Consider the following 141,626-nt stretch of genomic DNA (forward strand, 5'->3'; position numbering starts at 1 on the left):
AGAGTCACTGAGGCTGTAAGTCCTGTCCTACCATATAGGTGTTATGAATGGCGAACTGTTCTGGTTTGCTCAGGAATGAGGGTTTCCTAGGATTTAGGTTTTTTGGTGCTGAAACCAGGACAGTCCCGGGCAAACCAGAACAGGACAGTTGGTCATCCTAGGTAGTAATCTTTAACCCAGAGAGGGCCAGGCTTCAGAAGCCAGCTGGCCAGGGTTCAAGTGTGGCCCCCCAGGGCATGCTCCAGGCACTGCCTTGTCCTTGTGGTTTGTGGCAGGGCCTTGTCCCATTTGGGCTGGCCCTCTGCAGGGAGATGCCCCCTCCTCCATGTAAGAAAACCTCTGTGGTCTGGGAGCTCTCAAAAGGCAGGAAGTTGAATCATCAACTCCGGTAACGTCTCTGTCGGCCTGTGGGTCTGCCCGGGGAGCTCAGGGCTCCAGGCCCAGGGAGCTGGCTCTGTGCTTTGTTTGCTGCTTTCTCTGAAGAGGAAAGCTCCAGAATGAGGCTTCTAGAGAAATGAGAACTGTTGAGTCAGATGGGGAGGAAAGCTGGATGTCAGGTTGACCAAGACTCTCACCCAGCTCTGGCCTGGTCTTGCTTTGTGGCCTTCAGTGACTCTTTGTATTTTGGCTTTGGCTTCTACCACAGAAGTGCTGATTCTTGAAATCCTCTTAAATTAAGAGTATGAATGATGACCAAAGTGGGAACACCCCGGGTTCCGGACAACTCATTTTAGCTTCACTACCACAGATGCAGGTTGCTCAGACACACAGCCCTGCCTCCTGCTTGCCTGGGAGAAGGACCTGACCAGCCTCCCCAGTTCTGGCCACAGGGGCTTTAGGAAGGTGACAAGTCTGGATTTAGGGAGATGGAGGAGAGGGGCAGAAAAGGAGGTCCAGGTTAAAGATGGTTACCCACAGATAACCATGATAAGCATATGTGCCAGCCCTTGAATGATCTCATTTGATCCTCACAATGACTAAGGATTATCATCATTTCCACTGTATAAGTAAGGCAAATGAAGCCCAGAGAGGATAAGTACCTTGCCCAAGCTCCATGTGTGCCCAAGCTCACACAGCTACCATGTGGTACAGTTGGCATCAACTCTAACTATGTTAGACTGTGGCTTTGAGGGTTGAGGGCTCAGGAAGCTCACAGGTAGCAGGGGAAGGATGGGAGGAATGAAGGGGACAGGTAAACAGATGCCCACCTGGGCACTGTGTTGTAGACCAAATGAGCCCAGAGAAGTCTAGAGTAGGGTCGGGGAAGAAAGTGTTCTTTCTTCCTGGTGCTGCATAGGGACATCCAGAGAATATTAAGAAGTCTGGGGTTTGCTGGGCTTGGAGACCATGTTCCAGAACCAGGGATCATGAGGACACAAACCCTAGACTAAACTCTGAACCCCTCGAGACCATGTGGAGAATCTGTCGAGGGCTTGAGGAGGAAATTGGATACATAGCAGGATTTTGCTACAGAGCAGAACTGAGTATTTACTCTCTGAGCAAAGACAGCCCTGCTCCAAGGATGCCCCTGGGTGTCTTTGTACACTCCTCCCCAACCCAGCATGGGTGCCATGCTCAAGGTTCAGATGGGGACCACAAGCCCCATGCTGCACCAAAGCATAGTGTCCCTCTTCCCCTTTGAGGGAGGAGACAATGGAAGCTCAGCAGAGTTTGACTGCCCTTAGCAGAGGACCACACCTGTGAAGGGCCAATAGGGCCACTGATGGGCTGTGCTCCTGGAGTGGGGGCAACCTCCAACTTGCTGTCCTCAGTAACACAGCTGGTAGACATCTCTAAGGAAATAGGTCGACCTAGCTGCCCCAGGCAACTGACTGGACCCGTAACTTGGGCTCAGGTCAGGTCTAAACATGCCTTCTCTCCTATTAGCATCAGGTTCAAAGCCAGGCTTAGCCAAACCCTAGACATTCCTTACCCTCTCTGGGGAACTATGAAATTCTCCATAAAGCCCTTAATTTAAAAAGCATTTTGTGCCAGTCGTGGTCAGTGGCTTATGCCTCTAATCTGCCAAAGCGGGTTAATCACCTGAGGTCAGGAGTTCGAGACCAGCCTGGCCAAAATGGTGAAACCCCGTCTCTATTAAAAATACAATTAAAAAAAAAAAAATTATCCAGGCATGGTGGTGGGCACCTGTAATCCCAGCTACTCGAGAGGCTGAGGCAGGAGAATCGCTTGACCCCTAGAGGCGGAGGTTGCAGTGAGCTGATATTGTGCCACTGCACTCCAGCCTGGGTGACAGAGTGAAACTTGGTTTTAAAAAAAAAAGCCTCTTGTTCTGTCTGCTATGTGGCCCCTGACCAGAATTAGTGCTGTGGGCTCCAGGAGGTTTTGTTATTCAGAGGACCTGCTAGGGCCAGGCCTGCACTGATGTTTTCAGGTGGAGGAGGGGCCTGGAAGCTGGGGGAGGGCTGAGGCTAGGCCCTCACTGGGTCTGCACTGGGCAGCCAGGCCCAGGAGCCAAATCATGCTCTCAGACATTTGGCTTCCATTTTCTGAACTATTTGGGGTAGCCCCAAGCTAGACTTGATTACTGCAAACCTGAAATAGTTCCTTATCAGACAGGGCTAGCTCACCCTCCCAGATGAGTCTTGTTGGGACCTCAGGGTCTGGCACTGAGCACACTTCCTCATCCTATCCTCCAGTCCCTCTGGCAGAAAAGTAGGAGCACCCCAGCACTTCTGCCCAGAGCCTCTGCACAGACTCCAGGGGCACCAATGGGGCTGAGGACAAGTGGCAGCCCAGTGCCTCTGGCTGGGACTGACCCAGCCCTCTTCCCTGCCCCAGCTCCTCCCCATGGAAGAAAGAGCAGAACAGAACTGGCTAGTTGAGGACACTGAGGACTGGGCCTGCCTGAGAGTGACAGTTCTGGGCCTCTCCCTGCTCCCTGTGAGTGCCAGCCTGGGTGTGGGGCGCAGGAGGCTCCAGTGCTTCCCCAGTCCAAAGGTCACTAACAGCCCAGCAACTGGGAGTGTGTGGAGGGGGCGGTTCTCCAGCCAAGGAGGTGCAGGACTAAAGCTAGTGTGGGGAGAGAGGAAGAGGCTGAGCTTCTAGGACCTAAGAACCACCCCCTGGGCAGGGCGGGGCCATTGGGGCTGCCTTGGATTCCCCCACCTCTCAGCCTGCAGCCTCAGGACTAAGCTCTGCAGAGGAGACCTATCTCCTTCAGCCCCCTCCTGCCTTTAGGGTACAAGTCTCCTGAAGGACTTGAGTGAGATGTCAACAAGCGACAGGCTGTCAGGCTCTTGGCAGTAAGTCCTGGCCCAGCGACTAACGACTAACGACTCACCCGACTCACCGCAGAGTCTCTCCTTAGGGCATCTGTCCTTATCAGGGGTGGATGCTGTCAGACTTGCTAATGATGGAATTTCTGGCATGTGGCAGGTGGGTAAAGGAGACCCTTAGGCCAGGGAGCCATTTGCAAGTCCCTCACATGGCCCCAGCTGTGGCTCATGCTCCACTGCAGCCACGGTCACTGGGAGGCCAAGTGGACTCCGTGGGGCTCCAAATGGTGGGAGGGAGGTCCTGGGAGACACAGTGTGGCCCAGATGCCCCTGGCATGGGGACATCCACGCACAGGTGAGAAACTTAGGCAGGGAGCGTGAAGAGGAAATTTGGAAATGGCTGAGAGGCTGGACTCAAGGTCTCCCGGGCTTGAACTGAGTTCAAGTGATCACCCACTTCAGCCTCCCAAAGTGCTGGGATTACAGGTGTGAGCCATGGCATCCGGCTGGACTCTCGGTCTCTTGTTCCCTGATCCTGGGTTTGGCATGGAGCAGGGAGGAGGCTGAAGGGAACAGGTAAAAAGATGCCCACCTGGGCACTGTGTGGTAGATTAAATGAGCCCTCGGACTGAAAGTCTCAGAAATCAGAGAAAGAGGCCCAGTCTGGTGGCTTGCACCTGTACTCCTAGCACTTTGGGAGGCTAAGGTGGGAGGATCGCTGACACCCAGGAGGTCAAGGCTGCAATGAGCCATGATCATGCCAATGCACTCCAGCCTGAGTGACAGAAGGAGACCAAAGGACTGGCACTTCCAAGTCAGAGAGAGCTCCCTGAAGAGATGGACCTGGTAATTGCAAAAGAAAGCAGTTGAGACAGACAAGCGGACTGTGGGAGCAAGAGTCTGAAGGTGTGAGCATGAGGGCAGGTGTAAGGACCAGTGAATCACCGGGGAAATGTGTAGAAAGGCTGTGGGTGATGAGGTGGCAAATGGTGGAGAGCTCTGCCCTGAGCTCCATGCCCTTCCAAGCCTTTGCCCATGCTTATGGTTGAATTGTGACTTCATGCCACGTACACAAAGATATACACTAAAATCCTAACCTCTTTTACCTGTAAAGGTGACCGTATTTGGAAACAGGGTCTTTGCAGATTGAATAGTGTTAAAATAAGGTCATCAGACTGGGCCCTACCGTGATATGATTGCTGTCCTTATAAGAAGAGGGAAAGTTGTTGCCGGGCGCGTGGCTCACGCCTGTAATTCCAGCACTCTGGGAGGCTGAGGCATGCGGATCACCTGAGGTCGGAAGTTCTAGACCAGCCTGACCAACAGGGATAAACCCCATCTCTACTAAAAATACAAAATTAGTGGTGGTATATGCCTGTAATACCAGCTACTTTGAAGGCTGAGGATGAAGAATCACTTGAACCCAGGAGGCAGAGTTTGCAGTGAGCTGAGATCGCACCATTGCGCTCCAGCCTGGGCAACAAGAGTAAAACTCTGTCTCAAAAACAAACAAAAAAAGAAGGCCCATTTAGCTGCCATCTTGCGCCCCCACGTGTGTGTGCCTAATCTCAGCTGGTCCACCTGAGACCCCAAGAGCACCAACCCTAGTCCCCCACGTGGCCCCTTATCGGCTCCGACAAGATGAAAGAAACAATCATGAACCAGGAAAAACTCGCCAAACTGCAGGCACAAGTGCACATTGGCAGGAAAGGAACTGCTCGCAGAAAGAAGGTGGTTCATAGAACAGCCGCAGCAGATGATAAAAAACTTCAGTTCTCCTTAAAGAAGTTAGGGGTAAACAATATCTCTGGTATTGAAGAGGTGAATATGTTTACAAACCAAGGAACAGTGATCCACTTTCACAACCCTAAGGCATCTCTGGCAGCAAACACTTTCACCATTACAGGCCACACTGAGACAAAGCAGCAGACAGAAATGCTACCCAGCATCTGAAACCAGCTCGGGGCAGACAGTCTGACTAGTTTAAGGAGACTGGCTGAAGCTCTGCCCAAACAATCTGTGGATGGAAAAGCACCGCTTGCTACTGGAGAGGAGGAGGAGGATGAAGTTCCAGATCTTGTGGAGAATTTTGATAAGGCTTCCAAGAATGAGGCAAACTGAATTGAGTCAACTTCTGAAGATAAAACTTGAAGAAGTTACTGGGAGTTGCTATTTTATATTATGACTGCTTTTTAAGAAATTTTTGTTTATGGATCTGATAAAATCTAGATCTCAAATATTTTCAACCCCAAGCCCCTTGGACACTGCAGCTCTTTTTAGTTTTTTGCTTATACACAATTCATTCTTTGCAGCTAATTAAGCCAAAGAAGCCTGGGAATCAAGTTTGAAACCAAAGTTAATAAAGTTCTTTGCCTAGTTAAAAAAAAAGAAGAAGAAGAAGAGAAAAAGTTGTTGAGATGACAGATATCCCAATTATCCTGATTTGGTATTATACATTGTATACATGTGTCCACATATCACCTGTACCCCCAAAATAAGTACAACTATTATGTAGCAATAAAACATTTTTATTTTTTAAAAAAGAGGACCAAGTACAGTGGCTCACACCTATAATTCCAGCACTTTGGGAGGCTGAGGCACGAGGATGGCTTAAGCCAGGAGTTCAAGACCAGCCTGGGCAACATAGTGAGACCCCATCTCTACAAAAACATTTAAAAACATTAGCTGGGCATGGTGCCTGTGCCTGTAGTCCCAGCTCCTTGAGAGACTGGGCAGCTTGAGCCCAAAAGGGCAAGGCCGCAGTGAGCCATGATCGTTCTAGCACACTCGAGCCTGGACCACAGAGCAAGACACTACAGGGAAGACGACCAGGTGAAAATGAAGGCAGAGACTGGAGTTATGCATCCAAAAGCCAAGGAATGCCGGGGACTACCAGAAGCTGGAAGAGGCAAAGCAGGATCCTCCCTTAAAGGCCTTAGAGGGAGCACGGCCTTAGCCACAATTCTATCTGGGACTTCTATTCTCTGGAACAGTGGGAATAAGTGACTGCTCTGTAAACCCCCCTGCCTGTGGCACTTTGTTACAGCAGCCCCAGAAACCTGACCCAGCCAGGCTGCTCCTCAGCATGCCCTTCCTTCACCCCTCCAGCTGGTTTCTTACTGCCTTCAAGCCCCATCACCTGCTCGGGGCCCTCTTCTGTGTGCCCACAATTCTGGGCACTTTTCAGTAGACCTGTAAGGTTTGCTGGCCAGCCTGTCTCCCTGGCTAGACTACAGCCTCCTTCAGGGCAGGCCTGACCTGTGCTAGGGCAGCATGATGCCTGATGTGGGGTGAATAAAGGAATGCTCGAAGGGCGGTGGGCCCCTATGAGACTAGGATATGCCACTACTCCTTCCAGCCTGGCTGAGGTCGGGCTAGGGACATGGCAGTGCTCAGAGAGGTCACAGCATCTTCCACACAAGCCATTCCCAGCTCCGCCACTCTCTAGCTCCCTCTTGGTGCCATGTGAGTCTGAGGAACTTGGGGAAATTCCTAACCTTCCCTTTCAATTGAGCCATTGGCCCTTGGAGTTAACCACAACATAATTGCTCAGGTCCCTCCAACAAGGGGACTGTGTCTGTGGCTTGATGAGTCATGCACACCACTCCATCCCACAACCTTGGGCAGGACTTGGGGCTGGGGACAGTGCCAGCCAGTACAGACGAGGAGCTTGGACATCCCGTTACCCCACCCGAGTCCCCAGGAACGGAGTGTACCCAAGGCTTCAGGACAAAAATCTGGAAGCAAGGAGACAAACTGAGATGGGAGTGATGAAAAGGAGCGGACAGAGAAAACAGCGAGTACAAAGGCCCTGAGGCAGGAACGAGCTTGGCATGATCAAGAACTGAAAAGAGCAAAGGGGAGGCTGCAGCACAGTGAAAGAGAGGTCAGTGATAGGACATGCGATTAGACTGGGCCCACTGGACAATCCAGGATAATCCCTCCCTCTCAAGGCCCTTAATTTAATCATAGCTGCAAAGTGCCTTCTGCCATGTCAGGGAACATATTCCCAGGCTCTGGGAGTGCAGCATAGACATCTTCAGGGATGGGCATCACTGTGCCTACGGCAGTATCGCTCTCACCCTCTTGTCTGTCTCTCTTGCTCTATTGCTACATTTCTATTTACCTATCTACCTACTTATTTGAAGCTGACCATGGATCTATTGACCACAGTTTCTCTCTCTTCCTCCCTTTATCAAGTTTCAATATGTGATTGATCAATCTGTAATTCCTCTGTGGCTTTGATCTTTTACTGTGATAACAGCATCACCCCTCAGCCATCTATCTAATAAACTAAACTTTAAACTCAGTCTATCATTTAGTTGTCCTCTGTCCATGATGAATTATCAATTTGGCTCCACTTTGCACATGTGTTACATATATGGACATTTTTTCTCAATGTCTATTGAGAGGATCAATAGATATAAGTTCAATAAATATGCACTGAGTGCTGGCCATGTGCCCATTGCTATGTCATGTGTGGGTGAAATAAGGGGCTTATGACACCCCCAGTAGCCACAGAGGGTCCTTTTTCATCTGATCATCATCCCCATCAATGCTATGATCACCAATCCATGCACACTGTCCAATTTGTCGTCCACATTGGAACATTTTTTTTCTTGAGATGGAGTCTTGCTCTGTCATGCAGGCTGGAGTGCAGTGGTTTGATCATTGCTCACTGCAGCGTCAACCTCCCAGGCTCAAGTGATCCTCCCACCTCAGCCTCCAGAGTACCTGGGACTATAAGTGAGTGCCACCATGCCCAGCTAATTTTTTTTTTTTTTTGAGACGGAGTCTTGCTCTCATTGCCCAGACTGAAGTGTAGTGACACAATCTCGGCTCGCTGCAACCTCAGCCTCTCAGGTCCAAGCCATTCTCCTGCCTCAGCCTCCCGAGTAGCTGGGATTACAGGCATACACCAACTCACATGGCTACTTTTGTACTTTTAGTAGAGACGGGGTTTCTCCATGTTGGTTAGGCTGGTCTGGAACTCCAGACCTCAGGTGATCTGCCTGCCCCAGCCTCCCAAATGCTTGGATTACAGGCGTGAACCACCATACTCGGCCTAATTTTTGTATTTTTTAAGATATAGGGTCTCACTATGTTGCCCAGGTTGGTCTCAAACACCTAGACTCAAGCAATCCTCCTGCCTTGGCCTCCCAAAATGTTAGAATTACAGGCATGAGCCACTGGCCCTGGCCAGGGACCGTTTTTATTTAAACTTTCTAGTGAAATCCCAACTGCTCTAGTCTGCCTTTTGCCTACTGGCCTCTTTGTGTATGCATAAATAATGCAGACTCATTTTAACTTGATGTTGATCTTACATAAAGTGTGGGTGGGAAAGTATATCTTCTGGGCAAGCATCTTGTGCATCAAATAACAAATCCTAAAGTTAAATGGAAATTATTTTTAGGTTGTCTGGGCAAATAGCACAGAAGGTGGGGGACTCCGGAGATATGACCTCAGATGTGACACATGCAGACACATGACACACCACACAAACACACACGCATGTGGGTATGCACAAATGCACCTTCTCTCTTCCTTCTGCCCCCACACTAGCAGCTCCTTCCTGGCTTCCTCCGCCCCTCACTCACACAAAGGGCCAAAGCAAACACTTGAGCACTGAGTCATGTCCTACCTCATCGTGTTTCCAGCTTAGGAATCTCACCTCCCCACCTGGGCTGTGAGGTCTTCTGGGGCAAAGATGGTGTCTGCTTCTCCTTAGGTATGCCCTGCTAGCCTGGCCAGCCAGAGACTGGACTCCTAGGAGCTGATTGCCCTGTCTTGAGCTCCGAGGGCAGTTAAGGATCAGGGAGGCAAGGAAGCTAGATGCCCAGTGGTAGATGCACTCCAGGGCAGCCCCTACAGCCCAACACAGTCCCCTTTGTCCCCCAGGAGTCTGCCTCTCCTGGCCAACCAGGATGGTAGGTAACATAGGTTTCCTCTTTCTGTAGCACTCTCCTAGAGGAGCTGTGTTAGGTAGATAATCTGTCTAGAGCTGGCCTAGCTGCCTAGAGCTCACCTAGTTTAACTCAACAAGAATTCTCGTTTCCAAGCATCTCCCTTACACGGGCATCCAGTGCCAATTTGTGTCCAAGCCTCTCCCCAGTGCCGGGGATGGAGATCCAGCACATTTGGAGGCAGCTCACTATGTGCCAGAGCCACAGGTCCCAGATTATCCGGCAGTCACAGTGCCCAGGGCCACCCCAGTCTCACAAGTCACTGTGTCCAAGGCCCTGAGGAAGGAACAACTTGCTCACTAGTGCCTGAAGAAGGCTCCCTCCCAATGCAGCCACCTTGTTCCCTGGAGACATTCCGAGCAGTGGGAGGCTGATCAAGGCCAGGACACCATTAATGAAACCTTGACTTGGGTGAGGCGTCTCAGGGCCAGGTGGCCTTGCTGCTTCTTGCCCCACACTGAGCCTTGATCTGTCCACATATACTGGTTAGAATCCAGTGTCTGCCCCCTCCCATCCTGTGGTATGCTCAGGGCAGGGACCTCATGTAACACATCTCTGTAGCATGAAGCCAGCCCAGAGCTTGGCCAAAAGCTACTGTGTGTGGAGCACAGATCTGCCCCTGAGCACCACTTGCATCAGCTTCCCTGCAGGCCTAGAGCCCAAGCCCTGGTCTCAGGCAGCCTCCACTTCCCTTGAGGCCAGCCCAGAGCCCCGACTCAGTAAGTTCTCATGAACTGTTTAGAGTCCACCAGGTAATGAATTGTGCCCCCTCTGCTGTCTCAGGAGCCAGGCTGGGCCAGGTATTCTCAGACTGAATTCGTTGGGAAGAAAGGGCACTCCACCTGCTGGAGGAGGGAGCACCTCCTGGAGGCCACGCTGCTCAGAAACTTTCTTCCCACACGGCTTCCCAGCCCCAGGCCGCCCACCCCAGGTCTGACCAGGCCAAAGGCCAAGCAAGACTTTTCTGTGCACCTGCTGGAACCCAATGTCCATGAGAAGGCTCTGGAATACATTTAGGATCTGAGACTGGTCCAGCTGAAACAGCCCAGATAAACCTTAATCCTGGGGCCCAAAGAGGGCCAAACAGGCCCTAAGCCACACAGAGGGCATCTCTGAGGCTAGCGCAGAGGGCGGGTTTCTTGCCTCTTCCTGCCAGGAGGAGCGTGCCCTCCCCACACCAATGATGTTTCTGTCCCTGGGAGGATTCCAAGCACCTGTGGGCAGCCAGCCCTGCCCAAATGCAGAGGGCCTCCTGGGGCTTACCCAAAGACCACAAAGTCGACTCCTCCCTCCATCTCCGCAGCTCCCGCCCTGCCCTTCACCGCTTCCCAGTCTTGCTCCCTACACACCCCAGTATAAGCAAAGTCATGAATTCGGTACATACCTTTCCAGATTTTTTTCCTCTACAAAAGTGCATATGCTCGTGTCTCTGTGTGTGTTCGGATAAAAATGTAGACTTTTGTTTTGTAGGGTTTTTTTGTTTGTTTGTTTTTGTTTTGTTTGCTTTGGGTTTTTGTTTTTTTCTTTTTACTGTGAATGGGATCACACTGCACATATTACCATGAAAGTTGTCTGTCACTTAACAGTTTTCTTAAGGTTCATTTTACACCAAGCATACAAAACTGCACGATGCCACTTCTTCGGCTATCTTGTTCTTTTTTCTTTTCTTATTCATTTATTTATTGAGACAGGGTCTCACTGTATTGCCCAGGCCAGAATGTAATGTTGCAATCACAACTCACTGCAGTCTTGGGCTCAAGTAGTTCTCCCACCTCAGCCTCCCAAGTAGCTAGGACTAGAGGTACACACCAACATGCCAACGTAATTTTTGTATTTTTTTTTTTTTTTGAGGAGTTTTGCTCTTGTTGCCCAGGCTAGAGTGCAATGGCACGATCTCAGCTTACTGCAACCTCTACCTCCCAGGTTCAAACAATTCTCCTGCCTCAGCCTCCCAAGTAGCTGGGATTACAGGCATGTGCCACCACACCTGGCTAATTTTGTATTTTTAGTAGAGATGGAGTTTTACCATGTTGGACAGGCTGGTCTCTAACTCCTGACCTCAGGTAATCTGCCCACTTCGACCTCCCAAAGTGCTGGGATTACAGGCGTGAGCCACTGCACCCAGCATAATTTTTGTATATTTTTTTATAGAGCCAGGGTTTCACTATGTTGCCCAGGCCGGTCTCAAACTCCTGGGCTCAAGTGATCCATCGCCTCGGCCTCCCAAGTGCTGGGATTACACACGTGAGCCACCACGCCCAGCTGACTGCTTTGTTCTATTTGCTCTGTGTATTATTTAGTTAGTCCTTTAGTAAATGGACACCCAGGCTGTTTCCAGGTTTACACTGAGGAGATTCCTGGACTTAGAGCTGCACACTCTCTCTTGTTTTTGTTTTGTTTTGTCTTTGTTTGTTTGTTTGTTTGTTTGTTTTGAGATGGAATTTTTGCTCTGTTGCTCAGGCTGGAGTGGAATGGCTAACTGCATCCTCCACCTCCTGGGTTCAAGCGATTCTCCTGCCTCAGCCTCTTGAGTAGCTGAGATTACAGGCACCCGCCAGCATGCCCCAAAGTGCTGGCTAATTCTTGTATTTTTAGTAGAGATGAGGTTTCACCATGTTGGCTAGGCTGATCTCAAACTCTTGACCTCAGATGATCCACTCACCTCGACCTCCCAAAGTGCTGGGATTACAGATGTGAACCACCGCACCCGGCCCTGCACGCTCTCATCTCCTCCTTCCAGTGTGGGGCAACCACATGGTCTCACCTTCACTTCAAGCAGCTCACAAATATAGATTCTGGAACACAGGGAGCCCCCAGGGGTTAACATCATGCTCCATGCCCCATGCATGCTATACACCAGGCAGACACCATACATCTGATATCTTTGATTTCCCCAACATCCTTCCACCTCCACCTCTCCCCCAACCCCAACCCCATCTCATATGAATCACCGTTACTATGCAGGTCCACCTCCAGGCCTCTCTCAAGAAACTGTCTTGCCCATTTCAACCTCCAGGGTCCTCAGATGGCTTGCTGTACCTTGACAATCCTGCATATGCTTAAGGATCTGTCTTCCTAAATGGGCCTAAATCCAATGAAGGGAGATCTGTACCTGAAACTCACCGCCTCAGCATAGAGCCTTGATCACGTAAGTGTTTGTGAATGTATGCTACTTTTTTTTCTTTTATTTTTTATTAGAGATGGGGTATTACTCTGTCACCCAGGCTGGAGTGCAGTAGAGCAATTGTAGCTCACTGCAGCCTCAAATTCCTGGGCTCATGCAATCCTCCTGCCTCAGCCTCCCAACCCATTGGAATTACAGGCATGAGCCACCATGCCTTGCCCCAATGTGTGCTATTTCTTATTTATTTTTATTTTTGTTTTTTGAAATGGAGTCTCACTCTGTCACCCAGGCTGGAGTACGGTTGTGCAATCTTGGCTCACTGCAACCTCCACCTCCCAGGTTCGAGCAATTCTTCTGTCTCAGCCTCCCGAGTGGCTGGGACTACAGGCACATGCCACCACACCCGGTTAATTTTTGTATTTTTAGTAGAGACAGGGCTCACCATATTGGCCAGGCTGGTCTCAAACTCCTGACCTCGTGATCCGCCCCCTCAGCCTCCCAAAGTGCTGAGATTACAGGCTTGAGCTGCCATGCCCAGCCAATGTATGCTATTTCTAATATAAGCCACGTTACCCCAGGGTGACTGTGAATCAGTAATACGTGGGGCCAGGTATGGTGGTTCACACCTGTAATCTCAGTACCTTGGGAGGCTGAGGTAGGAAGATCGCTTGAGACCAGGAGGTCAGGACCAGACTGAACAACATAGTGAGACCCCGTCTCTGTAAAAAATAAAAGATTAGTTGGACATGGTGGCTCATGCCTGCAGTCCCAGCTACTCAAGTGGCTGAGGTAAGAGGATCACTTGAGCCCAAGGTAAGTTTGAGACCACAGTGAGTTATGATCAATTGTGCCACTGCATTCCATCTTAGATGACAGAGTGAGACCCTGTGTCTAAAAAATAAATAATAACAATAAATCAGTAAGGGGCTGGGCACGGTGGCTCATGCCTGTAATCCTAGCACTTTGGGAGGCCAAGGTGGGTGGATCACCTGAGGTCAGGAGTTCAAGACCAGCCTGGCCATCATGGTGAAACCCCATCTTTAAAGAAAAAATAAATAAATAATAAAAATAAATCCGTAAATACAAGGAAAGGGTCTTTGTAAGACTATCAGGTGTGGGGAGATTTGCTTTGATTGGTCAGAAACCCTGGGAAAGGTGAAATAAAGGGTTTTGCTTACACTGCTCAACCTGGAGCCAGCACCTTTGGTTCTTGGTGGTCCTTGGATTGGGCCAGGTCCCTCAGCTCAGAATGCGGCTTCTCACACCTTGACTCTGGTTGGGCTGGCCCTTGACTTGGCTGGAGTTATTGGCTGCTGCCAGTTTCTGGGGAAGCATTTGGAGGCCCCAGGGATCTTCATTTCTTTTTGCCATCTGTGGCCACTGGGCTGGATCTGAGAGTCTAAGAGGGACAGGTGGCCTGGCTGGCACATTCTCCAGACATCTCCTGGGACTGGGCAGTACCGTCTCCAAAATGGCTGGCTAAGGCTCCAGAGGGCTACCTCTCCCAGGCATGTATTTGTAGGACACCCCAATAAGAGCCAAGTCTGGATCTTTCCAGGGCAGTGTCTTCAGCCATGGACACAGACCTGGGTAGCTTTTCCCTCTGTTCCAAACCCAGTCTGTAGTTTCTGCCTGGAGCCCAGGAGGCAGAAGCTGTTAGTTTTGCCCTCTCCTGAATGCCAAATAATATGTTTTGCACAGAGCTTGGCACATAGTAGGCATTCAGGAAATATTTACTGAATGACCAACAGAAGGAATGCTCATCCTCCATTAGAGGAGGCCACTTGTGCCACTGGATATATGTGGCAGGGTAAAGATGGGATGACAGAAACACAAGAAACAGAAGGAAGTGTGAGCAAACCTTACTTAGATCTGTGCAATCAGCAAGGCTTCCCAGACTCCATTTTACCCCTTCAGGATTCCCAGGAATTCTCCAGGAACCCTAAGGTTACAGGGCAGGTGTTGTAACCCAATTTTTCTAATCTCCAAACCTACACTACTTCAAGTGTTATCTGTGGACCAGCAACATGAGCATCATCTTGAAGCTTGTTAAATATGCAGACTTGGCAGAGCGCGGTAGCTCATGTCCGTAATCCCAGCACTTTGGGAGGCTGAGGCAGGTGGATCACCTGAGGTCAGGAGGTCAAAACAAGCCTGGCCAACATGGCAAAACCCTGTCTCTACTAAAAATACAAAAAAAAAATAGCCGGGCATGGTAGCGGGTGCCTGTAATCCCAGCTACTCAGGAAGCTGAGGCAGGGGAATCACTTGAATAATAATAATGATACAGATTCTTGGCTGAGTGCAACAGCTCACGCCTGTAAATCCAGCATTCTGGGAGGCCCAGATGGGAGGATCACTTCAGGTCAGGATTTCAAGACCAGCCTAGGCAACACAGTGAGACCCCCTAAAACTTTCAAAAATTAGCCAGGCATGATGGCATATGCCTGCTGTCCTAGCTACTTTGGAGGCTGAGGCAGGAGGATCTCTTGAGCCTAGGAGGTGGGTCGAGATTGCAGTGAACTGTGATGGTACCATTGCGCTCCAGCCTGGGTGGCAGAGTGAGACTCTGTCTCAAAAAAAAAAAAAGGAGCCAGGCGCAGTGGTTCATGCCTATAAATCCTAGCACTTTGGGAGACCGAGGAGGGCGGATTGCCTGAGCTCAGGAGTTTGAGACCAGCCTGGGCAACACAGTGAAACCCCGTCTCTACTCAAATACAAAAAATTAGCCAGGTGTGGCAGTGTGCTCCTGTAATCCCAGCTACTTGGGAGGCTGAGACAGGAGAATTGCTTGAACTCAGGAGGCAGAGGTTGCAGTGAGCCAAGATCGCACCATTGCACTCCAGCCAGGGTGGCAGAGCAAGACTCTGTCTCAAAAAATGAAAACATAAAAAATAAACAAAATAAAATGCACACTCTTAGCACTCACAGACTTAATGAATCAGAATTTGCATCTGAACAAGATCCCAGGTGATCTGTGTGCATAGTGTAGTTGGATGAGCATTGCCCTAAGCAGTGAGTGTGTGAATACAGGTCTGGAACCCAAATGAGGACTTGGCACACCTGGCACAGAGATGGGCTGCTGGGGAGTATGGCTAACTACATCTGAGGCTTCTGCCTACTTTGATGACTCAGACAAATTGTTGAGTCAGGTATTTTCTGTCTCTCTGCAACCCTTGTATACCACCTTGAACATAGCAAGTGCCAGGCATGGTGGCACGTGCCTGTAGTCCCAGCTACTCTGAAGGCTGAGGCAGGAGGACCACTTGAGCCCAGGAGCTCTGTGCTGTAGTTCATTATGTGGATTGGGTGTCCGAACTAAGTTCAGTATCAATATGGTGACCTCCCAGGAGCAGATGACCACCAGGCTGCCTAAGGAGGGGGTGAATCAACCCAGGTCGAAACATAGCAGGCAATAAATATTCAGTGAATGAATGTTGAACCAATCTTACACTATTCTCTCAAATTAGGGTTTTTAGGGTATGCTGTACTTCATCATTTGGGCATATACTGCAAGTTATTTAACAGGATTTTTAGTCTGGGCATGGTAGCTCACGCCTGTAATCTCAGCACTTTGGGAGACTGAGGTGGGCAGCCTGACCAACATGGTGAAATCCATCTCTATTAAAAATACAAAAATTAATTGGGCATCTGGTGCGTGCCTGTAATCCCAGCTACTCGGGAGGCTGAGGCAGGAGAATCACTTGAACCCGGGAGGCGGAGGTTGCAATGAGCCGAGATCACGCCACAGCACCCCAGCCTAGGCCACAGAGTGAGATTCTGTCTCAAAAATAAAAAAAATCTGCATTTTTAACATGCATCCCATGCACTCCATACACACTAAAGTTTGGAAATGATTGCATCCCTAGTTGACAGAGGATAATGAGGCACAGAGAGGTTAATTGACTTGTGCAAAGTAACAGAGCTAGAGAATGGTGGAGACAGGACCCAAAGGATTGCCTGACTCTGGAATCCACAGTTTTAAACATATTGTCTATTACACTAGAAAAACTGATGTCCAGACTTACTATGTGTATTTAGTCACATATATTGCTTTGCGTGTATTTCACGTGCCAACAAAGTTTGCTAGACTGTGAACTCTAGGAAGGCAATTGATGTGTTTTATTTCCCTCAGCATTTGTAATATCCACTACCATGCCTAGTACCTAGAAGATCCTCAAGAAAAGTTGTTTGAATTAAATTTCTACAGATACATAGTTATCCACCTCTATACACATTCACAGATAAACATATACAGAGGACATCTCATTCTCAGTTAGCATCTGAGAATAAGTTGTGACAACTAGAAACCTTCCCACTCTCTCCTGAACTATTTCAATCAAGCTTTTGCTAACATTACTCCACTGATATGGCTCTTTTCAAGGTCACCAGTAACCTCAACGTTGATGAACCCAATGATTAATTCTCAACCTCCAGCTTGTCTGACCCCTCCACAGCTTTGGACATAGGGCTTTCCTCCTTCCCGAAGCTCTCTCTCACTTCCTTTGGCTTCTAGGATAGTCCTTCTATCTCTTTGAATAATTTTCTTTTTCATTTTCTTTTTCTTTTTTTTTTTTTTTTCAAGATAGGGTTTCACCATGATGGCCAGGCTGGTCTTGAACTCCTGACCTCAGGTGATCCACCCACCTTGGCCTCCCAAAGTGCTAGGATTACAGGCGTGAGCCACTGCGCCCAGCCCGAATAATTTTTTTCTAACAACATTAACAACACTTGTGCTGGTTTCTCTTCATCTTCCAGACCTCTTCACCTTGCAGTGCCCAAGAGTACTGTCCTTGAGCTCCTTCTCTCTACATTTTTTTTTTTTTTTTTTGAGACAGAGTCTTGCTCTGTCGCCCAGGCTGGAGGGCAGTGGTGCGATTTCAGCTCACTGCAACCACCACCTCCCAAGTTCAAGTGATTCTCCTGTGTCAGCCTCCCGAGTAGCTGGGATTATAAGCACACACCACCATGCCCAATTAATTTTTGTATTTGTAGTAGAGACGGGGTTTCACCATGTTGGCCAGGATGGTCTCAATCTCCTGACCTCATGATCTGCCTGCCCCGGTCTCCCAAAGTGCTGGCATTACAGGTGTGAGCCACGAGCCCGGCCAAGCTCATTCTCTTCTTATATTCACTTAGTTGATAATCTCAAATTTGAATGCCATCCATCTGTTCGCTGACCACTCTCAAATATTATCTTTAGCCCAGACCTCGCCCCTGAGCTAAGGCTGTCATGTCTTGCTGCCTGTCAATGGCTGCACTTGGATGTCCAATAGGCATCTTAAACTTCATATGCCCAACACTGAGCTCCTAATCCCCTAAAACCTACTCCTTCCAGCTTCTCCCATCTCAGGTAATGACAACTGCATCTCTCCATTAGTTCACGTAAAACGCTTATCGTTGTCCTTGATTTCTTTCTTTTTCTTGCACTCCACCAGCAAATCCTGTCAGAGCTACCTTCAAAATACAGATGACCGCTTTTCACCACTTCCATTGCTACCACTCTGGTCCAATTGTCTCTCACCTGGTTTATTCAGGTGGTCTCCTAACTGGGCTTCCTGCTTCTGCTTTGCCTCTTTAATCTGTTCTCCACGCAACACCCGAGTGACCTGTAAAACCCAGGGTCAGATCATGTCAGTCGTCTGCTCAAAACCCTCCTTATCACTCCAGCAAAAGCCAAATTCCTAACAATGACCTACAAGGCCCTATATAATCTCTTTCATTTACATATTAAACACATTCCTGCCTCGGAGGCAATGGACTTGCTGGTCTCTAGTTGGTTCCTAACCTTTTTTGTGCATGTGCCATGGACTGTTTTCGCAGTCTGTGACACCTGTGGACTCCTGAATACAGTATCTTTAAATCCATAAAATAAGTTCCATAAATTATAAAGAAAACCAATTGTATTGAAATACAACTCTCAAAATATTTTAAAATATATAATATATGTGCTTCTTTATTAATTCATTAAATTACAAGAGATACGGAGGCGGGTAGATCATGAGGTCAGGAGATTGAGACCATCCTGGCCAACATGGTGAAACCCCATCTCTACTAAAAATACAAAAATTATCTGGGCATGGTGGCGCGTGCCTGTAATCCCAGCTACTCGGGAGGCTGAGGCAGGAGAATTGCTTGAACCAGGGAGCTGGAGGGAACCGAGATCACGCCACTATACTCCAGCCTGGTGACAGAGTGAGACTTCGTCTCAAAGAAAAAAAAAAATTACAAGAGCTAGCAGCATGATTTTGAAGTAGTGATGAGTAAAACCATATTTTTCAATAAATTACTTGTGAAGTGTAATGATATTTTAAGATATTTGCAACAACTCTACTGATATGAAAATATCTGATTTCTACCAACAATAATATCACAGGTGCTGTTAATATCACTGATTTGTTATCTGTATTCATAATTGAAGAACATGCTACATTTTAATTAGTGAAAATAAAGGTGTAAGTTTTTCCTCATCTAAGGTCAAGATCCTCTGAATTCTATCCACAGACCCATGGAGAGGAGAGTCTGTGGTCTCCAGGTTAAGAACAGCTGGCTTCCCTTCTCCCATGTACATACACATATACTCCTATACACAGTTCGCTCCTTTACCTCCTTTTCTCAAATACTGCCTTCTCGGTGAGCCCTTCCCTGACTATTTTATTTAAAACTGCACTCCCACATTGTGTATCACCCTTTCCTACTTAAGAGTTTCTCGACAGCACTTAATAACTTTCAAACATAATATACATTTATTTTTTGGAATTTAGAATAAAATCATGTCCAGTCTTAACCTGCTCACTCTAGCAGCTAACATTTTTACCCTTTTTTGTTTAGGCTCCGGGGTACATGTGAAGGATGTACAGGTTTGTTACATAGGTAAACGTGTGCCGTAGTGGTTTGTTGCACAGATCATCCCAACACCTAGGTATTAAGCCCAGCATCCATAAGCTATTCTTCCTGATGTGCTCCCTGTCCCGCCCCTCATTTGTTTATTTTTTACATATTTATTTTTGTTTGTGTGTGCTGCATCCCCAACACCAAGAATGGTGCCTGCCATATGGGAGGCCTGTGGAAAAAAACGAATGATTACATCTCCAAGAACTCTGTTTCTTCTCATTTCTTTTCTGTAAAAAGTTAATGAATGATTATATCCAAAGTAGGGACTGTGGAAAAAGGAAAAAAAAAAGTTAACGAATGATTTGTGAGACTTTTAACAAAGATTAAGGAGTTACAATTAGCTTTATCGTTATCATTCTGTTAAAGCTTCCAAGGTTAACCTTAAACAGCAGCAGAGAGCTGTGGAAATCCAAGGATTTTCACAGGACTTCCAGTCCTAAGCAAGAGGTATTTTCAAGAGCTCATTAGAAGGCCTGGGTCTCACCCCAAGTCAGTGAACCACCTCAGAGGCAAAGTGCCGCTCATAAGCTTCTTTCTTGCCGAGACAGCAATCAGACCCCCATCCCCAATCAGAGCAATAATAGTAATACTTTTTATTTCTGGCAGTGTGGTAACATAGAAACCACATTAGGTCTCAAGGTCAGCTAGATCTAGGAGCCAATTCTGCCAGCACTTACTAGCTGTGTGGCTGTGGTTAAGTTACTAAACCTTTCTGAACAGGTAAGAAGGGGTTTGGGAGAGAAGGAGATGGAATGGCTCCCAAAATGACCAGTACAGAGCAGGTGCACTTTAAATGGTCACCCCTCCCTCATCCATCTCTGGGGATCATCTCTTTAGACTGTGCCACTGTAAACCGATACCCTCACTCCCACCCCCAGATATGTGGCTGAGACAGTCATCTGGACCTCGACCATCAAGCTTCGCAGAACAATTTTACCCTTCCTAAAGAAACCCACTTAGGTAGCTGGCAAAGTGCTAATGGGCCCTGTGCACCCTCAGCCAGGTGCTGCTTTACACATACCACATGTATATGTACATACATACATATATGTACATGTGCACACATGGCCTCAGGAACCCTCCAACCACCCCATTCTACCCAAGAGGAAAAAGAGTCCAAAGGAGATGAATTCACTTGCCCACATCACACAGCTTCTAAACTGCAAAGCCAGGATTAGAACCTAAGTATTTAACCATTTTGTTACGCTCTCCAAGTCTGCAACACTTGTTTCCAGACTCCGAGCTTGGCTAGGGAAAAATCCCACCAATTGACCACTGAGAGCCACAGCCAGGTCTAACTGGGAGGTAATACCCAGACCATCCTCTTGCCAGACAATTCTCCTCAGACTTTGTGAATGAAGGCCAAGGAAGAAAAAATGTTGCAGTGACTCCCTTTTAGCTCATATTTCTTTCTTGTTGCAAAAACTGCTTATTTCAGCATCCATCATCTCCCTCTTTGTTGGGTAGACAATCCGCCCTGTCGGAGGATTTGTGCTGTTATTATGAGTTTGCTTATTATTAGATTTATTTCTCCTATAAGCAAATGTGTTCACAACATTCCATCGGGGAATATTCTTAATTGTCACATAAATGTCATCTTATGTAAATTGAATATTTGTCTTACCATGGAAGGGGGTGGAGGGGAAAGGAAGAATAAACAACCTTCAGTCTTGGAGAGGGAAGGCTACTCCTGTGTCCATTCACAACTCAGCCACGTGCCTTCAAAGCCAAAGGTGAGCTGAAAAATTATTGGATCATCTTTGAGGGGCAGTCGAGCATGAGGGGGAAGAAAAAGTTGGCCACTGTGCTTTGGGGATGTTGGACCAGGCTCCCGACAACCTGCTCCCGAGGGCAGACCACCCCCTCCCAAGCCAGAGGCATTCCGAAGAGGCTGAAGCTTGACCCCCCATCCCTCCCCAACCAGGAGGCCAGTCCTTCTCCTTCCTCGAGAGAAGGTGAGCTCGGCGGGCGCAGCGGGTTGGGTGGGTGTGGCCCGCGGCTCCGGGAACAGACCCAAGGCCCCGCCACCGCCGGCTAGCAGCCCGACAGCCCGCCCGCCTGGCGAGCGCAGGCTCTTCTTCCAGAAACTGCGAGGATCCGAGCGCACTGTTTGTGCACCACAAGGTCAAGTCGGGAAGTGGAGCCGGAGGAGGAGGGGCGAGGAGGCTAAGGGTGGGGAGAGGGGCGCCCTGCTTCCTCGCCATGTGCCAGCCTTTGGAAGTTACCCCTCGGTTTTTAACCCTTTCGGGGTAATGGGAAGGAAGAGCAAGGGGGAAGGGGTCGCCCCGGGGCAAAATCCTACTGGGGCCAGGATGTGCAGCCAGCCACCTACCCACCCATCACTGGCTTCTCCACCCCCCGGAAATGCGGGGCAGCGCTAGGCGCCAGGAGGCACCCAGGAGGGAGGAGGGGGCGACGAGCCCAATGGGGACCCTCTCTACGGACCGCCCCTCTTTTCTTGAGGTCCCCTACAATTTCAAGTTTCCCCCGCCCGGAATGTTAGTTTTACATTTGGAGTGGGTGCGGGGAGGAGGGCTGCGCCCCCTCCCCGAGACTCGCGTGCGCCCATCCCCTCCCCTCCTGCCAGCACTTTCTGCTCACTTCTGGCGCTGCGAAACGCCACGCGATTTATTCGATTCGCATTTTAGAACCAGCGATTCAAAAGCAGGGCCTAGGGCGAGGGTCTTCCAGCGCTGGAGCCCCGGGGGGCGGGGTGTTCAGTGCAAACCTCGTTCCCTCCGCGAGTGTCGCCTCCAGGCTGTTATTTGCAAAGAAACGTCTTTTTGACGCAGGGAGAAATGGCAAATTTTAAGTACGTCATTAATATGGCGCCAAAAGATTTTTTTAAGTATAAGCTTGTTTTTTTTTTTTTTCTTAAGGTTGCGGGGGGCGCCGCCCGGGTCTGGGGCGCGTAGGGGGCGGGGTGTGAGCAGAAAGTGTGAGTGAAAGAGTGGAGGGGCGGGGTATGTGTGTGAGTGTGTGAAGTGTGAGCAGACCTGACGGGACTTGCATGGGCGCAGCCGCCGCTCGGGCCCGGCCCTGGGGACGGGGCGGGCTGGGGGCGCCCCAGAGTCCATGGGGAGTCCGGGCCCAGGGTGCCGGCAGGCGTGGTGGGGGCGCTGCGAGGCAGGGCACCCTCCCCCCACCGGGCCGGCAACGCTACCTGGACTCCCCGCCGGAGCCAAACAACTGGGCGGGGGTGGGGGGGCGGCGACGGGGGTGTCGGGAGCGGAGATCAGAGTGAATAAGAAAAAAGTGGCTACTCCCCCTCCCTCGCTCCTCCTGCCCGCCCCCACCCCACCCCCACCCCAACACATTTTTTTTTTTTTTTTTCTAAAGAGATCACAAGGAAGTCTTGGTTTAAAAAGAAACAGAAACATACACAGGGGGTTGGTGAATGGTGCCGACCGCGGCCATCGCAGTTGGAGGCTATTTTTTGGGGGGGTGAGTAGCGTCCATGGAGTTACTTTGCGCCCACTCCTAGTGGCACCCGCTCAGGTCTGGCGGGCTGACTGTCCCCGGCGGGGGGCGTGGGGCCGGGGACGCCACGGGCCCCGCCGCCTCCCTCGCCGCGACCCCAGATGGATGAGCGCCCCCCGCCCTCCCGCGCCGGCCCCAGGAGCTCCCGGCTTCGGGAGCATCCTTCCCGCGCCGGTCCCTGCAGCGGCGCGTAGCCGCGGGCAGCGCCCCTCAGGGGGGTACCGCGGAGCAAGGTAAGATCCAGCCCCCGGCGGATGGGCCCTGCGCATCTCCACGACATTATTTGGTGTTTTTGCAACAGATCTGCCAGCGCTCCTCGCTCCCTCGCTCTCTTGCTCGCTCGCTCCCTCTCTCTCCTGCTGGCTGCCTGTTCTAGGAAGCCAGCGCGGAGGGGGGGGGAGATGCACAGCACAGGGGAGAGAGATTGCGCATGTTGGTCAGTCGTGTTTTAAAGAGTACAGTGCGGGGAGGCTGAGAGGGGCGCATGCAGCAACAACTTTTGGAAGGGTGAGCTTGGCGACCTTCTTTATTAATGACTGCGGCAAAGCGCCCCCGGGCCGGAGGGGGCGCGGGCGGGCGGGGGCGCGCCAGGGCTGCAACTTGCCCCGCGGGCTCCGGCGAGGCGTAGGGGCTGCGGCGGGAGATGGGTACGGTGGGGAGGTTGAGTGGCCAGGGCGGGGGCTCTGAGAACCGGGAGCTATCTGCCCTCCTGTGTCCCCGAGTTTCATTTTGTTGATACGCAGCACGTCCGGGCGCCGAACCGGGCTGAGCCGGTGCACATGACCTCGCGCTGGGCTCACGTGCAGCCGGTCCGGTCCCAGACACCTTCCGGGGGCCACCGCCTCCGCCCTGTCGCCCCCTCTCCCGGCCCGGTGCACGCGGGAGCTGCACGCGGGGGCAGCATGCTCGGCTCCTGGGCTTGGAGGCTCTGCACAAATTAGACAGTCTTTTGGAGGGGCGGGGGCCACCCTTTCCAGGTGAGTATGGAGGGTGTGGAGCCTCGGCGCCAGGGGCGCGTACTGGGGTCGGGGACAGCCCCCACCTCCGGGGCCGCGCGGGAGTCCGGCGGGGGAGAGGCGCTGGGAGAGTGGAAATGTACCGGCGGCGGCCGGAGCGGCGGGTGCGCGCCCGCGGGGCGACGGCAGGGGGCGTGGCCCTTGTTTACCTTCTCCCAACTCTGCCGGTTCGCGTCCCGCTTCAGGGACGGATCCGCAGTCCCCTGCCCTCTGCCCCTGCGCCCTGGGTGTCACTAGGAAGATGCGGGCTTGTGGCGGACCCGGTTTCGGACGCACACACCTGACTCAAATGAGTGACATTGCAGCCCCCGCCCCCACCAAGCACTGCTGCAGTCCCTGTGCCGGATCCCCGGCCCCGCCCCGCCCCCGGCAGTGGCATCTTCCCGGCCTCACCTCCTTCCTCCCTCTCCCTCCCTTCTTCCCACCCACTCGCCTGCGCCTGCGGAGCGGCGCCCGCCCGCCTCCTCCCCGCCTGGGTGCAGACTTGTGGCTCCCCATGGTTTCTTCCCGCCCATCCCTGGGTCCTGAGACACCCTCTCTTTTCGGCCAATGGATGAGAGGGGTCAACTTGGCGATTCTCAGCTGTTCTGCCGGAGGATGGGAATGCCTGCGAGACAGCCAGGAAGGCTTCACTCTAGCTTCCAGAGGCCCAGCCCTGTCCCCTACTGCACACGGCTACCCACCCCCCTCCTGCCGCCCCGAGGCTCGGCTGCTCTTTCCGGCGTCTCTTAAACCCTTCCCCCGACCGGAGCGTCAAGCCCACCCACCTCCCGGCGCCGCCCCTGGTCCGCACAGCCTCTTGCCCTTCCTTCGCCTGGGCCGGAGCCCCCCGCAGCCTCCTCCGGCTCCTCCTCCCGGCTCCCGCTGTCGGAATCACGCCGGCGCGCCTCCAGCCTGCGGTCCCGCGGACTGCCTCCAGGGGCGGGCTGGAGGCGCGCGCAACTCCCCTCCCAGTCCGCTCAGCTACTGTGGCTGGCCTGGGCACTTTTTAACCAGCTTGGCCGCTGGCCTCTTGCTGGAGGCTGGGGGAAGTGAAGGGTCACCGGGTGTCTTTGCCGTATGTCAAAGGCACACTGCGGTCGGTGATTCTGGTCTCTGCAGATTTCCAAACCTCGCCACTGCTTCTAGCACCCCTGGCTCATCTTCTGCAGGATTTCGAGGCACAAAGTTTTATCCTGGGTCAGGGTTTGTAGGGGGTCATCGAGAGGTGTCATATTTTCATTCAGAGTGGTTCCAGAGCGGCTAGGAAGGGGCTGGGTGGGACGCGCCTTGCCTTTGTTGGAAGGAGGACCCCTGAGCTCTGATCCCAGACAGGCTGTCAGGACGCCCCCTTAGCATTTATGTTTGCAAATTGAGTCCTGCGCCTGGGAGGTGTAGGGCCGCCTGGCCCCTCCTCTCGGAGTGGCATTAACTCCCTGCCTTCACTGGTAAAATTCCCAGTAGGACATTTGGCAAAAGGGCTGGGCAGGGAGCTGCCAACCGGGCCTGGCTTTGTTTCCTGGGTTCCCAGGGCTTCTCCCCTACCCTGACTTTCTCTCTCACCCCAGGGCCCCAGATGAACGCACCATCCGTCCTGTCCCATCTTCCCTGGACGGGTTGGGACTCGCAGAGCCATCTAGCAAGCAGAGGAGGAAAATAACAACAGAATAACTGTAAGGGGGAAGGAATGAGTAATAAAGCTGACCCAGGCAGGGAGGAGGGCTTTCATGTTTAAGAGATGCTATTTGCTTTTTAGGTCACAGGCTGCAAAAACAGGCTTTGATCCGAAGTGGGCGAATAATTTATTGAGAAAGTTTGCATGGTAGGGGAAAAAAGGGATGTTTGTTTGATCTGGAGCCTTCTAGGTTGTCCCAAGTGCTGTTGGCTGTTGTTTTGAGGAGAAAAGCATTTGGTTCTGCAGCAAATGCCTCACAGAGGGAAGTCCTCGCCCCAGGCAGCAGGACTTGCAGTGAATGTTGGTTTTGAAACTGTTTGGCCAAGGGTCTCCCCAGCACTTTTGGAGATGAAGTGTTTAAGGATAGAGTTGTTTGGGCTCAGGATGCAGCAAATGTTTCCAGAATGTTTTCCCATCCAAAATGCTTTTCCTTTCCCTAAATTGCCTGGCTAAAGAGCCAGTAACAGTGGTCCAAGAAATCTCCACTTAGCTTTCATTGACTGGTGAGGTGGGACTGCCGGTCCCCAGGCCCTAGATGCACCGCAGAGTCTTGAAGTTAGGCCTTGGACACTGACTCCCACATCCTTGAGGTTGGGGGGCAGGGTATTCTGGCCATAACCCTGTGTTCCTTTTAACAGGAAGGCAGTTGTCTTATGCTCATGACACAGGTAAGAGGCTTCTAGTCCAAATTCTTCATAGTGCATGCAGCAGGCTCTTTGGGACCTCTCAGTTCTCCCTTTAGGTTCTCTGATGGGGAGGCCAGGTCAGAGTTGGGGAGCAGGATACCTTTGGCTTGCCCTGTCCTTGACCTTTTCCGTGTGGCTCAAAAGCTTACAATTGTAGGTCCCAGCTCAGAGCTCCTCTCAGCCCATAGGAATCTGGAATACCCACACCCACACCCTGGAACTTGCAGGCCTGTACACTGTAGTCCACTGGGGATGTGTATACCTTCTGGAGTCAGACAGCAGCCTAGGTTTGAATCCTGGCTGTACAGTTACCAACTGCCTCAGTTATGTTACAAGGAGCACTTTCTGCAGATAGGATTAATAACAGTACCTATCTCATGTACAGAATAAGTGATTGCATAAAAAAAGACTAAGCCCAAAGCCAGGCATGTGATAAGCACTTCATTAGTACTAGTCATCCTTACTCTACCTGGAGAGGGCCTCAATGCAGCTTTGACCTTTGATCTCTCACCTTTAGGCTAGGCCAGAGAGCCAGCTCCCTTCTCTGCAGAAGGGATCAGAAGGATGCTGCAGGTGCCAATGGGCAGCCGATGTGGGAGCCAGTGGACTGAGCTCTGCCCTCTCTGGGACAAAAGTAGGGTGAGAAGGTTCTGAAGAACAAAGTAGACAGAACCTTTTCATTCTCCCAGCACCCCCTTGGTATGTCTGCAGAACTGGTCTGGAGGGTGGGTGTGGGCAGTGTCTTCAAGGGGAGCTGAGTCCTCTCTGGGACACTTGAAGTTGCAGACAGGCGGTGGCGGGTGTTGGAGCAGGGTTCAGGCTCCCCTAGGCTTGGAGAAGCAGGTCCGGGAAGCCAATTGGAGGATCCTAGGCAGCAGCCCTCTACTCTGTGTACAAAATCATTTTTGTAACTGCAATTACTGTCCCTGAGAAGGCATTAAAGTTAATGAGAGATAGGAAAGAGTGGGGCTGTGACCCCTGTTTAAAGCGGTTTAAGAGTGTGCAGCTCTTGTTTTCTGAATGTCTGGCCTTCCCAACCCAAGGAGGCTCTGAGGACAGGTTTTCCAGCCGAAATATCATTAAATTGTATTAGCATCTTATTACACACACGCCTTCGCGGTCTGCCTCAGACAGGGAGAGTTTTTGTTTCTCTTTGAAAGATTGTGTCTGGAATGGTAAATTGCCTGCTTGAAAGCCCTTTTTTCTCCTCTTTTTAAGGAGGAGGATGAAATCCTGCTGTGTGGTGGCGGGCAGGCCAGGCCTCGTGGCCCCTGGAGAGGAGAGGCCGGAGGCCAGGTTGGGGTGTTTTAACTGCCCAGGGAGTGGCTGCAGTAGCAGGCCTGAAAGGCCCACTGTTCCCAGGGTCAGCTGGAAGGGCGTTAATGGAGGCCCAGGGTGTTTATTTGAGTTTATTTGCAGAGAGGTCTTTAAAGGGGGCTGGCATTGGGCATTGGTGTTTTAAGTCCAGACCTGAGGCACCCACTAAGACCAATCACTAGTGCTGCCAAGAAAACATCTGCCACCAAATTGCTGCCCTATTACTGAGTTGACATTGATCATTAGCCAGGAGCCCAGCCAAATAAAGCCTCCTGGAAAATGTGTGAGGTTAAGACGGGGAAGGCAGGCTGTGAAAACAAGGGCAAAATCTCGGGCTGGGGTGTTTGTTCCAGCAAGCCACAGGCAGGCCAGCTGGACTGTGTGGTCCCAGCACTTCTCGGGCAGGGAGCAAGAGCACACTCAGCATTCCCTAGTATGTGCTGGGTGTCACGGGAGGGGTCACTGGGGTCCTGGCCGGAGTCTAGATGGAATGCTCCTTACTCTTTGTGGAACACATTCCAAGGAAAAGGACATGCAACAAGTAGCTCAACAAGCACAGCTGGGATGGGTATTCTGTGGACACTGAGTGGTGAATTTCTTCAGATAGGGCGATGAGCATAGACTGACATAGGCCACATTTAAGCTTAAACCTGAAGATTGAAGAGTCAGACATGTATAGACCACATAGAGTAATATTCTAGGCAGAGTGGAGTACAGCCTGTGCACAGGTCTTGAAGCATGGAATCTTTGGCTTGTTCAAGGGAACGAAAGGAGCCCAGCATGGCTAGAAGGTGGTGAGGAAGGGGACAGTGGTCAATATGAACTTGTCTAGGTGGCAGGGGCTAGATTCTGTAGGGTCTTACGGTCAGGAGCTTAAGATTTTTCCTTTGATCTATGAAGCCTTTGAAGATTTTCAGTAGGGGCATGATGTGATCTGATTTATGCCTTTTAAAATTTTTATTTTGGGCTGGGCGCAGTGGCTCACGCCTGTAATCCCAACACTTTGGGAGGCTGAAGTGGGTGGATTACCTGAGATCAGGAGTTCGAGACTAGCCTGACCAACATAGTGAAACCCCATCTCTACTAAAAATACAAAAATTAGCAGGGTGTGGTGGCGGGCGCCTGTAATCCCAGCTAATTGGGAGGCTGAGGCAGGAGAACCACTTGAACCTGGAAGCCGGAGGTTACAGTGAGCGGAGATCACACCATTGCACTCCAGCCTGGGCAACAAGAGTGAGACTCCGTCTCAAAAGAAAAAAAAAAGAAATTTTGTTTTAATTTTTTTGTAGAGATGGGGTCTTACTGTGTTGCCCAGTCTGGCCTTGAACTTCTGGGCCCAAGTGATCCTCCTGCCTTCACCTTCCAATGGGCTGGGACTATAGGTGCACATCACCATGCTCAGCTTCTGATTTATAATCTTTTTTTTTTTTGGAGACAAGAGTCCCACTCTGTTGCCCAGGATCTTGGTTCACTGCAACCTCTGTCTCCCGAGTTCAAGCAATTCTCTTGCCTCAGCCTCCAGAGTAGCTGGGATTACAGGTGCCCACCACTATGCCTGGCTAATTTTTGTATTTTTAGTAGAGATGGGGTTTCACCACATTGGCCAGGCTGGTCTCAAACTCCTGACCTCTCAAGTGATTGCCCACTTGGGTCTCCCAAAGTGCTGCGATTATAAGCGTGAGCCACTGCACTGGCCCTCTGGGCTCCCACTTCAGCCCCTTCAATAGCTGGGACCACAGGCACACGCCACCATTCCTGACTAACTTTTGGGATTTTTTGTAGAGTCGGGGATTTGCCATGTTGCCCAAGTAATCTTGAACTTCTAGGCTCAAGTCACCTACCTGCTTTGGCCTCCCTAAGTGCTAGGATTACAGGCATGAGCCACCACACCTGGACTGATTTATGCTTTTTAAACATCACCCTGGCAGCTGGGTGGAGCCTGGACATGGGTGTAGTGATAGTGGAAGCTGGGAGATGAACAAGGCGTTCAGGCAAGAGATAAGATTGGCTTGGACCAGTGTGGTGACAATAGGAAGAAAGTGGGTGTGTTCTGGAGGCAGAGCCTAGTGGACTTGTTGGGGCCGAGGATACACAGAGAGGCTTCTGCTTCATTGAGGGGACTCAAGACACCCACACTTTGAAGGAGAGCTTCCTACCTGTGTCCCTATCCCGGGGGTTGCATGAGAGGTGCCAGTGGGCTGGTGCAAATGGCAGGAAAAGGAGACCCTTTCTTTCCTAGAGTCTTCTTTATAGGTAGGATTTCAGGAGCACTTTCTGTCCTCGAAAGCAAGTGCCTTGTGACACTGAAATCTTCCAGAGCAGACCTTGCTTTGGGGGAGATTGGGGAACCCAGAAAAACCAGAGGCCAAGGTCACATCGAAGCACTTGTGTTTGCAATCCTGGATTTCAGCTTTGGGAAAGGAGTCCTTCCTGTCCCTCTTGCTGAGTTTGCAAGGAGGGTGATGCATGGGGCAAAAAACTGACACATGCAGCCCCAGGCCTCATTAACCACCGTGATGGTGGGGGGCTCGCTGGAGCAAGGAGGCCTTTGGAAGACTTGGTTTAAAGGAAAGAAGCTGCACTCACAAAACAGTGGCTTCCCTCTCAAGCCCAGTTACCTGCTCCCTTAGTAATAGCCTCCCATGGGACAGCCCCAACGCAGAACAATCCCCAGGCACTTGGTGTTTCATGGAGGACAAGGTTGGATGGAGAATGGACTCGGTACGGGGTGTAGGTCTGCATGCTGACAGTCACCTGTTGGTTCCTGGGCAGTCGAGAGTCCTTTCTTGGGCACCTTCCTTCCTGCCTCTTTTTTAGGAGCCCCTCCTCTGGGACTCTCCGACCTGGTCCAAGTCTGCCATGGTATTACTAACTGGCACCCATATGGATCTCTAGCAACTGTGCTGAGGGCTTTACACTGTCTTATTTATTCTCACTAGCTGATTCTGGCCCACAGATGTGTTTAGTTTGGCCCTTTCAAAGTATTGTAAAAATTCTGACTCAGTTGCCAACATTTTAAATTCAGGATATTTACGTAAAAAGCCAGTTCCAGTTTATGTCTTCTGAGAGGTGTGTCTTTCCCAAGGTCCCTGGTCTATGAGGAAAGGAGCTAAGATTTGAACCCATCACGCTTGAATCCACAGCTCCTGCTTTTAATGCTGTGGGAGATGCTGGCTCCAAAGTGCCTTTGCAGGAAATGAAGAGAAATGGAATTCACATACAGGATTGCAGGAGAAAATGGGTGGGTGCACTTTTTAGCACCTCTCCCCCTACTCCACCCACCCATGTCAGGACAAAGCTGGGTTGCACTGGGCTGGGCTGCGCTGAGGAAGACGTAGGCTAGAATCAGGAGTCAGGGTTCTGTCAGTCAGCCTTTGTCACACTCTTTTTTCTTTTCTTTTCTTTCTTTTTTTTTTTTTTTGAGACAGAGTCTCATTCTGTCTGTCAGGCTGGAGTGCAGTGTTTCGATCTCGGCTCACGGCAACCTCCGCCTCTCGGGTTCAAGCAATTCTCCTGCCTCAGCGTCCTGAGTAGCTGGAATTACAGGCACGCATCACCACACCTGGCTAATTTTTGTATTTTTAGTAGAGACAGGGTTTCACCATGTTGGTCAGGCTGGTCTTGAACTCCTGCCTCAGTCTCCCAAAGTGCTGGGATTACAGGCGTGAGCCACCATGCCTGGCATTTTTTTTTTTTTTTTTTTTGAGATAGGTTCTCACTCTGTGGCCAGGGCTGGAATGTACTGACACAATCAGATCATGGCTCACTGCAGCCTTGATCTCCCTGACTCTAGCTATCCTCGCCCCTCAGCCTCCTGCATAGCTCTGACCTCAGGCATGTGCCACCACAACCGGCTAATTTTTAAAATTTTTGTAGAGATGCATCCCACTGCATTACCCAGGCTGGTCTTGATCACCTGGGCTCAAGAGATGCTCCAGCCCTGGCCTCCCAAAGCGCTGGGATTACAGATGTGTCACACTCTTGACACACAGTTTCTGGAAGGCAGTGAGGGTGGCAGCTGTGGGTGACTGGGCTGTTTGTACTCTGCTGCACAGAGGCAGAGAAGTCAGAAGGTCAAGAGCATGGTCTCCTGAATCAAATACAGTCACCAGCATCTTGGGCAAGTCACTTAACCTCTGAGCTTAAGATTCCTCTCTGAAAGGGAAGTAGCCATGATACATGCCGGTAACAAAGGGCTGTTCTAAGGACTCACTGAGGTCTCTGTGGACCAGAGAACCCCCTGCCACCCGCCATGAGTGCTTAGCAGCCTTAGCCATCCTTGTTCCTGCCTCTGTGCTGCTTGCACCACCAATGTCCCTCGGAACCTCAGCCTCTGGAGAGCACTTCACCGGCACCTTTGAAGCTGGGTGGCAGGCAGCCTCAGTGAGCCTTCCTGCCATGCTGATCTTGCTGCCAGTGGGCACTGGGGCAGAGAGAAGCTCCTGGCTGAGATCAAGTCCAAGAGAGGAGGGCCATCCTGGTCAGCTGAGAGAGCTGGGTGTTCACACCCACCTTAGAGAGCAGATGCTCCCTGGTCTCAAAGGGCTGCAGTAAGGTGGTGGCATCCCAGGGCTCAGCAGGAAATGGACTGGGTTGGGGGCAGTGGGAGTTAGTGCAGATGGGCTGGGCAGTGGGGCTTCCTCTCTACTGACACAGACTCCCTCCCTATCCTTTGCCGTGGACAGTCAGTCAGGGAACATAGAGGAGCGGGCTCTGAACCCTGAGCCCCTGATGTGTTCCCACATTAGGACTCAGTCACAGGCAAGCTGTAAGACCCAAAACAGGTTAACCCAGCACCTGCTGTGCTCCCCTCCAAGGGGATGAGAGCAGGCTCTGCCACCCAGGACTCCTGAGGATTAGAGGAAACAGTGGTGGGAAAACACTTCCAGCAGCCAGGAGCTGATGGAGGGCACAAAGGCAGCTCTGCATGTGCCTGGGGATCAGACTTCATGGAATCAGTCCCATCTCAGCCACTTACTAGCAGGACAAAGTGCTGGCCTCACCTGTAGTGGAGCTCACAGCTCACCTGGTTAGGAACAGGAGATGGTGTGGATAAAGGAAGCCTCTGAGTGAGCTCAGTATGAGACCCCTATGTGAGAGTTGTTCTTAATAGTGCGACATTAGATGTTACAGTTGAGATGGAGTTTATTTTGTTCTTTTATCTGGGAAGTTCAGTGGGGAGTAGGAGACAGGGTAGCCCAGCCCAGGACCAGTCACCCTGGGCCTGATGTGTCTCGGGGACCCAGCCTAGAGTGTCGCCCACTTCTCCCCTGCTTCTGTTCACTGCTGACCACCACTCACAGGACGGGGCCGTCAGTGTTGTCTGTGCTGGCTTGTTCATAACTTCCAACAGCATAGTCCTCCGTCTTGTTTCCTGTCCTCTACCCTCCTCCCTAGAGGACATGTGGCTCAGGAGGCCTTTGCAATGGTGGGCCTGAGTGTCCTTGAGTGGCAGCTGGGACTGGGCAGGTTGTGGTCACTGTTCAGTTTGGGCTTCCTGATCCCACCATGTCCTCTCCCTCTATGTCAGCTTTGGTCAGACCCCTGCTCAACCAAGGGCTCTGGGCTCAGGAGGTGGGAGACGCAGCCTTTAAGAATCCCAGGGCCTCTGGGTGGGTGGGAGAGGGTGGTGCTGGCAGAGAAGAAGGCTGGGGCAGGGTTTTATTTTGATCTTTCTGCAGTGGAGTAAGTGTGGGGAGGTAGGTTATGGGGTGACTTTCTGAGAGAGTGAGGATTTCCCAAGCCATCCGTGATTATAATGGGCTTGCCTTTTGTTGCAGATGGAAGAGAAGAGGCGAAAATATTCCATCAGCAGTGACAACTCTGACACCACTGACAGTAAGGCCTTACAATTTGGGCTCCTACAGGGAAAGCATTTGAATAGTGATCAGGCCCACAGGCCCAGGTGGGAGGAGGCTGCCCTGTGGTCTTAATTTCACCAAGAGGCATGTTGATGAAAGCATAAATCAAGTCAGGTTTTTCCACTCCTGCCCTTCCAGTTCTGAGAAAGTCCCTGAACCTTCCATGGCCTCCAGGGCCTTGTTTTCCCAGCTGTCCTCCCCCTTCCCCTCTAGGTCTCAGCTCCATTTGTTTTGCTTGGATTGGAACAGATCAACTCCTCTCTGGGCTTCCGCATATATTAAGTCAAGGCCCTTATAGAAAGTCTGTATACAATAGATACAAAACCGGTCACCTTTTGTCATAATTCCCAGATAAGTACCATTTCCTAACCGGTGGTAAGCTCCTTGCTAAGAGGTCTCTTCTTGTTTACTGTTACATCCCCAGCTATGGTCTGGCGTGTAGTAGGTGCTCAGTAAATGTTTGCTGAACAAATCAATATAGACGCCCAACCTTTATAGAATCTTGTTAGTAGACTCCCAGAGATAGACTTGTGTATGGATTGGCATGTCAGTTGGATGTGGTAGTTGTTGGGAGAGGTGCATGGAGTGCATTATCGAGCACCAGAAGTTTAGGGAGCCTCCCCTGAAATTTGGAGAAGAGAAGGTAGGTTTATGCGAAGCAAGGGCTCTCGTACTAGGTCATAAGGCAGCTCTTCACAGGCCTGCCTGTGCCTGTTGGGGTAAGGAGTTCCATCTGCTGGGGGCAGGAGGGTTAAGCTGCCAGGAAGATCTCACCTAGCAATGATTGCCTTGCTGGAGGCCCAGGCTAAGGAAGAGGCTGCCCTGCCAAGGAAGCCGGGCTTGGAGCTGTGCAACTCTAGACCTGTTTGTTCACACTTACGAGCAAGTGAGGGGGGATCGCCAAGGCCCGTCCTAGCTCCCACAGTTCCAGCCCCCCAAAAGCCTAAGGGTAGATACACTAGGATTGCCAAGCAGGTCTCAGCCCCGTCCCTTCCTCCAGGTCTCATTTGTTGTCCTTTGGGCTCTGTTTGCCCAGTTTGACTCTGGTATCCAACCTGGCCAGCCCTTCTACCCTTCAGCAGGAGATCACAGCATCTGGCCTTTTGTGGCTACAGCATGCTGCCTGTGGCCTGGCTCAGTAGAACCAAAAACTACATCCTCCATTTCTAACTTTATTGCAGGCAGAGGAACCCTTTGAGAGGGCCAGATACCTGCAAGGCTCCCCAGCAGCCTTCTCCACTGCGTCCACCCATGGCTGCTATTCCAATTCAACCAAAGCCTTAGTGTCTCCCTGTATCTTGCTGCTGCTTTGATTCATAGGGGTGAAGACCACAGCCCTGTGATCCAGCAAAGGCCTTAGACCCTCATCATTATAGTTAATGTTTATTAAGGAATCACTGTGTGGCTGGGACTGGGCTAAGACTTTTTATAGGCATGATACCACTTATTCCTCGTAACAACCCTTTGAAGACAGTTATTCTCTTGCTCCCATTTTACAGAAGAAAAAACCAAGGCTCAGAGAGATTGAGTCATTTGCCTCGGGTGACAAGCTAGTAAGTGGCTGGGTAGGGGTTCAGGCTGGTGGCCTGGATCTGCTTCAGAGCATCTCTCTTCCCATTGCCCTGCTCTGCCTGTGAATACCCACTGGCCATGATGGCAGAGTATTGGGACAGTACCTAAGCGGGGGCAGGGTGGAGAGGATCATGAAAGGCTTATTCCTGCTCTCCTTGAGCAGATGCCCATAGAGAGCCAGGGACTTATCTGGGGTCACACAATAAACTGATACTGAGCCCCAGTAATGGCCTTTGATCTCCCCAGCCCTCCTGGTTGGCGAGTAGAGGAGCCTTCATGTCCCCATTCATCAGTGAGGAGACTGAGGCCCAGAACAGGGACAGTCTGCTAGGTGCTCACAGAGGTGTCTCCCTCCTGAACACTCTAGCCAAGGCTTTGCTTAGAGGCTTCCTATTCTTGGGTATGAGTGGGTGGTGCTCCTGGCCCTCCAGGACCCCTAATAGACTGCCCTCTTTCTTTCTCTCTCTCTCTCTCTCTCTCTCTCTCTCTCTCTGAAGGTCACGCGACATCTACATCCACATCAAGATGCTCCAAACTGCCCAGCAGCACCAAGTCGGGCTGGCCCCGACAGAACGAAAAGAAGCCCTCGGAGGTGGGTAGTGATGAGCTTCCCAGAGATCCGTGGAGAGTGAGAGTGAGCTGCCCTGCGGAGATGGGGGCACAGCATTCCTGACAGAGGGCGAGGGCAGTGCAGAGAGGGGCCAGCGCGGCCGAATGGAACGAACGCGGGTGGGGGCCACTTTCCTTCAGCCTTGCAGGTTGTTGTGAAGATGTTCCAATGATCTGAGCTAGAGGAGAAACCTTTCAGGGATCTCAAACGGGGTAATGACACAGCCTGATGTTTCAGTGAAAGGTCCCCCTGGCCGCTGTGAGAGAAGGGACACCAGTTGCAGTCGTCCAGCCAGGAAACAGGTGGCTTAGAGCTGGGTGGTAGCAGTAGAGTGAGAAGCAGTAGGTTTGTGACACTGGAGGCTGAGCCAAGAGTGATAAGGATTTGCTGGTGCAGGGTAAGGGGTGGGGCCTCAGAGCCATCAAATTCGTCATAGGTTCCTTGTGCCCATTTCACAGGCATCTGCATTTGAAGCCTTCCTTACTTTGACCTGGGGTGTTTCTTACGGCAGGTAGAGGTTTATGGCCTCTGGAACTGAGACGACCACTAGAAGTGGGTAGACTCCTGGACACCGGAGCCCTCCTTCCTGGGGTCCCTGAAAACTCCCACCCTAGGGCCCGATTGCTCCTTCTTTTAGGTCTTCAGTGTTAATGCCACGAGGCATTCATTGCACTGACTACAGAAGAAGCCTTTGGCACAGATGGGGCTGCAGGAGCATGGAGAGATGGAGGGTCTTAATCCTGGCTCTTAAGCAGGACAGTGTACTACAGCCTATGGAGTAGCCAGGCACTGGGGCTGGATGCTCCTTTTTTTTTTTTTATTGCATTTTAGGTTTTGGGGTACATGTGAAGAACATGCAAGATTGTTGCATAGGTGCATACGTGGCAGTGTGATTTGCTGCCTTCCTCCCCTTCACCTATATCTGGCATTTGTCCCCATACTATCTCTCCCCAACTCCCCACCCCCCACTGTCCCTCCCCTATTTCCCCCCAACAGACCCCAGTGTGTAGTGCTCCCCTCCCTGTGTCCATGTGTTCTCGTTGTTCAACACCCGCCTATGAGTGAGAACATGCGGTGTTTGATTTTGTGTTCTTGTGTCAGTTTGCTGAGAATGATGGTTTCCAGGTTCATCCATGTCCCTACAAAGGACACGAACTCATCGTTTTTGATGGCTGCATAATATTCCATGGTGTAATGTGCCACATTTTCCCTGTCCAGTCTATCATCGATGGGCATTTGGGTTGGTTCCAGGTCTTTGCTATTGTAAACTGCGAAGCTCCTTTTTAATCATTAAAACTAGCCCAGAATTTCTCAGTTCTGTTGTAGATAAAGAAAGTGAGGATCCCAAGGTCATTTAGCCAAGACCTTAAATCCTTGGGGCTCACAGTGCCAAGGGCAGAAAGCCCCAGAGTTCCGTGGCAGGGCTCTCGGCACAGGTAGGGGAGGGTGTCCTTGCTCCTTGCTGGCCCCCCTCCTTTATGCTCCCTCACCGCAGGTGCAATCCTGGTTCCGCTGTCTTTAGCCAGCCATTGGAGGGAGGCTTCCGCAGAGCCTTGCATCTGAAAAAGGACTCCCGCCTTGCTCCCTCCAGGAGCTGTCCTCCCCTAGGACTCTCCCATGGGGAGGTGGAGCAGGATCCTTTGAGACCTGGTGCCCCATCCCCCAAGGCTAAGGTTCTTCCATGGCCCCATGGTGGGTAGGGTATAGACAGTGTTTTCTCTGGGAATGCTGTTAAGGGAGGGGAATGTGGTGCTGGGAGGGAGGGGGAGGGAGAGGTGGGGGTAGGACAGGTTTGAGTCTCCTACTGCCCTGTAGCCCTGCTTGGTAGGGGGATGGAATGTGCTTAAATGCAGCCAAGGAAGCAAAAGGCAGGTGGGGCCTTGGGGAGCCCTGCTGGCTGTTGGTTGTTTGGGACCTTCCCCCACCCTCTGTCTTTTTTTTTTCTTTTTTCTTTTGAGACAAGGTCTCCCTCTGTCACCTAAGCTGGAGTGCAGTGGTGCAGTCATGACTCACTGCAGCCTCAAACTTTCAGGCTCAAGTGATCCTCCCATCTGAGCTTCCCAAGTAGCTAGAACTACAGATGCACACCACCATGCCTGGCTTATTTTTTCTTTTTGTCCTTTTTTTTTTTTTTTTAAGTCTCTACAAAAAACAAGGTCTCAAACTCCTGAGTTCAGGTGATCCTCCCACCTTGGCCTCCCAAAGTGTTAGGATTACAGACACGAGCCACCGCGCTCAGCCTCACCCCAGTCTTGAGAACTACAGGGACTCCCCAGTTGCTGTGGTTGAAGTAGTAAAGGAGCAGCTATTTTTATGTGCCTTCTTGGTCCTGGGAGGCAGGAATTGTCCTGCCCATTTCAGAGATGAGGAGGAACCTGCCTTTCAGGGAATCCCACCTGTCTCCTGTTTACTGTCGCTGTTCAAGTGGGATGGGGAAGTTTTGGGGAGCTCCTAGGACTGGCTTATCCCCTTGAGTCTAGGCGGAGCTTAAGCCAGTCTCCCACTCCTTCTCTGCTTCCTCCAATCTTTAGTGGGAGGAGGGGCCACCTCTAGGCGCAAGGCTGCCATCTGCACCCAGGATCAGGCTGCCTGGGAGGAAACAGGTGTCAGCAGAGGCTGAGAAGAAAGAGCAATTTGCATGGGGCAGAAAATTCCCCTGCCTCTTGGGTTTTCCAGCCCAGAGCCTTTGTACCTTTCCACACCTAAAAATAGTCAAACCCATGGTACAAGTATCGATGCCCAACTCTGCTGGGGACTGGCTCCACATGACCTTGGGTCCAAGCCCAGGAGCCTCTGCAGGCTCTGAGGTCAGCCTGGGAGGCACTGCCCCAACTCAAGTCCTGGGCTCCAGGGGAGCCAGTGAAGTCCTCCCCGCCCAGAAGCCTTGAACTGTTGCCCGGCACAAGCTTTTCCCCCTACAGTAGACTGGAGAGCAGCCTGAGAGGTTTTCCTGGTCCCCTAAGTGAGAAGGTTGAGCCATGGCTGGCATAAATTCCAAGTTGTCTTGGGGCAGAGAGGAAACCATCAATGAAAGCTTCCAAATTATTTGGCTCATGAGAGGGTGGAGATGAAAGTGAGGATTTGGCGGCAGAGAATGTTTGCACTAAATCTCCTCACGGGCTGCTCTTTCTGTGAATGACTTGGGTGGGGACTTTATGGTCTGCTGAGCCTGGGCTTTGGATACTCTGGTGAAAAGGGTTCTGGGAGCCTCATCTGCTCAGTCCCCTGGAGTATGAAGCCTGTGGGGTGGCTGTCAGGCTGGTCACGTGGTTTGCTTAGTGTGGCAGGAGTCCCCAGCAGGAACACTTACAGAGTGATTTGTGTGCTGTGGAAACCCCTTCCTTAGTGGCTGCAGAGCTGTGGAAGCCTGTGGTTCACTTGTCTCCTTATCTCTAAATGTGGACAGTGATGGCGTGAGGGGGCTTGAGGACCAGGAGTGTTGAGCATACCACAGGCAGTGGGCACAGTGAATCCAACAGCTATGAAAGGGCTGGGGTTGGGTTTGGATGAGATAGGCAGGGATGCCCTGTGATCACCTCTCAGGGGCTGCCCTTTCCCAGTGCACCCGAAGGGCGCAAGTCAAGAGGCACTCTGCACCAAGTGAGGTGCCTCGGGGCTGAAGAAACCGCTTGACCAGGAGTCAGGACCCTGGACAGGGCTAAGGCCTGGAGGCCCAGCTTCCCATCTGGCCCTTGCCCAGTGGCTCGCCGTCCCTCAGCCAGAGTGAAAGGGGAGTAAGTGCGGGCCTCTGAACTAAGAGCTGAAGGCATGGGGCCCTGGGATTCCTGGGAGGCTGCGGTAGGATTTTTAGTGGAAGTGCACAAAGCCTAAAGTCTTCCCTGGGAGCTCCTTAAGGCAGTAGAAGGAAAAGGTGGAGCTGCCCCTGAGAATTCAGCCTGCTGCCTAATGCCTGTCCTTTGGCCCTGAAGTCCTGAGCCTGGTCTAGGGAGCTGGTATTATTGTGTAAATTATTATTTACACAATGAGTTTCTGGCTTTGCCTGGCTCACCAAATGGTGTAGCCATTGTTCATGCTTAACCCTTTGTGGGACTCATTTCTGAGAATTTGATGGAAGTCACAGAGCAGAGATTATTGTTTTAATACCACCCCACCCCAGGGATTCTGACTTACGTGGTCTGGAGTAGCACCCTAGATACCTGTACTTTTTATTTATTATTATTTTTTTGAGATAGAGTTTCACTCAGTTGCCCAGGCTGGAGTGCAATGGTGCGATCTCAGCTCACTGCAGCCTCCACCTCCCGGGTTGAAGAGATCTCTTGCCTCAGCCTCCTGAGTAGCTGGGACTACAGGTGCTTGCCACCACGCCAGGCTAATTTTTATATTTTTAGTAAAGACAGGTTTTGCCGTGTTGGCCAGGCTGGTGTCATACTCCTGACCTCACGCGATCCACCTGCTTCGGGAAGTGCTGAGATTATAGGCATGAGTCACTGCACCTGGCCAGTACCTTTTTTTGAGACAGAGTCTTGCTCTGTCACCCAGGCTGTAGTGCAGTGGCACAATCTTGGCTCACTGCAACCTTCACCTCCCAGGTTAAAGCGATTCTCCTGCCTCAGCCTCCTGAGTAGTTGGGATTACAGGTGCGCACCACCATGACTGGCTAATTTTTGTATTTTTAGTAGAGACAGGATTTCACCACGTTGGTCACTCTGGTCTTGAACTCCTGACCTTGTGATCCGCCTGCTTCAGCCTCCCAAAGTGCTGGGATTACAGGTGTGAGCCACCACGCCCCCCAGTATCTGTACTTTTTAACAAGACCTGTTGGGAGCCAGGGTTAAGAACAACTGCCATAGATGAGCCAAGATAGCACCACTGCACTCCAGCCTGGGCAACAGAGTGAGACTCCATCTCAAAAAAACAAAAACAAAAACAAAACAGCCACCAGAAAAGAAACAGGTGCCAGGTGCAGTGGCTCACACCTATAATCCCAGCAGTTTGGGAAGCCGAGGTGGGCAGATCACCCTAGGTCAGAAGTTCAAGGCCAGCCTGGCCAACATGGTGAAACCCCGTCTCTACTAAAAAAGTACATAAAATTATCTCGGTGTGGTGGTGCACACCTGTAATACCAGCTACTCTGGAGGCTGAGGCAGGAGGATCACTTGAGCCTGGGAGGCAGAGGCTGCAGTGAGCCAAGACTGCGCCACTGCTGGGTGACAAAATGAGACTCTTGTCTCAAAACAAAAATAAAAAAGTAGAACAAACAAACAAAAAGAACAACTGCCATAGACTTCTCCCTTCCCTTTGCCTAAGACAGGAGTTCCTGGCTTGGTTGTTCCCTGGAAGCTTGTTTGGGTATTTTTGAGGGGGTGGAGAGTGGAAGCTGTGGCTAGGTTGAAGGAGAGAGAGGGAGGCTCTCCAGCCTGGTTCAAAGAGCTAAGCAACGTCAGGGAACGTGGGTGGGGGCAGTCCACCACTCCATCTCCTTCCCACAGGGCCTGGGGGACTAACAAATTTCTTTCCAGCCCCGGACCTGCCGGAGATGTGAAGGACATTCTGAGAGAGACCTGGAGGCCAGCCCTGTGTTTTGGGGGGCTACTGTTTGAGGTGGCGTCCCCCTCTGGCCTGGGCAGAGACACAGGCGGAAGGGCAGGCCAGGTGGTGGGGGTTTCCCCAGGCAGGCTGTCTTAAGGTAGAAACCTGCGTTTTCAGGAAGTCAGAGTCCCCAGAAGTCAGCCAGGGGTAGAGGCCTGGGTCTCTGGACTGGGAGCTGCTGATGCTGATCAAAATCAGCAAGTGCTCAAGAGTACCCAGTGGGCCTAGCTCAGTGCTGGGGACAGAAAGCACAGGCCCTGTCCCTGGGGAGCTTGTCCTTTGTCAGCAGGATGCAGGTGCTACACAGGAAGGTGTCTGTTATGGGAAGTGCAGCCTGGCTTTGTCAAAAACGCCCAGGCTTTGCCCGACGACATCTGTGACCCCAGGCGAATGAGCCTCAGAGTTCTTAGCGTAGAGCTCTGCCATGGGCCCTCCCAGGGAGTTGACCTGCAGATGTGACTCCTTCCTAAGACTCATGGAACCCTGGGGAGTAAAGGGAGTCCCAGAGGTGAGTGGGGCAGGAGGTGGGGAGTGTCGGGTAAAGTAGGCCACCCTGAGCCAGAAGCCTGGATGGCGGGAGTGGGGATTCAGCTGTCAGCTCCTGTATAGGCTCTGGTGACAAATTAGTACGTCTCTAGTTGCATGTACCAGTGAAGCCCTTCACCAATGCGTAGTCCCTAGTCCCTGGGAATGTGGCCTAGGAGAAGCCTCTGATACCAGCAAGGGGGTGTCCCCCAGACCCAGTGTCCTTGAAAGTTCCTCTATAAGGAGTGCTACCCTCCACTCCTCCAAGAAAACGCAGCGAGTGGAGATGCAGCTTCTCAGCTTAACCCATGCTTTTAAAAATGGAATCCTCCTTCTACCCTGGGTGAAGGGTAAAGATGGGGGTGGCCAGATTGTGTTGGGGCTCCAAACCACAGGATAAATAAGATGCCTTCCTGAGAAGCAGAGGTGTTATCCAGATGTTTGAAATGCCATTTTATAGTAAAACAATGAAGGCGTATGGTACAGTAAAATGCAAAATGCCCACAATTTGAGAGATAAAACAGGAGAATCCAAAAAAGGTTTTGTGCTTGCCCTTGTGGTTTTGAGCCAAGTTTCCAACCCACCAGCAGTTCCTTTGCTACCCTGTGAGGCAGGCGGGTTGTGGGGAGTCCTTCCGCTGGGCTGAGCGCCTGCTTTCTGAGACTCACACTGCCTTCCTCTGGAGTGGGGGGCAGGATCTACTTACATAGTTGGAAACATTGCTGCTCCCGCCAGCTGGAAGGGCCTCCTGGCCTCTGGGACTTGTCTTGCAAAAGAAATGTGTGTAATAAATTCTCTTTAAGAGCAGGAAGTGCCATTATCCTCATGAAAATAAAAGAAAGAGATGTTGAGTAGGTTTTTTTTAAAGTGTCTTACGAACTTAGCCTAGTGGTAGCCTGAAACATGACTGGGCAGAGGGTAGCTATTTTTATAGCCCTTCTCTCATGATTTATACTGAATTTTAACTGCGTAAGTTTGCTCTTGGCTGGGACACTCTTCATCAGGTTCCAGCCCCGGAAAGATTTTTTAAAAGAAGAGCTCTCTGTGTCTTGCAGGCAGTATTGCCGTGGTAAAAGGCCAGTGGAGACCTCATGCAGGTGGTTTAACATTTCTGAATCTGAGTCTTCACATCTGGAAAACGAGGGTAATATGAAGTAGGTGCCACAATGCATGTAAAACTTTAACATAATACCTGACCTGCCTTAACAGGGCAGTTACCACCTTTCACTATTAGCTGTTGTTTCTTCTTTTCTTTTTTTTTTTTGTGACGGAGTCTTGCTCTGTCACCTAGGCTAGAGTGCAGTGGCACGATCTCAGCTCATTGCAACTTCTGTCTCCGGATTCAAGCGATTCTCCTGCCTCAACATCCTGAGTAGCTGGAATTACAGGCCCACACCACCACACCCTGCTAATTTTTGTATTTTTAATAGAGATGGGGTTTCACCATGTTGGTTAGTCCAGTCTCGAACTCCTGACCTCGTGATCCGCCCACCTCAGCTTCCCAAAGTGCTCATATTACAGGCGTGAGCCACCACCCCTGGCCTAGATGTTTGTAATGAGATGAGGTATTCAGAAAACAATTATGATGAGGTTGGCTCTTTAAATACAGACCTTAAAACATACCTTGAGAGGCGAGGAGGAAGGGACCACTTTTAGCCCCACATTGGGAGTTTTTCTGTGGACAGATGTCCAGGAGAGATAGTCCTGGACTATCCCATTTTAATTGGCTTTGGGACAGTGACCAAGACCAGTTTCTGTTTGACCTGGCAGAATCCTTCGGACTAGGCTTTTGCTTCCTCTCTCCCTGCTAAGACAGGGCAGGAAATTTTAGAGTTTAGTCATACATCAGACAAATCCTGGGATTCATTCATTCATTCATTGACTTTCCACAAGCTTTTTTTTTTTTTTTTTTTTTTTTTTGACAGGGTCTCACTCTGTCACCGAGGCTGGAGTGTAGTGGTGAGATCTCAGCTCACAGCAACCTCCACCTCCTGGGCTCAAGCAGTAGTCCTCCTGCTTGAGCCCCCCCACAAGTTGCTGGGACTACAGGCAAGCCAGCATACCTGGCTAATTTTTGTTCTACAAGCATTTCTTGAATACCTGCTGTGTGCCAAACACTGTGCCAAAAGCAGGCACAGTGATAAACAGGACACATGCAGTCCCTATCTTCTTGCAGGTTGACTGTTAGAAGAGATGAATATTAAAAATATAATTACACAAATAGACCGGGCGTGGTGGCTCACACCTGTCATCCCAGCACTTTGGGAGGCCGAGATGGGCAGATCACTTGAGGTCAGGAGTTTGGTACCAGCCTGGCCAACATGGTGAAACCCCATCTCTACTAAAAATATAAAAATTAGCTGGATGTGGTGGCAGGTGCCTATAATCCCAGATACTCGGGAGGCTGAGGCAAGGGAATCCCTTAACCTGGAAGGCAGAGGTTGCAGTGAACTGAGATTACACCACTGCACTCCAGCCTGGGTGACAGAGCGAGACTCCCTCTAAAAAAAGTACTATAGATAGATAGATACATACATAGATAGATGGATAGATAGATATAATTACACAAGTAATTATATTTTGTAGTTGTGTGATAACTGCTGGAGCTTTTCTCTTAAGTAACTAAATTTCCTCTTAGTACCTCTTAGTTTGAAATACTCTGTAATACAGTAATTCACCCCTTGAGAAAAGGAAGCAGAGAACCAAGGTCCCAGGATGAAGTGTTCAAATCATAGCTACAAATCTTGAGATCGTATATTAAACCTTGTAGCCGTGTGGTTAGTGCACAGTGAAATTTGCCTTTTGTCATTATGTTTATTTGCTTTTGAAGGTCACTCACACTCTGCTTTCTTGCAGAGTTCTTCCTAGGGAAATAGGTGCAGAAAGCCAGCCTTTTGAATGGTTATGATCTGCAGTCTTAGAAAAAGATGTGAGGGCAAGGCCATGTGATGTGTTTCCAGAGCAGTGTCCCTACATCTGGGCAGAGCAGACTCTTTAGCTCCCTCCAGGGCTACATTGGCACCCCTAGCACTCAGATTGGTTATTCAATTAGAGTTTGAGGCCTTTAAACATTTCTTCATACTGTTTGAAGAAGCTGCAATTAACATCTCCCAAGCAGCTCAGCAGAACTTGGTTGCTAGGCAGCAGACCTTTAAAGACAATTTGTCAATTTCTGCCAAAAGAGAGAAAAATAGTAAACACTCACATTCTAAGAAAATTGCTTGTTTTCCAGCTTCCAACTTTCTTGCCACAGTAAGGCTTCTCGTTCATCAGTGTCCATTTTATCCTTTATTTAGTTTTCATAAATCATTCAAAGGGGTTTTAGGAGGATAATTAAACATTTTCCAAGTCTACCTCCTGGAAATTCAACACAAAATGATGTTTAGGTTACAATTGGCTGCCATATTTGTGGGCAGTTTTTACATGAATGCACAGAGGCTCCGCTGGAAGGCACCGAGTACCCAGCTGTAGTCTTGGACAGCAACCAAAGAAGGAGGTGGCTGGCCCATGGAAGGATCTTGAGTCATTCAACATTTCTCAGCACCTAGCATGTGCCAGGCCCTGTTTGCACTGCTGAGCTCCAGCCCTGCGGCTCAGCCAGACCTCACTGAACTCCGCTTCTAGAGGGGAAGACATGGCAAAAAACCAGAAGAGTCTAATACAGGGGCTGTGGAACTTCAGACAAAGTCCACAACCCAGCCTAGGATTGGGGAAGGCTTCCTAGAGCAGATGTAAGCTGCACTGAGACCTTAAGGATGAAGCGTGCCAGCTCCACTCTGGCAAGGGAGCAGTGTCCCAGGCAGCATTCTCCCGTGTGCAGAGGGTTAAAAGTGCTTGGGAGACTGCAAGTGGACCTGTGTGGTCACAGGGCCTCATTGGCTCTGCAGTTCAGTCTGGGCACAGTGGGAGGACAGTGGAGAGCCACTGGAGGCCTCGGAATTTGCAAAGACCACAGTTGGATTTACATATTTCAACCCCTGGGGAAGTAACCTGATTTGGCTTCAAGTTAACTTGGGGGCATTAGGCAGTGAGCACATGGCCAAAAGGGACAGGGAGGGCTGGATGGCTCGGGAGTTGTGTTGGCCTGGGTTCCTTTGCCACTTCCAGTGCATAGACCTTGGGTGAGTGATTTAACTAACCCGAGTCCCGGGATTCTCAACTGTAAAATAGGAATCATGGTAGTACTTAACTCGCAGAGTGGGTGGAGGGGCTAATAATAGATTAATTCAGAAACAGCCCTTTTTTTCCCCTTTTTTTTTTGTTTTGAATAGAGACGGGGGTTTCACCACGTTGGCCAGGCTGGTCTCAAACTCCTGACCTCAGGTGATCTGCCCGCCTCAGCCTCCCAAAGTGCTGAAATTACAGGCAGGAGCCACCGCGCCCGGCCAGGAACAGCCCTTATACTGTCACTCTGCACACAGTCTCTCCTAGTGCGGGCTGACACCATTATGACAGTGCTGCCCTCTCTGTGTGTCCATGATTCCCACCTGCAAGGGCCCGTAGTGTCCAGTCTGCCACCTGCTCCCTGCGTGACCCAGGATGAAACGTGCAACTTTCTTGGAATGAGACTCTGGTCTTCCCTAAGTCCCTCTGACTGTAGTGGAAAGGGACTCTGAAGTTGACCCGGGAGCCCTTCCTGCTCTGAGTTCTCAGTGCCAGGCCATGTCTTCCCAGCTGGTGTGTTGGGACACTCTGGTCTCACCCACTCTAGCCTGGGCTGAATGCTGGTCCTTGAGCTTAAAGCCCAGAAGAATAAAGGCCACCTATTGCTCAGAGACGCTTGTTCAGGTCCATGTGGTTGGGGATTTTGGCCACTGGGTATATCCATGAGGTATCTCACCCTGTTCATGGGGTTCAGAAAGCACTGCCAGGAGCCAGCTAGGGGTCTGAGACTCATCAGGTAATTCTCCAGGGAGGCCTTTGTATTCAGTGCCAGGCACTGAGAGTATAACCAACAGCAGGACGAGGCTTGGTAGGGGAGATGAGAAGAAATCAGCAGCATGAGTTGACCAGGTACTTTTCAGGAGTGTAAGGGCTGGAAAAAAAATGAGGCAGGGGTGGGGTGGAAAGTGGCCCCGTCAGGCAGTCCGGACTCCCACAGTTGCTTATCAGGAAGAAGTCCCCGAGGAGGTGACAGTTAAGTTACAGCCCAGGGCTGGGCACAGTGGCTCACGCCTGCAATCCCAGCACTTGAGAAGGCTGAGGCCGGCAGATCACTTGAGGTCAGGAGTTTGAGACCAGCCTGGCCAACATGGTGAAATCCCGTCTCTATTAAAAATACAAAAATTAGCCAGGCGAGGTGGCAGGCACCTGTAATCCCAGCTACTTGGGAGGCTGAGGCCGAAGAATCGTTTGAACACGGGAGGCCAAGGTTGCAGTGAACCGAGATCATGCCACTGTACTACAGCCTAGAGCAAAAGGTTTCTAACCCACCTATGACTCTTTGGAGGGCACATAGTGACACTGGGCTATTGTAGGGTTGATTTCTGGGGCAGAGTGATGTACTGTCTCAAGTGTGTGGTTCTCCATGGCTTCAGAGCAACAGGGCTTGGGGTGATGCACCATTGGCTTGCTTGGGTGGGGAGAATGTTGAGGCAGTTATGAATCACTGTGGGGTCAGTTCTTCCTTGCCAGGTACTGTGCTGAGGCCCACAGGGAAATAATCCAGCCCCAGCCCTGCTGAGCTTGGCAGAGTCTCCAGAGGCCTTGGCTGGCACAGGCCTCTACTGAAGGGCCCCCTAAAAGCACCCAATGCCTGAGTGTGCCCTCTTGCATAGCTATCTTACTACTTGCTAATAAGATATGCAAATTATCAGGGCTGTGAAATCTTAGCCACATTCCATCTTCTGTTTAATTAGCATTTAATTGTAATCTGATTTTAATTTTTTTCACACTGGCACCCTAATTAAATGTTAGGGTGTTATTCCTAACAATTAAATTATATTGGCAAGTAGAATCTTCAAGAAACTTGACCTTTTTCAAACCAGGGCCGTCTCCAGCTAGATGCAGACGTTAATTAGATTCTGCAGGACGCTGCCTCCAGGCCCCTCAGTGCACCCACTTCAGTGTTTTCCTTGTAGTTATGGACCTAGATTCAAATGAGGCACACATAGCAGGCAGAGGTTACCACTGAATCTGTCTGTCATGAGCCTTCGAAAGGGCAAGTGGGCTGACTTAGCCCCGGGAACAGCAGTGGATGCTGACTTTTCCAGGGAGGAGTGTGGGGTTGGAGTTTGGTCTGAGACCTGGAGTACTCCTTGAAGTGGTTTCTCTTATCTCAGTGATGTGAGTTCATCTTTAACTTGTGATTCTCAAGTGACGATGATCACTGGGAAAGTTGGTACCTGAGCAAGTCACATGGTGTCTAGAGGTGCCACCACATTCCACAATAGCGCTTTGTTGGGGGGATCACAGCGGGATCAGGTGACTGGGGCAGGAGGCATTGCCAGTGCCAGCCGGAGCAGAGTTTAGAGCTTGTTCTGAGGTGGAAGTGGGGGTGGAGGTGAGAGCAACAGACGGAACTCTGGGAAGAGCAGTTTGCCCCAAGTGAGGAGGTGCTCGGAGTGTGATCACTCATTGCTTTGCTCTGAGGGATTTAGATGGGTTTGATTAAGAAGGAAGACAACGCTGTCCTTCCTGTCTTCCTACCCCCGACACACAAAGCCCCTGCCAAGTTAGGAGACAGTGTCCTTGTTCTTGAGGGACCTTGGAAGTCCCAGCTCATGTGAAGCCACTCTCTAGGCTGCCCCAGGCCCCGGCCATCCCGGCTGTTAGCATAAGGTCCTGGCCTTTCCTGGGGTTGGCGCCCTGTGCCATTTTATACCCCTACTTGTGCCTGTGGGTGTGGATAGATAACATCATCGTAAACCTCCAGTGGAAATGTCTTGAACAGTCACATAAGGGCAGTATTTTTCATTTTATTTTATTTATTTATTTTGTGTTTATCTTTTGAGACAGGGACTCACTGTCACTCAGGCCAGAGGGCAGTGGTACAATCATGGCTCACTGCAGGCTTAATCTCCTGGGCTTAAACAGTCCTTCCACCTCAACCTCTGGAGTAGCTGGGACCCCAGGCACGTGCCACCACACCCAGCTATTTTTTTTATTTTTTCTAAAGATCAGGATTCACCATGTTGCCCCAGCTTGTCTCAAAATCCTGGGTTCAAACAGTCTTCCCTCCTCAGCCTCCCACAATGTGGGGATTACAAGTATGAACCACCTTACGTGGCCCCCCCACCTTTTTTTTTTTTTTTTAATTTTTTGTAGAGGCAAGATCTTGCTGTGTGGCCCAGGCTGTCTTGAACTCCTGGCCTCGAGCAGTCCTCCCACCTCAGCCTCGCAAAGTGTTGGGATTACAGGCGTGAGCCACCACACCCAGCCATCAGTACTGCTTTCGCATTAGCCTTTCTGTCCTCTGAGTTTTTCTTCTTTTTATTTTGATTTTTGCCTTTCTCTCCCAGTCTTTCCCTTTCTCTTGTATGTTTACTCCCATCAAACTCTGTCTTTTTATAGGCCAGAGCAATGTGAATTCAGTTCATCACTTTTTTTTTTTTTTTGAAACAGTCTTGCTGTCACCCAGGCTGTAGTGCAGTGGTGAGATCTCAGCTTATTGCAACCTCCGCCTCCTGGGTTCAAGCGATTCTCCTGCCTCAGCCTCCCAAGTAGCTGGCATTACAGGCGCATGCCACCACACCCAGCTAAGTTTTGTATTTTTAGTAGAGACAGGATTTCACTATGTTGGCCAGGCTGGTCTTGATCTCTTGACTTCATGATCCGCCCGCCTCAGCCTCCCAAAGTGCTGGGATTACAGGCGTGAGCCACCGCGCCTGGCCCAGTTCATCACTTTTATAGAACGTCCACTGTGTGCAGAGCATGTGCTGGGTTCGGAGCTGTGTTACTCATTGTGCTGATTGCTTTTATGTCGTCTTACTTGTAAGTGCACAGGCAGAATGCCCACTTGAGTTGCATGTATCTGCCTCTTCCTCTGGCCTGTGGAGCAGACTTCCCTGAGGCAATCTGAAGTCACTCTCTCCCCTCTTGCCCTTCACAGGTTTTCCGGACAGATTTGATCACAGCCATGAAGATCCCGGACTCATACCAGCTCAGCCCGGATGACTACTACATCCTGGCAGACCCATGGCGACAGGAATGGGAGAAAGGTGTGCAGGTGCCCGCCGGGGCAGAGGCCATCCCAGAGCCCGTGGTGAGGTGAGCCAGTCAGCCCAGGCTAGGGGACCACTGCGAAAAGGGAAGAAGGGGAGGCTGCTTTCCTGCCAGTCCTGGAATTCCTCTCTAGCCCATTTTTATTCTGTATTCCATTCCTTGTCCTACAAACCATTGAAATGTTCCAGAAATACTAGCAGTTTACCTGAGAGGCTAAGGGGTTGGGCTCGGGCCTGACTCTAGAGCAAGAATGCTTTGCGTTCACATTACCACTCATATTCAGTGTAGCCTTGGACCAGAAATGTCATCTCTCTGGGCCTCAGTTTCCTTATCTCTGAAATTAGAATGATAATAATAACTCACCTACTCATGCAGTTGTAATGTTGAGATAATGGAGTGAAATGACGCATGGAAAGCACTTGGCACCAGGCCTGGCACACAGCAAGCACTCTGTAATGTTGATCCAAACTCAGCCCCAAAGCAGTTCTTTTTGTTTCTCTCTTTTTTGTCTTTTTTTTTAGAGTCAGGGTCTCACGCTGTCGTCCAGGCTGGAGTGCAGTGGTGCAATCTTGGCTCACTACAGCCTTGACCTCCCAGGCTTAAGCAGTCCTCCCACCTCAGCCTCCCAAGTAGCTGGGACTACAGGCTCATGCCACCATGCCCACCCAATTTTCATGTTTTTTGTAGAGATGGGGTTTTGCTGTGTTGTCCAGGCTGGTCTTAAACTCCTGGGCTCAAGCAATCTGCCAGGCTTGTCTTAAACTCCTGGGCTCAAGCAATCTGCCCACTACCTTGGCCGGCCTCCTAAAGTCCTGGGATTGCATGTAGGTAGGCGTGAGCCACCAGGCCTGGCTGGCGCTTTTTTTTTTTTTTTTTTTTTGAGACAAGGTCTCACTGTTACCCACCCAGGCTGGAGTGCATGTGTAGTGGTGCGATCTCAGCTCATTGCAGCCTCATCCAGCCTCAAGTGATCCTCCCACCATAGGCACATGCCACCACATGTGGCTAGTTTTTTTGATTGTTAGTAGAGACAAGGTCTTGCTGTGTTGCTCAGGCTCGTCTGGAACTCCTGGGCTCAAGCAGTCCTGCTTCAGCCTCCCAAAATGCTAGGATTACAGGCATGAGCCACCATGCGTGATCCCAAAGCAGTTCTGATCAGGGAAATCTCCAGACTTTTCACTAGTCTTTAAGAGAGGGACAAGCCATGCTTTTGACTTTTTGAACCTTTTAAGGGAGTTCTTAGAGGGGCAGTCAAGTGCCTGGCATACAGCAGATGCTCAGGAAGCCATTGCTATTACTGGCCTCTGGGGAGGTCCCCCTGCCAGGGCTGGTTCAGAGATGAATCCTCTGGGCTTTATATCCTCCTGGTCTCATGAGGCAGAGAGACCCCTGGCCGCTCTTGTCAGAAGGTAGCCACATGGCCCTGGGTCTTGCCTCCAGCTACTGAGTTCAGCCAAGTGCTTCTTTATGCAGCCTGAGAAACCCTCCAAGTCATGTCTCCGGGCAGAGGGGCCTTGTGTCCTGGCCTCCCTCGCTCACCAGTCTGCCTGGTCTGGGCAGCTTGGGTGTTTGGCTGTCTGCTCCTGGCCTTGGCGACCTCGTGGCTCTTGCTTGATCCCTTGTAGACTAGGCCTGGGGCAAAGATCACAGCTGTTGCTTCCCTTGACGTTGGCACCCTCGCTTCCTGGCAGCTGCACCTATGATTGGATCACAGGCACGGCAGACACGAAGCTCCACTCGGGTGCTCTGTGGGATTGGAAGTGGAGGGGCAGGCAATCCCTTTCCAGTGACTCCTGATGGCCGAGTGCTTATTAACACTTGTCTGGGGCCTTCTGAGAACCAGGGGTGCCCCAGGCCTCTCCAGAAGGCCTGAGGGAGCCTTGGGAGTATATGCAGGATTTAAAGCATGATTTTATTCCCCAAATCCCCTGCCCAGAGCTGGAAACATGGGTCGAGCTCCTCCCCGGCTTCCCTCTGCAGGATGAGGAACTGTTACTTGACCCTGTCTGAGCCCGTTTCCTCCTCTGTAGAATGTGGATAATACTAGTGTCTGCCTGACAGTGCCTGGTGAAGATTAAGTGAAAATATGCATGCCAAGTCACCGCCACACGTGCCCAGGGTGATGGGGGGCAGGGCAGGCCACCAGGTAGGCAGAACGAGGTCAGTCTTGATTAGGCTTGGCCCAGTCTGTCCTCTCTACTTGATGTCAGTGTCAGTTGGTTCCGGAAACATCTACTGGCCTGGGTAATTAATTGCAGATGCTTCTACACCGGTAGCTTGGCTTCATTCTGCCTGTAGGGTGCTTTATCTGTTGACATCAAGAGGAGAGCACGTGTTCCGGCTGATTTGGCTTTATGAGGTGCGTTCCCAGCATAGGCATGGCTGTGCTAAGCTGACATGAGCCAGGTGCTCCCGGCCTGTCCGTGATCTTTGGAGAGGATGGACTAGGGGTGGGGAGGTGCTTTCTTAGAGACATCTCTATGCCTCTTCTGCTGCTGTCTCCCTGTAGCCCAGCCACTCCATCCTCCTGGGCACCTCCCACTGCACAGCCCTCCTCTGGAAGCCTGCCTGCTAGCCACCAGGGTCAGAATTGTTAGAGAAACCGTGCTTTTGAGGACTTGCTATGCTGAGCCTGTGTTCATCTTCTCATTTAACAATCATATTGCTTTACAAAGTACATATAACTGTCCCCATTTTATAGATGAGGAAGTCGGGAAATTCTGGGGAATTCCCTGCATGGCCACCGGGGCCTAGTGGGCTGGGCCAGGAAATCAGAGGCCCCGGGAACAAGCTCTGGGCTGCCCCAGTGAGGCCCAGAGACAGCCCTGTGCCCCGCTCATCCCAGCATACTGCTTCTGGCTGCCCTCCCCCAGCTGCCACCCCAGGCACCCTCTGTCCCTCCCTCCCTGGCCTTTGGGTGGGTCTGCCTACCTCATGGTCTGAAATCTGTCTGAACTACGAGCACTTGTCTCGCCCCTCCCCAGACTGAATTGAGTGAGGGCCTGTCCTACCCCTCAGTGTGGCCAGAAGTCTCAGCTAGGGCAGAACCGACCTCCGATGTATGTCTGGTCTTCTGGGGAAAGACCCCTCCCCTCCCATAGATCCCAGCCAGCTGATGCTGTCCTCCCTCCCAGCTGACCTCCGTCCTGCCGGATACAGCTGAGGGTGAGGCCTTGGCCTAGGGTTGGCTCAGTCCATACCTGGTAGGAGAGCTTCCTTCACAACCAGAGCCAGAGCCAGAAGGGGCAAACAGATGAAGATGAGAGACCCAGGAAGCACAGCAGATATCTTCTGGTGTGAGTCCCTTCACCCGACTCTTCAGAGGGAGGACAGCGATCTTGACCTCAGGAGGTTTGGCCAGGTAGCTGTTGACCAGGCAAGCAGATGTGGGTAGTTATGCCAGGAAGTGGTGGGCATCCGGACACCCCCACTCAGCATGTGCTTAGGGCACAATCAAAGCTGGTTCACAACAAAATTACAGCCTGCATTTTTAAAAGAGTGTGTTTATTCAAATAACAGTTTCATGGAGAAAGGCAGAATTTTGTTGGACTGAGGGTATTAGTGTTGCTTCCATTTGGAATCACCTGTTAGTGTGGGGTGCGGTCATACTATGATCATGGCCTATGACCTTCCTTCATGGGAGAAAAGGTGGTGCCAAGCCTCTTCCCCTTCTCCATGCCCCCTCGACCTTATATAGGCTTTCCTCCTGGCTTGGAGGCCATTCTCTTTCCTGGCCTGGGGCCCTGCCTCCCCGTCTCCTTCATCCTTCCTGCCCTTTTTGCTGACATTGAGTGTGGTGATGGGGAAGCCCAGGAGCCCTCGCCACAGCTCTGCCATGTCTCTGTGCCATCTAAAGCCCTGCCCCTCCCCCCCATCAGCACTGAGTCACAGCTTCTGGCAGTCTTGCCCCTGACCCCAGGATGCCTCTCAAGTAAGGGGCCTCTCCACCCTGGCAGAGCTGGCCAGATGGAGGCCAGTCTCCAAAGCAATAACCATGGCAACCAGTAGGGGGTGGGAAGAGCTGGCTTTTTGAACTGGCATCAGGAACTGAGGGGCGACACACAGCTGAGCCAAGGGGAAACCACGCCCTCCCAAGGCAAAATGCCCCCTATATTCCATTTCAGGAGAGAGGTAACATCCTAAACACACATACACACACAGCCCTCACACATCACACAACACATACACCCCACACCTCGTACACACCCCCCCACATACACCACACACACACACACATACACACACACCACACAAAACGTACACCCCACACATCACACAAAACACACACATCACACAAAACACACCACACACACACACACACACACGTTACTGTGTGCCAGGCACTTTCCTAAGAGTTTTGTAAACATTAATCCATTTAATGCTCTATAAGGTAGGTACTATTATTATTATTGTTGTTATTATTATTATTTGAGATGGAGTTTAACTCTTGTTGCCCAGGCTGGAGTGCAGTGGCATGATCTTGGCTCACTGCAGCCTCTGCCTCCTGGGTTCAAGCGATTCTCCTGCCTCAGCCTCCTGAGTGGCTGGGATTACAGGTATGCGCCACCATGCCTGGCTAATTTTGTATTTTTAGTAGAAACGGGGTATCTCCAGTGTCAATCAGGCTGGTCTCAAACTCCTGACCTCAGGTGATCACCTACGTCGACCTCCCAAAGTGCTGGGATTACAGGTGTGAGCCCCCACACCTGACCTGGTAGTATCATTGTTAACCCATTTTGGGGAATGGAGACACTGGGGCCCAGAGAAGTTGAGTGGCTTCCCCAGAGTCACACAGTAAGTGGTGAAGTTGGGCTTTGAGTCCATGCCCTGTGGCCAGGACCTTCCAAGCTGCCTCAGCAGCAGAGCTGTGGCCCCAAAGGACAGCTGAGTGGGGAGTGATCCTGGGACTGCAGCAAGCACATCTTTGTATTCAAGAGATTTGGCCTTTATCTTGGTTGTGGGACCAGGTAACACTGTGTAGCAGGACACTCACTGCTCAGTGGCATTGTACATGGGAGAAGGCCAGGGTGGCATGTGGTGTACACCTTTTGTCTTCCACCGCAGCCATGTAACCAGGTAGGGTTCCTCCTGACCTCAGAGGAGACATTGCCTCAGTTCTACTCAAGTCAGTGGGATTTTCAGGCTGTTGGTGAAAAAGGAGCTTGGGCCTGTGAGAGTAAAGGGGGCCTGGCCTGTCCCCAGCCTTGAGGGATATGCCAAAGGACCCAGAGTCCAGCTGGCACTACCTCACTTGTCCCAAAGTTGCTGACACAGAGCATTGCCCATGACAGGACTTAGGATACCTCCTACAGGCCCTAGCCGGGTTAGATCCAGAACGCAGGGCTTTAGCTAAGGCCCAGCTACCCTGATGGGAGGAAGTGGGGTGAGCTCTGGACAGGTGGATGTTTATGGGGTGAGCAGGGCTATGGATCAGCCCTGACTCCCATCCTTCACTGTGCCCTACTGCCCTTTGGGTCTTCTGTGTGCCAGCCTGTTCACCTACAGTCATCTGAGTCTCTGCAGGGTGGGCAGATGGTGGAGGAGGAAGTGAAGGAGGGGGTAGAAGGAGGTGGGCCCTGTGTGGCATCAAAGCATACTTGTCCACCAGCTCCTGAGTGGGACTGGCCAGCTCCCTGGAGCCCCTAGGGCGGCTAACTGAGGGCCCCTCCCTTCATGACATCCTGTCTTGATTTTCTAGGATCCTCCCACCGCTGGAAGGCCCTCCTGCCCAGGCATCCCCGAGCAGCACCACGCTTGGTGAGGGCTCCCAGCCTGATTGGCCAGGAGGCAGCCGCTATGACCTGGACGAGATTGACGCCTACTGGCTGGAGCTCATCAACTCGGAACTTAAGGAGATGGGTAGGTGACCACTGCATTAAGAATGGGATCAGGGGCCAGGTGTGGTGGCCTGTAATCCCAGCACTTTGGGAGGCCGAGGTGGGTGGATCACCTGAGGTCGGGAGTTTGAGACCAGCCTGACCAACATAGGGAAACCCCATCTCTACTAAAAAAAATACAAAATTAGCCAGGCGTGGTGGTGCATGCCTGTAATCCCAGCTACTCGGGAGACTGAGGCAGGAGAATCACTTGAACCCGGGAGGCAGAGATTGCGGTGAGCCGAGATCGCCCCATTGCACTCCAGCCTGGGCAACAAGAACGAAACTCCATCTCAAAAAAAAAAAATGGGATCAGGGCAGAGCAGGGAGGGTTTTCTTCCCATCCTGGGAGGGGCAGTGGCCTGGGCAGAGCCATGGTACTGCATGGATCTGAGGGGAATGTCCATACTGCATTACTGAATGGTGACCTGACTGGTTAGTGTCTCTGTGCCTCCTGAAGTTTCGGCAGCTGTCAGGTGGGGGCAATAATAGCACATCAGTTACAGGGATTTTGGGACAGTTGTGGTAAGCACGAATGTTATAGGAAGAGTCAGTGAGCACGCAAGGGAGTCTATGATGGCCAATGGGGCTGGGGTCAGAAGGTGTGGGCTACCTGGCTGAAGCCCACTAATGTGTCCCAGGAAGGGCTAACTCGACCATATTCAGCCACCCGCAGAGGTCCCCTCATGCACACAGCACGAGCAGTGCCTTCTCCGTGGAGCCGGCCACATCCCAGAGACCCTCATGTTAATCGTACACATGTGTCCTTGTGGTCATAGGCAGGCTGTCTAAAGTTAGAACGCCAGCACAGGTCGGGGGCCTTTGAGATGGGATGGTCCAGATCATTCCATTTTCAGACGATGGAGCTGAGGAACAAGGCAGTGGCGGTTTCTCCCCAGGCCACACAGTGGATAGGTGGAAACCCTCCCAGACATCCGCCCTGAAATCCTGCAGCCCCAGGAGCCAAGTCCTCTTCAAAGCTCACTGCTGGGCCCCTAACCCCACCACGTCCTACTGTCCTCCTCACAGAGAGGCCGGAGCTGGATGAGCTAACACTGGAACGTGTGCTGGAGGAGCTGGAGACCCTGTGCCACCAGAATATGGCCAGGGCCATTGAGACACAGGAGGGGCTGGGCATCGAGTATGATGAGGATGTCGTCTGTGACGTGTGCCGCTCTCCTGAGGGCGAGGATGGCAACGAGATGGTCTTCTGTGACAAGTGCAACGTCTGTGTGCATCAGGTGGGCAGACGCCCCAGTCACCCTCACCCATGCCACGCACACTGCCTGGCAGACCCCTGCTTGGCTCTCTAGGGGCACCATGGGCAGAGGCCCTTAAGAAGGAAGGAGGAGGAAGGGAATGGCGAGCGTGCTTTGTGGTGCCATATGCACCCAGGGCCCCTTGGCTTAGGCCTGCCAGCCAGACTCAAGCCAGTACCGGTTGGCTGGTCTTTCCGTCCTCTCCCATCAGCCTCCCTTAGACCCTCCCTGCCATGCACCCTGTCCCTGCCCCTCCTCCTCTGCTCCTCATGTCCTGAATTTACCAAAAGACAGCCCACTGCTGTCACCAAAAGCAAAGCTGCATGGTTTCAAATCATGGCTCTGCCCTTCACAAGCTGTGTAACTTTACACAAGTTTCATAACCTCTCTGGGCCTGTGTTTTCTCAATTATGCATAAATAAGACTGGTTGCGTGGATTAAATTGTGTACTGTGGGTCTTTGTTTAGAACAGTCTAGTAAGGAATCTACCTATTTGTCAAAATCACTGGCATTATATCCCAGTGCAGCCTAGCCAGGCTCCCCTTGGTTTGGGGCCCAAGGCTCGAGGTCTTGAGTATCTCTGGGCCTTGTCTGCAGACCTGACTAGGACCTAGTGGACCCATTCTGGACCTCACTTTAAAGCTGCCCTTTCCCACCATTGCTGGAATAGCCCCTGGGGAGCTCAGAGGCAGGGGCTTCACTGGGCTAGGTGGTGGGTGGGCAGTGCACGTTTCATATAAACAGACACATCCCTTATACCCAGCAGCTCTCAGGTTCATGTGTCTCACCCAAGTCCCAGAGCCCTCCTATTTCTTAGACAGGGACCCATGAAGAGGGTTTCCCCCTGTCATGCCTATGGGTGGGGGAAACCCTCTTCATGGGTCTCTGGGTAAGAAATAGGAGGGCTCTGGGACTTGGTTCCAGGAAGTACACACCCAGTTTTGTACACACCCAACTGAAGGGGCTTCCTGGAACCTCCTGAAGTCTGTTGCTGCTTAGGAACGTCTGGCTAAAATGACTCCTCCCAGCAGAGGGCAGACCTCAACCCTTTTCACAGAGGACTGAAATGGTGACAGTTCAGGCATACAAGCAGGCCAAGGAAGGCTTTCCAGGAGCCCTTCCTCCCTTCCTTGCATTGTAACTCCTCAGGAGGTGTACCTGCCAGAGGCTGGAGGCTGTGTGCAGTGTAGCATGGGGCTGGCATTGGACCAAATGCAGCTGACTGCTGACCAGACACAGATTGGCCAATGCCACTGATGCATGACCACCCTACTCTCTCCTAGGCATGCTATGGGATCCTCAAGGTGCCCACAGGCAGCTGGCTGTGCCGGACGTGTGCCCTGGGTGTCCAGCCAAAGTGCCTGCTCTGCCCCAAGCGAGGAGGAGCCTTGAAGCCCACCAGAAGTGGAACCAAGTGGGTGCACGTCAGCTGCGCCCTATGGATTCCTGAGGTGGGTGGGCGTGGAGGTGAGGCAGCCCAAGGAACAGCCATGGGGAAGTAGGTCCGCGTGGGACTCGGGTAGCAGAGCAGTGGGAAAAGAAGATGATGGACTCAATTGAAACACTAGGATCATAGGGCCGGGCGCGGTGGCTCACACCTGTAATCCCAGCACTTAGGGAGGCCAAGGCGGGCAGATTGCCTGAGGTTGGGAGTTCGAGCCTGACCAACATGGGGAAACCCTGTCTGTACTAAAAATACAAAAAAATTAGCCAGGCATGGTGGCACATGCCTGTAATCCCAGCTACTCAGGAGGCTGACGCAGAGAATCGCTTGAACCCAGGAGGTAGAAGTTGCAGTGAGCAGAGATCACACCATTGCACTCCAGCCTGGACAACAAAAGCAAAACTCCATCTCAAAAAAAAATAAATAAGATGAAATAAAGATTTAAAAAACAAAACAAAACAAAACACTGGGATCAGGCTGAGCTCAGTGGCTTACTTGGGAGACTGAAGCAGGTGGATCACCTGAGTTCAGGAGTTCGAGACCAGCCTGGCCAACATAGTAAAACCCCCTCTCTACAAAAATACAAAAATTAGCAGGATGTGGTGGCAGGCACCTGTAGTCCCAGCTACTCAGGAGGCAGAGGCAGGAGAATCATTTGAACACAGGAGGCGGAGGTTGCAGTGACCTGAGATTGTACCATTCCACTCCAGCCTGGGTGACAGAGAAAGACTCTGTCTCAAAAAAAAAAAAAGGCACTGGGATATCAGGTGATGGGCCAGCAAAAAATCCAGGCCGCAGCCCATAAGGAGCTTTGCCTTTAGACTTGGACAGAACTCAAGTGGTGACTTCTGTGAGAAAATGGGGTTATGGACCACTAGGAGATTCAGGAGGTAGGTACAGAAATCAGGCAGCTGACTATAGGGGACAGCAGCTTGTGGAGTCCATCTAAATCTAGGCAGTGATTCCATCCAAAGTCAAGCCACATGTTCAAAACAAAGATAAGCCAACTGACATAAAAGAGAATCGGGCAAGAGGCCAAGGCGGGTGGATCACTTGAGGTCAAGAGTTTAAGACCAGTCTGGCCAGCATGGTGAAACCCTGTCTCTATTAAAAATACAAAAAAAAAAAAAATTTATCTGAGCTTGGTGGCACATGCCTATAATCCCAGCTACTTGGGTGGCTGAGGCACGAGAATCATTTGAACCCGAGAGGCAGAGGTTGCAGTGAGCCGAGATCGCACCTCTGCACTCCTGCCTGGACAACAGAACAAGACTCTGTCTCAAAAGAAAAAAGAGAGAGAGAGAGAGTATCAGGCTGTAAGCCTAATGGGAAGCTGGCTAGTGGGCCTGCTGCTATGGCTGCGGCTGGGATGGAGGTGTGGGCATGTGTCTGAGTCCAGGTGGGAGTACCATGGGCAATAGGCTGGGTCTAGAGTGGGTGAGTTAGCAGAGGTCCTGGGTTCCTGGAAGGCCAGTCATTTTATTTGAAATGTGAAATGCACCAGAGTTTCAAGCCCAGCCCTACTGTGTGGACTGGCTCAGACTGAGGCCCACTCCAGTGCTGCCTGTGCTCTGAAGCAAGCCAGGTGGCCCTGTCCGTAAGTGGCCCTCTCCTTCCTGGGCTGACAGTCTGAAGCCCACATTGCAGCCTTCTGCGATAATAGTTGTTTGTGTCAGCAGTAGGCGCTTGCAGGTCAGCATATTGAAGACTGGGACCACCTCTGAGTGTACCCTGGGCTGGGCATAGCAGAGACAGTACCAACAGGGACTCCATCATGAAGACCCTTTGGCTCAGGACTTTTGGAGAGAATTGCTTTTTCCATCCTCAGTCATTGGCAGTGGGGAGACAAATGTGCCCTGCCTCTGGGCTGTGGGGTGGTCTCTGCCCAGAGACTTGGGCATAGTTGTAGGCCTGTCCTCACAGAAAGGGCTAAGCAAAGGCACATCCCCGGGAGAGCCCTGAAGACCTTCAGGAGGCCGGGCACAGCAGCTCACACCTGTAATCCTAGCACTTTGGGAGGTCGAGGCGGGCGGATCTCAAGGTCAGGAGTTTGAGACCAGCCTGGCCAACATGGTGAAACCCCCATCTCTACTAAAAATACAAAGATTAGCTGGGTGTGGTGGCGCATGCCTGTAATCCCAGCTACTCAGGAGGCTGAGGCAGGAGAATCGCTTGAACCCAGGAGGCGGAGGTTGCAGTGAGCCGAGATTGTGCCACTGCACTCCAGCTGCGCAACAGAGCAAGACTTCGTCTCCAGAAAAAAAAAAGAACTTCAAGAGGAAATGCCACTATGAGACTTTTTCTTGGTGCCTAGAAAAGTAATATAAATATCCAAGTAAGAACAGACTATGCTAAAAATTAAAAAGAAAAGAAAAATAATATAAATACAAGGCCAGGCGCGGTGGCTCACGTCTATAATCCCAGCACTTTGGGAGCCAAAGCGGGCGGATCATGAGGTCAAGAGATCGAGACCATGCTGGTGAACATGGTAAAACCCCGTCTCTACTAAACATACAAAAATTAACTTGGCATGGTGGCTCACGCCAGTAGTCCCAGCTACCCAGGAGGCCGAGGCAGGAAAATCGCTTGAACCTGGAAGGTAGAGGTGGCAGTGAGCTGAGATCGTGCCACTGCACTCCAGCCTGGTGACAGAGTGAGACTCCATCTCCAAAAAAAGAAAGAAATAATATAAAAAGGAAAACAACAACTCTGAAGATGTTATTAACAAAGGCCTGAATGCAGAAAGGAGGGTGATCTTGCATGTACCCATACACACACCAAAGCACCTCTCTTTTCAAGGCCCACACAATTGCAAGCACACACACTTAGTCAGTTATACACACTGATGGCACTCACACATTCACAGATAATTTAAGATTAGTCTCAGATGAGCACACACAACCAGTGGTCAGCCTGCAAGAGTTAGGAGAAATTCCAGCCTTTGAGCCATGTGTGTTTGGTGTCAGGAGGGACTTGGGATTCAGGTGCTCAGCCACTGCCCTGTCTCCTCACCACCTAGTTTCAGCAGATAGTCCCCCATTGTGGAGAAAGGAAAACAGTAACATGTCTAATTCATGGGGTGGCGAACTGGGGGCAGGCTGGGGACGAGAGAGATGATGGAACTCCCTGTGTCCTGCCCAGGTCAGCATCGGCTGCCCAGAGAAGATGGAGCCCATCACCAAGATCTCGCATATCCCAGCCAGCCGCTGGGCTCTGTCCTGCAGCCTCTGTAAGGAATGCACAGGCACCTGCATCCAGGTATGTGGCCTACTTCACCTTCCTCCTGCCAGGAGCCGGCTGAGAGACAGGCATGCCTGGGGCCTCAGACAGCAACTGCCACCATCCTCTCCCCTCCATGGGGCCGCAGACTGATGCGGCCCAGAGTCAGAATCGCACCTGATGGCGAACATTCCTCCACCCCCAGGTCTTCTAGGGAGTGGAACTGACTCAGGGAACCAAGGCTTACCACCCCATTGGAATGCTAAGAACTCTGGCTTTCCCTGAACGCAGTGTCTTGGGGCTTGATGAATATATTTAGCCTTGCTCTGACATTGAACTTGACATGTTGTGGGTTTGGGAATCAAACTTTTCCTCTGGCTAAGCTAATAGACTCTCCTGACACTGGAAGGGCTGTACCAGTCTGTCTTTAGCAAAGTCTAGCCTGCATTAGAGTCACCTGGAGGGCTTGGTAAACATAAACCACTGGGCCTATTCCTGAGAGGCTCTGACTCAGTAGGTCTCCAGTGAAGCTGAGAATTTGCATTTCTAACAAGCTCCCAGGTGATGTTGATGTCTCGGTCTATAGTTTGGGGGTGCAGGTGGGGGTCATCATTTGTCCCCCTCAAATTTTAGGAACACAGTTGTCATTATAAACATTAATTGTGCTTCCACTCATCTATGGACCTTCAAAAGGATTTGTGAGTACAGCATAAGCATTCATAGTAGTCAGGTGCGTGATTGCTAACACAGTTATCAGCTGCCCAGAGCCGTCATCCAAGGCTGAGAGGGTCAGGCCTCAAGCTGTCTGAGCAAAAGGAGAGGGAAGGGGTCTTAAGTCCAGCCCCTCCTCCCAGAGGACAAAAGGGAGACCATAGTCCCCATCTTAGATGAGTTAGTGACCTATCATCAGCCTTTCTTTTGATGCTCCGTGATCCCAGAGTCATTTTGCCCACACAAAAATGCAGCTTGAGGCCAGGTGTGGCGGCTCACTCCTGTAATTCCAGCACTTTGGGAAGGCTGAGGCAGGTGGATCACTTGAGGTCAGGAGTTCAAGACCAGCCTGGCCAATGTGGCAAAACCCCATCTGTACTAAAAATACCAAAACTAGGTGGTACATGCCTGTAGTCCCAGCTACTTGGGAGGCTGAGACAGGAGAATTGCTTGAACCTGGGAGGCAGAGGTTGCATTGAGCTGAGATCGAGATCGAGCCACTGCACTCCAGCCTGGGCAACAGAGCAACAGAGTGAGACTCTGTTTCAAAAAAAAAAAATGCAGCTTGTCCCCAGAGGGGTTTCTCAGCTGCCTTCTGATTGACTCACCCAGGGCACATGGTGTTGAATAGGTTACTTTTCCAGGTGCCCCAGAGCTCCTCCTCCTCCCCTGCCATAACTCCCATCCTGCACAGGAGGTCGGGAGCCCATGCCATTCTATTCAGGTTCTCACCAGCATTGTGCATTTTCAGTAGAGCCTTGGGGGAAGCCCCTCTATCTTCTCCCCCTCCACCAGATTCCCTCCGTGTCTGATGCTGCCCTTCCTCTCCCTACAGTGTTCCATGCCTTCCTGCGTCACGGCATTCCATGTCACTTGCGCCTTTGACCACAGCCTGGAAATGCGGACTATATTAGCAGACAATGATGAGGTCAAATTCAAGTCATTCTGCCAGGAGCACAGTGACGGGGGCCCACGTAATGAGCCCACATCTGAGCCTGCGGAGCCCAGCCAGGCTGGTGAGGACCTGGAAAAGGTGACCCTGCGCAAACAGCGACTGCAGCAGCTTGAGGAGGACTTCTATGAGCTGGTAGAGCCAGCCGAGGTGGCCGAGCGGCTGGACCTGGCTGAGGCGCTGGTCGACTTCATCTACCAGTACTGGAAGCTGAAGAGGAAAGCCAATGCCAACCAGCCACTGCTGACCCCCAAGACCGATGAGGTGGACAACCTGGCCCAGCAGGAGCAGGATGTCCTATACCGCCGCCTGAAGCTCTTCACGCATCTGCGGCAGGACCTAGAGAGGGTGAGTTCCCCTGCCGCCTGCCCACCCACCTGCCTGGTGAGTCCAGGAGACCTTTCTATGCCACAGTCATTGCCCTGGAGCAGCCAGGACTCACCAGGACTCAAACTATGAGCTCTGGTGGACCAGCCCTGCTTCAGGGACCTGCCAAGGGCCCTGGACCCAGCTTCCCCACTCCCCTCCTTCCCACCTACATTGCAGCCACCACCTCCTGGCCAGCCAGATGAGGGCATCCAGGTCCTAGAGAGTTTGGGGTTGACTGACACTTTACAGAACAGAGAAGGGTCCAGTTCTTGTGTCTCCAAGACCCTCTTGTCCCAGCTCTATCACAGGCCTGGTGAATGGTGGGGGCCCTGCCAAGTCATGAGGCTGGGGAGCGCCAGAGCTAGGGCAAGGACCCAGACTTCCAGCACTTGCCTCTGTGGTCGCTGCTTGGTGCTGACACATAAGCTTGCATTGAGAATCTGAGACAGAAGGAACTGGGGCTTCCCAAACTGTCCCCATCACCCATGCTGAGAGCCCAGGACATCAAGATCCAGAAGCAGCCAAACAAGCGCGTGCCGGGCCAGGCCAGGGTGGACAGGGGTGAACGCAGCTCTTTGGGGTGCTGGGCAGAGAGAAGAGAGGCAGGAAGCCGACAGGGTGAGCTCATGGAACAGTGGGGTGGAAGGAGGAGGTGAAAGTGGCAAGTGGATCGCAGGAGGCTGGGCTGGTGGATCACAGTGTGTCTGGAAGCTGCAGAAGCACTGAGGACTGCCGCACTGTGGCTGGGACTTCCACCCAACACTCCCTGGAGGAGAAGTCCCAGAGTCTGGAACGGGTGGCTTGGCTGAAACCCCGCCCCGCCCCCCCAGCTGTGCGCTGGGAGACATGACGGCTTGGTCCAGGGTGCTGAGTGAAATGAAGCAGGAGGTCTGGGTCCTTGTCCAGTCCTCTGAACCCCACAGGCTGTTCCAGCCTCTCCTCTCTGGGACATTTCTAGGGTCCCAGAGTATGCAGGACTATGTCACAGTGTATCCCCTGGGTTCAGACACACATGCTCACCCTCTCCCTGGGACCTGTCAGGAAACAGCCCTGGGCAGGAGCATGCAGGGAGCTTTGTGTGACCCGAAGCAGCCGCTTTTCTTATCTGCATCTCAGTGGGCAAGGCTATAAAATGGGTAGAACATCTCTGAGGCTGTTCTACTATCAGGGAAGGGGCACTGGACCCTGCTTCCCCACTCCCCTCCTTCCCACTCATCTTCCCTGGGGCCTGCTCAAGAGGGAAATGACCTGTTGGCCCTGGAGAGCACTCACTGCCTGGCAGCCAACTTGCCACCAGGCCAGAAGGAAGAGGTAGGAGTGGGAGGAACCAGATGTCCCTGGCTCCAGCCAGGACAGAGGGCAAGGCCACCTACATTGCAGCCACCACCTCCTGGCCAGCCCAGCCTCCTGTCACATGTGGCAGGGGCATCAGGTGTAAGCCCTTCTGAGACTAAAGCTGTTTCCAGAATCGTCTTCAGGCCACCATATCTCCACTCGCCAGACCTCCAGTGGAAACACCTGCTTTCACTCCTGCTGTTTCCCAAACAACCTCTCAGAACTGCCCTCCCTGTTCTGTGTTGGTCAGCCCACAGGTCTGGCCCCGGCTGGGTTGCCCAGGGAGGTCAGGGGCTGACTCACTTATGTAGTCATTATCCTAGAAAAAGAGCCTTGAGGAAGATCCTCCCAGCCTTGCTGAGCAGATGAGGAAACAGGGGCTCTGAGAGAGGAATAACAGGAAGCCTTAGAGGAACTCCATTCCAAGGGTTTTGAGCTTGAATTTGGACCTCAGTTGGGGGCAGAAAAGGAGTTGTTGGCTGATTCACTATTCTGTAAATTTCCTGGGCAAAAGCATCCCCTTATCAGTCCCCTAACCGTCCCACCCCAGTGTCAGTGGTTCAGGTGGGGCCTGGGGCTGAGGTTGGCAGGCTCTGGGGTTCCGAGGAAGGACAGTTGCTGCACAGACCCCTCCGATGGGGGCCAGAGCACTCCAGAGTCAGGTGTGAACCATCCCCCTCCTCTGGGAAGAGAAAGCAGGGCAAATTTTGAAGTATATGCAGCCTCTTAGGCTTGGGGGGCCCTGTGAAATGCTGCTTCCTGAGCAGCCACCAAGCTGGGCTGGCGGACACCAGCTTCGATGAGAGCAAGGGCATGCACAGCCTGGCAGGGCCAAGGAGGGACAGCCATGAGCCATGTTGACCCCCATCAGAGGCCCAGCCTCAAGGCTTTTCCAGGTTACACATTTGCAACTTGGGTGAATGAACAGCGACAAGAACTCTGCCTCAGGGGAGGCTTTCTGCAAAGGCCCCCAGGTGGTTGGTGGCCTGACCAGCAGGCCCAGTCTCGGACCGTGGCTCAGTGCCAGCAGCCAGGAGGATCCAGCCTGTAACTGGGCACAAAGCCAGCCTGGGCGGGAATCCTCGGAAGATGGGGTAGGGCTTGAGGTTGAGGCCTTGGTAGCCTGGCTTTGCATCCAGTTCCCGCACTCCCAGCTCTGTGCCTTCTTTGTTTCAGTTTTTACTTCTCTAAGTTTCAGTTTTTTTGTCTGTAAAATGGAAATAAGGATCAAACTGACCTTGGGGTTGTAGCGCATGGGACAGAGTGCCCACCACTGTGGGCCATGATTGTTGTTACTGTCCTGTCCCCTCAGCATTTGGCTCTGAGAAGAAGGGAGGCCACAGTGGCCCACCCTGTAATCCCAGCACTTTGAGAGGCCAAGGCGGGCAGATCACGAGGTCAGGAGATCGAGACCATCTTGGTTAACACAGTGAAACCCCATCTCTACTAAAAATACAAAAAATTAGCCGGATGTGGTGGCGGGCGCCTGTAGTCCTAGCTACTCTTGAGGCTGAGGCAGAATCGCTTGAACCGAGGAGGTAAAAGTTGCGGTGAGCCAAGATTGCATCACAGCACTCCAGCATGGGCGACACAGTGAGACTTTCTCAAAAAAAAAAAAAAAAAAAACAAAAAAACGGGGAGGCCAGGCTGGGCGTGGTGGCTCACTCCTATAATCTCAGCACTTTGGGAGGCCGAGGTGGGCAAATCACCTGCAGTTAGGCATTCAAGACCAGCTTGGCCAACATGGAGAAACCCCGTCTCTACTAAGAACACAAAATTAGCCAGATGTGGTGGTGCATTCCTGTAATCCCAGCTACTTGGGAGGCTGAGGCAGGAGAATCGCTCGAACCCGGGAGGCGGAGGTTGCGGTGCGCAGAAATTGCACTATTGTACTGGAGCCTGGGCCACAAGAGCAAAACTCTGTCTCAAAAAAAAAAAAAAAAGGGAAACCAGCCCTTGTGCTCTGAGGGTGAGCTCCACAGAGGACCAAAAGGGCAGGCCCAGTGCTAGGGCCTGAGAACCCAGCATCCTCCCAGATTGATTCTTTCCTCCACGGCCAGGCCGGGGTTTTGCTGAGAGAAACAGGAGCCAGGGCTGCCACCAGCATGAAATTCCATTTTATGGTCAGCCAGATGTGCTTTCCTAAAATTTCAACCATGGGCCTCGGCCCTGCCGGACACCCGGAAGGCATGGCCACTGCAGCCTCCCAGAGTTATTTACGGCTGACAAAAAAAACTGCAGCACTGTTGATCAGCCCGACAAGTGCCGGCCAGTGTCCCCTAGCAACCGTGCTGACGGGCAGGCTGTGCAGGGACTTGCTGCTTGTGGCTCTGGCTCTGGTCACCAGGAGTTTCTTTGAGAGCTTGAGAAGAAGGCCAAGAGGGTAGAGGCAGCTCTTGAGACACACACCTACCCCAAGGATGACCTGGGACAACTTCCCAAGGAGGGAGAGGCTCAGTGGGAAGCGGCTCCTGGCGTCAGTGCCTGGATGGTGGTCCCCTCGGCCTTCCCCCAAAGCCAACCTTGTCCTGGGCAGCTCTAGCCTCCAGACCTCTGGCTCCTTTGCCCCAGAACCTCCCATCTCTAGGGCTCCCCCAACCCACTCGTGCCCCTGCCTCCCCCAAGCCCAGTCAGCCACCTCCAGCTGCTCCCAGGTCGGTAGCCCAGAAATCGCCACATCCTCCCTGCCCGAAGCCTCCTGCTCTCCCTGCTCATTTGTCTCTCAGGCGCTCCACCCTTTTCTGTCCTCCTTTCTTCACTCACTTCCTGTTTGGCACTGGCCCGCCCATGTCCCTGCCCCTACCCCTCTCAGAGGTCAGACCCCTGGCAGAGCTTCACCCAGTAGGAGCCACTCCCTCCACCAGGAGAAACCCCACAGCACCAAGCAGCTCAGTCCCTGCTGCACTCCCCATCTCGTACCTGCTGCCCACATGCTGGGCTCCACCTCCCTCAGGGCGCCCTCTTGCTCTTAGTAGACAGCCTCCCCTCTGTCCTCACACCAGGGCCTCTAACCTCCTGCCAGCAGAGCCTCTGGGTCTGTTCTCTTCCCTTCCCTCCTGTCTTTTTCCCCCACAGTGGTCACTTTTCCAGCCTATACCTGCAGCCCACAAGTCTCTCTCTTTTTTTTTTTTTTTTTTTCTTGAGACGGAGTCTTGCTCTGTCACCCAGGCTGGAGTGTAGTGGTGCGATTTCAGCTCACTGCAACCTCTGCCTCCCGAGTTTAAATGATTCTCCTGCCTCAGCCTCCTGAGTAGCTGAGATTATAGGCGCGCACCACCACGCCTAGCTAAATTTTGTGTTTTTGGTAGAGACAGGGTTTTTTTTTTTTTTTTTTTTGAGACGGAGTTTCGCTCTTGTTACCCAGGCCGGAGTGCAATGGCGCGATCTCGGCTCACCGCAACCTCCGCCTCCTGGGTTCAGGCAATTCTCCTGCCTCAGCCTCCTGAGTAGCTGGGATTACAGGCACGCGCCACCATGCCCAGCTAATTTTTTTTTGTATTTTTAGTAGAGACGGGGTTTCACCATGTTGACCAGGATGGTCTCGATCTCTTGACCTCGTGATCCACCCGCCTCGGCCTCCCAAAGTGCTGGGATTACAGGCTTGAGCCACCGCGCCCGGCCTTGAGACAGGGTTTTACCATGTTGGTCAGGCTGGTCTCGAACTCCTGACCTGGTGATCCACCTGCCTCAGCCTCCCAAAGTGCTGGGATTACAGGGGTGAGCCACCGCACCCAGCCTGAGTCTGTCTTTTTTTCATCCTCTCTGCAGGTCATTTTCCACCAACATTTGAATCTGTTCAACCCTTTCTCATCTTCAAAAGCAAATCCTCCCTCCCTGTTTCCCTCTAGTCATGGGTTCCTCCACTCCCACCCCTATCTCTCCTTTCCGGTCATCCCTCGTGATATTTGCATCCTTGCTTCCCACTCTGGCTGGGTTTCCACCACTTCCCAGAGCCTGCCACTTGGGCCGCAGGCAGCCTCCCCCACCCACCTCTGCATCCCCCGACCCTCTCAGCAGCAGCTGCCACGGTCAGGCCTGCCCTTGGTCTTGGAGTCATTTTCCTACGATGCCTTGGCCCCCCTGAGGTCCCGGGTTACCCCCTCCCTCTCTGGCTGCTCCTTGGCCTCAGTGGTCACCCATTTCTTTCCCTGGACTGCTCACTCCCAGGGCCGGAGGCCTCAGACTCCACTGCCTGTCACAGCTGCCCACCTCTTTGCCCCACGTGAGGGTGCTGGCTGCCTCTCCTTGAGCTCCACACCAAGTCCCTTCTAAAGGCCGCCAGCATGTCATGCCCAGCATCCCTGTTAGTTTGCTAGGCCTGCCCGAGTGCCACCAGCTGGATGGTGAGATTCATCCTCACGGTGGAGGCTGGAAGCCCAAGGTTGAGGTATCAGCAGGATTAGGTCCTTCCGGGGGCTCTGCAGGAGAGTGTCTTCCCTGCCTCCAGCTTTTGGTGGTTGCCAGAAATCTTTGCTGTTCCTTGGCCTGCAGACATCTCTCTAGTCTCTGCCTCTTCCAGGTCACATGCCCTTCTCCCTGTAGGTCCCTGTGTCAGGACTCACTCAAGCCCCACCCTAATGTAGTATGATGTCATCTTAACCATTTATATCTGCAGCGACCCTATTTCCAAATAAGGTCACATTGCAGGGGTCCTAGTAAAAATGAAATGAATTTTGGAGGAACACTATTCGATCCAGTACAGAAGCCACTGGAGGGTTTTTTTTCTTTTGTTTTTGTTTTTCAAAATGGAGTCTCACTCTCTCCCCCAGGCTGGAGTGCAGTGGTAGGATCTTGGCTCACTGCAACTTCCACCTCCCGGGTTCAAGCGATTCTCCTGCCTCAGCTTCCCAAGTAGCTGGAAGGTGTGCACCACCACGCCCAGCTAAATTTTTGTATTATTAGTAGAAATGGGCATCATGTTGGCCAGGATGGTCTTGATCTCTTGACCTCGTGATCTGCCCTCCTCAGCCTCCCAAAGTGCTGGGATTATAGGCGTGAGCCACAGCACCCGGCTTCCACTGGAGGTTTTAAGGAGAGAAGGGAAGTGTCTCACCACTCTGAGAATCCAGCCCTGGCTTCCCTTGGCCTGGCTTGGTGAAGCCTCAGCGCCTGCCCTCCTCCCTTGCCAGCCCCACCCGCTTCACTGCTCCCTTCGGTCTCCTGCTGTGAGGCTCTGCTCTGCCTTCCCCCGCCTGGCCTGGCTTGGATTTCTGTCCCCCACCATGTGATCAACACCCACTCCCACTGGCTGCTCGTGTGTCCAAGACGCCTTGCCCAGCACCCCCCCAGGTGTGGGTCGGAGGCGCCTGGTCCTGTCAGTAGCTGGTCAGCACCTGCCTCTCTGAGACGAAGGGGGCCCCAGTGGCATTGCTGCTTGAGCCCGGGGCCCCAGTGGCGTTGCTGCTTGAGCCCAGGGCCCCACACAGCGCAGGTCCACAGAGCTGTAGCCGGTGCTGAGGGGTGTGGAGGAAGGAGGCTGGTTGGAGGCTGGTTTTCAGGAGGTCCAGGTTTTGACAGGAGGGTGGGCCATGCAAGTAGGCTACAGACAGGGCCCATAGGCTGGGGCCAGGTGGTTGCAGCCCAGGGCGGCCCCTTGGGAGGTCCTCGCCATAGGGATATGTAGAGCTGAGGCTCAGAAACGGGTGGCCTGGTGCTCACAGTCTACACTGTGGGCGCACACACCAGCGTGGAAGGCCACGGAGAGTCCGTGCAGGGAGAGTCCATGCAGAGCAAGTCACGTGGAGGCCTGAGACTGGAACCAACTTTGTGGTATATACTTCACGGCCGGGCTCAGGAAAGAAAGGAAGATGCCCATACCCAGAAGAGAGGTCTGATCATGGCTACCCTTGAACTGGTTGAAATGACGGTCATGCCAACAGATGGGATCTGGAACCAGATCTCATCCCAGCTTAAGAACATGAAGACTGAACTCAGCCTTAAAGATGGAATGCAATGGGAAACAGAGCCTGGTCCCAGCTGGAAAGATCCTGGTGGGACCCAGGATCCAAGCTAAGCAGCTTTGGCCAACTGTCCCCGATAATGGAGTCTCCATCCTGTGCTAAAGACCAAGAAAGTGTCTCAAGGGAGTGGGCCTGGTCTTGGCTCCAGAAGCGTGGCCTGCCCTGAGAGCAGCCAAGACGGGATGACCTAGTGGGGTAAGGTGCCAGGTGGGCAGGCAGCAGCATGGTCCATCCTGCAGGTGCCTCCTCTGGGACCACCTGTAGGATGGATTCATGTCCCGTGGGCTTAGCAAGCTGGTGTCTGAGGCTCCAAGGGGCTCTTCCCTTGAGGCAGTCAGAGGCCCCTGCCTTCTCAGCTGAGGAGTTCTGTGACTGTGGCAGAGTGAAGGTGGCCATGTGGATGTGGGAGCCTGGCTCAGGTCCCATTGCAGCAGGTAGACATGAGTTGGCTGCAGGTTGGGCACAGGTGGGTTAGGACTTCCTGTCTGCTCAAAACTATTCTGCTGGTGCTCTCTCTGGCTCCAAGTACCGGGGCCATTTGTGGCTCAAGACAGGTGTTACTGCCATGCAGTTTGTGTCTGAAGAATTTATTTGGTGGGAAGGAAAGGCTTTGGACAGGAGGCAGAGGGATGAAGTTGGTGACCTGGTGAGACCCTGATGAGCCTGGGGGCACTGTGATTATAGAGGAGAGCAACCATGTTGGCAGGGCCTTGGAGGCAGCATGGCTGACCTTGACAGGAAGGTAAGACTCAGCGGAGGAAGGTGGATGTGCCGGGCTGATCTAACCAGATGCTTTCCCCTGGCCGCTGTGGCTCAGTCAGCAACCACAGGGCTGAGGCTGTGTTTGGCCTTATGTTTTGGATCACAGACATACATCACAGGGCTGAGTATGCGCTCAGGGTCTTGGGAATTGGTTTGCAGATGTTCTGGGCAGGATGGGCTGTGATGGTAGCCTGTGCCCCTGGCACTGCCTCCACCCGTAGCAAGGTCCCCAGAGATGGGAGGTCTGGGGTGGTTGCCCCTGAGTAAGGTGGAAAATCTCTCTTGTTTTCTCAGGTTAGAAATCTGTGCTACATGGTGACAAGGCGCGAGAGAACGAAACACGCCATCTGCAAACTCCAGGAGCAGATATTCCACCTGCAGATGAAACTTATTGAACAGGATCTGTGTCGAGGTAGGCGCCTTCCCCACCTGCTACCGCCGCCTCCGTGTGCCCTCTCTTGCGGGGCTGAGTTTCAAGGAGGGTGTGTCTTTGGAGCCTAGTGGAGTGTGTGCATGGAGCCAGGGGCCACTGGCCCCTTGCCCCTACCCTTCACCATCCAATTAGTAGGCCCAAATGGGGGCCTGACAGGGGCTGGGCTGGGCATCACTAGGCAAAGAGCCAGAGGTTGGAATGCAGCCATCAGGCCTGCCCTCAGGGATCTTTCTGGTTCACTAGGCCATAGCAGTTCAGGAGCTGATTCCATGTGAACAGGTTCAGAGTAGAAGTCCTGGTGGCTCTCTGCTGGTGCTGAGGCAGGAAGGACCAAAAGCTGGTGAGCTTCCCTGAACCTGGGTGTGCCTGGGAGTCAGTTCTGAAGAAGGCAGCTGCTGCCCCACAGATGCGACAGGACCTGGAAGTTGCTTCTCTCTGACCCTAACAGGATTCATGCCCGGCATCCGCAGTGTTTTTTGCTGTTTTCTTCTTCTCTTGGTGTTACATGTGTTTAATGGATCTGGAAATCAAAGGCTAAAGGAAGCTCTGACGTTGATCTTACCTGTTAATTGCGGATATTGCCAGGCACAGGGCCCTTCCTGGAGTGTATACATGTTAAGAAGGGCAACACTTAGCCCCCGAAATGGTGCCCCTGTGTTGCATTTATATGCAGCAGAAATAGCTGGATGGAGAGAGATTTTGAGCCAGGGTCTGCCACTGCCACTTCAGCCTCGGGATTGGACTGGAACTGGAGTGAAGAGGAGGGAGGAGAGCTGCTGAGCCACCACTGGAGCAAATGACTGAGGACCTCTGTTGCCCCCACTTGTGCCCAAGAGCTGAGCTGACCTGCTTGTGCTGTGGTATCACCACCCACTCTGGCTCTGGCATCTGGCCTTGCCAGCTTCAGGCACTGGTCGGGGCAGGTTATGGCCATGCAGAGCTCACCATGTACCCAAAGACTGTGGCAGCTTCCTGGCTGCTGGAGCTTTCCAGGCCCCCTGTCTTCTGTTTATTCATTCAGCCAGCATTAACTGAGCACGGATTGGATAGGGTTCCTGCCCTCATGGAACCCACCATCTGGAGAGAGAAAGGAACGTGTTACCGCAGAGGCTACAGTTGCTGCCAGTGAGGGATAGACGTATCAGGGATGTCTTCCCAGAAGCAGTGATGCTCAAACATCTCAGGCCTCTTAGCACTTGGCTGTGGCCACACGTCAGCTGCAGAAGGAGAAGCCCACACAAGGCACCCACAGTTGAGAAAGCAGAGGGTGGCAAGCCACGAGCAGTGCCCTCAGGCACAGGATTTCAGACACGTGGTCAAGAGCCTGGAGGGTCCACATCCCCACATTGGTTCTGGGGACATTTCACCTCCTTGCCTTAAGTGTCAACAATACACAACTCTTTGTTCAGAGCCAGGCAGGGCATCTGGAGACAACCAGCTTGCCCCATCCAAAGCTGCCGCTCAAACTGTTGTGACGCTTGATGCCTGGGGTGGGACATGGGTTGTGTGTATATCGGCAAGGCTGTCTGGCCTGGCGGCTGGAAAAAGCCTCCTAGTGGAGATGATATGTGGGCTGTGAGCTGAACTGGGTAAAGGATAGGACAAGAAAACAGCATATTTGGAGACTTAATGGCCAGAGCATGTCTTGGCAGAGAAACTGGAAGGAGGCTGCAATGGCTGCACCAGGTAGAAGAAAGACTCCTAAAGTGATGACAGGTAACCAGGGTCACGTGTGCAAGGTCTTGTAGCCTAGGGGAGGAGCTTAGACTGTCCTGAGAGAATGGGGAGCCTCAGGAGCCTGCCTCCAAAGTATCTAGGCATTGGTCCCATGGTACAGATGAGATTGCCCAGGCACAGTGGCGCATGCCTGAAATCCCAGCACTTTGGGAGACCACAGTGGGAGGATCGCTTGAAGCCAGGAGTTCCAGACCAGCTTGTCTCTACAAAAATTAGCTGAGCTTGGTAACACGTGCCTGTATTCCAAGCTGCATGGGGAGCAGAAGTGGGAGGATTGCTTGAGCACAGTAGTTTGAGGCTGCAAGCGAGCTATGATCACACCACTGCACTCCAGCCTAGTAATAGAGCCAGACTCTGTCCCTTAAAAATAAACAAACAGATGTGGCTGGGCACGGTGGCTCACACCTGTAATCCCAGCACTTTGAGAGGCCAAGGTGGAAGGATCACTGGATCCAAGAGTTCAAGACCAACCTGGGCAACATAGCAAGACTCTGTCTCTATGAAATTTGAAAATTAGCCAGGTTGGTGGAATGTACCTGTGGTCCCAGCTACTCGGGAGGCTGAGGCTGGAGGATCACTTGAGCCTGGGAGGTCAAGGCTGCAGTGAACTATGATTGTACTACTGCTGTCCATCATGATCAACAGCATAAGACCCTGTCTCAAAACAAAACAAAACACATGAGACTGAGACTTGGCCTGAATTGAAAGGATACGAGGGCCAGAGGTGCACCCTGAATCTCCCATCTACTTTGCTGCCTGACTTCAAAAGCCAGAGAGACCAGGGCAGGAGACTTGTTCAGGGAAGCTGACCTGGGTGTCAGGAATGGAACCCAAGCCTCTTGACCCCTCAGATAGTGTTCTTTCTGCCATCGTGTCTAGCCCCTCAGCCCAGCATTCAAGGCCTTGCCCTGTCCAGACTCCCCTCCAGCCATTCTTCCCAGCACCCGTACTCTCTCCCAAGGCTGCAGGTCATGCAGGTCACCTGAAGTCCAGGTCCTGCGAGCGCCTCTCCTTGTGGCCCTGTGCCCACCCCAAGTCCCCCACAGGCTGCAGTGGACAATTGGCTCACCCCACCACGCCAGCCATCCTCTGGCTCCAACCTTTTTGCTGTGGAGGGTGAGCACTGGCTGATGGAGTACTCCTGGGCTGCCACACAAGGATCTTGGTGCTGACTGAGGCTCCTCAGGGTAACCATCTCCCCCCTCTCACTTTCCCTGACACAGAGCGGTCTGGGAGGAGAGCAAAGGGCAAGAAGAGTGACTCGAAGAGGAAAGGCTGCAAGGGCTCCAAGGGCAGCCCTGAGAAGAAAGAGAAAGTGAAGGCGGGGCCTGACTCAGTCCTGGGGCAGCTGGGTGAGTGGGGGCCGTGCTGGCCTGCAGACACGGGCAGGCTTGACCATCACCACACTCACAGCTCTGTCCGCCCTGGGAAGCCAGCTGCACAGAGTAGGAGACCGAGGCCCATGAGGGGTAACCAGGCCCTTGCTTGCCCAGGTGCTCACACCTTCCACCCACAAAGGAGACAGATCTCAGAGCCCCGTGTGACAGCCTGGGAAATGCCCCTTCTGTAGACCTAGTTGGAGGCTGGGCCACGCCCACTCAGGAACTGTCCACTCATTACCCTGGCTGAGGTCCTGGGTGCTGGATTTTTTCAGAGGCCCCCAGGACAGCCCCATGCTGGCAGGGGAGGATCCTCCAGAAATCCCCATCCTTGTCCTACTCTCCCAGAATCTTCTAAATGGGCCCTCCCCTCAACATCATTAGACCCTCCTGGAGCTACCCAGAGATACCCAGAGGAGTGGCTGCAGGCCCTGGCCCTCCCCACCACCTCCACTGTCCCTGGCCTCCTGTTAGGCAGAGCAGCCTATTGGGAGCAGTGTGACTCCTAGGACCTCACATGCTTCCTCCAGAAGCTCTGGATCCCTGGATGCTCAGGGAGCAGCATGGAGTCCCCTTCCAGACCTCACCTCTGGCACAGAAGCCCCAGGTCATCCTTTCTGTCCCTCTGTCTCAAGAAGGGGACAAGCCAGGCCTGGTGGTGCATGCCTGTAATCTCAGCTGCTCAGGAGGCTGAGGTGTGAGGATTGTTTGAACCCAGGAGGTTGAGGCTGCAGTGCACCATGATCGTGCCACTGCACTCCAGCCTGGGTGACAGAGCAAGACCAAGTTCCTTCATTCCATGCCCCTCCCACAAAAAAAGGGGATAACTTGGGGGTGTCTAACAGGAAATCCAGTCTCACGTCTCACCAGCTCCCCACTCCCAGCCTCAGTAAAGGAGGAAGTTTCCGCCTCCCATCTGCTGGCATTTCACTTGCCTCCTCTCTCCCCTGACATCCAGGAGGGACTGGATACCACTTGCTAGCCTATTCTTGCCTGATCCCCTTATCCCAGCTCTTTGCTGCAAGCTCTGGGAGGCAACGCTTACAAAGACCGAGCGCCCCCTGGCGGCCTTAAGGGCGCTTTTCTCCAGATTCCTCCTTCTCCAACCCCACCAGAATGGGGTGACGGACAGGGCCAACTTTGTGGGTAGCAACCTCTGCAGCTGCACAGGGTCCTTGTTCTTGGTTCAGTGCTCTGCTGCTGCCACCTTGAAGTTTCTTCCCCCATGGCAGACTTTCTGGTAAAATCCAGAAAACCTGCTAGACAAACTAAAAGAGCTATAACACTCCGCCTCGACAGTGTTAATAATATTTGAACAAGGAGCCTATATTTTCATTTTGTACTCCATCCCACAAATTATGAAGCCCGTCTTGAGGGCTGCACTTCCTTCTGGAGAGAAGGGTGTTAGCAGTCCCTACTCTGGTGGTGTTGGCAGGAGGGATGGAGAAAACAAGGTAGCTCACCTGGGTCTGGCACAAAGGGGACAAAGGGGACAGAGAGAAGGCGGCACATGGTGGTGTGCTGGGAACGTCAGCGGGCTTCCTGAAAGGGGGGGACACAAGTCTGCTGCATCTCACCTGCCTCCTCTCTCCCCTTGGCAGGCCTTTCCACCTCATTCCCCATCGACGGCACCTTCTTCAACAGCTGGCTGGCACAGTCCGTGCAGATCACAGCAGAGAACATGGCCATGAGCGAGTGGCCGCTGAACAATGGACACCGCGAGGACCCTGCTCCGGGGCTGCTGTCAGAGGAGCTGCTGCAGGACGAGGAGACGCTGCTCAGCTTCATGCGAGACCCCTCACTGCGACCTGGCGACCCTGCTAGGAAGGCCCGAGGCCGCACCCGGCTGCCGGCCAAGAAGAAACCGCCACCACCACCACCGCCGCAGGATGGGCCTGGTTCACGGACGACTCCAGACAAAGCCCCCAAGAAGACCTGGGGCCAGGATGCAGGCAGCGGCAAGGGGGGTCAAGGTCCCCCTACCAGGAAACCACCACGGCGGACGTCTTCTCACTTGCCATCCAGCCCTGCAGCCGGGGACTGTCCCATCCTAGCCACTTCTGAAAGCCCCCCACCACTGGCCCCCGAGACCCCAGACGAGGCAGCCTCAGTAGCTGCTGACTCGGATGTCCAAGTGCCTGGCCCTGCGGCGAGCCCCAAGCCTTTGGGCCGGCTCCGGCTGCCCCGCGAGAGCAAGGTAACCCGGAAATTGCCGGGTGCCAGGCTGGATGCTGAGACGGGACCACCTTTGGCTGTGGCTGAGAGGCCCAAGGTCAGCCTGCATTTTGACGCTGAGACTGATGGCTACTTCTCTGACGGGGAGATGAGCGACTCAGATGTAGAAGCCGAGGATGGTGGGGTGCAGCGGGGTCCCCGGGAGGCAGGGGCAGAGGAGGTGGTCCGAATGGGAGTACTGGCCTCCTAACTTACCCCCTTCCCTGTCCCAGGCCCTGCCCTGGTCCCCCCACAAGGCCTCAGCCCAGTCACAACTGCCATTTCCAGTCTGCTGAGTGTCCCAGACCCTCGAGGCTGCCACTCCATCGTGGTTTTTTTAATATAGGGAGAGTTTTGAATTCTACACTGTTGTCTTTCCTCTGTGCTGGCCTAGGACATTAGGATTCCTTCCACAGCTCCGGCCACCAGGACCCTGCCAGGTCCCATGCACCATCCCTGCCCTGCCCACGTGGTATTGCTGGGCTCCTGGCTAGAGGCAGGCAAGGTGGAGAAGAGCTCAGGACTGCAGCCCGCTGCCACCGGGTGACAGACTGTCGTTTGGGCATTATTTCATGGCAGATGGGCCAGTCCAGGGCCTACCCCGCCTTGACCCCAGATCCCACTGGGGTCCATTTGAGGGGTCCTGCTGCAGTCCACCAATCCCCAAGGAAGTATAATAAGTGATACCCAGCCAGAGTCTACTCACTGTCACAAGCACAACGAGTTTATATGAGAAAGCACTGAGGGGGTGCAGAGGGCCCGCTGGTTCCAGGGGAACCAAGAGCTGTTCCTGATCAGCCCCTATCATCTGAGGCCTGCCTGCCTACCCTGCCACCCTCCCCTCCCTTGCTGCTCTGCCCCTGCCAGTGCCCAGCCCAGCGGCTCTGGGAAGGGATTCGCAGAATCCCTCCTGAGCTGTGCCATTTACTCAGGGGACTCCCAAACAGCCAGCTGCCAGTGCAGGTGGAGGGCTGCAAGGGAGGGCCAGTGCCCAGACAGGGTCATGGGGCTCAGACCAGCCCACTGTAGAGAATCACTCTGGGGCTCCAACTTCCTTCCTTCCTTCGGGGCCAGTCTCGGCCAAAGTCTGGTCACTCAGACAGAGCTGACCAGACCAGACCGCTTGCCTTTTCAAGTTTCCTAGTCCTGCTAAGAGATGAGCTTCTTCCGTGGTTTCCTTTTGGAAACTCCTCCTTCCAACAAGCAGTGGGATCCCGGGGCCCAGGGTGGGCCAGTGTTGGCCGCTGGGGCTGTTGGCTGTTGTAAGTCTTGCTGGATGTTCCCGTGTTCCTGAGCCTTAACCCCTCTCCCAGCCTTTCCCCCCTCCCCCATCCTGCCTTCCCCACCCCACCCTTAGGTCCCAGGTAGTTGCTCTGAAGAGTTTCAGTAGAGTGGCCCCAGGGTGATAGCTCAGGGAACCAACAAAAAAGGAATTCCGTGAAAACTTTTTTTTCTTTGATGAATTACTCCTGGGTCACTTCCATCGCTGGTAAAGCCAGAACTTCTCCAACAAGAACCTTGCAAAAAGTCCAGTGAATCAGTCGAATCATTCTGTGGATGCCAAAGAATATTTTGACCATAATACAGCACAGCCTGGACCTGACAACTTGTCACTTGGACTTTTTTTTAAATGGAATTCTTTAGCAACAAAGTATAGAAACTTGTTCATTGCACACACCCAAGGAGAAGAGCCCAAGCGCTTGGAAGAGGATGCTTTTCTACTGCTGAACTGTATACCTGGGTGTTGGATTTCAGATCCTGGGCTGAGCCCACTGTGAGCTTTCCTAAACTCTGAGACTCACAGAGGGGAAAGATACTGACAGTGAAACCAGCATGGAAAACGTCTTTACCATGTGGTTCCCCCCTCCCCAAATACATAAAGCAAATAAGCAAGATGGGGAACAGCTTGACCTTCATCCACCCCTGACTCCAAAACTATCAAGGTACGACAGTGGCATTGTCATCGACACTCAATTTCATGTGAATTTCAGCAAAACAGGAAACAAAGATAGGACTCAGTTCAGAGGATCGGACAAATGTGTCTAGTCCGGGTGGACTCGGAGGGAGTGGGGTGGGCTTCAAGGATTCTGGGCGTTGGGATGGCATGAGCTACCCTGTAGAGTTTAGTCTGCCTGCCCGCCTTGGTAGTAGTGATCAGTCAGTGTCAGCATCAGCATCCCAACCCCAGTCTCTGTTTACTGCCTTCGAACAGAACTTCTTCCTTCCCCATGCTTTGGGTCACCTCGGGCTGCAACCCTGTCTGTGCCAGATTGCCTGGTCTGACCCTGCAGGAAGCAAAGAGGTGAGCTTAAAGAACAACCAAACTCTGCCAGGGGTCAGGGTGCAAGGAAAGCCCAGGGTTCAGCCGTCTCAGCACCTGGCCCCTTGCCCCTTGCATCCTGGGGCAGGGGCTGGGCCTCCCTGATGGCAGGAGTGGGCAAAGAATTAGGGAGAGGGTGCAGCGAGTCTGGCCCCTTGCCTCCGGGTGGCTGGTGTTTCTTCCAAGAGCCTCTGCTCACGTTGTTGGCCTCTGGATTCTAGCCCTTCTTCATTGGCTATTCCTTTGGACTGGACTGTCCCTGAACCTGTGCCCTGCAGAACCCAGATGTCTGTTAGGCTGGCTGGCTGCTGGGGTGGGCGCGGGAGGCCTTTCACTCCCAGGCCAATCCGTGGAGCAGTCTTCACCAGGCAGCTGTTTCTACCTTCAGGATATCCACCAGGCTGCAAGGAGAAGGATGCCAGCTGCCCATCCTCCCCCAGTTCTCAGCCTTTCCCCCAGTAGATACAGCCTCTTCACTCTTTTTCTGGTCTACTGTCCACAGTGTAGAGGGCTTTGCTGCCCCTGAGACCAAGACAGGGTCCTTTTCCAGACCAGAGGCAGAGGTGGATCTTTCTCTTGACCACGTCTGCCCACTCGCACTGCTCCTCCGCAGGGAGGGAGAAGCTGCTCTGTAACTCGTTCTGGCTATCCTTCCCCTTCTCACTGACCTGACCGCCCACCACCTCCTTCCCCCTCATCACATGACAAAGGATAATGTGCAAGAAAATTATTTTTATGTATCATAAATGTATTTTGAAACAAATGGGAAGAAGAGAGGTAGAAGGGTTTATTTTATTAAATGAGCCTGACTTTGTGACAGTGTGTGAGCATTTGCAATATAAAGGCCTCAGCTTCCTCGGAGAAGCCACCCCAGGTTTCCAGACATGGATGCTGAATTGTTTGCGGGGGGTGTGCCAGGCCACGTCTCGTGCGTCCGCATGCATGCATGCCTGTGTGCACTGTGTGTGGGCACACGATAGGACTTGCTTGGGCAATTCCTAGACATTCAACTGCCCAATTCTAACAAACATTGGCAGCAGCTGAATGTGGCATTTCCTTGCTAACTGCCAGATGTGGCCAACCTCTGCCCACGTGCAAAGCTCTGAAAAATGATCTGGATTTCTGTAGCAAGGCCCTTGGGGAGAGCAGTCTCCCATGCCCTTGGCCTGGCTGGCCACATTGGCCAACAAGCCGGGGCTGGAGTCTGAGACCTTTGGTTGTTCTTTAAGGCACTTCCTGCCACTTTCTCCCTCAGAGGCACAAACACTTCGTGTTCCACGTCAGTTTGAGGGGCCGGTGGGGGGGATGATATGAATGTCACAGGAGGAGACACCTTCTGTCTTTGTTTCAAAGAAAGTGATGTGCCATTTGTTAATATACAAGAGAAATACTGAAAATATATTGAAAAGAGCAATTTTAAATTATTTTTGGCTTATGTTGCAATATTTATTTTCTTGTATTAGAAAAGATTCCTTTGTAGAGAAAAATGTATTTTTCATTAACGCAAAGACCTATTTCTCCTTTTTGTACATTGTCCATGTTCGCAACCCTTAACGAGCAATAGAATGTATGGTCACCTGGGTGTGGCCGATGCCCGCTGCGCCCTGCATGATTCTGTGTTGCTGCTGCTGCATAGTTCCCAGCCCCATCCTGTCCTGCTCACTCATGGGGGCTTCCAGACCCCGGCCCCACCAGGGCTTGTGTCATAGGGAGCCCTTTGCACTCCTTGTGTGTTGGCAAATGCAGTTAATAAAGCAATGTTTTCTGTGCTGGCTGGTGTGAGGCTCCATTGCATTGGATGGGGTAGGGAACCCTGGGAGTCCCACATACACACACCTGACAATGGGCTCAGCAAAACAGCACACGGTCCGTAAGTTTTCCAAGGGACCTGCTGCCGCCTTCTCAGGAATCATTAGATGCTCAGTGCACCCCAGGGGCTATAATTTCAGAGCAGTATATCTATTTTTCATTGTTATTCATTATTATTACTTTTTGAGACAGGGTTTCACTCTGTCACCCAGGCTGGAGTGCAGTGGCACGATCTTGACTCACTGCAGCCTTGACATCCTGTGCTCCAGCAATCTTCTCACCTCAGCCTCCCAAGTAGCTGGGACTATAGGTACGTGCCACCATGCCCGACTGATTTTGGTAATTTTTGTAGAAACAGGGTTTCACCATGTTGCCCAGGCTGGTCTCAAACTCCTGGGCCCAAGTGATCCGTCCGCCTCAGTCTTCCAAAGTCCTGGGACTACAGGCATGAGCTACCGCACCTAGCCTCAGGGCAGTATTTCATTTGAGCTTCAATATGTTCCCCTGGGATTGAGAGGATGAGGGGTAGACCCAAAGTCGAAGGTGTGCTAAGAGGTAAAGTTCCGCATCCAACGTAGGACTGCTGCTCTCCCCACCCTCTACAACCACCTGCCTGGGACCGTGGGAAAGTGTGGGAGGAGGCTCCAGGGTGTGTCCCTAGGTCAGTGAAGATTTTTGCTTGGATTTGTTTTTCATTCATGATTTATTGAGCACCTACCCTGAGCCAGGCTCTGAAAAGAGTGTGGGGAATGTGGCTGTTGTCCTTGCTTGGGGTGGTCATATAGGCAGTGAGGGAATTGGGAGTTTTCATGGAGGCCTGGGCTGATCTAGGGGTGGGAGAGTTCAGGAAGGGTTTCTCTGAGGAAGTGACACCATTCATTCATTGATTCATTCATTCAACAAGTAGTCTTGACCGGACACCTCATTACGAGTGTGCTAGGTTGCATACTGTGCATGTCACCAGGCCCCTGTCCCCCTAGGACCTCCAAGCAACGGAGACCTAATGAAAAAATAGGCTGGGCGTGGTGGCTGACGCCTGTAATTCCAGCACTTTGGGAGGCCAAGGCAGGTGGATCATTTGAGGTCAGGAGTTTGAGACCATCCTGGCAAACCTAGTGAAACCCCATCTACACTAAAAATACAAAAAATTAACTAGGTATGGGGATGCATACCTGTAATTTCAGGTACTTGGGAGGTTGAGGCAGGAGAATCGCTTGAACCCAGGAGGCAGAGGTTGCAGTGAGCTGAGATCGTGCCACTGCACTACAGCCTGGGCACAGAGCAACACAGTCTTTATAAAAAAAAAAAAAAAAAAAAAAAACAGGCCAGGCACAGTGGCTCATGCCTGTAATCCTAGCATTTTGGGAGGCCAAGGCAGGTGGATCACCTGAGGTCAAGAGTTTGAGACCAGCCTGACTAACCTGGTGAAACCTCATCTGTACCAAAAATACAAAAAATTAGCTGGGTGTGGTGGCGTGTGTCTGTAATCCCAGCTACTTGGGAGGCTGAGGCAGGAGAATTGCTTGAACTTGGGAGGCAGAAGTTGCAGTGAGCCGAGATCACGCCACTGTACTCCAGCCTGGGCAACAGAGCAATACTCCATCTCAAAAACCAAAAACAAATAAAATAAATAAGTAAATAAAACGACACCTGTGAACCTAACCCAGTGGATAAATGTAGAGCAGAAGGGCTCAGGGTACATGTCGGTCTGAGGCAACACTGTTGTTTAGAAATATAGTGCAAGTCACATTTGTAATTCTAGCAGCCACATTTTTAAAAAGTGCAAAACAGGGCAAGGTATGGTGACTAACGCCTGTAATCCCAACACTTTGAGGCTGAGGTAGGAGGACTGATTGAGCCCAAGAGTTCAAGACCAGCCTGGGCAGCATGGCAAGACCCCATCTCTACAAATGGAGAGATGGGCATGATGTGTGTGCCACCATGTGTGCCACCATGCTTTTAGTACATGCTTTTAGTCCTATGTACTCGAGTGGCTGAGGTGGGAGGATTGCTTGAGTTGGGAGGTCAAGACTGAAGTGAACCGTGATGGCACCACTACACTCCAGCCTAAGCAATAGAGTGAGATCCTGTTTCAAAAAACAAACGAAAACAGATAAAGTGAATTTTAATAATATATTTTATTTAACCCATTAAATCCAAATGTCTTTAAAGATGTAATCAATGTAAAATAACTATTCACGAAAGATTTTGCATTCTTTTCACAATCCAGGGTGTATTTTACACTTACAGCACATCTCAACTTAGACTAGCCACATTTAAGTGCTAAGTATTGGGCAGCAGAGCCCTCCAGATCTTCAGCCTTCCCTTGAGTTGCCCAGGCTCCCGTGGAGTGAGAGACAGACAGCTATGAGGAACCCCTGACCCCCTTCCCCAGGTGAAGGCTCCCCAGGGGAGGCTGAGGAGCAGACCTGGCCCCGCATTCCCAGCCCTGGTCCTGCTGGGACCCTCTCTGCACCAGCCTACATGGCTGCATGAGGGCAGCAGTCTCACATATGATTGGCACTCCTAGGCTTCTCCCCTGGGGTTGGCTGTCCCTGCCCCCTGAGAGTCCCCGGATGGAGCTGACCTGGTCGAAGCTCCATCATGCTGGACCAGTCCTCTTCCAGCCAGGACTCACAGCTGATGGCGCAGGGATATGATGGGAGGCTGGTGGGTGGTCTTGGGGACCACCTTTCATTCACTCACTGAGCGTCGGACGACACGCCCCTTCCAGAGACCAGACCAGAATGGAGACAGACTTCAATTAGATAATCGCAAATCAGTGTGCAATCACACACTGAGACTGTGCTGCTAGTGGAAAAGTATTCATCTGTGGAGTGAGGAAGGTCTCCTTTGCTCTCTGATTTCCTTAGTTGCGCCAAATTCCTGCAACGTAGGGTCTGGGGCGCCCCCTGCTGCCCGCTAGGCCCTAGCCCCGGCGCCTCCCGCCGCGAGTCCCAAGGCCCACAGGGCCAGGGCCAACCCCGCACTTCCAGGTTGCAGAGCTCCAGCCTCCCACTCCTCGGCCCCCGCTGAGGCTCCTGCACACCAGCACCGCTCCGTGTACCCTTGCCAGCCAGGGCAGAGAAGAGCCTTCTCTATCAGGCTTCAGTGACAGGGAGGTTGTCAAGGGACAAGACGCCTCTTGGAAGAATAAAGCTTTGGATAGAGGGCCCAGGAGACCCAGGCCCTGCCAAAGAAAGGAAGGAAGTTCACAGCAGAGTGGAGAGAGAGAGAGCACATGGTCCTTCCAGAGCTGGCCTCAGTCCTCATTGCAGCCTTTGACGGTGCTCAGAGTGGCCAGAGGCGGCAGCAAAGGCGCCTTTTCTTGGAGATGAAGGCGTCAGAAGTCACAGAGGCCCCTCTGGCCCGTGCTGGAAATGCAGGTTGCTCAAAGTGGACCCGCAACTACCCTGTCCCCACCTCCTAAAAAAATTAAAATAATGAATAAAAAAGAAGAGGGCCAGCCACGGTGGCTCATGCGTGTAATCCCAGCACTCTGGGAGGCCAAGGCGGGTGGATCACCTGAGGTCAGGAGTTCCAGACAAGTCTGGCCAACATGGCAAAACCCCATTCCTACTAAAAATACAAAAAATAAGCCTGGTATGGTGGCGGCCACCTGTAATCCCAGCTACTCGGGAGCCTGAGGCAGGAAAATCGCTTGAACCCGGGAGGCGGAGGTTGCAGTGAGCCCAGACTGCACCACTGCTCTCCAGCCTGGGCAACAATAGTGAAATTCCATCTCTAAAAGAGAAAAAGGGGCCTGGCACGGTGGCTCGCGCTTGTAATCCCAGCACTTTGGGAGTTGGAGGTGGGCAGATCATGAAGTCAAGTGTTCGAGACCAGCCTGGCCAACATGGTGAAACCTCATCTCTACTAAGAATATAAAAACTAGTCAGGTGTGGTGGTACATACCTATAATCCCAGTTACTAGGGAGGCTGAGGCAAGAGAATCGCTTGAACCCGGGAGGCACAGGTTGCAGTGAGTGGAGATTGCGCCACTGCACTTCAGCCTGCCAGGAGCGGTGCCTCATATCTGTAATCTAGTGCTTTGGGAAGCTGAAGCTGGAAGATTACTTGAGCCCATGAGTTCAGGACCAGCCTGAGCAATATAGTGAGACCTCGTCTCTACTGAAAAAAAAAATATGAGAAAGAGAGAGAGAGAGACAGGGTCTCACTCTTTGAGACAGGTCTCACTCCACCACCCAGGCTAGAGTGCAGTGGTGCAATCACAGCTCACTGTAGCCTTGAACTCCTGGGCTCAAGTGATCCTCCCACCTCAGCCCTCAGCCTCCCAAAGTGCTGGGATTACAGGCATGAGCCACCACACCTACCTGAAGAAAAATTTTAAAAAGAGATAATAAAATATGGACTTCAGGGCAGCCTTTTGGGCTTCAGGTGGACTCCCTGCCAAGAGTCAAAGTGAGGGAAGATAGGATGGGGGTTCAGTCAAGCAGGTGGTTTAAGGGCAAGCTCAGCGTAGCAGAGTGTTGCTTGGCCCCCAGTACTCCAAGCCAGGCCTGAGCTCAGAAGCGTCCACACCAGCCCATTCTGAGGAAATGTGGGTAGGGATACCCTGCTTGCTGGCTGGAGAGACTTTCAGTGGGTAGGAAGGAGGCTGTCAGATTTAGCAAATAAAAAAAATATACGACATGTGGTTACATTCAAATTTCAGAGAGTAGTTCCTCAGTACTTTTTCCAAGTGTTGCATCCTGTATTTTCCCTGGCATTCCTAGTGGAAAGCCTCAGGTCCCTCATTCCACTGTGTCCCAGGCAGGGGGCCGAGGCTAGTGTGTGATTTTACATGTTTTACACACTGTGGCAAATCCTAAACTATCCTGACAACCCCAACATGGTCACACATACAGTGTGAGAGCAACGGAAAAGGGGCTGCCACCAGTGACCCAGGACACAACTGGGCCTGTTTTATCTCAGCCACAGTCTCCCTTGTATCTGACATCCCAGTCCAAGGTTGAACAGCAGCTCCACAGTGTCCTTGAAGGGGCTCTGCTCCCCAGAGCTCACAAGCCCATTCGTTTCCTGTCTCAGCTCAACATTTAAAGAGTTCAGATGGGTGGCAGCACTATTCATGATAGCCAAGAGGTGGGAGCAACCTAAATGTCCAATGACAGATGAATGGATAAAGAAAATGCATGCACATACAATAGAATGTTATTCAACCTTAAAAGAGAAGGAAATCCTGTCCTGTGCTACAGCATGGGTGAACCTACAGGACATTATGCTAAGTGAAATAAGCCAGTCACAAAAAGACAGATGCTGTATGATTCCACGTATGCGCAGTACTTAGAACAGTCAAAATCATAGAGCAGAAAGTAGAAAGGTGGTTGCTGGGGGCTGGCGGGGAGGAGGAAGAGAGTTGATTAGCAGGCACAGAGGCAGGATGGGAGAGTGGTTCCCTGACTCTGCTGCCCATTGATGGCATACAGTTGACGATATTGTGCTTGACACTTGAAAACTGTTGGGCGGGTGAATTTTATTTTTATTTTTTTATTTTTGAGACAGGGTCTCACTCCATCACCCAGGCTGGAGTACAGTGGCACAATCTGGGTTTACTGCAACCTCTGCCCACCTCTCCCACCCCCTACCAGGCTAAAGCATTCCTCCCACCTCAGCCTCCAGAATAGCTAGGACCACAGGCACACACTACCATGCCCAGCAATTTTTTTTTTTTTTTTTTGTATGTTGTTTAGTAGAGACAGGGTCTTGCCCTGTTGCCTAGGCTGGTCTCAAACTCCTGAGCTTGAGCAATCCACCCACCTTGGCCTCCCAAAGTGCTGGATTACAGGTGCCTGGCCTGGGAGAGTGAATTTTTTGTTTGTTTATTTTTTGCTACAGTTTAAGAAAAAAATAACACTAAATAGAAAAAGAAAAAAACCCTGCTACATGCAATACCACGCAACTACTTTGTTGCAACAACAAACATAATGAAGTAAAAGAAACCATTTTATTTTACTTTTGGGGTGTTTTGTTTTTGTTTAAAGATAGTTTCAGTCTGTCACTCAGGCTAGAGTGCGGTGGCATGATCTTGGATCACTGTATTCTCCACCTCCTAGGTTCAAGCAATTCTCATGCCTCAGCCCCCGCTAGTAGTTGGCATTATGGTGCTCACAACCAGCTAATTTTTGTATTTTTAGTAGAGACAGCGTTTCTCCATGTTAGCCAGGCTGATCTCAAACTCCTGGCCTCAAGTGATTCACCTGCTGCCTTACCCTCCCAAAGTGCTGGGATTACAGGTGTGAGCCACTGTGCCCAGCCATCAAAAGAAATCATTTTAATTAAAACAGATTTTTTTTTTAAAGAGTTCATGTTGGACCTCTGCATTTCCTAGAGCACCATGCATGACTCCCCTAAGTCCCCCAACTCAAACTCAAACTCAAGATTCTTTTGAAATTTTAATCAACTCCCTTCCCTAAAAGGCTTTTTGTATACTGCTCTAGGAAATTATGGCTGACCCAGGAGTAAGAAGTCTTCTCTCTACCACTGACTTGATGGACCTGTTTCTGCATCTGTACAATGGGAGAAGAGGTTGGGGGATATCTGTGACCTCTGAAGTCCATCTCCTGTGGGGAGGGGCTATGGTCAGAGGGCAAGGGAAAGCTTTCCAGTGTTACGGGATGGAAGGTCTTGACTGTGAGTTGTCCAGGTTCCTGGTGCATTGAACAAATAATTGAACAAAACACACAAACAAAGCAACAAAAGAAGCAATGAAATCGATTTATTGAAGTGGAAGTACACTCTACAGAGTGGGAGCAGGCTAGAGCAAGCAGCTCCAGAGCCCCATTGCAATTTTCTTTAGGGTTTTTATTAAGCTAAAAGAATTTGGTAGCTGGTGGATTATAGCTCACACCTATGATCCCAGCACTTTGGGAGGCCCAGGATTGTGGATCACTTGAGGCCAGGAGTTTGAGATCAGTCTAGCCAACATGGTGAAACCTGTCTCTACTAAAAAAAAAAAAAAAAATTAGCTGTGCATGGTGCTGCACCTGTGGTCTCAGCTACACTGGAGGCTGAGATGGAAGGATTGATTGAACCCAGGAGGCAGAGTTTGCAGTGAGTGGAGATCGAGCCACTGCAGTCCAGCCTGGGTGACAGAGCAAGATTCCGTCTCAAAAATGAAAAAAGAATTTGGTGACACCCCTAGGTGCCCTTTAGAGGCCTTCAGTTGGTTATACCCTATAAAGGTTGTTCAGTAGTTAATCAGAGGCTGAAGTGGATAGGCCTGTGGTCAATCGGAGGCTGAAGTGGAAATTTTTGTCTTGTTATCACAGGAGTGAGGATGTGGCCTGTATGCTGCCTAATCTTGCCTAGAACTGGCTGCACCTGCTGTTCTTTTGCTTATGCCTTAATGGATTATCCTAAATCCCTAGTCTCCCGTCTCACCACAGCCCTTTAACTTCAGGCCAGCTGGGTGACGTGGGGCTGGGTGAGCCTCCAGACTAGACTTGGGCAGAGGAGAGATGGAAGCAGCTTTATCACTCAGCTTAGCACCTTCGCACAATCAGAACAACATTGTGGCTGCTGATTCATCTGTCACCAGGTAAGGGTGCCATTAGGAGCACAGGATTAGTCATGGGTATGGTCATGGGGTGAGATGCCAGCTTGGACTGGGACAGTGACAGGGTGAAGCATGGAGCAGGGCCTAGAGGTACTAGAAGAGAAGAGGCGGTCTCTGTCCTCAGGCTTGGAAGAGGGCCTAGGCCTCCCTGGTAGGGATGGAGGCCTCTGTCTTTGGAATAATGCTCAAGTGGGTTGCCTCGAGTCTAGAGGTTTGTATTCCGTGGGTGGTTCCCCTCATTCTTCCCTCCATTCTTGAACTCCTGACCTCAGGTGATCTGCCCACCTTGGCCTCCCAAAGTGCTGGGATTACAGGCTTAAGCAACCGCACTTGACCACTTCCCTCCATTCTCTTTGAGCTTTAAGCAACATGTGGTCATTCAAGTCTGGAGAGTTTGTCCATGAATGCACCACGAAGGAGGAAGCTGCTAGAAATGGAATATTGTGGGTCTTGGGGTAATGGAGAATTATTGACCTGCATTCTGGCCCTTTCTGGGCCTTAGTTTCCTCATTTGTTAAATGAGGATGAGAGTTCCTGCTGGGCCCACCAAGCATGGTGACTGAGAGACTCAAAGGGGAGATGGGTATGAAGTGGACAAAATGAGGAGCCACAAAAGGCATTAGAGGAGGGCAGGACGCAGCGGTACAGGAAAACACTCACACACTTGCTGACTGACCAGAGGCAAGGAGGCCAGGGGGATTTGTTTACCAACTCTCACTTCCCGGAATCTGAGCCGATAAGCCCTGTTTGTTTACAAGTTTTCATGGGCCTCCCTAAGCCCAACTAAGACAACTGTGGTCTGGGGTCAGGGCTGGGACTGGCCAGGTGCAGCCCCTAGATGGGGGCTGGTTGCAAACAGCTGATGGACAGAGAAGCAGCTCCAGTGACATATCTGACAGTCAGCTGCCTGGGCCAAAAACACACCCAGCTCCCCAGCCTTGTGGGTTACTCAGGCCCCTTGTCAGCTCTGTGGTTATTCTGCACACCTGAAACCTCATAACCTGAGAGGCTGGAGGTAGTTGAATAGGTCATCCCTCCTGCACCCTCACCTCACCCCTTTTGCAAAAAAGGAGCATTCCATTGCTAGGGATTGAATGTTGTGATCAACATGAAACTCAGAAGAACAGCCAAGGGTTTGCAGAAGCCAAGGAATAAAAGTGACTCAGCAAAATAAACTTTCACCTGTGGGTACTCTGAGCTGCTATTTTGGGATTCTGGGAGCCTGCCTGGTTCTAGTGTCTATTGCTTGGTATCAAAGCATTGCTCCCTAAATGTCAGCTGGAATATTCATGCCCATTCCTTACTGAGGTAGCATCCTAGGAGGCTTGGGAGGATGATCTGATGGATGGGCCTGATCTCTGCCACATCCAGGTAAGAGTCACAGGTGAAGACTGGGCAACCTGGCGGAAACCCCATCTCTACAAAAAGATAGAAAAGTTAGCCAGGCGTGGTGGCATGCATCTGTAATCCCAGCTACTTGGGAGGCTGAGGTGGGAGGATTGCTTGAGTCCAGGGATTGCAGTGAACTGTAATCACACCACTGTACCCCAGCCTGGGTGGCGGAGTGAGACCCTGTCTCAAAAAAAAAAGTCTCAAGTGAGCCATTGTCAAAGGAGGAGTATCATGCCTCTGTAGAGGCATCAGGAATCAGAGGGGACTCTCAAGAAGAGGGCAAATCTTAGGGACTCCTCTCCCCTCCAGGAATACTTCCTTCCAGTCAAGAAAGGGTATGGGATTGGCACTAACTTCCCCATCAATTTTAACTCCTGCATGGCCCTCACCTGAAAAGCCTCATGTGGATGCTAGGACTTCTGAGTTTGGGGAGAGCATGAGAGCTCATTTCATCCAAGCACCATCCCATGGAGTTCCCTTCTCTAGGAGAGACTGTTTGAATTCCAACGACATCCTGTCATTTGAAAGGCAACCCACAGCTGTGTTAAAAAGATCTTTCTTAAATCCAATTGTAATGTCTCTTTGACACTTGACATTTCTATTCACAGTCCTCTTAAATCCTGGAGTCATAGATGAAGTCCAATTTACTTTCACTGGATAGTCTTTGCACTGTTTCATGACAGTTCAGCTACTCTGCCCACCTGATTTTTCAAGTTCAGTACTTTCCTAGGGGATTAGAACACAGGGTATTCTCCTTCCTCCACCCATTACACTTCTGCTTAATGGATGAAACCACCACACCGCTCCACTGTTTAGGCAAAGACAGTCCCAGGTCAGAGGTTTATTTTTTATTTTTTTGATTTTTATTTATTTATTTATGTTTCACCTTTTTTATAGTAAAGAACCAACCAACAGAGGTTTTTTTTTGTTTTGTTTTCTGTTTCTTTGAGACAGGGTCTTGCTTTGTTGCCCAGGCTGGAGTGAAGTGGCATGATCATGGCTCACTGCAGCCTCTACCTCTCAGGCTTAAGTAATCCTCCTACCTCAGCCTCCTCAGTAACTGGGACCACAGGTGTGCACCACTACACCCAGCTTTTTAAAAAATTTTTTATTTTTTGGTAGAGATGATGTCTTGCTATGTTGCCCAGGTTGGTCTTGAACTTCAAGTGCTCCCCCAACTTTGGCCTCCCAAAGGGCTGGCGTTACAGGTGTGAGCCACTGCACCTAGCCTACTTCCTTTTTTTTTTTTTGAGATGGAGTCTTGCTCTGTCACCCAGGCTGGAGTGCAATGGTACAATCTCAGCTCACTGCAACCTCCGCCTCCTAGGTTCAAGCCATTCTCTTGCCTCAGCCTCCCAAGTAGCTGGGACTATAGGCATGTACCACCATACCTGGCTAATTTTTGTATTTTTAGCAGAGATGGGGTTTCACCATGTTGGCCAAGCTGGTCTCGAACTCCTGACCTCAAGTGATCTGTCTGCCTTGGCCTCCCAGAATGCTGGGATTACAGGCGTGAGCCACCGTACCTTTTTTTTTTTTTTTTTTGAGATTGATCTCACTGTTTTGTCCAGGCTGGAGTACAGTGGTGCAATCATAACTCACCACAGCCTTGACCTCATGGACTCAAGCAATCCTCCTGCCTCAGCCTCCTAAAGTGCTGGGAATACAGGAATGAGCCACTGCACCTGGCGGAGGTCAGAGTGTCAGAGAAGTGTCAGAGAGGGGAGAGGTGGTGTCTTAGCTCCTGCCTCCTAGCTGTCTCTACAGTGAGTCCCCATCTCCACCCCCAGGGCCCAGCCAGGCTTTTTGTGCGTAGGCAGCAGTGCCTGCTGTTTCAACAGCTTCATCTTGTGTTTAATCTTCCCCATCGTCAGTACCACACATTTTGGTACACATGCTCGACAGTCAGTTTGGCATTTTGAGGACACATGTCTGTCCAGATGGTCTCAACTTGAAATAGTCTGTCCTGATCTGATGGCCCCATGAGCAGACTATCCTGGGGGATCACTGGCTTCTACCTTGGCTTGAAAAACATGGCCATATGTCATAAAATTGTTGGTGTTGGAATCAGTGTTAGATAGGTCAGGCCTCAAGCTCTCTGGTCTTACCTTCCACTCTCACCTCCTTCTAGGACACTCCATGTGACGCCTCTTCAGGCACTGAGGTCTACCAGCTCCCAAATCACTGTGTGCCCTTTCCTGCCTCCACACCTTTGTCTTTGCTGCTTTCTCTGCTTGAAATATCCCCTCTTGCCCCTTCTCCACTAAACCAATATGTACCCCGAGATTCAGCTCTGGTGTCCCCATTCTATAAACCTCCTCCATAATGTATGGAAGCCTTCTCCTTTTGCCTTCCATTCTGTCTTGGGCAAATCACTGTGCATTTTCTTTATGCCATGCCAGCCCCCAGCAGGCAGCAGGTGTTCAGGAAGTGCCTGCTAATGGCTGACTAAAAGGCAGGCAAACAGAAAGTGAGACCAAGCACCCAAGACAGAATCTAACACTTCAGCACAATTGGTTAAGTCCCTAGTGATACCCAATCGTTTCCCTTATGTAAGGTTTTGTGTGTGAGAGAGAGAAAAGAGACAATTTGGTGAGTAGAGACCTTGCCCCTTATTTTGCCCAGCCCAGCACTGGCACAGAGTGGGAAAAATGGCCACCTAGTCCCAGGTCTTCAGAAGGGTCAAGGTACCACCTTTCCAAGGAGGAAGGCAGATTGAGTAAATTCAAGAGGGGCTCCACTGCCACCTGACTGCCAGAGGACTCAAGGGACTGATGATTCTGAGCCTGGCCCTAAATAGAAGCTGGGGTGGAAAAAAACTCAAGAGTGTTCTCGAAATAGCTTCATGCCCTTGCCATCTGCTGCCAGGCAGTCAGGAAAGAAAGCATCATTACATGATTTCCTTCAGGAGCCGTTAAGAGTTGTGTTCTCATACAATGGAGCCCCTAGTCACAAACAAGCTCCCACCTACTTTCCCTCTCTGGGACCCAGAATAGGGCTAGAGCTCTCCTGATCTATCCATTACCCAAAGAGGGGCTCCTGGGCTCTCAGTTCTCAAAACTGAAGTCCCTAGAATGGAAGAAAGTCAACTTGCTTCTCTCCAGACTGCATCAGTCTGGGTTGGTTTCTGATTAATAAATCAGGAGGTGGGTCTAGTGACTTCAACTCAAACCCAGGGACTTGGAGAGAACCCTAAGAATGGTGCTGTTATATTTTGTAACGTTTAGCTTCTCTCTAGTTTCTGAGATGTTACTGATCCCACATGAAACAAGACTATAAAACCACCAAATTTCACATTAAATTCCTTTTAACTCAAAAAACCAGGGAACTGGCTGGGTGCGGTGGCTCACACCTGTAATCCCAGGATTCTGGGAGGCTGAGGCGGGTGGATCGCTTGAGGTCAGAAGTTCAAGACCAGCCTGGCCAACATGGTGAAACCCTTTCTCTACTAAAAAAAATATTTAAAATTAGCCAGTTGTGGTGTTGCACACCTGTAGTCCCAGCTACTTAGGAGGCTGAGACACAAGAATCGCTTGAACCCAGGAGATAGAGGATGCAGCAAACCAAGATTGCACCACTGCACTCCAGCCTGGATGAGAGAGAGAGACTCTGTCTCAAAAAATGAATAAATAAGTTCCTTTTAGCTCAAGGAACCAGGGAATAGGCCAGGCACAGTGGCTCACACCTGTAATACCAGCACTCTGGGAGGCCAAGGCGGGCACATCATGTAAGGTCAGGAGTTCAAGACCAGGCTGGCTAACAGGGCAAAACCCCATCTCTACTACAAATACAAAAATTAGCCAGGCATGGTGGTGTATGCCTACAGTCCCAGTTACTCAAGAGGCTGAGGCAGGAGGATCACTTGAACCTGAGAGGCAGAGGTGCGGGGAGTTGAGATCCCACCACTGTACTACAGCCTGGGCAACAGAGTGAGACTCTGTCTCAAAAAAAAAAAAAAAGAACAGGGAACAAAAATCTCTATTTTACGCCATCCCGCTCCCCCATTCCCCTGCAAGTGCTTCTTTCTCTTCCATCTGTATCTAACCTCCAATGATCTTTGCCCATGTTATCCATATAACATGCTTCATGCAAAGTTTTTTGACTAAAGGAATCTGTTACCCATTATCCCAAACCTCAATACAATCAAGCAAAAACAAAACAAAACAACAACAAAAAACTCTTCAGTCTCTTTTTTTTTTTTTTTTTTTTTTTTGGAGACGGAGTTTCGCTCTTGTTACCCAGGCTGGAGTGCAATGGCGCGATCTCGGCTCACCGCAACCTCCGCCTCCTGGATTCAGGCAATTCTCCTGCCTCAGCCTCCTGAGTAGCTGGGATTACAGGCATGAGCCACCATGCCCAGCTAATTTTTTGTATTTTTAGTAGAGACGGGGTTTCACCATGTTGACCAGGATGGTCTCGATCTCTTGACCTAGTGATCCACCTGCCTTGGCCTCCCAAAGTGCTGGGATTATAGGCGTGAGCCACCGCGCCCGGCCCCCAGTTTCTTTTTATAACATTATCAGCTTGTTTCTAGTAGCATATTGCCATCACTGAAGTCACAATGATCTTAATATATATCTTAGGCCAGATGCCATGGCTCATGCTGTAATTCTAGCACTTTGGGAGGCTGAGGCAGGCAGACTGCTTGAGGCTAGGAGTTTGAGATTAGCCTGGGCAATACAGCGAGACACTGTCTCAACAAAAAATAAATAAAAATATTACCCACATGTGGTGGTGTGTGCCTGTAGTCCCAGCTACTTAGGAGGTTGGGGTGGCCCGATGCCTTTACCCCAGGAGGTTGAGGCTACAGTTAGCTATGATCACAGCTGCACCCCAGCCTGGATGACAGAGACTCTGTCTTGAAAAAAAAGAAAAAAAAATCTCAAATTGTTCTCCATAATGCCCCCAGAGTAAAAATCCACATTCCAAGGCAAGACTTAATTTGTTTACTAAGTAGTAGCAAGAAAAGTATTAGATACCAAAGCCTTGGTGCCTAATTTTAAATAAATTAAGAGGCTTTATAAACATAGGCCTTGACTTTTGTCAATTAACTAAACCCTCAGTTGAACCCTGCATAAGGGACTCTGCAGAAATAGAGCCTATTTTAGGATCTTTGTTTTGTTTTAGGACCTTTGTTTTTCATCAACAGGCTACTAACTTTTGTTCCCACCTTTCAGGTAGGAGGATGGTGGTCACTACGCAGAGGGCTTCATTTCCATTGTTTCCTAGGAAATTTCCCTATTCCCAACAAAGTGCCTTTCAACTCTGCTGGGAGGTACGACACATTACTTGAACACTATTGGTTACACGTCAGTCTAGCTGGTACAAATGTCAGATAGTCTAGTTGAAATTATGTATGTAGCTAAATTCAATAAATAAACTGGACCTTATTTTATTTTAATTTTTTCAGAGAGGGTCTTACTGTCTCCTGGGCTGGAGTACAAACTGGACTGGAGTACAAAGGCATGATCACGGCTCATTGTGACCTTGACCTCCCTGGGCTCAGGTGATCCTCCCACCTCAGCCTCCTGAGTAGCTGAGTACAGGTATATGTTACCATGCCTGGCTAATTTTTGTATTTTGTAGACATGAGATCTTGTTATGCTGCCCAGGCTGGTCTCAAACTCTTGGGCTCAAGCAAAGATCCACCTGCCTTGGCCTCCCAAAAGTGCTGGGATCACAGGTGTGAGCCACCATGCCCAGAACCTTTTTTTTTTTTTTTTTTTTTTGAGATGGAGTTTTGCTCTGTCACCCAGGCTGGAGTGTAGTGGTGTTATCTGGGCTCACTGCAATCTCTGCACCCCTGGAGTTCAAGTGATTCTCCTGCCTCAGCCTCCTGACTAGCTGGGATTATAGGCGCCCACCACCACACTAATTTTTTTGTTAGTTTGTTTTGACAGTTTCCCACTTGTTGCCCAGCCTGGCATGCAGTGGTGCAATCTCGGCTCACTGCAACCTCCACCCACTGGGTTTGAGCAATTCTCCTGTCTCAGTCTCCTGAGTAGCTGGGATTATAGGCTCCCACCACTACATCTGGCTAATTTTTGGTATTTTTAGTAGAGATTAGAGATGAGGTTTCACCATGTTGGCCAGGCTAGTCTCGAACTCCTGACCTCAGGTGATTCGCCCACCTCAGCCTCCCAAAGTGCTGGGGTTACAGGCATGAGCCACTGTGCCTGGCCTAATTTTTTTATTTTTAGTAGAGATGGGGTTTCACCACGTTAGCCAGGCTGGGCTTGAACTCCCTACTTCAGGTGATCCACCCACCTTGGCCTCCCAAAGTGCTGGGATTACAGGCGTGAGCCAGTACACCCGGCCCCCGAGACTTTTTTTTAAGCATTGGTCCCTTCAGTGCATTTACTATTTCCAATTTTAGTATATGTGTTGCCGCAGCAAGCACTGCATTCACTATATCTATCTACTTATTAGTTTCTTTTGTTCTTTTCTTCTGAGACAGGGTCTTACTGTGTTGCCCTGGCTGCAGTGCAGGGGCACAATCACAGCTTACTACAGCCTTGAATTCCTGGGCTCATGCAATCCTCCCACCTCAGCCTTCTGAATAGCTACGACTACAGGTATGTGCCACTATGCCCAGCTAAATTTTTTTGTAGAAGCAGGGTCTTGCTATGTTGCCCAGGCTGATCTTGAACTCCTGGCCTCAAGCAATCTTCCTGCCTCAACCTCCCAAAGTGCTGGGATTACATGGCTCCCAGACTCTACTTGTTAGTTTCAATTCAACAAATAATTTAAGGGTTCGTAAGTATATCTTTATTCTGATGGGCCCAACTGTAATAGTTGTGATAGATTATGTTGAAGAGCTAGCACAAAGCTTGTTACTGCTGTATATTTTAGTGGGAAGGTTAAAGAAGTGGCTATAGAAAGGTTTTATATTTGGATTTAAATCTCTAACTTGATAATCCTTACCAAAATGATGACTTCTTTTTTGTTTCACTGATTGGCTAAGAATCATTTATTATTAGCAATATTGTTATAGCAATAGTTCTCCTAATGAAAAATTTAGACTTCACCATTAGAAAAAGCTGAGAGGCCAGGCATGGTGGCTGATGCCTACAATCCCAGCACTTTGGGAGGCTAAGGCGGGAGGATACCTTCAGCCAGGAGTTCAAGACCAGCCTGAGCAACATAGTGAGACCCTGTCCCACAAAAAAAAAAAAAAAAAAGGAAAGAAGGAAAGAAGGGGAAGGGGCAGTGGCTCAACACCTGTAATTCCAGCACTTTGGGAGGCCGAAGTCAGGAGTTTGAGGCCAGCATGGCCAACATGGTGAAACCGTTTCTACTAAAAATACAAAAAATTAGCTGAGTGTGGTGGCATGCACCTGTAATCCCAACTACTCAGGAGGCTGAGACAGGAGAATCGCTTGAACCTGGGAAGCAGAGGTTGCAGTGAGCCGAGATCGCGCCACTGCACTCTAGCCTGGGCAACAAGAGTGAAACTCTGTCTCAAAAAAAAAAAAAAAAGAGAGAGGGAGGAGAAAGAAAAATGAGTGTGTGTGTAAAAAGAAAAAACTGAGAAGCTTGTCAAGAGTCAGATTCCTGCCTCCCACTTTCACCCCCAGATCTACTGAATCACAATAGGAATTTTTAGAGACAGACACAGAGAGAGAGAGAGAGAGAGAGAGAATGTTGTATTTTAAAGCTCTCCAGGAGATTCTGTGCATACTAGAGAAAAGTGATGTAGATAAAATGGTTGTCTTATTTTTCACATTTCAACTGAGTAGACATTGTATACTACTTCAGTTTGTCCATAAATTTTTTTCAGTTTTACCAAGCAAATTAGGCCTTGTTACTTGAGCAAAGGTTCCTCAGGATCCTTGCACAAAGGGAAAATTCTACAATCTTTGTAATTTTCAAAGTCCAAGACATTTCTAATGAACAAAATGAAAATTATGGTTGGATAATAAAAATGGAACTTGACACTAGAGTTCTTCAAGACCAGATTAGCATTTTATTTTTCCCTTCCTGACACTCAAATTCATAGGTGAAAACATAATTAGAACATAATCAAAATAACATATAAACACAATTCAAAAACGTTTAACCGTCTATTATAGCTCTTTGTTGTAAAACACACAAAGGTAAACAGAAACATCTTTATATAAATTATGCTTAATAATCTGTATACACTGTAAAACAACTGAAAATTCACACTAATATCCTAGTGCAAGCAGCAGTGTACAAAAGTGCAAACAAGGTTAGTGATTAACAACTTACCCTCGATTTACCACTTCAACATACTTTACATTCAGCCAAATACTAAAGGCCTCACCATGGAAAAATATTTTATCACTTTTAAAGTAACCTGACTACATTCACCCTGAGTGCTCTTGCCTCAGCATGGCAACTGATTATGCGTTCAGGTTGGGAGCAACACCAGGGAATACAGAAACCCATGTTAAATTGGCCATTCAGACATGAATCTATACTCGAAAATGAAAACAATCCCAAAGAAAACCTGTATGTCAAAAACAGAACTGTTCCTGCCTTTCACTCTCAAATATTTTAAACTAAATCTAAGCCACTATTTAAAATGCATCCTGGCCAGGCGCAGTGGTTCACGCCTGTAATACTCGCACTCACTTTGGGATGCCAAGGCAGGCAGATCACGTGAGGTCAGAAGTTCGATAAGCCTGGATAACATAGTGAAACCCTGTCTCTACTGAAAACACAAAAATTAGCCAGCTGTGGTGGTGGGTGCCTGTAATCCCAGCTACTTGGGATGCTGAGGCAGGAGAATCACTTGAACCTGGGAGGTGGAGGTGATAGTGAGTGGAGATCACACCACTGTACTCCAGACTGGGTGACAGAGCAAGACGCCATCTCAAATATATATATATATATAGAAGAAGAATCCATCTACTTCAGTGCTGCAGCTTTTCCAAAAATACTTCTGTGTAAACTCAGTTTTCTATTTCTGCCCTAAAATCTATTTGGGGCAGGGGACACACCAGAGACAAAGTTGGCTTTGGATAACTTCACTTACTTTCCTTTGATTACTTTGGATTCTGTTTAATAGCATGATGAAAGCCCTGAACAACAATTAGTGGCATTAAATATATTAGCTACTTAATGCTCCATATTATAAGAAGGACAACAATTAATTGGTTCAGAACTGCATCTTTAATAGATTCTGTAGCTTCCCTTGACACTGGAGGATCTTTAAAATCCAGGTGTTGGGAGAGGATTTCTGAGGGGGAATGGTTACAGGGTTCAGAAGTAGAAACATGGTTTAAACAAAATCGCAGTCACTTTACACAGAGGCAGAGTCATATATTCAAAGAGGTGGTTCTTCTTTTATTTGGTTAAAAAGCACTAACTTAAATTTCAAAAGAAGGATAATAATGGAAATGACCAGAAGCATAAACATGTAGTTTTAGGCCAGCACAGTGGCTCATGAGTATAATCCCAGCACTCTGGGAGGTTGAGGTGGGCAGATCACTTGAGGTCAAGCATTCAAGACCAGCCTGGCCAAAGGGTGAAACCCCATCTCTACTAAAAATTTAAAAATTAGGTGGGCATGGTGGGGTGCACCTGTAATCCCAGCTACTCGGGGTGGTGAGGCATGAGAATTGCTTGAACCTGGGAGTTAGAGATTGCAGTGAGCTAAGAATCATGCCACTGCACTCCAGCCTGGGCAACAGAGCAAGACTTATCTCAAAAAAAAAAAAAAAAAAAAAAGGAAAGAAAAGAAAAAAAAAACAAACCAAACATGCCATTTTGATAATTTAGTTCTTAATTGAAGTTCAGTTTTTCTAAATTCTTATATTTATAGCAGAGCCTCTGGCTTTTAATATAGACCACCTTTTATTACCTATTAATTTTGCATTAAGGAATTTGTTAGCTAATTTCTATTTTTTCATTGTTTCTTGAAGATTTTTTGATGCTTCACAAACTTTTTATATGTTTAAAACGATTTAAATAATATGCTCCAAATTAAATGAACAGAAGGAATTTTGAGAGATTTCCCTTTATGTAGCTATTCTCAGTACACTCTGGTCAAACTTTACTTGGCAATAAATCCTTGCAAACTTCAGTCATATAAGTGACTAACAAGACCAAAATACCACACTGACTCACATACCAAATACAGTTTCAGAAAATGTAAACCTTTTCCCTGAAACTCTCCACTCATGTTAACTAGAACTGTACTGTTTCTAATGATGGAACCTGTGAAAATGCTTGGTTTTGAATGTAGCTAATAAAATCATTTTCTAGAAGGCAAGAAACACTATTATCACAGTTATCCCTTATTTTAATGATTTACAAGTAGTTTATGTACTTGGAAAGCACTATAAAGTAGTATGAGCCAGTTGAAAACTAAGAAAAAAAACAATGTTCTGCTTTTATGCTATAAAACACAAAAAAATTGTATATGGATGCAGGCACATCAAACTAAAATTTAGGTCTACACAGGCAGTATCTGCATTCACGTATCTTTGGCACTCATACAGAGATACTGGTTTAACCAAGCCAATAGTGAACATTTTTTTTTCACATATTTTAGGAAATGTCTATTCCCAATTTAAAAAAATGCTATAATGTTCATTCCAAAAATTCACTGAGATAAACTGAAGTCTATCAATTTAACCACCTATGATCCAAAACTGTAATTAACAGCAGTCAGTGAAACAGGTGTGGGATAAGAATCTCTTTAAAAGTGTAAAAGTGGGTTGAGACCTTATATTTTTACATTTCAAACTGTAGATTTTAAAAAATCTTTTGGACAGTGCCCAAATCCAGTCTGAACTTGTATACCACAGTGTTAACAACCACACCCTAACATTTTACAGTGTGGGACACAAAATTAGCCTATGTCCCTAGTACTAGTATGTACCTGGAAAATACTCCCCAGTCGCACATATCCACATAGGCACACACAGAGTTGTCTTCCTTCTGTGTTTCTACTGTTTCTTGCCATCTTCTTAATTTGGCTCTCTTGAAAAAGAGCAGTACCCAGTGCATATACTACAGAGAGGTTCTCAGAGCTAGACGGTAAGTCCTCTGGCTCAGGAACTCTGCCTCTTGGAGCTGGAAGGAAAGCTGGTAAACACAGCTTCCTTTCTAGAGGCTCGAGCCATAAAAATCTTACATCTTTGGGAAAATATCCACAGTTTAGTTGCGGTCCACAAAGTGACTATTTGTTTCTTTGATCTTAGTGTTACAATTAGAATGAGGGTTCTGGAGTGAGAGAGATATTATACCAGGAAGCATTTTTCCTGGCTAGGGAAACCAGGACATTGTTTCCTTCATACCAATTTACAACACAAATAATTAACTTCTTCAGTATCACAGTGGATACTCTAGAAAATACTTGAAGGCATGTCCCCGAAGGTACTGAAGACAGATAACACGAACAAGAGGCAGTTACTTTTCGTAAGGCTTAGTTCTATTTAGTTAGCATTGAAGGAGTAAGCACTTGAAACCTATCTGAAGAAGAAATCAATGGGCCGCAATGTCATGTTCTACTTTTCCCTTAGTGTTACTGATGTTTCTAGGAAGGGAGGGAGCTCTTTCATTTTCATTTAGAAAGAAGATGAAAGTGAATCAGAAAAGTCAGAGTACTAAAACCAAATGTCATCTTAAGAAGAGACCCTGTCAGCTTAGCTAAATAGTAATTCCTTCCAGTCATATTCCTCAATCCTTATCTGCTTCATAGGTTATATTATCGATGACAAAAAGGACTGTAACTATAACATGGACAATGGCTACAGAAAACACTAATTTTTTATATAAAAATCATTGATGATGGAATTGGTTAGATGTATTATAAAACTTGGCTTATAATCAGAAGAGAAATCTTAAACTTGAGAATCTTTAAAAATACATTTTTGGCACTTACCTTTCATCTTATCTTACTAATGATGGAATCTCAAACATAAAAAAATTCAATTTCTTAGGAAATTATAATGCTTTTGAAGAACTAAATTTTTCTTAGTAAGCCTGGCAATGAGGTTTGCAGGCCCTATCACATGGCAAGCATAACATCTAAAAACAAAAGTCAGGCCAGGCATGGTAGCTCACACCTGTAATCCCAGCATTTTGGGAGGCCACAGCGGGCAGATCACTTGAGGTCAGGTGTTTGACACCGCCTGGCCAACATGGTGAAACACTGTCTCTAAAACAAAACAAAACAAAAAAAGCCAAACAAAAAGTCTTTGTTCTATAAAGTAAGAACTACCTGAGAGCAAATAAGAAAAAAGAAAATTAGAAACCAGCACTTGTTTTCTTCTACCAGAAAATAAAATATGCCAAAGAATACAAAAGAGCTATAGGATAGGAACAAAATCTCCACATATCTCAGACTGATGCAGAACAAGCTGTTTTATTCCTCAGATATGCAGGTCTCTGCAATGAAACTGCGCACAAGATCCTACTTGTTGCTTGCCCCAGGGAGTACCGTTAAAAGTAAAGAGACTGGGAGTACATCTAAATGTGGAGAGACTGGGGCCTGTCATTACTTTTGGGGAAGAGGCACAGATTACCCAATTGGGCACCAATAAGACTGGAGCACTTCAGAATCAGACAACTGGGGTGGAACTATAGGGCCTACCAAACTGAGAATCAACCTTGTGTACCATAAATGTGCTTTTCTTCAGAAGGCCAATCCCACAGGGACTAGGACACAGACCCCATCAGCAATGGTAGTGGCCACATCACTAATAAAAATACACATGATTCACAGATACGTGGTATCAGGTGCAACTGACCACAACCGCCTCACGGTAAATATAAAAGCCTTGAGAGGCTTAAATGCTATGTAAATATTCTAAAGGAATCTCCTTTCTCAACAACCACCTCATATGTCTAATATTAAATACTAAAATTTTCAGAGTATACTAACTAGATAAGACACATTTAAATGAAACATTTGCCCAACAAGGATGCCAAACATTAGAGTTTGTTTTATTGCATGACGTTTGCATAAGAAAAAATGTTATTGAAAACCGTAAGGCATCATGCAATCATTGAATAAGCTAATTATTAACTGTACACTTAAGATAGGTGGACATATAATCTAAAATTTAAAAACTAGTTCCAAAAAAGTACATAAAAAATTTAACAGGATGAGCTTTTAAATATGGTTTATATTTATAATTTCATGTTGTTAAAAAGTGCTTCAAATGTACTGCTGGAAAGTTGCTCTTTATAAATGGCGCTGGGGTGATGTCAGATTATAAACTGTAAAAACCAATTACTTTTACGGAATTAGAAAGCTAACATTGTGATATTCAAACTTACTTGAATCAGTTTTCAATTCTCACTCCAATTAAGTTGATATAATATTAATAATCTAAAAAACATGTTTTATAACCAGCAAAAGTCTATTGAATTCAAGTTATGCATGTTGAGCAATCAAATCTCTAAGTAAGCCTGAACTTTGAGACCTGGAACCACGGTGGGTCTGTGTTAATCAATGTATTGTGCCATCCAGCGGAAGCCTTCTCCGTAACCTTGTCTTTTGAGCACACTACACATGAAAACTTCTAAGGGTCGGGCATTCAGTTCTTTCAGAGATACACTCCCCTAGAATAGAAGAGAGACACTTTGTTGGAGTTTTATGAAATTAATAAAGCCCCACATCCCAGCAGAATCATAGGTTCTATTTTAGAACGAAGAGTGACTGTGATAAATCCATGTCTATGTTAAAGTTGTGGCTGCTTGGCATCCAGGTCCCCTAAACATCACAAGAAGCCTCCTTCTCTCACGCTACCTTAGGACAAGATGGCCACTCAGTGGGAAAGAGGTGAGTTTGCGAGATACTCAAGGATGAAAATAATCTGACTTAGAAAAAACCCAAACTGACTTCACTAATATTAAACACAAACATTCCCTGAGAAGGTTTGTGACCAAACAAGGCATTTCCTAAAATTAATATGGAGCAAATTTATAAAAAAGACAGAAAACAGACCAAAGTCTACTTTGTCTAACATAAGAGCCTCCTGCTATATGCTGCAGTATTTCTCCACCCTGAAATAGTATATGTAAACCAAGAAAATTTTGTGAACCTCTGGGGTTCTTCCATTGTTTATCTGGAATTTTTCAATGCTGATGTTTCCCCCAAAATAAATCCTAAGAAAAGTGAATACCAAAACAATGCATCTTAAAGCTTACTATAAAGTGTATGTTCAGAAAACCCTAAAATATTCCTATGACCAGGTTTATGTCTTATTTATCTCTGGTGAACTCAGGGGCCTAAACACACTACTGCCATGCTTAAACACTCAAATCGTTTGGTGGCTGATTCTCAAAATGCATGATCTTTGAAAGCTTTAATTTAGTTTCCCATAAGCACAAGCCTTAGGCATAACTGATCCTTGACATTTTTACTGTCACCAAGAAAAGGTTTCATTCCATGGTAGAAACAAATGAAGACACTAAGAAGACCCACATGTATAAATGAGTTTTCTTTAAGAAAAAAAGAATGAGCCGGGTGCGGTGGCTCACGCCTGTAATCCCAGCACTTTGGGAGGCCGAGGTGGGTGGATCACGAGGTCAAGAGATGGAGACCATCCTGGTCAACATGGTGAAACCCCGCCTCTACTAAAAATACAAAAAATTAGCTGGGCATGGTGGCGCGTGCCTGTAATCCCAGCTACTCAGGAGGCTGAGGCAGGAGAATTGCCTGAACCCAGGAGGCGGAGGTTGTGGTGAGCCGAGATCGCGCCATTGCACTCCAGCCTGGGTAACAAGAGCGAAACTCTGTCTCAAAAAAAAAAAAAAAAAGAAAAAAAGAACGATAATGGGCTTGTATAGTTGGACAATAGTAATTTAAGAAGACACTTGTACCGTAGAATTAAACACTCACACCCATCATAATTTTTTTTTTTTTTTTTTTTTTTACCTTTCCTGTTGTCTGACCATATAAACCAAACATCTCTCGTAATCTCTCTTCACTGATGGCTTCAGGTCTGTCGATCTTATTCCCAAGAATCAGTATAGGCACATTAGCAATGGTTTCATCTGTCATTAGTGACTGTAAAAAACAAGAGTTGATATGAAACCATCCAAAGAGCTTATTTTGATATGATAAAACAGTAAAGGACTCATTTTCTACCATATTATGTCATACCAACTTTCTTTGGCAAACTTTCCCCACATTTTAAAGTGACCTCAATGAAACCATAAGCTCAATTCTTCTGTCTTCCTAGGGCTCTTCCTGTAAATGTATACTCTGCTCACCCTGTAAAGCAGTGACATAGAGTGTATAGAGCCAGCACCTTAGAGGTGGACAGATCTGGTTTCACTTCTGGTTCTACTGCTGCTTTTTTTTTTTTTTTTTTTTTTTTAAATGGAGTCATGCCCTGTCGCCCAGGCTGGAGTACAATGGTGCAATCTCAGCTCCCTGCAACCTCCACCTCCTGTGTTCAATCGATTCTCCTGCCCCAGCCTCCTGAGTAGCTGGGATTACAGACATGCACCATCACACCCAGTTAATTTTTGTATTTTTAGTCGAGACAGTGTTTCACCATGTTGGCCAGGCTGGTCTCAAACCTCTGACCTCACAGTCCTCCTGCCTCAGCCTCCCAAAGTGCTAGAATTACAGGCATGAGCCACCAGGCCCAGCCTCTACTGCTTCTGAGATGTGACTTTGGGCAAGTTAGCCTGACTAAAGCTCTAGAGAGAATTAGGAACAGTAGTATCTACCCTATGAAGTTGAGAATTAAATGAAGTAACACACACAGTCTCTGGAGCAAAGTAGGAACTCAGGCATTCTCTGTCCTTGTTTTGTAACCACAGAACCTACCGGGACTTTTCCACATGTACAAGTATTTGTTTTCCTGCTCTGGGCAGAGGCATGGTAGGATCAACCTTCAATCAGATCATGGACCTGCTTACTCTGTGGCCCCAGATCTAGTGTTGACCTTGTCTGTGGCTGTTGGGCCCCTTTACAAAGTATGTAACCTGGGATACTGGAGAGGAAGTAGCTACATATGCCTCTGCTCACTCCTGGGAGTAGTGTCAAAGATGGCATGTCCTATCATTTCAGGTGGTGGCTTAAGAAATAGCATCCTAGCATGACCAGGGACTCAAGATCAACCCACTCCAGGAATAGAGCAGACATGAAATATACTAAAAAGGTCTATTCTGTACAGGGTGAGCTTCTTAAGTCTTCATAAATGATGTCTGTTTTGGTACTTCCTCAATAGCTACAGTTACTCAAAGTTACTCCCTCTGCATTTTTTTTTTTTGAGATGGAGTCTCACTTTGTCACCAGGCTGGAGTGCAGTGGCATGATCTCAGCTCACTGCAACCTCCACCTTCCCGGTTCAAGTGATTCTCCTGCCTCAGCCTCCCAAGTAGCTGACACTACAGGCACGCACCACCATGCCCAGCTAATTTTTATATTTTTAGTAGAGACGTGGTTTCACCATGTTGGTCAGGATGGTCTCAATCTCTTGATCTAGTGATCCACCCACCTTGGCCTCCCAAAGGCCTGGGATTACAGGCATGAGCCACCAAGCCTGGCCTCTGCACTCTGAGTAATCACCACTTAAAGCAATCATTTAGCTCAACAAATTGCTAAGAGTTTCATCAGAGACTGCAGAAAAGCAGCCCTCTAATAACCATATCTCCAACCTACTTCTTCAGACTTACCACAGTGATTTGACTATATTTAGTTTCAATTATTTAACTTACATCAAGTTCTTCTTTTGATTCTAACAGCCTTTCATGGTCTGCACAATCCACCAGAAATACAATGCCATTGATAGCAGGAAGGTAGTTTTTCCACACTCTTCGAGCTAACAAAAACAATCAGGAGTTAGAGTTTATTTGCTGGTCAAACCCAGCAGATGGTTTAAGCAAAGAGTCCAACAAGATATCAAGGGCAGTAATCCCTTAGCTGCTGCTACTTCACAATATATTCATGTCAATCTTTTACCCAATGGTGCCAATTTCTTCTGAGAACACCAAAGAGGAAATTTCAGGCTTTCCTTGTTTGTGGGCAAGTCAAATACTTTAGTCTCTTCCAATTATTGTATGTAAGAAGTAGAATATTTAAAAGAATAAAAATAAAAATTAAAAAAGTAGAATATTTGCCACCAGTGCATAATGATACATGTTAAATTCATTAGAGGACTGCTACTATATAAATCTAAAATATAAGCTGTAAAAAACCTACATGTATATGTAATTACATATATATAAAGTATGTATTTATATTATACATATATGCAGTGTTCATTTTTTGACATTTCTAGTTATCAGATTTTTTTTTTTTTTTTTTTTGCCACGGTAAATTTGGAATGAGTGACAAAAGGAAATTAATACTAGGTGTAAGTGTGTTAAATTAGAATAATAAGGCCAGGTGTTGTGGCTCACGCCTGTAATCCCAGCACTTTGGAAAGCCAAGGAGGGTGGATTGCTTGAGCTTAGGAGTTCAGACCAGCCTGCACAACATGGTGAAACCTCATCTCTACAAAAAAATACAAAAAATTAGCCAAGGCCAGGCTAAGTGGCTCATGCCTGTAATCCCAGCACTTTAGGAGGCTGAGACGGGTGGATCACCTGAGGTCAGGCGTTCGAGACCAGCCTGGGCAACATGACGAAACCCTGTCTATATTAAAAACACAAAAATTAGCCGGGCATGGTGGCACGTGCCTGTGATTCCAGCTACTTAGGAGTTTGAGGCAAAAGATTCGCTGGGAGGCAGAGGTTACCATGAGCTGAGATCATACCACTGCACTCCAGCCTGGGTGACACAGCGAGACTCCATCTCAAAAAAAAAAAAAAAATTAGCCAAGTGTGGTGACGTGCACCTGCCCAGCTACTTGGGAGGCTGAGGTGGGAGGATGGAGCACAGGAGGCACAGTTTGCAGTGAGCCAAGATCACACCAGTGCACTTTCAGCCTGGGCAACAGAGCCAGACTCTGTCTCAAAAAAAATAAGTAAATAAATAAAATTTTTTTAAAAAAAGCAAACTGTTTTACTCATAACAGAAAAGAAGATCAAATGTTGATAAAGTCTATGAAATTATAAGAGCAATTTTTTTCCACAACTTTCTTCACTGACTTGAGTTTTATGACGTATCTCTCTCTCTTTTTTTTTCTTTTTTGTAAAGAGACAGGGTCTTGCTCTGTCATCCAGGCTAGTTCACTGCAGCCTTAATCTCTTGAGCTCAAGCCATCTTCCCATCTCAGCCTCCTGAGTAGCTGGGACTATCAGTGTCTATCATCATGCCCCATTAATTTTTTAAATTCTGTGTAGAGACAGGGTCTTGCTATGTTGCACAGCTGGTCTGGAACTCCTGGCTTCAAGTGATCCTCCCACCTCAGCCTCTCAAAGCACTGGAATTACAGGCCTGGGTCCCCATTCCCAGCCACTATGATATATCCTGAAAACAATATAGAAATGAAGTCTCAGACAATTCCATTAGATTCCAATTCTAATAATCATATTCTAGAAATTGTTTTGCTTATATAACAGGCAATTATAGGTCTCAAATGTGCTTTCACTAGCAAGAACTGCTTACAGTCCTTTCAACTATATGTCATATCAGGTCTTTAGAATGCCTACCAACTCGATTATGACTTACTATGAGCTAAATGTTGCCAAGTGCTTTTGGAGATATAAAAAAGGAACAGGCCAGGTACGGTGGCTCACACCTATAATCCCAGCACTTTAGGAAATTGAGGTAGGAGGACTGCTTGAGGCCAGGACTTCAAAATCAGCCTGGGCAAGATAGTGAGACCCCATCTCTAAAAAAATTCTTTTTATTTAAAAAAAAAAAAAAAAAAAAAAAAACAGGATTTTAGTCCCTGCAAGTTTAATATAGGAGATAAAGCAGTCTTTCTAAACTTGTTATAGACATGTACACAAATGCACTAAGTGCTATGAAGTACAGCTGAGAGCACTCCAACTAAGAATGGATTCCCAAGGGAGGTAGCAGCGCTGGGCCCTGAAGGGGTCACTCATGTGCGGATGGGGATGGCATGAGCAAAAGCATAGAGGTAGAAAAACACCAAGAAGGTCTGATTTGGTTGAAGTAAAAACAATGGGAAGGGGAATAGCAGGAAATAAAGACCAGAAAAGTAGGTCAGGTATTGGCTCACACCTATAATCCCAACACTTTTGGGAGGCTGAGGTGGGAGGATGGCTTGAGCCCCAAGAGTTGGAGACCAGCCTGGGCAACTTAGTGAGTGAGACCCTGTCTCTATAAAATAATAATTAAAAAAACCCAGAGGGCTGGGCGCGGTGGCTCAAGCCTGTAATCCCAGCACTTTGGGAGGCCGAGGTGGGTGGATCACGAGGTCAAGAGATCGAGACCATCCTGGTCAACATGGTGAAACCACATCTCTACTAAAAATACAAAAAATTAGCTGGGCATAGTGGCGCGTGCCTGTAATCCCAGCTACTCAGGAGGCTGAGGCAAGAGAATTGCCTGAACCCAGGAAGCGGAGGTTGTGGTGAGCCGAGATCGTGCCATTGCACTCCAGCCTGGGTAACAAGAGCGAAACTCCATCTCAAAATAAATAAATAAATAAATAAATAAATAAATAAACAAACAAACAAATAAATAAATAAATAATAAAAATAAAAAACCCAGAAAAGTAAACTGGGACCAGATCATAGAGATCCTGAATGCCAGGTTAATAAGTTTGGCATATTTTGTAGGTAATGATTTAGCCATTTAAGGTTTCTTTTTGTTTTGTTTTGTTTTGTTTTTACAGAGCATTAACATGTTCATAACATGATTATAACAGTAGGAAGCAGACTGAAGTAGAGAGAATGGAAGCTAAATTTTACTCAAACACTTTACCACCAAAAGCAATTCCAATTTGAATTGACCAGAAGTATCATGAAAATCACCCTTTGCTTTTCTTTATTTTTTATTTTATTGGTTTTCTTTTCTTTTTTTTTTTAATACCCTTTGCTTTTAAAGCATTTAACAGAGAGTAATAATCCCTACATTTTAAATCTACTCTGGCCTTCAGTGAATAGAATGAGATTTCATATACTGGAACTAATGGCCACATTTCTGTTAAGTTAAAATAAAACAAAGTGTTACTTCAGGTTTTCTAATTCCAAAAAAAAAAAAAGAAAAGAAAAGAAAACAAAGTGACTATAAGAGTAATAGAATCTTACCTTGAACATGGCGAAACCCCGTCTCTACTAAAAATACAAAAATTAGCCGGGCGTGGTGGCACATGCCTGTAATCCCAGTTACTGGGGAGACTAAGGCATGAGGATCACTTGAACCCGGGAGGTAGAGGTTACAGTGAGCTGAGATTGCACCACTGCACTCCAGCGTGGGAGACAGAGTGAAATCCTGTCTCAAAAAATAAAAAGAATCTTACCTTGAACATGTCCGCCCAGATCAAAAGTTGTAAACGTCATGCCGGCAATGGTCAGTTCTTCTGAAGCTAAATAAGAATTTAAAATATTTTTACAAACCCATTAATAGCTTATATTACTACTTAATGTTTGATTTACTTTTATTGTAAATAAGGTCAAATCAATCATTTAGGAACTGCTATAATAACACTTTTTGTAATTAGATATATGCCAATTCATATTGACATTTTAACAAACAACTGTAATATTCAGTTCTGGTATTCATTACCCACCATAAATCCAACATTTATTTTTCCTACTCTATTCTTTTTTTTGGGGGGGGACAGTGTTTTGCTTTATCGCCAGGCTGGAATTCCATTCAGTGGCATGATCTTGGCTCACTGCAACCTCTGCCTCCTGGGTTCAAGCGATTCTCCTGCCTCAGCCTCCTGAGTAGCTGGGACTACAGGCATGCACCACCATGCCCGGCTGATTTTTGTATTTTTAGTAGAGATGGGTTTCACCACGTCAGTCAGGATGGTCTCTATCTCTTAACCTTGTGATCCACCCACCCAAAGTATTGGGGTTACAGGTGTGAGGCACTGCACCTGGCCTTCCTTCTCTTCTTCCTGCTGAAAATGTTAATCTGTTCAGACAATTATTTGCTACGAATTCAAACAACCGCTCCAATCGAATAACTGTTCACATAATTTATCTTAAATGATACAGGTGAAATAATTTTCTCTTATGGCTGACACAAGACAGTGTTTAATTACAAACACAATTATAATAAAAAATTGTGGCCATTATTTCTACAACTATCTTTCTAACTCCTCCCTTCCACTTCTGAGACTTCAGTTGCAGGTTTGTTAGACTGTCTGATATTGTCCCACCAGTCATTGAGGCTCTGTTTATTTTGCTTTCAGTCATTTTTCTTTCTGTGCTTCATTTTGGATAGTTCTATTTCATTGTTTACTGGGCTTTCCTTCTGCAGTACTGGCACTATCTAATTTACTGTTAATCCTAGTCAGAGAAATTTTCATTTCAGGCTGGGCATGGTAACTCATGCCTGTGATCCCAGCACTTTGGGAGGCCAAGGTGCGAGAATCACTTGAGCCCAGAAGTTCAAGACCAGCCTGGGCAACATAGGGAGACCCTGCCTCTATTTTTAAAAAAGTAAGAAAAAAAGAAATTTTCATTTCAAATACTGTATTTTTCAGTTCTAGAAGTTTCATTTGATTCTGTTTTATATCTTCCATTTATTTCCTCATGTTTGTGTTTTCCTTTAAATCCCTGAGCACATTCATAGTGATTGTCTTAACATCTTCATCTGCTAATTCCTTCATCTTTGTCACAATTTGTCTGTTTCTACTGACTGAATCACACTTTCCTGTTTCTTTGCATGTCTAGTAATTTCATATTGAGTGATGGATTTTGTTGTAGTCCTTTGAAGGTTGAACTTTGTTCTGACAGTTCACTTGCTTGCAGATCAGTTTTTAAGATTTGTTAGGAGGCTAAATGGGATTAAACAACAATGATTCCCAACTCCCAGTGAGCTCTAGTAATTATTTGGCTAGCAGCAATCTTTAATTGTTTTTTCTCTGAAAATTGTTATTTGACCAGCCTTTTGGAGTTTTACCCAATGCATGCACAGATTGGTATTCTGCTATGTAAATTTCTAGAGTCCCTTCTGTCCAGAGGTCCCTCCTCTCTGGCCTAGCAAAAAATTCTAGTCCTGTTGGCCTTTCTACATCTCCTCAACTCAGCAAGACTTATTGGACTATGTTTGGGCGTCCTCTCCTTGCACTATGGTCTGAAAATTATCTCTTGCCATAAAACTAAAATAAAGAAGAGTTGTTTCCTTTCTTTCAGGAATCAGTCCTGTGCTAGCTGTTGCCCAATGTCTGAAAACAGTTGTAGTATATTTTTTGTCCAGTTTTCTAGTGCATACAGTGGGAGGGTAATTCCAGACCCAGTAATTCCTTATAGCCAAAAGCATAAGTGCCCCATAATGACAACTGATAAGTTTATTGTTTGTTTGTTTTTTAGACAGAGTCTCATTCTGTCTCCCAGGCTGGAGTGCAGTGGCACGATCTCTGCTCACTGCAACCTCCGCCTCCAGGGTTCAAGTGATTCTCCTGCCTCAACCTCCCCAGTAGCTAGGATTACAGGTGCACGCCACCACACCTGGCTAATTTTTTTCTACTTTTAGTAGAGAAGAGGTTTCGCCATGCCGGCCAGGTTGGTCTCGAATGCCTGATCTCAAGTGATCCACCCGTCTTGGCCTCCCAAAGTGCTGGGATTACAGGTGTGAGCCACGGAGCCTGGCCAACAACCTAAGTTTTAGTGTAACTACTTTAGCCCAGAGTACTTTATCTTGTCAAAACAAGATATCCTCCCTCCTGTGCCTCCCTAAGTGCTGAGATTACAGGCATGAGCAACCACACCTGGCCCAGGTGGTCTTTCTAAAAGAACAAGAACACACAAATTATTTTAAAAATTGTTTTAAAACTTTCCATTTTTGGCCAGGCACAGTGGCTCACCCATATAATCCCAGCACTTTGGGTAGCCAAGGCAGGCCGATCATCCGAGGTCAGGAATTAGAGACCAGCCTGACCAACATAGAGAAAAAAATTTTTTACTAAAAATAAAAAATTAGCAGGGCGTGTAATCCCAGCTACTTAGGAGGCTGAGGCAGAAGAATTGCTTGAACCTGGGAGGCGGAGGTTGCAGTGAGCCGAGAGGGCGCCACAGCACTCCAGCCTGGGCAACAGGAGCAAAACTCCATCTCAAAAAAAAAAAAAAATTGTAGCCGGGCGCGGTGGCTCAAGCCTGTAATCTCAGCACTTTGGGAGGCCGAGGCGGGTGGATCATGAGGTCAAGAGATCGAGACTATCCTGGCCAACATGGTGAAACCCCGTCTCTACTAAAAAATACAAAAATTAGCTGGGCGTGGTGGCGTGCACCTGTAGTCCCAGCTACTCGGGAGGCTGAAGCAGGAGAATTGCTTGAACCCGGGAGGCGGAGATTGCAGTGAGCCGAGATTGCGCCACTGCACTCCAGCCTGGCGCCTGGCAACAAAGTGAAACTGTCTCAAAAAAAAAAAACAACTGAATTTTTGGCTGGGTGCGGTGGCTCACATCTGTAATCCCAGCACTTTAGGACGCTGAGGCAGGCGGATTGCCTGTGGTCAGGAGTTTAAGACCAGACTGGCTAACATGCTGAAACCCCTTATCTACTAAAAATACAAAAATTAGCTGGGTGTGGTAGCACATGCCTGTAATCCCAGCTACTAGGGAGGCTGAGGCAAGAGAATCGTTTGAATCTGGGAGGCAGAGGTTGCAGTGAGCTGAGATCATGAGACTGCACTCCAGCCTGGGCAACAGAGCGAGACTCTGTCTCAAAAAAAAAAAAAAAAAAGATATGAGTACTACTTCAAGATTAAATATATTCCCTGGGAGCCAGGTCACATATAATTTACTATATTATTTTAGGAACAGGTCAAGTCACCTGATCATAATTTATCTACCAGAAAACGCCCCCAAAACAAAAAACTTGCCCATGTGTGGTGGCTCATGCCTATAATCCCAATACGTTAGGAGGCCAAGACAGGCTGATCACTTGAGCTAAGGAGTTCGACACCAGCCTGGGCAACATACTGAAGCCTGGTCTCTGAAAAAATATAAAAATTAAGTGGGAGTGGTGGCATATGCCTGTGGTCCCAGCTACTTGGGAGGCCGAGTCAAGAGGATGGCTTAAGCCAGGAAGGCAGAGGAGCAGTGAACTGTGATCATATTACTGCACTGCATGCAGCCTGGGCAACAGAGCAAGACAAAACAAAACACTTTTGGTTAGTGTGTGTGACTTAGCATCACTTGATCAAGTATAACATTGTATGTGGGAATATACTTACTGGGATGTAATGTTGGGACATGTTGTCCAAGTCTGTCATCTTTTAGCATGTGTAGCAATGTTGTTTTTCCTGCATTATCCAATCCAAGAAACACCAATTTACCAGTCTTCTTATATAATCCTGCAAAGTAAGAGCTATGATTGGTCAAAGTGATATCTGACACTGATTATCCAAATGAATTTAAATTTGACCGGATTAAGGTTGGAGTTGTAAACCTATTTTCAATTTTAAAAGAGCTATTTTAAATCTATTCATAGCTGGGCACAGTGGCTCACACCTGTAATCCCAGCACTTTGGGAGGCTGAGGCAGGCCAATCATCTGAGGTCAGGAGTTCAAGAACAACCTCACCAATATGGTGAAACCTCGACTCTACTAAAAATACGAAAATCAGCCAGGTGTGGAAGTGTATGCCTGTAATCCCAGCTACTTGAGAAGCTGAGGCAGGAGAATCACTGGAACCCAGGAGGCGGAGGTTGCAGTGAGCTGAGATCATGCCATTGCACTCCAGCCTAGGCAACAGAGTGAGACTCTGTCTCATAAATAAATAAATCTATTCATGATTTGGGACTTCAAATAATTATAAAACCAAACTTCAACTCAGTCAATAGAATATGTGTGTTGCCTTAACATATGTACAATGCCAAAATGCTGATTACTTTAATTTTCGAAGTATCAACCAGGTATTGATTGATAAATTGATAAATAGAAAAAAGGCAGCATTGACCAATTTATAACAGACTGGAATTGAACTGCTACATTTCATATTGAACTTACTTACTTTATTTATTTATTTAGAGGCAGGTTCTCACTCTTGCATAGGCTGATGTACAATGGCATTATTACAGCTTGCTGCAGCCTCAGCTTCCTGGGCTCAAGCAATCCTCCCACCTCAGCCTCCTCAGTAGCTGAGACTACAGGTGTGTACCACTATACCTGGCTAAATTTTGTATTTTTTGGTAGAGATGGGGTTTTACCATGTTAGCCAGGCTGGTCTTGAACTCTTGGCCTCAAGTGAACTGCCCACCTTGGCCTCCCAAAGTGCTGGGATTATAGGCGTGAGCCACATGCCCAGTCGAACTTTTTTATTTTATTTTATTTATTTTTTTTTTTTTGAGACAGAGTCTCGCTCTGTTGCCCAGGCTAAAGTGCAGTGGCGCAATCTTGGCTCACTGCAAACTCTGCCTCCCAGGTTCAAGTGATTCTGCCTCAGTCTCCTGAATAGCTGAGACTACAGGTGCATGCCACCACGTCCGGCTAATTTTTTGTATCTTTAGCAGAGATGGGGTTTCACCATGTTTGTTAGCCAGGATGGTCTCAATCTCCTGACCTTGTGATCCGCCTGCCTTGGCCTTCCAAAGTGCTGGGATTACAGGCGTGAGCCACCATGCCCAGCCATCCAAACTATTTTTTATGTGTTTAATTGTCTAACCTCCACAGAATTACATGAGAGAAGACTAGTCTTAACTTATAGTAGCAGCTGAAAAAATATTTAATCAATAAACAAACTTTTTTCCGGTTCAAGTTGGCATTTGAAATAAACATTTAAGGACATTAGGCAATTATACTCTTAGGCCCTTCGTTTTCTAATAAATTCATACTAAAATAACACCTAGTCTTTATCCATGCTTAAGTCTAAGAAATAAACTCTTTGATGTCCTAATCTTTTATTTTTGGGGGGAGAACTATATATATTTTTTATCATTAAAGAATCTACTTGTTTGACTGTCACTACTTCTATGAGTGTCACGAAAAAGCAATTTGCCCAAGATTACATAATTTAAAAGCAATATGGCCAGGTGTGGTGGCTCATGCCTGTAATCCCAGCACTTTGGGAGGCCCAGGCAGGCCAATCACGAGGTCAGGAGTTCGAGACCAGCCTGGCTAACATGGTGAAACCTCGTTTCTACTAAAAATACAAACATTAGCCAGGCATCGTGCCAGGCGCTTGTAATCCCAGCTACTCGGGAGGCTGAGGCAGGAGAATCACTTGAACCCAGGAAGCGGAAGTTGCAGTTAGCCAAGATGGTGCCATTGCACTCCAGCCTGGGGGACAAGAGCGAGACTTCATCTCAAAAAAAAGAGAAAGAGATGCAATGAGTAATTGAACATATTTGTATGATTACAAAGCCCATATTCTTAACTATTGCCTCATATATAAAGAGGCTCGACACAAATAAACCCTAATATATAAATAAGATAAAAGGAGATAACTAAGAGAGGAAAGGACCAATGTTACCTAAAAACTGTAGCAAGAAGGCTGAGCGCATTGGCTCATGCCTCTAGTCCCAGCAATTTGGGAGGCCGAGGTAGGTGGATCATTTGAGGTCAGGAGTTCAAGACCAGCCTGGCCAACATGGTGAAACCCAGTCTCTACTAAAAATACAAAAAGTAGCCGGGCGGGGTGGTACACGCCTATAGTCCCAGCTACTTGGGAAGCTGAGGTAGGAGAATCACTTGAACCCTGGAGGCGGAGGTTGCAGTGAGCTGAGATCGCGCCACTGCACTCCAGCCTGGGTGACAGAGTGAGACTCAGTGCCCCCCCAACAACAACAACAAAAAAAAAAACTGTAGCAAGGCTGGGCACAATGGCTCACGCCTGTAATCTTAGCACTTTGGGAGGCTGAGGTGGGTGGATCACCTGAGCTCAGTTCAAGACCAGCCTGACCAACATGGTGAAGCCCCATCTCTACGAAAAATACAAAAATTAGCTGGTATGGTGGCACACACCTGTAGTCCCAACTACTTGAGAGGGTGAGGTAGAAGAATGGCTTGAACCTGGGAGGTAGAGATTACAGTGAGAGATTACGCCACTGAACTCCAGCCTGGGTGATAAAGCGAGACTCTGCCTCAAAAACAAAGAAACAAAAAAACCAGCCTCGGCAACATAGCAAGACCCCATCTGTATAAAATAAAATAAAAAAAATTCCTGGGTAAAGACATCTCATTTAGCAGATTATAAACTGCTATTTATGGTATACAAGGTACTTTATGGAACATGCATTTTAATAATAAAAATAACATACTGAATTCCTGTAAGGATTAAATGACAGAAAGCATTAAAGCACATAGGTAAACTAGCTAATAAATGGTAGATATTTCTGTTAGTAATATTCCTAACACCTTAACAGTCAAGAATTATTATTACCATTTTACAGATAAGGAAACTCAGGCTAAGGTGAAAAAAAGTAATTTGCCAAAGATTACTTAATTTAAAAGGGATATAACAAGTAATTGAACCTATTTGTATGAATTTCAAAGACTATATTCTTAACTATTCTTAACTACTGGCTTATATATAAAGAGACTTGACGCAGATAAGCACTATTAAATAAATAAGACCAAAGAGGGTAACTATAGAGAACAAAGAACCAACATTACCTAAAAACTGTAGCACACTGCTGAAACCACTGTAAATCCAATCAAATATGAAGGACATATCCAAATCTGATAGGGTCTGAAAAAAGGAGTTTTGAATTTAGTAGTCAACATTAAACACCAATATACATTAAACATCAATACTGTTAAACACCAACTCTGAGTAGATAATCCTACAGCTACCTTACTGCAAAGAATTACACACTCTTATCCAGGCTGGTCTAACATGATCTAGACTGATGTAGTGGCTCATGCTTGACATTCTAGCATTTTGGGAGGCCTAGACAGGAGGATCACTTCAGCTTAGGAGTTTAAGACCAGCCTGGGCAGGATGGCAAAACCCTGTTTCTATAAAAAATAAAAAATTAGCTAGGTGTGGTGGAATGCACTTGTGGTCCCAGCTATTTAGGAGGCTGAGGTGGGAGGATCACTTGAGACCAGGAGGTTGAGGCTGCTGTAAGCCCTGATCACACCACTGCACCCCAGCCTGGGTGCCAGAGTGAAACTCTGTCTTAAAAACAAATCAAGGTCGGGCATGGTGGCCCACACCTGTAATCCCAGCACTTTGGGAGGCTGAGGCGGGTGGATCACAAGGTCAGGAGTTTGAGACCAGCCTGGCCAACATGGTGAAAACCTGTCTCTACTAAAAAAAATAATCAGCTGGGTGATAATCCCAGCTACTCTGGAAGCTGAGACAGGAGAATCACTTGAAACCAGAAGGTAGAGGTTGCAGTGAGCCAAGATCGCGCCACTAAACTCCAGCCTGGGTTACACAGTGAGAATCCATCTCAAAAAAAAAAAAAAAAAAGACATTAAAATACCAAGTAGAAACCATTCTTTGTCCACTAAAGTAGCAAAATGAAAAAGAATTTTAATAGCCAGGACCAAAAAGGATGTGGTAAAAGAGGCACATTTGGTGGCAGTATAAACTAGCACAAAATCAATTAGGCAAAAGTGTATCTGTTACTATCATTTGACCCAAGAATTCTACTTTTAGAAATTATCTTATGCTTAAAGGTTTAGCTTTAAGAAGACCAAAAAAAAAAAAAAAAAAAAAAGGCCGGGCGTGGTGGCTTATGCCTGCAATCCAAGCACTTTGGAGGCCAAGGCGGGCAGATCACCTGAGGTCGGGAGTTCAAGACTAGCCACACCAACATGGTGAAACCCCGTCTTTAAAAAAAAAAAAAAGAAGACCAAAAAAAGAGAGAAATTATCTTAAATATAGGCCAGGCACAGTGGCTCACGCCTGTAATACTAGTAATTTGGGTGGCTGAAGCAGGTGGATCACTTGAGTTCAGGAGTTTGAGACCAGCCTGGCTAACATGGTGAAACCCTGTCTCTACTAAAAATACAAAAATTAGCTGGGCGTGGTGGTGGGCAACTATAGTTCCAGCTACTCCTGAGGTTGAAGCATGAGAATTGCTTGAGCCTGGGTGGTGGAGGTTGCACTGAGCTAAGACTGCACCACTGCCTGGGTGACAGAGCGAGACTCGTCTCAAAAAACAAAAACAAAAACAAAAAAGAAATTATCCTAAATATAGAGGCCAGGCGTGGTGGCTCACGCCTGTAATCCCAGTAATTTTTTAGACCGAGGCAGGCTGATTACTAGAAGTCAGGAGGTCAAGGCCAGCCTGGCCAATGTGGTGAAACCTGGTCTCTACTAAAAACATGAAAATTAGCCAGCTGTGGCGGCACGTGCTTGTAATCCCAGCTACTCGGTAGGCTAAGGCAGAATCACTTGAACCCAGGAGGTGGAGGTTGCAGTGGGCCAAGACTGCATCATTGCACTCCAGCCTGGGTGATAGAGTGAAACTTCCTCTCAACAACAACAAAAATTGGCCATTGGTGGTGCCTGGCGCCTGTACTCATAGCTACTAGGGAGGCTGAGGAATAAGAATCACTCGAACCAGGAAGGAGGAGGTTGCAGAGAGCCGAGATTGCACCACTGCACTCCAGCCTGGGTGATAGAGTGAAACTGTCTGAAAAAAAAAAAAGGAAATTATTCTAAATATAGAAAAGTTTCAAGTTTTATGTTAAAAATATGTATCACAAGTGTTACTTAAGAAAAATTTTAGGCTGGGTATGGTGGCTAGCATCTGTAATCCCAGCATTTTGGGAGGCACAGGCAGGAGGATGTTCAAGACCATCCTGTGCAACATAGTGAGACCCTGTCTCTACAAAAAATGAAAATAAAAATTAGCCTAGCATGGTGGCACACGCTTGTAGACCCAGCTATTCAGGATGCTGAGTTGGGAGGGTCCCTTGAGCCTGGGAAGTCAAGACTGCAGTGAGTCATGATTGTACCACCACACTTCAGCCTGGGCAACAGAGCAACATCCTACCTCAAAAACCACAAAAATAACAAAATTATATATGGCCTATGAGGTATTTATCAAAACTTATTGGGGGTTGTGGGGAGAGGGAGGAAGAAAAGTAGAGAGAAAAGAAAGAGAAGAAGAAAGGTTATTTTAATAAAGTAAGTTTCCAAGTCCAGTTATACCTGTGTGGAATAAAAACTCTTTTTCTCTTTATTTTGGTCTTTTTAGCAATTGGTTCCAGGTGGTAAATTTCTGAGTATTATCTTTCTGTATTTTTCAAATTGTAATCACATCATCAATTTTTTTGTTTTTTAGAGGCAGGGGTCTCACTATGTTGTCTAGGTTGGTCTCAAACTCCTGGGCTCAAGCCATCCTCGCACCTGTGCCTCCCAAAGCACTGGGGATTACAGGCATGAGCCACCATGCCTGGCCATTACTGAATGGTACAAAAAATCTTTTAAACACAGTAGAAAATTAAGTTATTTACTTGATATATCCCTTGATAAACCGATAGGGTAATATGGAAAATAAGAGGGAAGAAAGCCTCTTAAGAAAGATCACATTCCAGCCTGGCCAACACGGTAAAACCCCATCTCTACTAAAAATAAAAAATTAGCCAGGCATGCTAGTGCACACATGTAATTCCAGCTACTAGGGAGGCTGAGGCAGGAGAACTGCTTGAACCCAGGGGGAGGAGGTTGCAGTGAGCCCAGATAGCGCCACTGTACTCCAGCCTGGGCAACCGAGTGACATTCCGTCTCAAAAGTAAGAAAGATGACATGTACTTTCGACCAGGCGTGGTGGCTCACGCCGGTAATCCCAGGATTTCAGGAGGCCAAGGCAGGTGGATCACTTCAGGCCAGGAGTTCAAGACCAGTCATGGCCAACATGGCAGAACCCTAACTCTATTAATAACACAAAAATTAGCTAAGAGTGGTGGTGCATGCGTATAATCCTAGTTTCTCGGATGGCTGAGGCACAAGAATTGCTTGAGCCCAGGAGGCAGAGGCTGCATTGAGCCGAAATCCAGCCACTACACTTCAGCCTGGGCGACAGGGTGAGACTCTGTTTCAAAAAAAAAAAAAAAAAATACACACACACACACACACACACACACACACACAATCTTTCAGGGCTGAGCGTAGTGGCTTATGCCAGTAATCCCAGCTACTCAGGAGGCCAAAGTGGGAGGATCACTTGAGGCCAGGCGTTCAAGACCAGCCTGGACAAAAAAGCAAGACCCCCATCTTTACAAAAAAAATAAAAAATCTGCCAGGCATACTGGCATGCACCTGTAGTCCCAGCTACTCAGGAGGCTGAGGCAAGAGGATCACCTGGGAGGCAGAGGTTGTGGTAAGCCAAGATTGTACCACTGCACTCCATTCTGGGCAACAGAGTGAGACCCTTTCTCAAAAAATAAAAATAAAATCACTCCAGCTCATGACTCAAGTAATTCCTTCACCTCCCTCATAACCTACACCCAGCCATCCCTAGTCCTATTAATTTCTTGCAGTGAAGATTCACCCTTTCTTTAGTTCTCACAGGAACCACCTAGTGAAGAATCTTATGTCGCATTCCTAAACAACCATCTTAACCTCAAAATTTATCTCTACCCATCTTGGTTTTTTAGAGACGGAGTCTTGCTCTGTCGCCCAGGCTAGAGTGCAGTGGTGTGATCTCGGCTCACTGACCTCCGTCTCCTGGCTTTAAGTGATTCTCCTGCCTCAGCCTCCCAAGTAGCTGGGACTACAGGCGCCCACCACCATGCCTAGATAATTTTGTATTTTTAGTAGAGATGGGGTTTTGTCATGTTGGTCAGGCTGGTCTTGAACTCCTGACCTCAAGTAATCCACCTGCCTCAGCCTCCCAAAGTGCTGGGATTACAGGCATGAGCCACCGCACCTGGCCCACCTCTACCTATCTTGTACAGTGCCTCCAGAGCAGCTTTGCCAAAATATCATCTTGGACTTGACTTACAGTCAAGGTGACTGTAACTCTCAGTTTGCTGGGGATACTCTCAGCTTCTGCCTATCTCAGTGTCATAACTAATTGCGCTTCCTTTCTCTCAAAAGGGTCCTAGTTTAAGTGACAGATTATTTGGCCACCCTATGCATGTGGATGGAGAGCCACCAGAGGTTTTTAAGCTGAGAAATGATTCTATTAACTCCTAGTCCATTTAGTATTCCAGAACTTCTACTATCTATCCCGTAGCTCCCTTTCCAAATTTAACACATATTACTTTCTTACTTGCAGCTTTCCCTAGGTCAAAGTAAACTGCTTGCCATTCATTGTGGGTAACCCATACTTTGCCATCTTAAAACCTTTGCAGTGGGGCACAGTGGCTCACCCCTGTAATCACAGCACCTTGGGAGGCTGAGGCAGGCGAATCACGAAGTCAGGAGATCAAGACTATCCTGGCCAATATGGTGAAACCCCCAACTCTACTAAAATAAGAAATTAGGCAGGCATGGTGGTACACACCTGTAGTCCCAGCTACTGGGGAGGCTGAGGCAGGAGAATCACTTGAAGCCAGGAGGCAGAGGTCAGGCCACTGCACTCCATCCTGGTGACAGAGCAAGACTGTCTCAAAACAAACAAAAACCTTTGCCCTTATGCCTATAATCCCAGCACTTTTGTGCCTAGGGCAGAGAAAAGCCTAGCTCCAGGATTCATAAACTGTGTGACCTTGGACAAGTTATAAATTTCTCCTGAAAAATCTCTCAGGGTGTATAAAGATCAAATGAGGTAAAATGAACAAAATAAGGCTGGTTGTTGTTATTATTTGGAAGTGAGACAGCCAGATGTGGTGGCTCATGCCTGTAATCCCAGCATTTTGGGTGGCCAAGGTGGGTGAATCAGGAGGTCAAGAGATCAAGACCAGCCTGGCCAACATGGTGAAACTTCGTTTCTACTAAAAATACAAAAATTAGCTGGGCATGGTGGCACATGCCTGTAATCCCAGCTATGGAGGAGGCTGAGGCAGGAGAATCACTTAAACCCAGGAGGCAGAGTTTGCAGTAAGCCAAGATCGCACCACTGGACTCCAGCCTGGTGACAGAGCAACACTCAGTTTCAAAAAAAAAAAAAAAGTAACGCCAGGTGCAGTGGCTCATGCCTGCAATGACAGCACTTTGGGAGGCTGAGGAAGGAGCATCCTTGAGCTCAGGAATTCAACACCAGCCTTAGCCCCGTCTCTGCTAAAAATATAATAATTAGCCAGTTGTGGTGGTGAGCACCTGTAATCCCAGTTATTTAGGAGGCTGAGGTGGGAGAATTGCTGAAACGCAGGAGGCAGAGGTTGCAGTGAGTGGAGACTGCACTACTGCACTCCAGCCTGGGTGACCAAGTAAGATTCCACCTCAAAAAAAAAAAAAAAAAAAAAAAATGGATGGGCATGGTGGCTCACGCCTGTAATCCCAGCACTTTGGGAGGCCCACGCCTGTAATCCCAGCACTTTGGGAGGCCCATGCCTGTAATCCCAGCACTTTGGGAGGCCGAGGTGGGTGGATCACCTGAGGTCAGGAGTTCAAAACCACCCTGACCAACAAGGTGAAAGCCCGTCTCTAAAAAAAGAAAAGAAAAGAAAAGAAAAGAAAAAAACAATTTAGCCAGGCGTGGTGGTGCACACCTGTAGTTCTACCTACTCAGGAGGCTGAGGTGGGACAACTGCTTGAGCTTGGGAGGTGGAGACTGTGGTGAACCAAGATGGCACCACTGTACTCCAGCCAGGGTGACAGTAAATGGGATAAGAGGTTAATAGGTGAGGCAAGTGAGGAGAGATTCCTGTTTCAAAAAAAACTGAAATGGTAAAAAATTAAAATCGTTTAAAAAAAAAAAGTTGGAAATGGGATAAGGGAAGTGAGATTTTTTTTTTAGACGGAATTTCGCTCTAATCACCCAGGCTGGAGTGCAGTGGCTCAGTCTCGGCTCACTGCAACCTTCACCTCCCAGGTTCAAGGGATTCTCCTGCCTCAGCCTCCCAAGCAGCTAGAATCACAGGTGTGCACCACCACACCTGGCTAATTTTTGTATTTTCAGTAGAGACCGGGTTTCACCATATTGGCCAGGCTGGTCTCGAACCCCTGACCTCAAGTGATCTGCCTGCCGTGGCCTCTAAAAGTGCTGGGATTACAGGTGTGAGCCACTATGGCAGGCCTGGAAGTGAGATTTTTCTTCTCAAAGAAGGGTGAGGCTTGAGTATGATGATAAACTGAAGAAAAGGAGCTAGTGGAACAGAAGAAGTTAAAAAGATGAAAGAGAAGGAAGGAATCAACCAAAAGGGACAAAGTCCCAGGAGGAGCTTAGATTGAGAGCACATCTTTCTGTCTAAGATTAGAAGGAAGAATGGCCAAAAAATTTCCAAAGTGAAGGGTACAGAGAATTTTTGAGGAGCAGAGCAAGCATTACAATAGCTACTGTGGGGAATGAATCAAGTTAAAAGAGTGCAGAAAAAAGCCAAGGACTCAGTTGGAACTGAAACTCAAACATTCACAGCAGTGCTAATCTGTGCTGATTTCCAGTCTCCCACCCCCGACCAGCGATGCTCAACATGGAGTGACCAGAGATTAGGAACATCAAGGACAGAAACAAAAAAGGACAAGGGGAACAGGATTTTGAGAGTACAAGTGAGAGGGACTGCAGGGATCTGATAAGAAGTTCAAGTTGAGTGGACAAAGGTAGTAAGAAGTATATAGAAAGGTAGTATATAGAGATGGAGCGGTGATCAAAGGCAAGCTTCTCACAGAACAGAACTGGGAAAATAGGGTAGAAAAAGTCTGTAAGCCAAAAACAGAAAAGGATGAGAGAGGCGAAAAGTGGGCCAGAATTGTGCCACCAAAGTGGAAGAGAATATAGGAGGTACCAGAATTCAAGAGAAGTTCAGAGTTGGGTGGTGGCAAACTCCAAGGCCTGGCTCTGGCATAGACAGATTAAAAAAATGGAGGTGAAAGATACTGGAAGCCAGGCTAGAGGGTACATTGTCCACACTGACAGGCAGTGTAATCACCTGGAAGTTTGGAGGGCACTGATATAGAAAGCAAGACTGTGAATCAAGTGGCAAAGTCCTCACTGAAGATGACTGTTGGGAGGTGAGGGCTAAGGAATGGTGAAAAGCCTTGAAAGAAAAAGGACTTTTTGCATAAGGATGGTACCAACTTGCTGTTGTAAAATTTGTCCCAAGAGAGATAATCTAATAAGACACAGAGAAACTCTGCTTTGGAAGATAATAATATATATATTTCTTTAAAATTGTGGTTTCAGTCAGGAACAGTGGCTCACACCTGTAATCCCAGAATTTTGGGAGGCTGAGGCAGGCGTATCACCTGAGGTCAGGAGTTCAAGACCAGCCTGGCCAACGTGGCAAAACCCCATCTCTACTAAAAATACAAAAATAAAGGCCGGGTGTGGTAGGGCACGCCTGTAATCCCAGCTACCCAGGAAACTGAGGCAGGAGAATTGCTTGAACCCAGGAGGCAGAAGTTGCAGTGAGCCAAGATCCTGCCACTGTACTCCAGCCTGGGCGACAGAGCAAGACTCTGTCTCACAATAAATAAATAAAATAAAAATTGTGGCTTCTAGGAACCTTAAAACAAGCTAGGAGTAATCAGAAACAGAATTAACTGTATTTTTTTAATTGTTGTTAAGTAGAGGTAAAAATGCCCAACTAAGAATAAAAGTTACTTAGCTACAAACAGATAGATACCTGAGCCCAGAAAACAGGTTACACAACACCATGAACACACTATTAAGACATGTGAAGAGCAAAGGTCAAGAACAAGGAAACATACACCAGTCAGCAGATTTATTTATTGCACCAATACCAAACAGGCAAAGTCCCTATGCAGATTAGAAAAGTGATCTACTCAAGTAACATGAAAATCAGTGCAAAGGATGTAATGGAACAGAATCTCAGATTACAAGTAACTTCTTAAAGCCTTATTCAATTAAACTTATATGGATGCCTCATTTATATGAAATATCCTGGATAGATAAATGCATAGAGTAAGTATATTAGTGGTTATCAGACTGAGGAAAGGAAAAATGGGGAGTGATTGCTAAGGAGTACTGGGTTTTTTGGGATGATCACGTGTTCTGGAATTAGATAGTGGTGATGTTTACACAACATTGTGACTCTATTAAAAACACTTAATTGTACAATTTTAAAAGGTCGATTTTATGGTATATCAATTGTATCTCAAAAAAGCTATTATGGAAAAATTTTTAAAGCAAATTTTAAAAAGCTTGTATGGCATTTAATATCTAAAGCTCATTTAATATCTAAAACTCATTAGTGATTACACAGAACCATTTGTTTTTTATTTTTTTTGACACAGAGTCTCACTCTTACCCAGGCTAGAGTGCAAGAGCATGATCTCTGCCACTGTAGCCTCAATCTCTGGGATTCAAGCAATCCTCCCATCTCAGCCTCTTGAGTAACTGGGACTACAGGCACAGGCTACCATGTCCAGCTCATTTACCTTTTTTTTTTTTTTCTTTTTCTAAGATAGAGTTTCGCTCTCTTTGTTGCCCAGACTGGAGTGCAGTGGCGTGATCTTGGCTCATTGCAACCTCCACATCCTGGGTTCAAGCGATTCTGCTGCCTCAGCCTCATAAGTACCTGGGATTACAGGTGCCTACCACTATGCCTGGCTAAATTTTGTATTGTTAGTAGATACAGGGTTTCACCATATTGGCCAGGCTAGTCTTGAACACCCGACCTTGAGATCCACCCACCTCAGCCTCCCAAAGTGCTGGGATGAGAGGCATGAGCCACCGCGCCTGGCCTCATTTACTTTTTAAAAATACATATTAAGGCCGGGCACGGTGGCTCATGGCTGAGACAGGAGAATCGCTTGAACCAAGGAGGCAGTGGTTGAGGTGAACTGAGATCATGCCACTGCACTCCAGCCTGGGCAACAAAGAGAGCAAAACTCCATCTCAAAAAATAATAAAAAAATTTTTGACTAGCCTTGGCAACATGGAAAAGCCCCATTTCTACAAAAAATACAAAAATAAGCCAGACGTGGTAGCATGCACTTGGTGACAGTGAGACCCTATCTCAAAAAAATAATAATAATAAAATAAAAATTAAAAATACAGCCGGGTGCGGTGGCTTTGAGCCTGTAATCCCAGCACTTTGGGAGGCCGAGGCGGGCGGATCACCTGAGGTCAGGAGTTCAAGACCAGCCTGGCCAACATGGTGAAACCCCGTCTCTAATTAAAAAAAAAAAAAATACACATTAGTTCTCAGTGGTCCTTAAAAAAAATACACATAAAATGACAAAATACAAATACCCAAAAAATACTGTTGGGAGAAAATGAGAGACATGATAGTCTAAAGAGGCAAATATGACATCAGAGTATAATTGTAGAATCAATGCATTAATAACTTTGAGATGCAAACCATGGTAATGCTGTAGTGAAATGGATGTAGTAACTGTCCTAGAATACAAATATCCAGGCTGAGCACAGTGGCTCATGTCTATAATGCTAGTACTTTGGGAGGCCAAGGCAGGAGGATCACTTGAGACCAGAAGTTCAAGAGCAGCCTGAGCAACATAGCAAAAAAAAAAACAAATTTTTTTTTTTTTTTTTGAGACAGAGTCTTGCTCTGTTGCCCAGGATGGATCACAGTGGTGTAATCTCGGCTCACTGCAACATCCACCTCCTAGGTTCAAGCAATTCTCTGCCTCAGCCTCCTAAGTAGCTGGGATTACAGGCCCCGCCACCACGCCAGGCTAATTTTTTTGTATTTTTAGTAGAAACAGGGTTTCACCATCTTGGCCAGGTTGGTCTTAAACTCCTGACCTCATGATCCACCCGCCTCGGCCTCCCAAAGTGCTGGGATTACAGAGCCACCATGCCTGGCTACAAAAAATTTTTTAAATTACCTGGGTATGGTAGCACGCAACTGCAGTCCCAGCTACTCAGGAGGCTGAAGCTAGAGGATTGCTTGAGCCCGAGAACTCAAGGCAGTGAGCTATAATTACACCACTGCATTCCACCAGCCTGGGCAACAAAGTGAGAGCCGTTTTTTAAAAATAAAAAAAAGAAGAAGAAGGACAAGCCAGGCATGATGGCTCACACCTGTAATCCTAGCACTTTGGGAGGCCAAGGTGGGCTGATCACCTGAGGTCAGGGGTTCGAGACCAGCCTGACCAACATGGAGAAACCCTAACTTTAATAAAAATATGAAATTAGCCAGGCATGGTGGTATATGCATGCAATCCCAGCTACTTGGGAGGCTAAGGCAGGAGAAGCACTTGAACCCGGGAGGCGGAGGTTGTGGTGAGCTGAGGTCGTGCCATTGCACTCCAGCCTGGGCAACAAGAGCAAAACTCTGTCTCAAAAAGAAAAAAAGTGAGCATAGAAATACTACTGTAGCAGAGCATGGTGGCTCACACCTGTAATCCCAGCACTTTGGGAGGCTGAGGCAGGCAGATCACTTGAGGTCAGGAGTTTGAGACTAGCCTGGCCAACGTGGTGAAATCCTGTCTCTACTCAAAATACAAAAATTAGCCAGGTGTGGTGGTGTGCACCTGTAATTCTAGCTGCTTGGGAGGCTGAGGCAGGAGAATCGCTTAAGCCTGAGGCAGAGGTTGCAGTGAGACAAGATCGTGCCACTGTACTACAGTCTGGGCAATAGAGTGAAGAGAGACTCCGTCTCAAAAATAAATAAATAAATAAATAAATAAATAAATACTATGGCATTTTAGCATTCAAACTTGTAAGCTTCAAATGATATGGAAATGATTTTCATTTCTTTTTCTCTTTCTTTCTTTTTTACTTTCTTTTTAGTGACAGTGTTTTTTTCTGTCACCCAGGCTGGAGTGCTGCGGCATGATCACAGGTCACTGTAGTCTTGACCTGACCTCAAGCAATCCTCCCACCTTAGTGGCAAGTAGTTGGGACTATCAGCCTACCAGCCAGGGCCCTGCAGTCAACTAATTTTTTTTTTTTCTAAATGTAGAGACTGAGTCTTGCTATGTTGCCCAGACTGATTTTCATTTCTGTTAGATTCATCTTTTGTCTTAATTATTGTTTGAATTTCTATTCCAGCACAATAATGTAAGGCAAAGGAAGGTTAAAATGTACCTCATTTAAACTGCTAATCTTTATACTTACTGACAATGCATCTCTGACATTTCTAAAATGAAGACACCTTCCTTTTCTACAAACTCAGAAAATGGCCAATGAATAATCTTAAAATTTTTTAAGTTCAAAACATCCTGGTGACAGTCACAAGTCTACTGAAAGGTACAATAGTAGATATTCATGTTGGTTTGCTATACTGGCATCACTAATTCTGTGTCATCTGTAAAATGACAGCTAGTGCCTTACATATAGTAGTCAATAAATGTTCCTTTTCTTTCCTTTTTTCATTGTTTCAATGCGACTTACTATTCACTGATATTTTACCGACTTCATCAAAGATACTTGGTAATATAGAGGCTCATATAAGAACACACAAATACTAAACCTAAACAATACTAGGTTTAATTTTTCAAGTTAAAAGGACTTCTTCACTTCATATTGGCCAATGTACCAAACATCTTAAATTCCTGATGAATCTGGTTCTTTCAGCTAACAAGTTTTAGCTGTTTTAAAACAAATTTTTATCTTCTTCGAAAAGCTTCAACACCTTAAAAATCAGTACAGTGGCTGGGCAAGGTGGCTCATGCCTTTAATCCCAAGCCCTTTGGGAGGCCGATGCGGGAGGATCACCTGAGGTCAGGAGTTCGAGACCAGACTGGCCAACATGCCGAAATCCCATCTCTACTAAAAATACAAAAATTAGCCAGGCGTGGTGGCATGCGCCTATAATCCCTCCGGAGGCTGAGACAGGAGAATCTCTTGAACCCAGGAGGCAGAGACTGCAGTGAGCCGAGATCGCACCACTACACTCCAGCCTGGGCTACAAGAGCGAAACTCCGTCTCAAAACAACAATAACAACAAAAATATAAAAAATATAAATCAGTACAGTTTTCTCAACAGTGTATCTTTTTTCTCACTTAAATGGGACTTTGGGCTACGAAAAACGTTAACCAGTACTAGCAAGGAAGCTCAGTTTGCCTCTACACTAACTGGGAGAGCTGAAAACACCAGGCCGCGTCATAGACTCTTTGGCTGTCAATGAGACCCGCCACCTTCACCTTACCAGGTAAGAAAACTGAGGCCCAAGGGAAGGAAGGGGCTTGCCTGCAGCCATCTCGTTCTTTCCTGAAATGACCAAGCGTCTCACAGCAGCAGTGTTCTGCCCCGAGGGCTATCAGACTGTGCCGCGAAGCATGGATGAGACCTGTCCTCCCTCGCGCCGCCTAATCCCAGGGTGAAAAACAAGGTGCCCCTTCACGCAATGCCACAGGCAGGGGCCCTGAGCAGGTCTTTGCCCTCAAAGTGCGCTTTCTAGGGTATCCACAACTGCTGCCCGCCGGTCCTCCCAGAAGGAGGGGCTGTCACTTACCTGCAACTGGAGAGAACGCAATCCCCTGCTTGGCGTTGGCCGTACACCCGGAGACCGAATTCCAAAGCGCGATGGCTGCCGTGGCCCCAGTTCTCATCGGCCCCTTCCGGGCCGGCTGGTGCCTCACTAGCTACAGTCCGCGGGACCGCTTCGCCGCGCGCTCTCAGTTCCGCCTCCCGGCGGTCCCGCCGCCAATTCCTCAGCTGAGCCAGCTTGCTCTCAACCACCGCCCCGCCCCGTGACACAGCCAGGGTCTCGGAGCCTCCTGGTTTCCCCACACCCGCCCGCCCGAAGGGATTTTAGGGCCCTGCGTCCCTAGAAAGGAACAGACCGTCCCTACCTAGGGAAAATTACTTTTGGCATTTTTTGGTGGGGTGGAGAAAGGAGTCTTACTCTGTCGCCCAGACTGGAGTGCAGTAGCGCGATCTCGGCTCACTGCAACCTCCGCCTCCTGGGTTCAAGTTATTCTCCTGCCTCAACCTCCTGAGTAGCTGGGATTACAGGCGCACGCCACCACGCCTGGCTAATTTTTGTATTTTTAGTAGAGACGTGGTTTCATCATCGTGGCCAGGCATTTCTTGAACTTCTGACCTCGTGATCCACCCGCCTCGGCCTCCCAAAGTCCTGGGATTATAGGCATGAGCCACCGCGCCCGGCATTTTTTTTTTTTTTTTTTTTTTTTTTTTTTTTTTTTTTTTTTTTTAGACAGAGTATCGCTCTGTCACCAGGTTGGAGTGCAGCGGAGCGATCTCGGTTTGCTGCAACCTCCGACTCCCTGGTTCAAGCTATTCTCTTGCCACAGGCTCCCGAGTAACTGAGATTACAGGCACGCTTGTCTGAGACAGTCTCGCTCTGTCACCCATACTGGAGTACAATGGAGCAATCTCGGCTCACTACAACCTCCGCCTCCTGGGTTCAAGCGATTCTCCTGCCTCAGCCTCCCGAGGAGCTGGGACTACAGGCGCCTGCCACACCCAGCTAATTTTTTTTTTTGCATTTTTAGTAGAGATAGGGTTTCACCATGTTGGCCAGGCGGGTCTCGAACTCCTGACCTTGTGATTTACCCACCTCAGCCTCCCAAAGTGCTGGGATTACAGGTGTGAGCCACCGCATCCGGCATTCATTCATTCATTCATTTATTGAGACGAAGTCTCACTCGGTGGCCCAGGCTGGCATGCATTCATTCATTCATTTATGGATTCGGAGTCTCGCTCTGTGGTCCAGGCTGGCATTTATTTATTTATTTAATTTATGGAGACGGAGTCTCCCTCTGTGGCCCAGATTGGAGTGCAGTGGCGTGAGCTCGGCACATTGCAACCTCCGCCTCCCGGGTTCAAGCAATTCTCCTGCCTCAGCCTTTGGAATACCTGGGACTACAGGCGCACGCTGCCACACCCGGCTAATTTGTATTTTAGTAGAGACGGAGTTTCACTGTGTTGCCCAGGCTGGTCTCGAACTCCTGAGCTTATGCAATCCGCCCTCCTCAGCTTCCCAAGTGCTAAGATTGTGGTGTGAGGCATCGCGCCCGGCCGAAGTAAACCTTTTTTGTATGTTTGTTTTACTATGGAACCGTTCACGAATTTGCGTGTCATCCTTGTGCAGGAGCCAGGCTAATCTTCTCTGTATCGTTCCAATTTTAGTGTATGTGCTGTCCAAGTTAACACACAGGTATTCAGCTTTAAACAAGACTGTTTTGACACCAATGTTCTTTTCTTTCCTTTTTTTTTTTTTTTTTTTTTTTGAGACAGAGTGTCCCTCTGTCACCCAGGCTGGAGTGCAATGGTGCTATCTTGGCTCACTGCAACCTCCGCCTCCCGGGTTCAAGCGATTCTCCTGCCTCAGCCTCCCTCGTAGCTGGGATTACAGGTGCCCGCCACCACGTCTGGCTAATTTTGTTTTGTTTTGTTTTCTTTTCTTTTTTTTTAGTAGAGACAGGGTTTCACTATGTTGGTCAGGCTAGTCTCCGCACTCCTGACCTCACATAATCCGCCCGCCTCGGCCTCCCAAAGTGCTGAGATTGTAAGGGGTGAGCCACTGTGTCCAGCACCAATGTTCTTTTCTAATGGATTAGCGTTGCCTTCTTTAAATGCTTCAAGACCTGTTTGGGGACTCTCAGCAAAGCCTATCATTTGTTCTGCTGGATTTCCTCCTCTTTCTGCTCCCGCCTCATTCACCCCATGCGCTTTCCCTTGAGGAAATCCCCGCCAGAAAAGCTTCTACCCATCTCTCAATTTCACCCAGCTAACTCCTACACACTCTTCAGGTCTCAACTCTTCAGGTCTTCTACTCATCAAGGCCTTCCTCCCAGATTTGGTTAAGTCTTCTGTTACAGATTTTGAGATGGATCTGGGTGTGGTGGCTCATGTCTACACTCAGGGGCCTGCCTGGCCCTCCCCACTAAGTATGGAAATAAAGGAAAATTTCAAGTTCCTTCAGGGGAAATTCTCCACACCTAGCTAGCTTTGAGGAACTTGATAAGCAAGAAGGTAATAGTAGTTCAAAACAATAGCCTAAGAAGTTTGAGTCCTAAAATGTTTGGTTGTTTATAAAAACTAAAGATGCCAGCTGCTGTGGCTCACTGTTGTAATCCCAACACTTTGGAAGTCCCAGGCAGGCGGATCTCGAGGTCAAGAGATGGAGACCATCCTGGGCAACATGGTGAAGCCCTGTCTCTTCTAAAAATACAAAAATTAGCTGGAGGTGGTGGCGCACACCTCTAGTCCCAGCTACTCGGGAGGCTGAGGCAGGCGAGTCGCCTGAACCTGAAAGGTGGAGGTTTCGGTGATCCAAGATCCTGCCATTGCACTCCAGCCTGGGCAACAAGAGCAAAACTCCATCTCAAAAAAAAATAAAATAAATAAGAGAAAAATAAAAACTAAAGATAACATCTTTTTTCCCCCAAACTCCCCTAAAGATAACATCTTAACATGCGTCCCTGAGTTGTTTTTCAGAAACCCAGACCCACATCAAATGAATACACTGGATCTGGGTGTGGTGACTCATGCCTTTACACTTTGGGAGACTGAGGCAGGAGGATCCGTTGAGCCCAGGAGTTCAAACCTGCCTAGGCGATATATTAAGAGCTCATCTCCATTAAAAAATTTAAAAAATTTGAGCTTGGTGCAGTGGCTCACGCCTGTAATCCTAGCACTTTGGGAGGCCAAGGTGGGTGGATCACCTGAGGTCAGGAGTTCAAGACCAGCCTGGCCATCATGGTGAAACCCCATCTTAAAAAAAAATTAAATTAAAAAATTTAGCTGGGCATGGTGGTGTGCCTGTAGTCCCAGCTACTGTGAGGCTGAGGTGGCAGGATCGCTTAAGTCTGGGAGATCCAGGCTGCAGTGAGCTATGATCCCACCACTGCAAGAGTGAAACCTTGTCTCCCCAACCCCCCCAAAAAAGATATTCATATTTTTAGGCCAAACCAATGTATAACCTCATGTTCTGATACACAATTTTTCCTATAACTTCCGCTTTTCTGAAATTTACCCTTGCCTTTAAAAATTGCCTGGGCTGGGCACAGTGGCTCACACCTGTAATCCCAGCACTTTGGGAGGCCCAGGTGGGCGGATCACCTTCAGTCGAGAGTTCAAGACCAGCCTGGCCAACATGGTAAAACTCCATCTCTCTTTAAAATACAAAAATTAGCCAGGTGTGGTGGTGTATGCCTGTAATCCTAGCAACTTGGGAGGCTGAGGCAGAGAATTGCTTGATCCTGGGAGGCGGAGGTTGCAGTGAGCCAAGATAGCGCCATTGCACTCCAGTCTGGGTGAAAGAGTAAGACTCTGAATAAAAATTAAAAAAAATAAAAAACAACTGGGCATGGTGGCTCACACCTGTAATCCCAGCACTTTGGAAGGCAGAGGTGGGCGGATCACGAGGTCAGGAGTTTGAGACCAGCCTGGCCAACATAGTGAAACCCCATCTCTACTAAAGATACAAAAAATTAGCTGAACGTGGTGGTGCGTGTCTGTAATCCCAGCTACTCAGGAGGCTGAAGCAGGACAATTGCTTGAACCCAAGACGCGGAGGTTGCAGTGAGCCCAGATCATGCCATTGCACTCCAGGCTGGGCAACAAGGCAAGACTCTGTCTCAAAACAAACAAACAAACATCTCTTGCTTGTAAGCCATTGGGGAGGTCAGGTCTTAAGTGTGAGCTACCAGATTCTTCTTGTTTGGTGCTCTGTAAATAAATACCCTAGTGTAAAGTCTGGATATGGATGTCAGGCCTTACTGCATTGGGAAGCAGACTTCAGTTTGGTTGGGTAACAAGCTTCCTCAGCAACTTTACAACTTTTTTTTTTTTTTTTTTTTTTTGAGATGGAGTTTCGCTCTTGTTACCCAGGCTGGAGTGCAATGGCGCGATCTCGGCTCACCGCAACCTCCGCCTCCTGGGTTCAGGCAATTCTCCTGCCTCAGCCTCCTGAGTAGCTGGGATTACAGGCACACGCCACTATGCCCAGCTAATTTTTTGTATTTTTAGTAGAGACGGGGTTTCACCATGTTGACCAGGATGGTCTCGATCTCTTGACCTCGTGATCCACCCGCCTCGGCCTCCCAAAGTGCTGGGATTACAGGCGTGAGCCACAGCGCCCGGCCCTACTTTTTTTTTTTCGACAGAGTTTTGCTCTTGTTGCCCAGGCTGGAGTGCAATGGCAAGATTTTGGCTCACTGCAATCCCCGCCTCCCGGGTTCAAGCGATTCTTCTTCCTCAGCCTCTCAAGTAGCTGGGATTACAGGCGTGCCCCACCAGTCCTTGCTAATTTTGTGGTTTTAGGAGAGACCAGGTCGGTTTCATAATGTTGGCCAGACTGGTCTCAAATTCCTGACCTCAGGTGATCCACCCACATTGGCCTCCCAGAGTGCTGGGATTATAGGCACGAGCCACAGCGCCTGGCCTACAATTTAATCACTGAAGTTATACAACTGTATATTAAGATTATTTGTTTAAATAATCACACCACCAACAGACATTATATAAGCTTCTTGAGATTATGACCCCTATATACTTTTTTCCCTCCTGAACCTATTTTCAGGGCCTGGCACAAAATAGATACTTAATAAATATGATTTGTAACATGAAGGACTCCTAGGAACATTTTTGTCCTCTAGGGGTTGAAAGGTTTCCTTTTTTTTCTCTTTTGAGACGGAGTCTCACTCTGTTGCCGGGCTGGAGTGCAGAGGCGTGATCTCCGCTCACTGCAACCTCCGCCTCCTGGGTTCAAGCGACTCTCCTGCCTCAGCCTCCCGAGTAGCTGGGATTACAGATGCACACCACCACACCTGGCTAATTTTTGTAATTTTTTCTTTTTTTGAGACGGAGTTTCTCTCTTGTTACCCAGGCTGGAGTGCAATGACGCGATCTCGGCTCACCGCAACCTCCACCTCCTGGGTCCAGGCGATTCTCTTATCTCAGCCTCCTGAGTAGCTGGGATTACAGGCACGCACCACCACGCCCAGCTATTTTTTTGTATTTTTAGTAGAGACGAGGTTTCACCATGTTGACCAGCATGGTCTCGATCTCTTGACCTCGTGATCCACCCGCCTCGGTCTCCCAAAGTGCTGGGATTACAGGCGTGAGCCACTGCGCCTGGCAATTTTTGTATTTTTAGTAGAGACGGGGTTTCACCATGTTGGCCAGGATGGTTTCGATCTATTGACCTTGCAATCCGCCCGCCTCAGCCTCCCAAAGAGCTGGGATTACAGGCATGAGCCACTGCGCCTGGCTTGATTTTTGTTTTTGTTTTTTTTTTTGAGTTGGCATCTCTGTTGCCCAGGCTGGAGTGCAGTGGTTCAATCTCCACTCACTGCAACCTCTGCCGCTCAGGTTCAAGCTATTCTCCTGCCTCAGCCTCCTGAGTAGCTGGGATTACAGGCGACAGCCACCATGCCCAGCTATTTTTGTATTTTTAGTAGAGACGGGGTTTCATTATCTTGGCCAGGCTGGTCTTGAACTCCTGACCTCGTGATCCACCCGCCTCGGCCTCCCAAAGTGCTGAGATAAGAGGAATGGGCCCATGTACACGGCCAGAAGGGTTTCTTTGGAGTTCATTAATCTGAGGTGGAAGAGCCTGTTGTTCCAGTCTGGGTTCCCCTCTACCCTCTCTATACTCATCTAATCTTGAATTCAGTTTGGTTTAATAAACACTAAAGTAGCCTGAGGCAATTTACAAGGCTCCTCAAGGTTATAGCTATTATCCTAGATAGGCTTTCTTTCCTGATATCCCTGGCATTTTGGTCAGCCTTTTAAAAATTTGAGGTAGAGCTAGCTCCCTGACTCACACCTATAATCCCAGCACTTTGGAAGGCTGATGTGGGAGGACTGCTTGAAGCTAGGAGTTGGAGACCAGCCTGGACAACAAAATGAGACCCTATCTCTGAAAAAAAAAATTGTTTTAATTAGCTGGGTGTGGTGGTATGCCTGTGAAGTCCCAGTTACTTGGGAAGCTGAGACAGGAGGGTTGCATGAGCCCAGCAGTTCAAAGATGCAGTAAAATGCTCCACTGCACTCCAGCCCGGGTGACAGAGGGAGACCCTCCTGTGTCTTAAAAAAAAAAAAAAAGATTATAACTATAACATTCTTATACACTTTTGTAAAACACTTAAAATGAAAAACTTAATGTAGCTACAGACTACAGGTTAAAGACTGATTCCGACATTAGCCACTCAAAGTTTCAGTTCCTGCATCTGCAAAGTGGGGACTAATATCTAGAAGGAATGATATCATGGGAAAATAACATACAAAAAGGGCAAAGATGCAGTAAAATGCTCCACTGCACTCCAGCCCGGGTGACAGAGGGAGACCCTCCTGTGTCTTAAAAAAAAAAAAAAAGATTATAACTATAACATTCTTATACACTTTTGTAAAACACTTAAAATGAAAAACTTAATGTAGCTACAGACTACAGGTTAAAGACTGATTCCGACATTAGCCACTCAAAGTTTCAGTTCCTGCATCTGCAAAATGGGGACTAATATCTAGAAGGAATGATATCATGGGAAAATAACATACAAAAAGGGATAGGGGAAAAGCACCAGGCAAGTATTATAGTTTAACTGAATTGATTTGGCCTAGACCACTGGGGAGGACTTGACTCCCAAACTGTAGAACCTTTTGGGGGTTTTGAGCAGAATAGAAACATGGTCAGAATTTTGTTTTTAAATGTTTCCTCTGGCAGCAGTGTGTGCGTTTTACCGGAACAAGTCAAGACTGAAAGCTGAGACAAATAAAGAGGCGGCTCACACCTGTAATCCAAGCACTTTGGGAGGCCGAGCTGGGTGGATCACAAGGTCAGGAGTTTGAGACAAGCCTGGCCAAGATGGTAAAACCCTGGCTAATATAGCTGAGTGTGGTGGTGTGCACCTGTAATCTTAGCTACTCAGGAGGCTGAGGCAGGAGGATCCCTTGAACTTGGGAGGCAGAGGTTACAGTGAGCTGAGATCGTGCCACTGTACTCTACCCTGGGTGACAGAGCAAGACTCTGTCTCAAAAAAAAAAAAAATTCATGATTGATTGCATGTGGCTAGCAAAAGCAAAAGAGGTAGCAAAGTCCAAAGTTTTACTTGGATTAGTATAAGTCCACTTCTCTCTATCTCTAGTACAACCACCTTCCTGCAGGCCACCATCAGCTCTGACCCAAGTTACAGCAACAACTCCATTATTTGCTCTCCAACAAATTATTCTCACAGTGGTTGGATAGATTTTTCTTTTTTTTTTTTTTGAGAAGGAGTCTCACTCTGTCACCCAGGCTGGAGTGCAGTGGTGCAATCTCAGCTCACTGCAACCTCCGCCTCCTGGGTTCAAGCGATTCATCTGCCTCAGCCTCCAGAGTAGCTGGAACTACAGGTGCATGCCACCACGCCTGGCTTGTTTTTGTATTTTTAGTAGAGACCGGGTTTCACCATATTGGCCAGGCTGGTCTCAAACTCCTGACCTCGTGATCTGCCCACCTAGGCCTCTCAAAGTGCTGGGATTACAGGCGTGAGCCACCGTGCCCCACCAGTTTTTTTTTTTTTTTTTTTTTTTGAGATGGGAGTCTTTCTCTGTTGCCCAGGCTGGAGTGCAGTGGTATGATCATGGTTCACTGCAGCCTCAACCTCCCAAGTGATCCTCCCACTTTAGCCTCCCAAGCAGCTGTGACTACAGACAAGTACGACCATGCCCAGCTAATTTGTTAAAATTTTTGTTGAGATGGAGTCTCCCTATGTTGTTTAGGCTGTTCTCAAGGTCCTGGGCTCAAGTGATCCTCCTGCCTTGGCCTCCCAAAGTTCTGGGATTACAGCCATGAGCCACCTTGCCTGGCCTGATTTTTTGTTAATGGATTCATCTTAAACCATGAATTGGACCAAGTTATTCTTCTATTTAGAATTCTTCAGTTGCTTCCCCAAACCTCTAAACTCCTGGAAATGGCTTATAAGTTTCTTTTGGCTCTGTCCCCCTCTACTACTCCAATCTCATCTCACCCCATTCTGCCTTGCCCACTACAGCAAGCTGATTCCTGCCTCTGGGCTTTTCTAGATGTTCTTACTGACTGGAGCCCTTTCACTAACCGATTTCCTCTTTTTTTTTTTTAAGAGACTGGGTCTCACTATGTTGCCCAGGCTGGAGTGCAGTGGCTATTTACAGGCACGATCCCACTACTGATCAGCACAGGAGTTTTGACCTGCTCCGTTTCGGACCTGAGCTGGTCCACCCCACCTTCGGCAACCTGGTGGTTCTCTGCTCCCGGGAGGTCACCATATTGATGCCGAACTTAGTGCAGACACTCAATCAGCATAGCACACTGCAGCCCAGAACTCCTGGGCTCAAGCGATCCTCCCACCTTAGCCTCCCAAGTAGCTGGGACCGCAGGCATGCGCCACCGCGCCCGGCAACCCATCTCCTCTTTTTGCTAGTTAGCTTTCTCATCCTTTGGATCATAGCTCAAATGTCATCTCTTGTCCTAACCATGCTGTCTAAACCAGGTCCTTCCTTGATATTTTCTGCCTCAGCACTGATTCCTCAATAGCACTTACCAATTTAAATCTTAAAAATATATATGTATTCACATTTTCTTTTCTTTCTTTCTTTATTATTTTTTTTTACAAAGATGGGGTTTCACCACTATGGCCAAGCTGATCTTGAACTCCTGACCTCAGGTGATCCACCCACCTCGGCCTCCCAAAGTGCTGGGATTACAGGCGTGAGCCACCTCACCCGGCATACATTTTCGTTTCTTTCAACTATAAACTCAACAGAAGGAAGAGATCTTATCTGTCCTGTTCCTTTTTACTTGGTGCCTGGCACATAAAAGGTATTTAATAAATATATTTTCCGACGGGCACCGTGGCTCAAGCCTGTAATCCCAGCATTTTGGGAGGCCGAGGCAGGAGGATCACCAGAGTTCAGGAATTTGAGACCAGCTTGGCCAACATGGTGAAACCCCATCTCTACTAAAAATACACAAATTAGCCAGGCGTGGTGGCAGGTACCTGTAATCCCAGCTACTTGAGAGACTGAAGCAGGAGAATCACCTGACCCCTGGAGGCAGACATTGCAGTCAGCTGAGACTGTGCCATGGCACTCCAGCCTGGGCAACAAGAGTGAAAAACTCTATCTCAAAAAAAAAATAAATAAATAAATAAATATTTTTTCCAACATAGGCAATATAGTGAGACGCTGTCTGTACATAAAATTTTAAAAATTAGCTAGGTGTGGTGGCACATGCCTGTAGTCCTGGTTGCTCAGGAGGCTGTGGTGGGAGAATCGCTTGAACCTGGGAGGTGGAGGATGCAGTGAGCTATGATCACACCATTGCACTCCAGTCTGGGCAACAGAGTGAGACTCCATCGCAAAAAAAAAAAAAATTTATGAATAAATGAAGGAAGGAGCTGGTGAAGTTATTCATGAGAAAGTGTCATGAGGAAAAGGTAGGTTTAGAGGGGAAGGTACACATCTCTAATACTATGGTGTCAGGGTATCTGTAGACAAATAGTTGGGATTAGAAAAGGAAAAAGACACTTTGGGAGGCCAAGGTGTGTGGATCACGTGAGGTCAGGAGTTCAAGACCAGCCTGGCCAATATGGTGAAACCCTATCTCTACTAAAAATACAAAAAATTAGTTGGGCATATTGGCGGGTGCCTGTAATCCCAGCTACTTGGGAGGCTGAGGCAGGAGAATCACTTGAACCTGGGAGACTGAGGTTGCAGTGAGCCAAAATCATGCCACTGCACTCCAGCCTGGTTGACAGAGCAAGACTCAGTCTCAAAAAAAGAAAAGAAAAAAGAGTTGGCATTTGATACTGTACCTCTAGCCCTGCCCAGGTGAGCTGGGGCTAAGCAGAGGCTAGCGCTCCTTCAACTACAGTATTAGGCCTTATCACAATATAACATAATAGTCGAGAACCTAAAAGAACTTGAGACCTCTCATTACTAAGCACTCAAGTTAAAAAAAAAAAAAAAAAGAAGAACTTGAGACCAACATAGTTTAGAAACAAGTGCTAGTTATGTGGTTTAGGCTATAAGTATAATAGTAACTTACAGTACTGAACTAATGAGATTCAAAATAGAAGAGGCCTGGGACAGTGGTTCAAGCCTGTAATCTCAGCATTTTGAGAGGCCGAGGCAGGCTGATTGCTTGAGTCCAGGAGTTTGAGACCAGCCTGGGCAACATAGCAAAACCCTGTCTCTACAAAAAATACAAAAATTAGCGGGTGTGGTGGTGTGAGCCTGGTAGTACCAGCTACTCAGGAGGCTGAGGTGGGAGGATCACTTGAGCCTGGGAGAAGTGTTTTTCTGTTTTGTTTGTTTGTTTTTATTTTGAGATGGAGTTTTGCTCTGTCACCCAAGCTGAAGTGCAGTGGCTCTATCTCAGCTCACTGCA

General features: G+C 48.9%; 2 protein-coding genes, 2 non-coding genes and 1 pseudogene across 16 annotated transcripts; 2 read left to right on the forward strand and 3 right to left on the reverse strand.

The window, feature by feature from the left end:
- The first annotated feature begins 4,880 nt into the window (after positions 1 to 4,880).
- On the forward strand, positions 4,881 to 5,563 carry LOC105708637 (transcription factor BTF3-like; annotated as a pseudogene).
- Positions 5,564 to 21,142: 15,579 nt separating this feature from the next.
- JADE2 (jade family PHD finger 2) lies at positions 21,143 to 81,393 on the forward strand. 12 transcript variants are annotated; one of them, XM_012439461.3, is made up of 15 exons: positions 23,018 to 23,207; positions 25,264 to 25,368; positions 26,009 to 26,038; positions 26,574 to 26,755; positions 33,154 to 33,211; positions 35,304 to 35,398; positions 49,542 to 49,699; positions 55,353 to 55,513; positions 56,560 to 56,771; positions 58,073 to 58,240; positions 61,375 to 61,491; positions 62,999 to 63,463; positions 71,836 to 71,953; positions 74,935 to 75,063; positions 76,692 to 81,393. In XM_012439461.3, exons 5-15 carry the CDS (start codon positions 33,154 to 33,156, stop codon positions 77,513 to 77,515), a joined length of 2,505 nt encoding a protein of 834 aa, XP_012294884.2. In that variant the 5' UTR covers positions 23,018 to 23,207; positions 25,264 to 25,368; positions 26,009 to 26,038; positions 26,574 to 26,755; the 3' UTR covers positions 77,516 to 81,393. The 12 variants fall into 12 exon arrangements, with proteins under 12 accessions (XP_012295422.2, XP_012295245.2, XP_012295173.2 ...); XM_064366330.1 differs by lacking the exons at positions 23,018 to 23,207; positions 26,009 to 26,038; positions 26,574 to 26,755 and adding an exon at positions 22,593 to 22,664; XM_012439545.3 differs by lacking the exons at positions 26,009 to 26,038; positions 26,574 to 26,755.
- On the reverse strand, positions 76,319 to 76,378 carry LOC135270721 (U7 small nuclear RNA). The gene has a single exon (XR_010338850.1). It is a non-coding gene; the product is annotated as a U7 small nuclear RNA (small nuclear RNA).
- Positions 81,394 to 102,722: 21,329 nt separating the features above from the next.
- Positions 102,723 to 130,872, reverse strand: SAR1B (secretion associated Ras related GTPase 1B). Of its 2 annotated transcripts, XM_064366331.1 has the most exons (7): positions 130,764 to 130,872; positions 117,986 to 118,061; positions 114,607 to 114,726; positions 110,717 to 110,782; positions 107,058 to 107,161; positions 105,262 to 105,393; positions 102,723 to 103,943 (listed from the first exon to the last, which is right to left on the reverse strand). In XM_064366331.1, exons 2-7 carry the CDS (start codon positions 118,041 to 118,043, stop codon positions 103,827 to 103,829), a joined length of 597 nt encoding a protein of 198 aa, XP_064222401.1. In that variant the 5' UTR covers positions 118,044 to 118,061; positions 130,764 to 130,872; the 3' UTR covers positions 102,723 to 103,826. The 2 variants fall into 2 exon arrangements, with proteins under 2 accessions (XP_064222401.1, XP_064222402.1); XM_064366332.1 differs by lacking the exons at positions 117,986 to 118,061; positions 130,764 to 130,872 and adding an exon at positions 116,844 to 116,852.
- Positions 130,873 to 132,320: 1,448 nt separating this feature from the next.
- On the reverse strand, positions 132,321 to 132,427 carry LOC135270713 (U6 spliceosomal RNA). Its single transcript, XR_010338842.1, has one exon. It is a non-coding gene; the product is annotated as a U6 spliceosomal RNA (small nuclear RNA).
- Positions 132,428 to 141,626: the final 9,199 nt, after the last annotated feature.

This window comes from Aotus nancymaae, unplaced genomic scaffold (genome assembly GCF_030222135.1).
Source record: "Aotus nancymaae isolate 86718 unplaced genomic scaffold, 86718_ANA_hifiasm-v0.15.2.pri h1tg000064l_1, whole genome shotgun sequence".
NCBI classification, from domain to species: Eukaryota; Metazoa; Chordata; class Mammalia; order Primates; family Aotidae; genus Aotus; species Aotus nancymaae.

What these genes read in the sequence shown, in the direction of transcription:
- JADE2 (XM_012439296.3), top strand. Translation starts at nt 30,570, where the DNA reads ATGAAGAGAAATGGAATTCACATACAGGATTGCAGGAGAAAATGG. An exon ending in CTCGGAACTTAAGGAGATGG is followed by an intron (nt 55,514 to 56,559) that starts GTAGGTGACCAC and finishes TCCTCCTCACAG; the next exon opens with AGAGGCCGGAGCTGGATGAG. An exon ending in GCGCCCTATGGATTCCTGAG is followed by an intron (nt 58,241 to 61,374) that starts GTGGGTGGGCGT and finishes TGTCCTGCCCAG; the next exon opens with GTCAGCATCGGCTGCCCAGA.
- SAR1B (XM_064366331.1), bottom strand. Translation starts at nt 118,043, where the DNA reads ATGTCCTTCATATTTGATTGGATTTACAGTGGTTTCAGCAGTGTGCTA. An exon ending in CAGTGTGCTACAGTTTTTAG is followed by an intron (nt 114,727 to 117,985) that starts GTAATGTTGGTT and finishes CTTACTTTGCAG; the next exon opens with GATTATATAAGAAGACTGGT. An exon ending in AATCAAAAGAAGAACTTGAT is followed by an intron (nt 105,394 to 107,057) that starts GTAAGTTAAATA and finishes TGTTTTTTACAG; the next exon opens with TCACTAATGACAGATGAAAC.